General features: G+C 43.9%; 2 protein-coding genes across 3 annotated transcripts; one reads left to right on the top strand and one right to left on the bottom strand.

Moving 5' to 3' along the window:
• Positions 1–58,219: 58,219 nt before the first annotated feature.
• Positions 58,220–82,068, bottom strand: MTPAP (mitochondrial poly(A) polymerase). Its single transcript, XM_067291845.1, is given in 10 exon segments — positions 58,220–68,055; positions 68,058–68,370; positions 70,107–70,180; positions 70,286–70,378; positions 71,644–71,870; positions 74,057–74,268; positions 77,989–78,213; positions 78,522–78,755; positions 79,307–79,479; positions 81,903–82,068. Coding segments are annotated over 10 exon segments (1,764 nt in total). The 3' UTR covers positions 58,220–68,008.
• A 2,276-nt stretch (positions 82,069–84,344) lies between these two features.
• Positions 84,345–106,108, top strand: MAP3K8 (mitogen-activated protein kinase kinase kinase 8). 2 transcript variants are annotated; one of them, XM_067291843.1, is made up of 9 exons: positions 84,345–84,451; positions 88,029–88,153; positions 89,150–89,510; positions 92,304–92,468; positions 94,003–94,264; positions 97,968–98,074; positions 102,164–102,316; positions 102,945–103,191; positions 104,734–106,108. In XM_067291843.1, exons 2-9 carry the CDS (start codon positions 88,119–88,121, stop codon positions 104,859–104,861), a joined length of 1,458 nt encoding a protein of 485 aa, XP_067147944.1. In that variant the 5' UTR covers positions 84,345–84,451; positions 88,029–88,118; the 3' UTR covers positions 104,862–106,108. The 2 variants fall into 2 exon arrangements, with proteins under 2 accessions (XP_067147944.1, XP_067147945.1); XM_067291844.1 differs by lacking the exon at positions 84,345–84,451 and adding an exon at positions 87,876–87,946.
• The last annotated feature ends 38,071 nt before the right edge of the window (positions 106,109–144,179 follow it).

The following is a 144,179-nucleotide window of genomic DNA, read 5'->3' as shown; positions in this document are numbered from 1 at the left end:
GCAAGCCAGAGGGTCCCAGGAGTGCGGGAGTGCCAGGGCTTTGGGGCTCAGGGCATGACGAAAGGAGCGGGCCATAGAAGGGGATTCCTCCTTGCAGCTGGAATTACGTGCCACAGAGCGGCCTTTTGAGACAACCCAATTACCAGGTGTTTGCAGTTACTTATAGCACAGTGAGACCTGCCGTTCACAGATAGTCACATATGCAACGCAATGTGGGTACATGCAAATTAATGTGGATTAGGATCCACAGCTGGCTATGGAGCTGGGTCTGGCTCCGTGGCTGGAGTATTTCCAGCTCTTTTAAAAATGTCACCTTTATTTCTGACAGATCCCCTAAAAGTGTTTCAGTTTGTGCTCTGCACTTTCCTATCATGTATGCCTAGGAATGAGAAAACATTGACTGCAATAGGTGAAACCTCTGTGCACACACAGCATGTTACCAACATTGACTGTATTCTGTGGCTCTTCAATAGGCACCTAACACCAGCCTGTTTACCCGCACGCGAATGCTCCTTTTGGACCTTTTTCCCCTTTCCCCACTGCATCTCCCTACTTGTGCTTTCACAGTAAGGAATTACTTTGTTTCTTGTTTTTCTCCATCAATCAGTTTATGCTGAATATACTGAGATAGGAGTGCAGGTAAGTATGGTTGTGCACAAGCATGAACAGATAGCTAAGGCGACCAGAACCACTGACAGAGCTAAGGCGACCAGAACCACTGACAGTTTGTCTCTATGACCTATGTTTTATTTATGTCTGTACTGTGCTGTCTTGGCAGAGTTTGATTTAGCCCTGGGATGAAAATCCTGCCTTCTTGTGTAAACATGGACAGCCTCACACATGCTGCTGACACTAAATAAATAATACATGCAGTACATGAAATCATATATTTTTAAGGAAACTTCCCAGATGCACCAGTGTAATCAGAAAGTAACTCAAAAGATAAAGAACTAAAATCTTATTAAGAGAACTGCATGAAACTGGGTCCCAGTCAGGTACCAGATGAACAAATGCCAAACACACAATTCAACCAACGACTCATCATGAGGTTACCTGAAAATCAGTGTGTTTTAAGCTCATAATGAACTTTGCAATGGCCTTCAATGAGGTTGTGTGCTAAGGATGGCCCTTGCCAGGGGTTGTTACCAAGCAGCACGATGATGGCAGCAAACAGACAGCTGCACGCATGCAAACATTTCCACCAAAGCTCACGGCTGCCTCTCACATTAGTGAGTTCTGTGCCAGAGGGAATTTTTCTAATGAAGTTTTAAACAACTAATTTAGAACCAAATGCTGTACTGTATTAAAACTAATAGTAACAATGGGGTATCTGTCCCTGCCTTCCATGGAGGCAGGCTCAGCCCCAGCCTGTGGATTATCCAGACCAAGTCTCACTGAAAGAGTGGAATAATCCTGCAGAGGCTCTTGGTGTGCTGCCCGTTTCCTATCCTTCTGACTTGCTTGGTTCCAAAACAAACTCCTCTTGCAACGGCCCAGGCCATTTTAACTATGCATTCCTGCTTGTAACACGATCCCTTTTGTATAAGGTGGACTGGTACAATTCAGTGAACTCTAAAGGAAAATGATCCCAAATAATTGTTGGAAATGATTGGAAAGAAATGTCTCATAAAATGACATCCTCAGCTGAACAGAGGATTGAATATTTCAGATGCATTTAGTTGTGAAATGGTGTGTTTTCAAAAGCATGGTGACTTACCCCCTGGGAAAAGCAATGGAGGTTTGAGATTCATTGCTGACGTCTTTCCTTCCCTCATGCTAGGAGCCCTTGGGACTGCTACCTGCACAGCCAGGTGGTTGAGTATCACAGAATCACAGAATGGTTGAGGTTGGAAGGGACCTCTGGAGATCATCTAGTCCAACCCCCTGCTCAGGTAGGGTGACCTAGAGCACATTGCCCAGAGTCATGTCCAGATGGCTTTTGAATATCTCCAGGAATGGAGACTCTACAACCTCTCTGGGCAATTTATTCCAGTAAATAAGTTTTTCCTTACGTAAAGAATAAAGGATAAAAGTGCTACCGCCGTGCCTCTGCACCAAACAAATGTGAAGTCTGCACTGTGGTCTCTAGGTACATTAGAAATGCACTGTCCATCCCTTCTGCAGCAGAGGTTTGCTGGCAACCACGTCATTTATCTAGAAGTGAGGAGGACATGGAGAAGGAGGCTCTCACTCCTAGAAATGCAGATTTACAGCTTTGGGAAGATGGCTTTTTTTGCAAACACTTTCCATGGTTTTGTTCCTCCTGTCAGCTCTGCAGAAAGTTGAGACTTTTTAAAGCTGCATTAGCCTCCCTCAGGAGCCCTGTTTTCAGATCCCTTCTCGACCGAATTCGGAGCAGGGACATCAAAGGCAAGACAGATCTGGTCCCATGTTCACTTTGATCCATTTGGAGCTGTTCTGGGCGGTTGGAGCTTGCCATGGTGTTCAGAGTCTTTTGAAATATTTGCTTATCTGACTGATGAGAGAGTTATTAAATAAGTTATGATGTCTGCAATTTTGTGTAAACAATTTACAGTGCCATGATTGATGCTGGGTGCTGTTTGGAGAGCAGCAAGACTGATTGTATATACTGGGTTTCAGCTTGGAAAGTTCAGCTCCAAGTCTGTGCAGCATTATACCCAACAAATAACAACAGTTAATCATTAGGACTCATGCTATTTTCAGTGGTTGTAAAGCCATACAAACACAGCCGATTAAACCAATGCTTCTTTGAGGCAAATAACTGTTTCCAGGTTTTACAGAGAGCAGATGCTGAGGCCGTTCTAAGAGCAATTTCTAATCTCTACAAAGGATGTTAGTTGCCTGGGGCTGAGCGGTGCCACAGAGGCCCCTTGCCTGCCGGCAGCCCCCCATGCCCTCCGCTCGATCCCTCCGGGGTGCCTCGCTCTGCAGCACAGCCCTGCCGAGGCACCACCACCACTGAGGATCTCTGAGCCAAAGCGGCCATGTGGCCAATGACCAGCTAGGCCCTGCGTCTCGTGCATGCAGGCCATGAGCTGGGAAACATCCCTCTGCCATGCAAACCATCCCCAGGGTGTTTAAGCATCCAACACTTAAGCATCCAAATGAGAAAAATCCTATTCTCTGGAAGAGGAGGTGTTCTTGGCTCCTGCTGGTCTCCATCCTACCCTCCGCTTGAAGGCCATGGGCGTGTAAGGACTGCGGTTCATGGGAGCACGTAGCTCGGCTGGGTAGCCAGACCTATTGCGGAGAACTACAGCCCCTGGGTTAAGGTATAAACTTCAGAAGTTCCCATGAAATGGAAATCCTGTACCCAGTGCAGCAATGCAGGAACTGTGCTATAGCTACCCTGGGAGGGCAAAAGCTTGTAAGGAGAGGAAGAAAGAGCCCTTTCATGCTACAGATGCTCAGATTCTGCAGGGAAAAAAGAAATAATAAAAAAAAAAGATTTAAAATTTTTATTTTAGAAATACTTTTTCAGACACCTTCACAGTCACAGTTCCTTGCCAGATGCTGTGAATAAAGAACATGAAGAAATTAAAAGGAAGGAATCGACCCTGACACTGATACAAGGTGGCTGACTGGGTGTAAAGAGTGACTGGATAAAGACTCCCCATACCCACTCCGAGAAAAATATGCTTCCTCTTAGTGGAGCAAAGTAATGAAGTATTGATTTGACATCTGAAATTATTAAAGTATGATACTACATCCATGTTGCTGAATGGCATTGTGTGATGGAGAGAAAAGGACAAGGAGGTCTTTCCAGTTCAGGCTGAAAAAAGGAAAAGGATGTCTGAAACATGGACTTTCCACATATTGCATTCACCTTGGGAGCAAAGTAATACTTAATTCCATCCCGAAGTCCATCCTGTTTCCACAGTCATCCTCAGCCACCAGAAATTGATAATTGATAACTCCAGCTTCACCAGTAACATTCACTCTCAAAATGATGTATCTTTGCTTTTAGTCTGTTGAAATTTGAACTCAGAGCAAGAAGGATCTTGATCAAAACACAGCCTGTCTTTTTCTCACAAGGGACGCTCCAGAGAAGCACTGCACTTACCAAGGCAAGCGAAGGTTTCAGGGGACCTGAGGGACTGCAGGCTGATGGCACCACTGTCTTGGTCTCCACGGAAATGGGGCTTGATGTAATTAATGACAAAGAACTGGGACCACACAAGAACAAGAATAAAAATGATTCGGGGAAACTCTGGTAATACTCCTTGTTTAGCTACAGTGATTAAACTCAAATAGAGCCTGGAACAGGAAGATGAAGTTCAATTATAGCTGATGGAACATCATAATGAATTCTTTCTTTTCACTTGCCTTCGCTAGTGAGTAATCCAGCTCCTACCCAAAACCCATGTTGACAAAGGAGATTTTGCCAAAATCTTTTTCATCAAGATGCTGGAAGAATACAGAATTAGAATTGCAGAAGATGATAGACTATATTTTTAACTTTTAAAAGGTTAAAATCCAGCCAGCAAGTTCTTCACCACTGATTGTTAAATATTCTGATTATTTCATGAAAACTGTAACAGATTACATGAACGTAACCAAATACTTTGGTAAGTCTACTTTCAGCTAAAATTACATACAAACAAATGGCTTACTTAGTGAAGATTTTGGATCCTCTATTTTACTTACAATATCAAAATCTTCTTATTGTGAATGGTGAGTCATTCCTAGATTTGAGGAGTCAAAAGGAAATGTATAGAACTTGTTTTATGTTTATTCTTATGTAAATATATCTCAAGGGCCATTTGCTCAGAAAATGCCAAGATTTGCATGTACAGAAATTACAGTTTCAATAATACTGAAAGGTTCCTTTTCTGTGGCTAGGGAGTTATACATTAAAAAAAAGAAAAAAAGAAAAGAAAATACACAGTACTCTTCTGCAGAACTCCACCCAAAACTAGAAGTGAAAAATTTGAGCAAACTGTGGAAGCCCTAGGTAGGCACTCAAAATTATGAGGACAGCCAATGGTCACAAATGAAGAAGCTGGCATGTTTCCAGTTCCTACTCCTCAGCTTGGTCATAGCAGAATCTCAGTTATCAACTGCAGATATGTTCCTAGTCTGTTGAACCTGTCTCCAGGAGCCCCCCATGCAGGGGTGGACATGCTCCTCAGGCAGCCCCTGCCCACAAAGCTCTAGCAAGGGACAGCTGGCCTCTCATTGATGGCTATTACAGGCTACCTGTATTTTGAGTCCAAATGTATTTTAAACTACAAGGAACAACTGGATCTAGATTTCAGTGTGTTCATCCTCAGCTGTTAGAAGTGCCATGCATTTGACTGTAGGAAGAAAAGGCTATCAGTACAACATCCCTGCATCCAAAAAGGCCCCTATTCCTGGAAATTATTATGCTATTCAGTTCCTGGGACAGAAACAACATGAATACTAAAATCTGCACTGTGTTTCTTGAAGTTGTTTGGCATGGTTTGAGGATTAGGTCTGCAAGCCCCATGGAGCAGGCACTGGCTTTCTGAGTTAAGTGAGTTACAATCCCAGCACAAGGAGATGCTGGCCCACAGTGGGGCTGTTAGGTGGAAATGCAATTCAAATATATTAAAAAAAAAAAAAAAAGTTGGGGTCTTTTATAAATGGCAATCTTGTACAGCAATTTATAAAGAGCTCAAGGGATGTTATTGTTTAAATAAATATTTAAAGGAGATTCATCTCAATTTAAACACAGAGAGCTATAGCATGTGGAAAGCAGCAACATTTGATTATATAAGTGCAAGAGGCCAAAAGCAAGTGGCTATGAACAAAGGAGGAGGAGGAAAAAGCAATTTCATTTCACTCTGTTTCTTCAAGCTACATTATTGACAGCAGCATTTCTACCTGGTGTCAAAGTGCAGCAGGGATAAAAACCCTTGCAGTCGCAACAGCGAATACTGTGTGAGAAAGCCATTCTGCAGCCCCTTTTCAGCATTTTGTATCATGAAATTGCTCATGGTACAGGTAAATGGAGAGTTTAGTCCCCTCGTGCGCTACCAGAGCAACCATCACCCTGCCTGGCAAGGTAACAGCCCTTCATATGGCGGTTTGGCTGTGGGCGCGAGGAGCGGGTGACACAGGGAGGACCAGCTGGGCTGTAGGATCCACCATGGGAGCTGCCAGGTCTATGACAGAGGAACAGTCACAACCTTGATACTAGAGGGCTGCAAACTGTGACATGTGCACTTTAAAATGCTGCTTGGTTTGGTTGGGGATCAGGGATGGAAACACAGACGAGAGTTTATTACACTCTGCCGGCCGCAGAACTGGAGTCACCTTGTGCGGTGTAGCTCAGCACAGCCAGCGCTCAGCACTACCCTGCTAGAGGCTTAATAAAAGGAGGTGCTTTCTGCCCTGCAGATAGAAAAAGCCAAGGGCATAAACATCCAAACTACAGAATCAGAAAAGAAGAAAAAACAGAGAGATTCATTGCTGAGGGACCAGACTGCTAAATAAAAGTGAACACATGCCAAAACATTGTAAGCAATTAAAAAACCTCAGTGAGTTTGAGGTTATCAGGAACCTGTTTATGTTATAGTCTCATATCTAGATTTGGACTATGGGATTCACATGATATTATAAATGGATTGACAGAAATGGACTTGCAGGAACCCATGACATTTGCCTCAGGGTAGGAAAACTGAATTTACATCAGGGAACCTGTTTCCCAGATAGTCTTTACCAGTGCAAAATGCTGAAATGTTCCTCTTCCTCACTCCATGCTAATCTTCTTTTGAAAAAGGTAAAGCTTTTTTCCCTACCAGAAAAGAATTTTCTTTTCTGATATAGCTTTGTATCCACTTTCCTGAATTTAAGTCAAAGGCCAACAGGACACAAAATAAATCACTTTTCTGAAGTGACCCTGAAACTAAAGAATTCTTTAAAGGTCACAAAACCCAGATTACATGTATTTCGTGGTTACATCTGAAGATATGGCAGAGCCTTTATACAAAGTAGGACATGATTTATACAGGAGAATACTATCTGGGTTATCAAGATGGTTGCTACAAGAGTACCCAGCTAGGACTGTATCTTGGTAAGAGACAAAATCTGTTCATCAGTTCATGAATGATCTTTGGTGCTTCACTCTATCCCACACCACTGGGTAGCAGAACAAAATAAAGATCCTAGATCCTGCTGGTTGCCTTGCACCACGCTGCTAGCCCAAAGCTTCTGTAGCATTCCCAAATACAGCTGCCAAGCAGCCCTCCAAGGGGGGATACCGTGTATGGTGTGAGATTCCACAAGGTCCATATGCCATTCTCTGGGCACTACTGTGGTCCAGGGCATCATTGGAGGACCAGGCATACAGAAAGTGTCTTCAGCAGCCTTTGGCAGCTTGGAGACGTCCCCAGAAGACGTTGGAAACCTGAACAAATTACAGCAGTCACAGGAATGCACTACATCACCTTTGTCTGGTTTGCAGCTCAGGAGTCAGACCTAGCTCACAGCTAATTCTGCCCACATCACAGATCACTGGGATGTTTCCTAGCATGCTGTTCTTGGCAAAGGCTTGGCTTCATAAGCCATGGCTGTGCACAGGTGGCTCTGGAGATGATCCAAGTGTGCAAATTGGTATCTGGGGCCAACTACAAGAAAGGTAGCAAGCCTCTCTCAGGGCTGGGATCGACCTGGTTCTCTGCAGCCACAGAATCTGGGGACCTCAAAGGTGCTATAAAACCACCTTTAAGTCTCCGTCTGCTTGTCTGGCATGGCTCAGGACAGAAGACTTGGCCCATACAGTCTGCAGAGACAGGGGTTTGCAGAGTAGGTCAAGCATATCGTTTGGAAAAAAATGCTAATTTTCAAGACAAAGTATTTCATAATTCATGACTATATGGAAATAAATGGGGAGGAAGAATTACACCAAATCCCTATTTTGTTCATCAAGGAACCGCAGAACTAATTTCATGTACTTTAATCTTCAGCAAAGGCCAAATCCCAAGGCACAGCATTTTAGTAATCATTGAACTAGTCATGTTACACATACTGGTTTAATTCAACCAAAATCATAGGAAGAACATGATGGGATAAAGCAAGTAGCTAGCTGGGAACAGAGCTGGGGAGAAGCTGGGTCCAAGTCTCAAGTAGGTCACAAGCAATGCAGGTTTTGCTTTAGGACCCTTGAGGTGACCTAACTCTTTCACTAGTCCTTGAGCAATGAGAGGAGCAGGCTGAATCAGAAAGTGTTGCAGATTAGGAGGCTGCAGTGCATTCAGAGCTACGCAAGAGATCTTACACAATTCAGGCTTCCCCCTACAACTACCTTTTTGCTTCATTAGTGATGTTAGTCCCCACCTCTAATCATCACATCAAAATTGTAACAGCACAGTTTCCTTGAGCTATTTCTTTTGTGACAGCTTTCCCAAGGGCGTCCTCTATAAGCATCTCCGGTCTTTTGACTGCAAGTCTCCGCTCCACCCATCAGCTCTCATCCAGGTCAAAGTCTAGGGCACGGTTTGCCACCTGTCCAGAAAGCACTTCCATGTTTTCCTCTATGCCTCCCTGACACTTGGGGAAGCTGCCCATAAGCATCCACCACCTGTGGCTGCTTGTAAGCACCCACTACAACTTCTAGCACAGCCTGTGAGTAGGATGCCTATGAGCTGATGATGATGAAACTTCACAGCATGCCTTTGTGAAAGGATCGGCCTGTACAGGATGTTGGATAGCACATAGCCAGCAGAAGGGGAAGTGGGAGAATCCACCCCAACTATGACTGCAGCAGGAACAGAAACACGCACACTGTAACTACCTACCTTTGAATGTGGAAATCACGTCAAGTGGTAAAATGGAAACCCTGACATTTCACCATCTGTCTTCAAATGCTGCATATATATTCTATACAAAAATAGGTTATAAGAATACTGTTAGGACTGCAAAATGCACGAGGCAGGAGATGCCAAAATTAGGACTCCCTCATGCTGTGCATTATGATACGCTTGTCAGTAAGATGATCACACTGTATTTTGCCAGAGGTCTCTGCTTTATCCCATGGTACAGGATGGACTGTCTTAGCTGAAAAAGTTGTTATATAGAATTTTGCTTTCTCCTTATTGCTCAGTGCAGTCCTAGGCTTTATTTGCTATTCAAGTCCTCCTCTGAATACAGATGACTAATTTCCCTCACAGTGATTTCAGTGGCACACCTCCCTGTGGTATCTGTGTGCTTCACAAGCATTTCTGAGCTCTGGTACCTCTGTCAGGTGTGAGGTGGTGCTTTATCCACTTGAATGAAATGGAAATAGAAATGCAGGAAGAGCCAGGACTTCAGGCAACCAGTTTGATCACATCAGGTCCCATGTTGTCAGGGCTCAGGCTTGATCGCCTGCTCCTGCTGTCCCCCACCGCTGTGACCCATGCCCACATCCATCTCTACAGGCTTGACAGGTCGCACACTCAGGGCCACCTCTGCTTCAGGGTCCCCAGATGAGGCACAAGGGGTGGCCAAATGGACATACTGAGGGCTTTGGCTTTGCAAGAGTGTTTAACATTAGATGGCACTGGATATGTTCAAGGCACAACTCCCATCAGCTCCAGCCCCAGGAGTGCGCGTTCAGCGCTGAGGTCTCACGGTGCCTGTGCAAAAAGGGGAACACACAACTACCAACTGCAAAGTGGTGAAAAACTCCATTTAACCAGGCCCAAAAGACTCTGCAGGGGAGAGAGGGACTGAAGCCAGTTCTCTGAGGCATTTTCCAGAAAAGGCACCATGGATGGAGCAGCTCAGGTTTCATGCCAGGCTCTGGTTGTATAGACTCTCCCTACTGCTCACACCTTGACACTCACCTCCCTGCACTCTGCACCTTGTCCCTACCCTGCTCCAAAGTGGTCCTCGCTCCCAGCTCTCCACTTGCACCACTGACTCCCCATTCCAACCCCATGTCCTGACCAGGACAGTCACCCTTCATCTGTGGGATCCCAGTCTAGCCCTTGGATCATTGCCTAGGACCTTTCTCATAGCCCAGCATCGGCAAGACCCCCCAGTTGCCTCCTGGCCTCTGGCGTCCCTGGCTGCAGGGGGAAGATATGGAGGAAGGAGAGGGGTTCCCTGCTTTCCTTGCTGATGCCCAGCCCCTCTGCCCTGATTGCTCGGCTTCATCCTTGTCCCCAGGACTGGAGAAGGCCCTCGGCCTGCAGAGGTGGTGCACATGCAGCCTGGACCCTGCTGAGCTGTGGAGAGATGGCAGGCAGCAGCAGAAACTCAGCTGTGCAGTCTGGATGCACAAGAGCATTTGGGTCAGCACTGGGAGCTGCAGGGTGCTGGGCTGAGCTCGCTCACACGGGGAGAAACTGCAGGAGATTTTGACTACTCAGCCCCAGCACACCTCTAATAAGCTGTACAGTTGCTATTTTTTCCCTTCAAAGGCTATCACTAGGCCAAATTGGAGGAGTTTTCCAAAGTAAAAAAAAAAAAATCACTGTCCTGACACAAAGCTCAAGCTCTGCCAAATTTCAGATCTCTACTCCAAAGCACGGAGGGATAAGAACTATCCAAATAAAGGATCATCAGGTTCCCCCCTCCCATTTCTTCCTTTCTTTTTTTTTCCAATTGGACAACAATGTCTTTTTCCCTATGCTCATTCTTGGAAATGGCTGGACAGATTTGGCTGAAATTTTCCAGAAAAGAACTCAGCCTGAGGCAGACAATCAAGTTGGAAAAATTCGATCTAAATGGTTCAAGTCTGGCAAAGTCTGTGAATGCAGTATTACAGTGGGACACGTACAGGTAGCCTTCCTAACAGGAGCTGCAAGCAATCCCACCTTTGACATAGTCAAAGTTATAAAAGCTGCTGATCCTATTTTCATTCAGGTGCATCTTATCACCATTCAGGTATGGCACCAGGAAAATAACTTGAATTCAGAGATCCCACTGAGCTTTTTTGTGCTCTTAACAGCTCTCTCGTCTTGAACAGCTCTTCCTAGCTAATGACTGGTTGTACGAAAAACACAGTTCCCTTGTCCCTAGTATTTGCATTTGAGCTTCTGCTTCTGGAATAGAGGCAGCTGATGCTAAAATGGGATTGCTCTCTGAGCTAATGTATTCAAAATTAATAAAAGAAATAAAGCAACACACTCTTCTGGCAGGTTCCCATGCATATTTTCCATAAAAGTTCATTTTTCCACATGAACAAATTGTGAGTATGTGGGGGATTTTCACTGAATCTTGATATGGAACTTAGAATTCTTGGCACTGCTCTGGGAAGTTAAAATGACATCAGTTTGACTTTCTATATTGAAATTTTATAGTTGCTGCCTAACCACATTTCTTTGTTCCCCACTTATTCTCTCTCCTCCAAGCCGCCTCTCTGCCACGGCTTGTTGTACACAAGTATCATTAAAAGCTCTGCATTTGTATTCCTCATAGCTCTGCTTTCCACTCCCTACACCAGGCACCTGATGATAAAGCTGCATTTCTTCCTCCAAGACAAAGCAGCATTGTTGGTGCTACCTTTGCCAGCCAAGTGGCCCCGCAGCTGCATGGCATGCGGCGCTAGGGAGCCCGGGCTCGGCGCTCAGGTCCTGTCCCTTTCTCTGGTGGCCGGGAGGTGCTCAGGGCGCGCTACGGGGTGGCACCGCTTCGGGACGGGGGACCCACGGGCCAGTTATTGCAGGAAGGCCATGCATGTTTATGCGTTGTGGGAAACCATCCTGCCTTGCTCGAGGAAGGAAAGGGGGAGTGGGAAGAAGGGGAACAGGGAAGGGGGCACCTCTGAGCGGGAGGGAGGGCTTTCCCCCGCGAGGGTGAGGCAGAGGCAGCATCACCTGCAGCAGCACTTGTTCAGTGCCCACTCGACAGAGGGAGAGCACATGCGCCCATGCGCACGCACGTGCCTCGGCACAGGGAAGGGCACTGAGAGGCAACATTTTTTAAAGTTGAGCAATAATCTGAGTAATGCTGTTTTGGCATTATCTGGCGTGGAGACCCACTGGTTTTGAACACCATGGTCCAGGTGGACTGCTTTTCTACTCGGGATCCCCTGCGCATCACAGTGCGGAGAAATGGGAACATCGGGGCAGGTAGAGTTAACAGAACTCAACACCGTGAATCCAGTCTGACAGGCATTAATACAGTCATTGCCGTTGTTTCCCGAATTTCAAATAAAAGAAGGTTTCAAGAAAAAGGTGATGTTTTCCTGCATACACTGTGACTTGGAAAGCAATAACAGCAAATAAAGGCACTTAACTACCTGGCACGCTGCATCAAAACATTTCTGGATGCGCAGCTCCGTCCCTACTGTACCAGTCGCACCGTAGCAGCATTAGTGTATACTCTGTAAACAGACTCCACGCAGCCCTACAGCCCAACCTCAGCCTCTTGCACAGGGATTACAGCAGCTGCACAAACTCGCGAGGGACTGGCTGTACCTGATATTCAACAAAATGCCAGTTTTGTGTTAGTCTGGCTTGATCGCATTAATACCCGTTTTTGCTATTTTCTATGTTCCCTACATTCAGTCTCTCTCCCATGTGACAGAGAATTCCTGCTGCCAGCTTCTCTGAACAAGATTATCATTTCATCATTTCACTGTCGCGTGGAAATAGCCACAAGACCAGATTAACGGTTAAAGATTGTGAAGCCATTTGCCAAATGCTTCTTGCTGTAGAAGCAATGACGCTTTCCCAATCACATTTATACGCTCATTTTCACACACGTGCAGACACACACAATGCAGAAAATCTTTACCTTTCATGCGCACAGGAGAGATCCTGGTTTCCTTTCATGGATCAGAAGTAGGATGAAAAACAAAAGCAGACAAGACCTTTAACAGACTCATCTGCTGAGAGTTGTCTAAATCCCAAGCCTGCTCCAGCTAGCAGCTCTAAGTTTGTGCTCTGAATAGAGGCTGTGTTATTTTAACCACAGGATTTCTAGTCATGGGGGAGGAGAGATGGATTAGGTACGTTTGCAATCTAATGCTTCACATTTACCTCAACTGAAATGAACTACTTTAAGTCTGATATAAATAAGTGCAGCTAAGATATCGATTTCAAGAGCACATTAACAATTATGCTTAAACTAACATGCTAAATAACTGTGGAAAATTCCTGAGGAATAAGATAACATACTTTTGTGTTCTTTCCTAAATAAAAGGCATGTGTGGAATTTCATGCTAGATACTAAGACAAGTGAGAGACAGCAGATGAACTGCACAGACTAACCTATATAAGGTACGGTACCTCATAAAACAGTATTTCTGACACTTGTTAGCGTGGGATTCATCAAACATCAGAGCAATTTGATTTTTCATAGTTTGTAGAAAGTAAAGATATGATTGCCTTGAATCTAGTATTTCAAAAGGACACATAAAATTTTCAAGGTAAAAAGCAACATTTTTAAAGGACATTATGTCTTTAGTTCTGTGGGTGCACAGATATTAGCACACAAAAGCAGTGCCCTCTCCAGCAGGGATGTAGGCTTGTACCATCCCTGCAGCTCACTGATTTAGGCAGAGATTACTAAACACAGGCAAAATATTGTGTCCAGGAAACTGGTTTTTGTTTTTTTGTTTTTAATCCAGCTCAAAATCTGCATTCATTTCCTCCTTCACGACACTTTACTGCTGCAGCTGCTGTCATAACACAGCCCAGTACTAACAGGCTCCAGTACTAACCCTCCATGCTCACCTCTGAAGTGATGGTGTAGAAAAACAGAGCTAATAACTTCCTTTCTGAGAGGTGTGTTTTGGAAATAAAACACACTTCAACTTTGGGCTGAACTGAGGAGAATGATTGGGGTGCATAAAACTAGAGGAAACAAGGATAAATTCCAATTTATCTTTGACAACAGAGGCTCCAGGAGCACAAGTTTAATTCCACGTTGAATAAAACCTGGGTCTCTAAATAACATTATCTTACCCTTACATAAGGCTTTTCATGCCAAAGCATTCCTGAGTGCTCTACAGACATAATCATCCCATCTGAAAACCGCAGGCAGACCTCCTGCCCGGGACTGGAAGCAGCGCCGCCGCGTGCGAGGAAGCACAGCTCGGCCGGCCGGGCTGGAAGGAGGAGCAGCACGGCCAGCTCGGACCTCGCAGGCTGCTGCCGGCAGCGTGTCCGGGATTACCGGGGCTGGCACGGGGCCAGCGCATCGCAGCTAACACCCCTGCGCTTCAGGTAACGGCAAGGGGCGCAGGGCATCGGCGTGCGCGCGTCACCTGGGTACCAGTGACTCGGAGAGAGCTTATTCTGATTTACGAGTCCAGGGTCTTTAAGGACCGGCAGTGGCCACGAGCTGCTTTATGCATCACCCAGCTCAGCCACCAGCTTCACAGGAAAGGACTGACCCTCATGCAGTGGGAAGACTGCCGTTTTGGGGAGCATCCGTCTCTTCCTGGGCCACAGGCTGAGCTCCCTGAGCTCCCCTCCCAGGCCTGGCCCAGCCTGGCCCAGCCAAGCTTGTGGTTTTGGCTAATCTAATTTTGCCTGGGGAGCAGGACTGGACTGCCCAGGCTTCTGTGACGCCAGCTGGGCAGGGGCAGGTGCTCGTGCTAGAGACAAAATGTCCCCTGGCCTCATGTGAACCAAGCCTCCCCAAAATGACCCCAAGCCTCTGGCCCATCCAAGCCCCCTGCTTCCACCAGGGCAGCACCTCTTCCACCCGTGGGACCCTCTTCAGCGCTGCTATAAGTGCAATAAGATCAACCCCGCTGACAACTGCCAGCTGCAGGGGGCCTGGCTGTCCCTGGTCCTTGCACGAGGCCGCGGCAGGGAGAGGGGGTGCGAGGAGCCCTCCCGGGGCGGCAGGCGCGTGTTGGCAGAGCCCTCCTGGCCCGCGGGCTCAGGAGGCAGAACACCCCATCCCCTTCTCTTGCACTTCGTCTCCCACCTGGACAGAGGAGTTTTGTGTGCACAGAGGGTATTTCTATGCTGCAGAGGTGCATATTTTTTTATTTTTGCTTAGCTGGCTAGATAGAAAACAGTGGGAGGAAGAGAGGCCAACAGCAGCTGCTCTGCAGGTTGACCTGAAGAGAGTCCCTTTTTCCAGAGAAACTAAAAAAAAAAGTGGGAGGGGAAAGAGCAACAGTAATTTGGTTGAAATGAAAGTATTTGATCCTAATGCATGGTTTCATTTTCCAGTTTATCTCTTAAGTCAGATTATACTCAATTTACAAAGAAACATAGCTTTAAAAACAAACAAAAAGGAAATGAAGAATTTCATTTCTAAAATAATAAGGCAAGACATTTTGCCTTTTCACGTTGCTGCTGTTTCTTTGGGATGCAGAAAGAAGTCGTAACGGGGGCGAGGGTGAGAGTTCGTTTCCTTTTTCCTCCCAAATAAGTCAGCAAATTAGATCCAAATTCACAAAACATTTTGTTCAAGTCTGTATTTTTTAGGAAAAAAAAAAAGTTATGTCTGAAACACTTGCCAGATTTAGGCCCTGTCACGGCAGCCTGTATCTGGAAGCCGGACACCTGCCCGTTGATGTGGTTTGTTATTTTTTGCTCTTGGCTCGAGGCAGCGAGGAACTGCTGCCCTCCCTGGCATTATCCTCCTGTTACGGTATGGACCAGAAACTTGCCCACTGCTTCCAAAACAAAGTCAACTCTGCATAGTTTCCTAGAGCTATTTTCCTCCTCATCCAACCCTAACATTACAGATCTTTGCTAGAATGGCTGTGTCCCAAGTGTAAACAGCAACAAATTATTCTCAAACTGTGCCAAAAGCCTTCCCTTTCTGCATCCTCTTTATGATGTTAGATATTCCTGAGTCATAATCATACCGGGCTGAGTTCTGCAAGATGCTGTGATCACCTGCCTGCCATTAAAGTCTGAATAATACATGGCCCATGCTAGAATATTTAGGTATTCAATTTTGCATTTCAATCACTGCTCAGATGAATCAAGCAACAAATGAAAGGAAACGTGAAGCACAATGAACTGTAGAATAAAATACAATTTCATAACAGTAAGAACTCCCACACTGACCTCACCTTCTGAGATAATAGGATGAAAAATTCATAATAGTCTTTGTCGATATGAAACGCGTGATAAAGGAACCTGAATAGATACCTATCTGTTTTGCATGTTTTCTTCCTCTTCTTTTATAAAGTGAACTGAGAACTAGAGACAAAAAGTTTCTATTTCTTTTGAATTAGGAAAATGCTTCTATAAGTGATATTGCAATCTGCCAGTATTAAAAAATCTTCAGTTACAACCCACACAAAACCATAAGACTGATCTAGAAAATACAAGCTTTTGTGGAAAAAAAACATTGGGATAGTACTGGACCACATTTTCACACTTCTACTCTGCAGTTTTGACATCTGGTACTTACCTCTATTGTAAAAGAAAGCAAATGTTTTCCTTAATAGAAGTACTGTAGGAGCTGAGGGTCTCCCAATATCAAGTACATAAGACACAAAATTGTGATAGCTGTCAAATATATGAAAAATTAAAAGAAAAAATGAATTTAAGCTGATACTTCATTAACTTTTTTTAGATTGTACTCATAATTCTTATGTTTGTTTATTTCTATTTTAATTATTTCTAAAATTATGCCAATCCCAACCATCAGTGAACAAAAAACCCAAACGAAGTGATGAATGAAAACCAAACAAACTCACAGTGAATTGCAAATTGACTGAATGGTTTCCATTGAAGAATTTCCCATTAAACTGGGCATTTGCATCTCTTATCTACAACCCTGAGCAAAATAGACAGGCACCTGGTTTAGCTGTCTCCCTGGCATGGGAGGACACCCCCCCTCACCCACCTTCTGCAGCGCCTGCGGCAGCAGTTTTGCAGCAGGGTCGGCAGCGGCTTGGAGGGGCTTTTCCCCAGCAGACAGCGTTGTGTTGGACTATATCCTCCCTCCCTTTCAGAAACTTCTTTTCCTCTCTCTGCAAGCTGGCGTGCTTGAAAGCGTGCTCACAGATAGCGAGCAGAGCCTCCACCACGGCAGGCCTGAAAGGCAGCCAGCCTTCTCGCTGGCTCGGCCACGCGCCAGCAAAACACACATACTGTCTCGTCCGGGTTCGGCGCAAACAAGGCTGAGCGCTCGGCTGGCAAGTCTTGCTGCAGATCCCCCGAGGAAACTGGGCACCCTGTGCCCAGTCCCGCAACGCATGCCGCCTGCTCCGTGGCCTCGGCAGCGCGATCCCTGTGTGGGAGGGACGTGGGATGTGACTTGGCCCTCCAGATGGCCAGGACCCTCTGGCCAGACGGGTGCTCTTGGCTCCTGGGGATGCTCCTAGCCCCTCAGGACACGAGGGCTCGGGTAACGCAGTGCAGGGAGCGCCGCGCTGGCTGACCCCGACGAGGTCCGCTGCAGCTCGGTGAGAGCAGTGGCGCGCCTGGGTGGGCTGAGCGCCACAGCCAAGCCCTGCGGGTTTTATCCTGTCTCAGGTATGACGAAGGGATCCAGGTTAATCTCTTTCTGGAATAAGTGCTCTTGAAGTAACATTTACGTTTTGTGGCATACCACTTCTTTCAGGATAAGTCTTACAGCGCAACTGGGTTTATTTCCTTTTTTCCTTTATTTCCTATTTTTACTGTGCAATATCAAGTTCATTTCACGTGATGGAAACCCCTGAAGCTGTGTTGGATGGTATTATGTGAGTATTGGGTGAAACCTAAACTGCAATATAAACTGTAATATAAACTAACTAATTCAGCCACAAACATGTTTGCCTACCTCTTACTAGAGCTTTTCAACCGCCCATGGTAATTTGAAACAGCACAACTGCAAAATTCAGCATTCATCCCTCAAGATAGGAGCCTAGATCATGCTGAATGACCTGTCCAAAGAAAGCTGTAATGGTGGAGGCTTTTCCTATCCTTCAGTGGTGAATCTTAGGGCACTGCAGGACTCCGTAAAGAAGCAAAGTATTAAATCACTGAGTTACCCTAGGACCGGGTGTGAGAGCTTGAGCAGTGCTCAGCACTTACTGTGACTCCAGCTGTGCTGACCAGCTGTGCTTAGCAAGCAATAAGAAAAGTTGGGGTCACCTTCAGGCATGCAGATACCTCACAGTTGCCTCAGGAAAGATCCCAGGGCAATGCCCTGGCTGCCTCAGGCTGGGGCTCACATGTAGTTGTTTGAACAGCCAGTAATGCAAGTGTAAGCCCAGCCTGTGTCTGGGATTGCTCAGAGTAGGGTGGGAATTCTTCTTGCTCAGCAAGTTATTTTGGTAAAATTAATGAACTTAGAGAAAATAAGAAGGACAATAAACTAACTCTTTTCCCTGTATGCTTAAGGATACATCATGACTGTAGTTAAATTGGCCTCTCACTTGGGTGTATCCCTAACCCTCCTCCTGTTCATACCAAAACCAGAATGCCAGAGTTTGGTGGTGCTTTAAATCTGGGCTAACTGGCCCAAATGCAGGTATGGACTTGAGTTAAGGGTTTCATTTTCTAAAGCAATACCCTCCTTACAAAGATGGTGAAGCCTGAATCATTCAACTGGTCACAGTCTTCCAATATTTTTCTGAAGTTTCCCCAGCATGCCTAGAAGGACAAATACTTTTTAAATGATTTTCTAGGTGGGTATCATAGAACAGCTCACCTTCTGGCAGGGCGATGCATTTTGGGTACACACCCAGAAATCCTGGAGACACATGCTGGCGAGAGCAGAGTTAGGGAGAGCACAGTAAGGTCAGCACAGTTTCTGGGGTGACTGTTGACACCCAGGCCAGACTGGCCCAGCTACGCTGCCCTCAGTCCTAATAACTGGCATTAACTGTGATGAAGACATGACCACACAATCAATTGTGATGAGTAACTTTTGCCATAATTTTCTGGATATAAGTTGTTATATGGCCCTTTTGGGGATTTGCTTCAGAAGGGACTTCCTTTTAGTGGGAAGATTTCAGCTAATAGATATGATTGGAAAATTCCTGTCTAGTTAGGAATAATATAATTTTAGAAAGGGGTATTATGCTCTTATTCTGACCTTTTTAAGCTTTCTTACCCCTTCTGTCTATCTGTCTCTTTTTCTATATCCCATGTCTGAGCCTCTTCTGGCTTCCTGGTGAAGTCCAATGGTAGGATTGAGGGGGGATATGTGAGGTAGTGATCCACATCGACCTTCGAAGGAAGAGTTGGCTTTTCCTGAAGGGAGCTTTTGTATGAGATAGCAGGAAGACAGACTGTATGGACAGCTAAACTCCAGTGGGAACCACCCCGAAAATACTCCTAGTAAAGAGCCAGTTTTGTTCAGTACTAGTGAAGTGCCACTAGTAGCACCCAGCAAGTGGACCTTCCATTCAAGAAGTTATCCTCTTCCCTTAGTCCTGTCAGAGAGGCTGATGAGAGTTGCTGCTAATGAATGTGTCTTTGTTATGGGGTGCCTTTTGAGGTCTTTAAGCGTATTAAATCTCTGTAGGGAGGCTCGTCTGTCAGCAGGGAGCATTTGTACTGGATACGTGACTGCTGTAAGCTGGAAGTTCTGCCTTTGAGAACTCCCATTATTAGAGAGATCTGCTGTGGCAGGAGAAGTTTTTTACATCTTCTTCAATGTCTATATACTCATCTTTATCATGGAAATGGAGGTCATTTAATGTGACATTCAGAACAGAAAATGAAGGCAGCTGAGTTCTGATTCATGAGATTAAGGGGTTTCTCTACATTAACAAAAGATTCATGTTCTTTCATTCAGGTATATGTATCTTTAACACTATGTTACATAATGATACCCAAACTGAAGCAGCTTTTGGCTGCAGCAGGTAGTTTTCTGCTTAGCTATGTGAGCAATGCCTCTTTGAGCTCCCCAGTCTTATCTTGCACCCTCCATAGCACGAGTTGCTCCTCACATGGCAGTAGAAATCACCATGCCATTTCTTGTCCAGGAGAGGGAAAGACCAAGCCAAACTGTGTCAGATAGGGCTTCTCTCGCTGTTGTGTTCTTTTCTAAACTCTCTAGCAGTAAGAATGAGAACTGTATGTGCTCCTACAGGAGAGATGCTCTGCGTCTGGACTGTGATGACATGTATATTTGGGAGGCTCAGTATTACTCCAGACTCCTGACAACTTGTTGCCAGACCATCCTTTAAATAAAAAAAGTGAAAACAGAAGAAGCACAAGAGCATCATGTATCTTAGGAGGCCACTATGCAGCACTTCTAGTGACTCAAGAGAAAAGTACAGTTGTGACACCACTCCCTACGGCCTACAGGTTTCATTACCACAGACCTAGACCAGCTACAGTGTGACAGAATAAAGCCTCTGGCTGAGAGAGTACATTCAGCAGACAATAGCGAATGAATAGAGGTGCTTGTTTAGCTAATGGTATCAGGACACATTATGGAGAAAATGAGGGAACAGTGGGCTCAGAGTAAAGGAAACCAGGGTTTTGAGGGGTGAATCTCAAGGGTCTGAAAATAGAGGTGAATGAGAAAAACAGTTATCAGAGCTCTTTGCTGAACCTAAGTAAATGATGATATTCAGGCAAAACACGTGATGGTTCTTATTAAGCTGTAATGGTAGTTTTGCTTTCCTCTCACACCTATGGTCTCAAGAGCTCAGAGGACCTTTGCAAGGTCCCTGTATCAAGGACCGCGAAATGAGCGTCCCTAGTAGAAGGCACTATCGTACTGCTGTTGTCTGGTGGTGGCTGCAGGCTGTCAGCTCCATGTTGTGAAAGCACAATGAGAGAGACCCAGGGACAGACAGTCTGTCTGGGAGGCAGAGGTGCTATGGCAGTGGTGAAGGAGCCTGCTGCAGTACAGCTGAGGGCTCCCCTTGCCTCATCTGGGGAGCCAGCAAGGGAGCAAGTCTGGAGCTTGGACTTGTCCTTTGGCAACCTCATGAAAAGAAATAATTGCTGCTATGAAAATAAGAGTGTGTCTGATGTAAATTGGGGTTAGAATCAGGTCTTCTAGCTCCTACAGTGTAATTTGTGGAGTTTTCTCTTCTTTCTTGCTTGAACCAACTGGGGTTCGCCCACCACGTCTCTGGACTTGTTTCCAACCAGCTGGAGGCAGCTGGAGGCCAGCGATGCCAAGTTTATAGACACACACAGACATTCCTGGGTGCAGGTTTTGTACCCGATCAAACAGACACAACATACTGTGGCTGGGAAGGCAAATAGGCACGGGCAAGGCTAGTGACACAGCCTCAGTCAGGGGCAGAGGTCCAGCCCGGATACCTGGAGTCCTTTGGCACTGCCTCCTCACTGTCAGTCCCCTACTCGCTCACTGGGAGAAGCTGTCTAGCACAGGCCAAGCATGGCCCTTTCCTGTCCTGTGGCCTCAGGTTTTCTTGATTATTTTCACATGACAGTTCTTGACAATTTTGGCAAGGCAGGAGACATTCAAGCAGGTGAGAGAGGAATTACTCTCTTTTTAATAGATCCAGAACTGCAGCCTACATCCCTAAGAAAGCTTCTGTTCACATCATCAGTGGCATTAGCTTGTTTTGCCCTGAGCTACTTACCTGTAATTATTTCTATTACTGTTAGCCAAATGGATGCCCTGGCCACAGTGTGGAAGTCAGTCTGAAGGAAACTCTGAGCTGAAGTTTTGAGTGAATTTAGAGGTAGATCATGAATAAAACACAGAAAGCATAGCACCCTCACACTGCTGGCCGAGCAGCACTCAAGTTGTGCTGAGACAACAGTTGCCCTGTGTGTGCTATTATAAGACCCTGTGTGAAAGAAGCTTTGCCCATCACGAATTTGTTCAGAAATTATGAACTGCGTGCGAAAGGTCTAAAATCTTACTGAGCCCCTGAGCTAAGCCATGCACTGAAACCTCTCGCCTTTGCCCCGCTCGTTCAGGACTAGGGGAGGCTGCCTCAGCCTCGTCAAAGCCAGGGCAGCCCTGAGGTGTCCCCCAGCACACGGTCAAACCCCTCTCCAGAGCTCCCCCTGGGGAAATGCACAAAATGCTCTTAAAGAATTGCAAGAACTGCTTTGAGCTATTTTTCTCTAAAGCAAGACGGTTAAGCTAAGGCCAAACCTTGTGCTTTCCAGACAAGTAAGAGGCCTGACTCATACATTTTGATTTGGAGATCAGGTTTTGGTCCCCAGATGTATCGCAGACTCCCTGTATCACTTTGGCAAGTCACTTTGTGATGGATTTTCATATATTTTCACCAAAGCCAAACTGTTACAGTAACTATACAAGGCAAGATCCCCAGAAGAGTTCATTTCCCCTTGTCCTGAGTCCTTTGGAAGAATTAGCCCATTATTTTAGTTACTAAATGGGAACTCAGCTCTTCTGAAAACCTGTCCTCACTTGGCAGTGCTGAGTTCTTAAGAAACTCTATTCCCAACCTCTCTCTGCCTCAATTCCCATCTGTATGTTGAAAGAAACCATTTCTCCTTGGAGTCTTTATTCTGGCTTTTGTACTCCAGCCATAAGTTCCTTGTGGCAAGAACTCATATTAGGTCTCCAAACACCTCTAGCACAGCAGAGCACAAAATGATACTCTGATATGTATCTGACTGCTTCTGTTATATAAATATATGTCACAATTAATAGGGATTAAATTAAAAAAAAACAACTACATGGAGGAAGATGCTAAAAAGGGGGAAAAAATCATGTTAGATTCCTCTTTGATCCCCTTTAAGCTATCTCCTCTTGTAAGATCCCATGGTGTCTGGGACCTATTTCTCCTTTGTATGCTTGGAGGATTAGAGGGCACATTCCCTGGGACAGGCACTGTAAATCCCCTCCGGGCTTTTAATGCTGACGAATAAGGACAAGCATGCTCTATCTAGAGCGAACAACATGAGTGAGAGCAAAATACTGGGATTTCCCAGGAAATGTTAGGAAACAGAGCTCAAGGTTATAGTAAACTGAACTTTCCTCAATTTTATGGCCATATTAATTCTGACTGATATTTTTTCTGAAACTGATATTTAACATATGATTTCTCAGACACCTGGACTGTTCCTCTGAGCTATGAAAACTCTCTCAGAAAACAAGGTTGCGCAGGGAGTTCAACTCAAATTATACATTGTTCCTAGGAGATCAAAACTAATTCCTACCTGTGCCTATTCCAGAAAAAAAACAAGCCTTGCAGCAATGATGTAGGTCACTCACTGATTGGCAGTGCACAAATGTTTAGAGGCAGTGGAGAAAAACAAGGTTATTTTTGGCAAAGTTCTGATATTCAGACTTGGATTTATGCTGTAGCTGAAGAGCTCACTGCAACCTTTCACACCAAAAATTACAATAAGACATAACATTAAGAAAAATAATTCAGAGGCTGGCAGATGAGCTTGCAGCTCCATCCTTCACTTCTAGGACCTGCAGGGCAGATAGGGCTATATTACTGAAATATTGAACTGCTTGTACAAAGTGACAAGGGCCAGCAGCTTTTCTAAAGCCAGGGTATGCGGCACCTTACGGGGCCAAATCTCTCTCACATGTTGCTGCTGTTTCTGCATGTCCACGGCAAGTCAGAAAATTCACAGGAAGTCACAAGTCTTGTTCTGAGCACAGGTCAGTACAGCACAGAGAAAGCAACACATAGAGACTAACAACTGCATCTGGATTATCTGTCAGCACAGAGCCCCACTCCTACATTTGGTCTCTCACCGCTGTTCCAGTAGAAGTTTTCAGTGCTTAATTAATATTAAAGATGCAGTCAGAAGGGACCCCTGGAACAGTAACAGTGATGCAGTGAAGATTCCCACTGAATAAAAGGGTCTGAATACAGGAGTAGGAACATCTATCTGAGCAAAAACAGAGTGCAAACATCTTAGTTTTGTGTGTTATCCCCTCGTACAGATGCTTCTGAGTTTGGAGCTGGTTTTGTTACAATATAAATATGTCTCTCACTTACAGTAATAAAAAGACTGGGTCTCTTTCCTTACTACCATCTTTGCAATACATCTTCATTCTGGGGATCACAGAATCACAGAATGGTTGAGGTTGGAGGGCACCTCTGGAGATCATCTATTCCAACCCCCCCTGCTCAAGCAGGGTCACCTAGAGCACATTGCCCAGGACCCTATCCAGGAAAACTCCTGAGATTTGAAGGAAAAGGAAAAGGGGAAGAGGAAGAGAAAAAGGAAACAGAAACAGAAACGGAAAAGGAAAAGGGGAAAAAAAGGATGCTGCGTTGTGAGAAACCAGTGGTGCCTGCCTGGTTTGCCAGGAAGAGCCCAGCCTCTCACAGGAAGGCTGCCTAGGTAGCTGGCCTAAGGATAATTGAGACTCTTGATCCACTGATGAGATAAGGAGGGAGGACCTCAGGTTAAATCCTCTCTTGTTCTCAGCCATGCAGCTAAGTGAGTTGCTGTGGAGACCTGGGGTGCTGAGGAGCTTTGCAGCGAGTGCCCCAGTGGCAGAACTAATGGTTTGTAACTCCCCAGTTGCTACAGTCTGTCAAAATCAACATGTTTTTGCAGAACATTCCCATTTTGACCAACTGCATTTTCAAATGGAACAAACACAGTCAGCTGGAAAATATCCAACCAGATCTAGTCCTCGTGATGTGCTGCACTAACACTCTATTTATGCAATAAAGGTGGGCATAGTTTTCACAAGGAAATGAATCCAAAAGGAACCCTAACAATGAACTGCAGCCAAAATCGGTATATTAAGATGGCAAAAATCTGCATTAGCAAAGCCAAGCAGTGCCATAAATATGACTGTAGCAAGTCCACATCGGCTGTTGCAGTAATTGTGTTAACCGATAACTCAAAGACACATGGAAACCAAGCCATCTGAAAACAAACCCACTCTTGTTCTCCTCCCTGTTCGACTAGATTGCTAAGCAAAAAAGCATAGAAAAGATTGCATGAAATTAACACTGAAAGCCCCAGTCTACTTCTTACTGTCCCCTCATGACTCCTAAAGAAAGGTAACATAACATAGCGTTGTCTGCATTAGTCTAAAGGTAAAAATGGATTTTGAATTTAAGAAAGCAATGATCAGAGAACATTTTGTTTACCTTTATCTCCTATGCAGCTGCAGACACTAGATTAATCATAACACTGCTTTTTCAATACATCACATAAACATGATCTTCGGGCTCTTTGAAATACATGATTTTCTCCATTTTACAGACTGAGAAACAGAAACATGGAAAGTTAAATTCCTTGCTTTAAGGCATGCTGTGGGTCACTGTCAGATCAATGACTCAGAGAATGGTTTTCGACCTGTGCTTGATCCATTAAACTCTGATATCCACAAAGAAAGGGCCTGAGTCTATTCTTGTTCACACCAGAATAATTCAGGCAACTTGTCTGGTTTTGGTGGACTTACCAATGTCAGCACAAAACCACTGTCAAATATTAAGTTCACAAAATTTAGCATCAGACTAATGGAGTCCCTGCATTAGACAGGAGCGAAGCACTGTCCTTCCAGTGACCCTGCTCCTTCTCAGCTCTTATTTCCATCTGCTGCAACCTCGTGCTGTCATGATGTGTTGCCCTTCTCCCTGGCATGCTCTCCCAAGGCCAGTCCCTTGAGGTGCTGATAAAAATTAGATGGGGCTGCAAAATTTTCAGGAAGCAAACTGGATTAAAACACTAATTCTGAAAATGAAGGATAAAACCCCTCTGCACAAATGTGTCTCCTGCCAATCCAAGTGACAGCACTGTGGTACTGGGGGAATTCTGTGTTCACAGTTCTTGTAATGAGTCTTGTTTTTTCTCTAAGGCTCCAGTTCCCGGCACAATGTGATTATGTGAAAACATCTATGTTTATTTAAGGAAAATGTTAGTAGCTCTTTCATTTGTGGAAAAGCTTAAAAATATGATATTGAATGGATCAAAATCCAGGATGCAAAATTAAAGAGTTGTTCAGTGATTTCTTTTAGCTCACACTCTCTGCTTGCTCACAGATACGTTCTCTCACTTGTGTGACATTTCTGTTCGTGCTGGAAAACTCTTGGAGCCAAAGGCCTTGTGCGCTTGTTTCATGAAGCACAGTTCAAACAATATGTTAATCATAAGTAAGCACCAGGCTAGCCTGACACCCAGCTAACGGATCCAGTGTACAGAAGGGGAATGTGTGAGCTGAGCAGGACAATGACATTTATGCTGTCCAAGGCGTAGAGCACAGCGTATGGTTGAGCAGAGCGTTGACCTCCACAGGTGGAGATCTTCACCAATCTGGTGAAGGTAATGGGCAGAGCACAAGAGGGTGGTGCAGCGCTAACTGCCCAGGTGATACAGCAACACTGCACATGTCTTGGTATCCCATAGACATGGCTCCTGAATACCGGTCCTGGCTAGACACAGGACTAGGTTGCTGTTACCTCACCTGTGGTGGGCATGGGAAGGGTATCTGTTCTACCTGAGGAACAGAGTCACTGATACAGAAGCATGTATTGTGCAGCTGTCCTTTTTCTCCTGTTTCTACCAGGAAAAAACAACTTGCCCTTTGATTTTCCTCTGGAGTGTTTGCTCCTGCATCCTCTGCCAGGGAAGCGGTCACTGTAGACAAGAGCCAGAAGCAAAGGCGCTGTAGGCAGATGTTGCAGTTAATGTGGTTTTTAACTTTAGAGCAGCATGTTGCTTTTGTCCTGCCAGTGGGGTATTTTGTTTCTTATCACACTCACTGCTGGATATCTCCATTTAACCATGCCTGCTGGGCTCGCAATCGCACGGTGTGAAGACAAGTCTACCTTGCAAGCTAATGACAAGGAGGGCACACTGGGGGCTGGGAGAGAGGGATCGGCCAGGACACATGGAGAGTTTCCCACTACCAGCCCTGGCTCCGGCTGTGCCGGCAAGGGGGCTTTGCTGCATCCCTCACAGCCTCTGCAGCTTCAGCATCCCTGGCAAGGCTGCTCTCGTCAGCCAGCAGGGAAATGCCTTGCTCTGCAGAGAATATGAAAACCCTTCATCACTTTCTTCCACAAACGCTTTTTTGCATGGGGTGTCCTTGCATGAAGCTCAGCCCTCTGCTCCAGTCCCACAGAAGAAGGATTTACGGATGCTGCAAAGCCTGTTTGCTTCCCAGGGCTTTTCCTGAGGCAGGAGGGAGGAGATAACAGAGGCCTGCTGAAGAAGGCTATCTGCCGCTTACCCATCTAGGGGCGCCCAGCGCTGATAAACAGCACTAATTAGTTGCTGTGAGAGCCCTCTGAGCCACAGATGAAAGCAGCTGCTTTGTTTGTTGGGCTCCCATGCCCCAACCCACCATGCACAGCCAGGTGGCAAAGCTCGCCGGCATCCACGGCCCCGGCGCGTCTCCTCTGGCTGCTTCCTAAAGCCCTCCTGGTGAGAGGAGAGGCAGAAGCGAGGCCCGTCACCTAAAGGAGGGGACCTAAAAATCCCCAAGCTAGCGACAGAGGGAAGCAGGAAGGTGTCTCACCTGTCACATCGCAACCTAATGACCTGAGAGGTGTAGGGCAACCCCAGGGAGCATCCCAATGGGTCCCTGGCATGAGGCCCTGCCCTGCAGCCCTGCCCTGGCCAGTCAGATCACAAATATGTTTGCTTTAATACTGTATTTATTGATCTTCAACAGGAAGTAACAGTTTGAAAAATATAATTCCTCTTGTCAATACCATATGATCAGAAAATATCAGTATAATTAAAATATTGTGTTTGAAAGCTTATAACCTTCACCAAAATTTTGCTAAAGGAAGAGCAAGTAGATATTTTTGCCCTGCCTGTCAGATTTACCTGATGGCCTGGCAGGTCTTTAACTAAGATTCACAATGTGACAATACCTTTAGAGGTGTGCTAGAGTGGTGAAAAGAGTTATCACCACAGAACATAATATTTCACTTACTCACCTCAGAGGGCTGACAGCAAAGCAAGAAATATTTTCTTTTCTCTTTCTTTCTCCTCCTAAATTGAACAGGAGGAAGTCATCTTAAAATGACTTCACTTCAATGTGAGCTTGGAAATTGTTTAAATGACTTCAGTGAGGAAAAAGAACAAAATGACAGAGAAGGAATAGTGTGAAAAAACAGTGTAGAGAGAGAGCTGGAGGAAAAGCAAAATTCTGCTTTTACTTTTGGTGAAATGGATGTCAAATAAGACATGTATTTTACATGCTTTTTACATGCCTTTTGGAAATGTGAAAAGCACTGCTCAGCCAGGCTGTTAGTTTGACTCCTTGTTGAGGCAGTTTTGGAAGTGGAATGGTATCACAAGGGTGGATGTATCCAAGGCAGTTCGGTTGCTTTCTCTTCCATGGTAAGTGGAGCCAATTGCAGCAACTGCAGGAGAGCAGGCGACACCAGAAAGGGTTTTTTCATGTGCTTTACAGATTCATTGCCCCATGCTGAGAACCTGCATCTGAGTGCCTGCAGGCACTCTTCTGAGAGTAATGTGGTGTAAAAAGTCATTGCTCCGTAACTGAATCACAGCAACTGGTAGTAGGCACCCTTAGCACACCTCCGCCAGGAGATAACACAACTCTGCTGATGTCTCAGTCAGCAATTGGAGTGACTGGTAATTGAAGCTTATGGGAGGAAACTCATTAAGTAGCCTGTAGCTCCTTCATGCCTCTCTGCCTTGAGTGAGGAGGTCGGTGCAATTGGTTGTGATGGTGGCTAACCCCTGCCGAGAGAGAAGGGAGGTTCTTGCTGTCTCAGCCATCTTGCCCGGTGGCACAAAGCCAGTCCTATGGAAAGGAGGGGCTCAATTGCTGCTGCTGTAGCTCCTCACACTGCTTGCTCAAGCTGGATGCCACTCTTGTATTTCTACCTCCACCTCTTCCCCACCACAGCTAAAAGAGGTTTGAAAAAAGCCACCCAGTCTGGTCTCACTGACATTGCAGCCTGCTTGTCCAGAAGTGGAAGGGGAAACAAAATGAAAGGAGAGATCGTTCAGGGCCCAGCTTGTTATTTCCTCCTCCAAGTGTCCACTGTGGACAACAGTGACCAGGTGCTGAGCAAGGCAAACCTTGGGTCTCACTGAGGTGGTCGCTCTTGGGTCCTAACCCTAAGGCTTGGGGGCTGACCCCCGGGTGTGGGGGGAGAGGGGTGAGGAGGAGAGAAAGGGGGCAACAAGGGGAAGGCCTGAACTGCTTGTGTCTATCCACGGGCAAGGGGAAGGTAGACAGGCTCTTTTAGCATGTGTTGGGGACCCTTCAGACCCTGTGAAGGACCCAGCATGCAAGGGGTCCTCATGTGTTTCAGAAACAGTCTGAAGGGGTCATTTGTGAAGCATTCAGAAGATGTACGGTAGCAAAATCAACTTTATTCATCACTGATATTTTTGATTTAAGTTTCTGAGCATATCAGGTAAGAGCTGTTTCTGCCTAAGGTTTGGTTCTTGTGCAGCTTGTAGAGTCTCACTATCATCTGAGGCGCTGAATGCTGTAATGGAGCTGAAAGTTCAGTTACTTTAGTAATTTTCTTTAGGTACTTGAGGACTCTGAAATAACTTGGTTTTTATTTTGAAGAAACTTTTTCTGAAGCACAAAAACAAGATGAGGTTTGCGCCCAGAGGGAGCTCAGAGTGCCTTCAGGTGGGCTAGGCAGGTTGGCCAAGTTGCCTTATCCAACGCGGCCCGGCAAGGGGCTGTCTGTACACTGGCTCCCACACTCAAACCTGTGCTGAGAGAGACTGCAGAAATCAATGTGACATCTCACCCTGCACCACAGGGTCGGGTCCTGCAGCTCACATGGACAGAAACCCCAGTGACTTCAACTGGGAATTGGGAATTTCACTGGAATAAGGACTGAAGGAACAAGGGCCTGTTCTCCAAGGACAGTATATTAACTGCTGTCGAGTGTACTGACAATAGAGGAGAAAAAGCTACTCACATAAAACCATTACAAAAATTAAAAACGTTTTAACTCTGATGATTAGATTTTGCTTTACTCTCTGCAAGAAAACTGGAGAATAATAATCTGTGTGTTCTCAATTTTCTGTTTAAATGTGCAGGTTTCCTTAAGAGAACCCTTTGACCTGCTAATAGCTAATACAGAAACGCTTCATTTTCTCCCAGTTTTTTAAAGCTATTTTTCATCTCTCATTTCTAGTTAGATATGCAAGGGGAATTGAGGAATATCCTGCTACAAAATGATTGCTTAAACCTATTATATTTCAGGACACTACAGTCTTGTCTGAAGGAGATTTTTCAAAAATTTAGGTTCTGGCAAACAGATAGGCAGGAACTCCTTCACTGATACAGGGGAGGCAAATATTATTTCCCTGGAGAGTGAGTTTTAAGTCTTTTTTTCTCTATAAAATGAGAATTTAGCTAATCAAATCTCAGAAATGCAGGAAATCTCAGTTGGGGAAAAAAAAAAAGGTGTACCCTTACAGTTAATAATCCTTGAATCTCTCTGGGGTAACAGTCTTCCTAGAGGTCTTACCATCATCATATGAGCTCAACAAAAACCATAATACTCACATCAGGGAAAATGATACTGAGTGCTACAGAAGTGTTGTACAAGGTGTCAGACAACCAGTCGCAAAGTATTTCTTCTTACACTGCACAATTGTATGCAGTAGAATAGTTCTTATAAAGTAATATTTAGCTTATGGCTCAAGATGAATATAAACACTAAATGCAAAGGTGTTGCAAGATATGCACCTGAAGATTCATAACGAATTCATATTAAAAAAGCTAGGTACCTAATGAAGTGGCCACCAGATAGTAAACTAATCTTGAAATAAAATGAAGGGGAAAAAATCAGTACTACCATAACACAAGGGGCCAGAGAAGAAAGAATGTATACGGTAGTTTGTGTCTGGGGTAGTGGTACAAGGCACTCACAGGAAAAGGAGAAGAGAGAGAAAGAAGTGAAGATCAAAATAAAAAGATATCCCTTGTAAGGCCTTTGAACAGTACTGAAATCAAGGTTTGTGCTGTGTACCTGCCACATGAGAGAGTTCATCAGCTTCCCTGGAGAAATTAGCTTTCTAGTAGGTAATTTTCAATGTTACCTTGAACGAAAGTATTTGCATGCTAGCACAAAAGAAAGTTTGTTCCAGTTCCTGGAAATGCTGCAATAGGAAAGGCAGTGAAACAGTCAGGGGATACTCAGAAAACCCCGTCAGGAGATCTGGCAGCTCCAGCATTGGACCAAGGCTTGGAAAACTCAAATTTTATTCACAGATCTACCAAATGGGTGACCTTGAGCAAGGCAATCCATCTATCTCTGCTTCACCTTCACCATTTGTAAAACTGGGATAATCACCTTTTCTGTATTGTGCTTTGAGCTCTACTAATGAAAAGAATAGTTAAAAGCCCAGTATTAATTATTACTATCATCATTAAATAGACAATTAATTAGAGAACAGCCCAGATCTTAAGAACCTTAAATCAAAGATATTGGCTTTCTGTCCCTAACCTTCTGGTATTAATCCTGAGCATACGTCATGCTGTAGGAATCCTGCTCTTCCAGTCAGCATGGTCACAAGCTCTGCTGAAGGAACTCTGGAGGACCTGTGGGGAACCACTACCCCAATCTGGTCAAGCCGGACACTGGATCTCTTGGTGAACGTCCCACTGTGTTGCTCAGGACAGGGGAGTTAGAGGCTGGTGGACAGAGAAGAGTCAAGAGCCCTGGGGAGGGGACAGAGTCCAGTGTCTTCTGCTGGCTCCACTGACTGTAAGGACGAAGTAACAATGTGCTCTCATGCTGTCTCCTCTGATAGGACTGCTAGATAACCAGTTTAGCAGGTAATGAGAACTACTTCTCACAAATTGGCGTGTATTGTCACCTATAGGCTACCTTAGATATAGTCTTCCTATTTTATCAAGGACTATAAGGACAATCAGAAACAGAAGTAATATAACTGACCGTGCTCTCAGTCTAGATTGTATATAAAGCTGCTGGATTATAATAGCTTGGATTATTTGAAGGGAAAATACTATTGACCATTGGGATGGATTTGAATGGTCCTTCGATATATGCAGTTTACTGGAAAAAATGAAAGAATATTTCCTTCGTGTCTGTGGACTTTGGCTTAGAGACAGGAAGAGACACTGGCTACAGAGGAACAGTATCTGCACTGGCATTCAAGAGTTGCCTTTAATTCACCCAAACCACTCTTTTCTGTCTATATCTTTCTTACAGTCCTCACCTAACTCTTTCCCTTGTGCTGCATCTTGGTGCCTGAAATGAGTATGTTCATGCTCCACCTCATGTATCAGAGCAAACACGGATTTTCTAAATGAGTTGTCTTGAGGTAATAGCTTCACTATCAATACTCTCTCTAGTTATTCTAGGTGGTGAGAAGTCTTTATACCAACACACATCAAGATTTAAGATTTAACTTCGAGAAAGATATGCAAAATATACTTATACGTAACAATGCAATTTACTTGGCAGAAATTATCTTTCTTAAGGATTACTTTACGTTTCAGGATCAATTGTAATTATACACACAAGGAAATGATTTGAGGATGAAAGACTCAAGCCTATGAGAACTTTATTACGAGAAGATGACAGGATGAATGCATTTACCCAGACTTGTGCTCAACAGCTTTGTTGCACTAATGGAACTCTTCTTAGCAAGGTAAAGAGCATCATGGATTTGGAACTTTTTATTATCTTCATGAATTTTATCCATTAGGTTGTTTGATTTCCTTTTAGCTTTAGTTCAGTTGGCATGCTTTTAAAACAAAACAACCCCACTCCCCAAGAAACAGTGCTGAAGAATATATAGGAAAAAATGGCAAAGAATAATTGCAAACAATTAAGACTGTGTTTCCCTTTTAAAGGAAATCGCTACTATTGACAATTTGTGTAAAGACAAAAGCAAAGACACAGCCGAGGGAAAGTCAGCACGGAATGAAATAGGTAGTAAAACTAATGAGGAAAAAGTTCAACAAAAGCATAGGAAACCCTGCCAAAACCAAGCCAAGAAAAGAAAAATTAATAATCAACTGTTCTGTGACAATAACATTCTGTTATATTTATATAGATATATATAATCCATTATTACTTTTGAAGCAATATGGCTTTGCAAACAGATCCAAGTTTTCCCCTTTTTTTCTTTGTAATACCTTTATTTTTCTACATACTTAGAATTTAAGAGCTATGTGAACCCACTTAGTGGTACATCCTGCTCTGTTGTCTTTTCCAGAGAGCAGGAGTTTTGTGGCCTGGCTGGTGGTTAGTGCCTATCTGCCTTGACCGAGGAGAGGATTGTATCTGAGACCGGGGATGCCTGTGTGGACTCTGCTGAAGAAGTGCTAGACTGCCCCCATGGGCGCAAGTGGAAGGGCAGCAGTGCTGGACACACGCATGTGTCTCCATGGCACTGCTACAGGACTGGAGGGTGGATGGGCCAGTCTAGATGGGTTACAGACCCATTCAGCCTAAATCATTAGTGTAACAGTGCCCTCAGTCAGTCTTTTGCTGGTCTGCATAGCATGAGCCGCTGGTGACAGTCTAGATTTTAATGGACATAGTCAAAGTCTCCACGACTATTGTTTTTTGGCAGGCTCAGTAGAAATGCCGAAGACTGAATATGGATCAGGTTCAGCCAAGCTCTTTTTTCCCAGGGATGGATGCTAAACACCAGCCATTAATAGGGAAGAAGCTTGCAGTGCCAACACCTATCATCACTTTATTGCATAGGTGAATGGGAGGCTTCGGTCTCCCAGCTGCTTGTCCCTCACATCTCACCAGCGCTCACTCCACTGACAACTCAGATAGTTAAAATGAGCTCAGCTGACAGCCTATGGCTATACTTCAAATTTTACATGTTTAAATGGGAAAACCTAATAAACATCAGAGACTATTTTTCTGAATGTTGAGGTGAATGGCTGTGGTTGAGGCTAGGCCTGGAGGAGACAGGACTGGCTTCCTGGGATCTGAAGACAGTTATCTCTCGTTCAGATCTGCGCTGTTCGCTCTGCAATGCCTGATGCCGCCTGAACTGTTTGGATGCCAGCAATCTCTTTAGGTGATCTTTCCAAATGTTCAGATAATCCCCTTATCAAGCATTTCTTTTCTCTTCTGTCCTCCCTCCCGGTCTACCTGTTGCTCACCTTCTCTGCAGCGGTGGCAATTTCAGTCTCTAATTTAACAGCTGCACTGCTTTTTGCACACAGAGCTGGGATAAAATACAGCCAGGTATTTCAGCTCAGAAAAGAAGAGAAAAACTGGGTTTCCTCCCCTTGGCTGCCAGGAGAATGCCAGGCTCCCAAGGGACTGAGCAGAGACTCAGGCAGGGCCCAACAAGAGAGATTTGCTCTGAATTTGCAAGAGCAGAGAAATGTCCCGAGAATCAATGAAGTGCTGGGGAAGGAAAATGCAACCCTCTTATTTTGGCCTCAGTAGGTCTGTTTGATTGTTCCTTATCTGCAGCATCCTAGAGCTCCTGGAGAGAAAGGCCTGGGAAGGAAAAGGCATTTTCTGATGAACTGAAAAAGCATATGCAAATGATGCAAGCAAAGGGTGTCCAGGAAAAAGCCTCTCCAAAAGGAAAACCTGGAATAGAAAGGAGAGGGGAAATGGAAGTCCGGGGGGAAGGAAGAAGGGAAGGATAAACCATTAGAGCCCAGCAGTTCAGATATCTGTCCTGCAGTGGCGTGGGGCAGCGGGACTGAACACAGCACTGATGTCACTGCTGTTGCAGGAGCGCCTGTAATGCATAACGGAAGCCAGATGCGCACCAGCCTGGGATGCAGGAAGACAGAGTTTTCCTGTAGAAACCTTCTCTGACACCAGTTAATCTCTGCTCAGGGTTCATCACGCTAAACTGAGAAGATTTTCCTTTAATGATTGCTCTCTCTGAGAGTTGAGGAAACCCATTTCTGGCCTTGAATTGACAATGTTTCCCTTTCTATTTTATTTCTTCAGCATGTCATGATGTTTCAGATGAGATGGCTGGGATAGCCAAGCTGAGCAGTGATGCTGACTTGCAAGGGAAGATGAATTATGCCATGCTGTGAAAGCAGGTAGTGTTTATTTAGGTGGCAGCCTCACTGCAAACTGGGAGCTGCTAAGTGAACCCTGGAGCTTGCAGCATAAACAGGCAAGGCAGTAAAAATAACCCCCAAAAGAATGAACCATGTCCTAATTATTGTTTTAAAGTTTAGATAATCCTAATCTGCAACTGGAAAGGGCAAGGTATTGTTGTCAGGGCTTTCTGTAAGTTCATAGGAAAAAAAATGTCAGTAGAGTTATTTAAGAAGAGTTTAACTGTCCCCCACTGTCCCCACAGGTACGTTGTCTGTGCCAGAAGCTGCGCCCACAGGAGCCCCGCTGGGCTGGCTGCCACGTGACGGCCTGCTTGCTGCACCCTTGCACTGGTGTGAGGTTCACAGGCTTATGCAAGGGGAGGCTCAGAGCTGCCCAGGACTGGTAGCTGCACTGCTCAGATTTGGTGGGATTTTGTGAATCATCATAGGAACCAGAAAAGGCTGGGGAAACTGTAAAGATTTGAGAAAGAACGAGATGAGTAAGTGAAAGGAGGGATAGTTTTGCCTTGTAACACAGTTTTTGAGGATCTCAGTGTGTTTTTCTGGTTTGTCTGAAATGAGTCAAAGGGGCTAGGACTGCACATTGCTTGGGTGGTTCTCATCTGACTAAACATCACTCTATTTAAGCTTATTCTTTAGGCTCCCTTCAGAGTCAATGAAGAGAAAGAAACACTTTGAGGGTACAACTCTCCTTCTACTGAAGTAGTTGTCTAAACAAGGTCACAAAGATTGTACCCTGAAAGTACCTATTTCTCTCAGCTGAGTGTAAATCGAAGGTGACTGGCTCTGCTGGGACATCCACACTATGGCTGTCCAAGGCAAGGTGAGATGAACCGCACCTTAAGTGATCCCAAAGGGAACAAAAGTGTGATCGAGGAGCTTCAGTCTAGAACACAAAATACAACAAAATCTGGAGTTGGATGTTGAAGTATAGGGATTTTAAATGAAAAAGTAGATGTTTTAGGGATGATGTTCACTAGACACAAGAAAAGTTTAGTGTAGGCTGGGATGGATTTTTCAAAACCCAGAAATTTTCCTATAATGCATTTTTAAACAGAACTCATCTAGTTCAAAGACAATTTAATAAGGGAAGCTCTGGCCTGAGTTGCATGTGAAGTCAGACTAATTGTTTATAACAGGCTCTTCTCATTCTCTATTCTGCAAATCTAAATGGCAAACTGAGGACAGGTTTCACCAGCTTTAGTACATTTTTTAAGGTTTGCAAGTTGCCACACTACAGTGAGGAGAACTAGATCTGACAGGAATTAGTAATGCTGAACTCACCAAGTCTCAGCTTTCAGTCTCTGCCACTCCTTCATCAGGGATAGTAGAAAGAAAGAAATATTTCTTTGCTTAGACTGTTCAAGGTTGCATCAGGAAAGCAATTATTTTGAAAGGGAAATGACTGAAATCATTCAGGGTTTTGCTCTGCAGAACAAAATGGGATACAATTGAAACTGGGAATGTTGTGGAAATTCTGGGGAATGCTTATTTTCATGACTGAGCCACCACTTTCTTTTTCCCAGGTACATAGTTATCACTCATTTTTTCACAGAGTGGCACCAAGCTGGACTGGGAAAGGGGCTGAAATCAACTTCACAGAAGGTCAGTCAAGCATTTTTTTCCAGGCTGAACACTATAAGTGCATTGTTTAGAAAAGATGTAAGTGAAAAAGGTGCATGAGCCAGGGCAGCAAAAAAATATACACTTCCCACAGCTCTGACCTTGTTTATCTGGCTATTCTCTAAAAATGCAGGGGTTCTGCATTGTACCTTGTGAAGCTGCCACATCACATTAGTTAAGCCCTCCTAGAGAGGTTTAAAGAAACAAACTGCTGGCTCTCACATGAGCTGTCTTCATGTCACGGTTTTCTTGCTTAGAAGCAGAAAAAAAGAAGTGATGATGGCAGCAGGGACATCCCTCTGTTTTAACCCTTAATTTTAACAAACTGCTGAAAGATTTTGGTTGTGATTTTCCCTTTCTTCTGCCCCTTGGAATCTTCTTTGATTTACTTGTGAAAAACATTTCACAAATCCTCTTTTTTAGCATGTTTGTGTGTATGTATGTGGATAAATCTATGTATTTATGGTATGAGGTCTTCTAATTAAATAAATTATTTGGAGCAGGAGTGGTGTCCTTGTTCTGTATTTGCTATGTATCTAACAGAAGGGAATCCCTAGAGTCTTTTGGGAAGACCCTTGGGCTTCTTTGTATATAAATAGATATAACAGTAACAGAATATAATGGGATATTGACTCAGTGGCCAAACAGCAAATATCAGGTCACCATGTTTGATTTCTACGCACTCCTTCCTCGTGTGTACAGCCACTTTTCTCCATCCCACTCCCTTTGGCTGTCAGTGTTTCTCATGCCATTTGTCACTTCCTCCCGGATATCTCCCCGTCTCTTCCTTTGACATCCTCTACATGATGCAGCTTCTGTGATGCCTGAGCCTGTGCTCCATCCCTGACATCTCATCACTGTGCCAAGCTCTCCGCATGCAGTTCTTGCAGTCATTACTGTTTGCATTGTTATCTTGAGTCACCAAAGTTGGGTATTAAAAAAGATCTATTTTATCTTGGAGTCTCTTCCTTTTTTCTTATGCAAAGATCAAATCCCTTTTGAGAGGCCATGCTAAATATTTAATGTTATACCACACTTGATCTTCACCAAAAGGCTCAAAGAAGGTGTTTGTGAAATCCTAGGCTTAGTTAATAGTTGCCTTTTTTTTTCCCCCTTAAGGAACTGCAAGTCGATGGTTAAGAGGAAACAAGTAAAGGGAAGAACGACGGTGTATGAAGAAAGAGAAATACCCTTCACAGTATCTCTAGAGTACGTGAGATGTTGCTGCTGGTCACGCCCATCAGGGTCTCCATGATGCGCTGCCCAGCTGGACCCCCCCCCCCACAGCTCCCCGCGGGCCCGGGCTGCCTCCGATCGGGGTGCGCATAGCCGGGTGCATGGCACGCAATGGGGTGAGCACCGCAGTGGGCACCCGCTGCCAGGGGACAGCGGTGCCAAAGGGAGCTGCAGCCACACTCCAAAATCAATAAACAGGGAGCAGCAGAGCTCGGCTGCGGTTTGGGAAGGAAGAAGATGGATTTAGCTGTGCTCGGAATAGTGCTGCAGGATGCAACATCCACTCTGTGCTATCTGCTGAGAAGGTGAGTTTAATCTTAACTGCAGCCCAGTTTCTTATCTTGTTGATGCGAGGGTGTTCACCCGCTTGTGGACAGATAGCAGGATCCAAATGTTGCTGCTCCTCCTCCCTGTGCAAGGCTGGGAAGGCTTTAACAGCTTATTTGGGCTTGCGAGGGAGAGGGCTCGGCCAGACCAGCGGGGCTGCGGGGGGGATGCCGCCCCGCTCCCTCCGCAGCTGCAACGTGTCACCTGAGCCAGTGCGAAGGCATCTGGGAAGCATCGCCACGGTGGCTAGCTAGGGTGGGGTGACAGAAAAACACCCCGGAGACCCCGTGGCGTCAAGCAGATCAGAAAAACTTCACAGCCAATCTGTGGGGGGCAGGTCCGCAGTCCAAAAGTCCAATGACAGAGATACTATTTCAGGCATACGTACTTAAAGAATTGGCCTGACTAAGGAAATCCTGAGTGTGAGCAGCTCACATAAAAAACAAGATGTCAGCACAGGAATAATTTTCTGTGTGAACACCGTAGGTCTGACTCCTGTCCCAGTCAGTAAATCAGGAGTAATCCCATGGAAACCAATAGTTCCATGAACGCAAATGAGTTGAAAAGGGAACTTAGGCCCTTCTGGTTTTGAACTGATGTGCTGTCTCTCAGGGACACTTTTCAGCAGGTTGGCTCAGGTGAGGTCCAAGGGACCCAGTTAGGAAACGTGCCCGGCCACCACCAGCGGACAGAGCCCTGGAAGCCCAGGTGCGACAGAGAAGGTGCGTGCTTTTTCTTGGCCTCGCCTTTCTTATGGGAAAGGGATAAACTTGTGGTGGGGGTCTGCTTCTCTGTGGCCTGCAGCCCTGAAATGCACACCAGGATTACTTTCAAGGCTTTGCTGTATGTCCTGTGGTGAGTGAACAAGAGCATAAAAATACTTTATAACAGCTAATGAGAAATCCAGCAATTCCTGTAGTCAAGAGGTTTGGGGTGAGAAAGATCTGTAAAATTAGGTCAGTTGAAGCGTCCCAGCAACAGTGCCAGAAAAGCTTAAAGTTTAAAGGTCTGTCTTTAAAGAAGAGCAGGCATACACATTTCAAAATGCACAGATGCTCTAAGGGGCCTAAGTCACCCCTCCAGCACCCAGTTCTAGTGTGTGCAGTGCTACCGAGGAATTGCAGTGATTTTGGTAACACCAGCCTATTCCAATAACAACCATGCTGACCAACCTTAGGAAACTGAATTCAAAAGTAGGATCACCCCCAGGTACGCACTGGTGTGGCACAACCCTAAACAGCTGTGAGGGGCAGTTTTGGCCCTCACATCCAAATCGCCTGATTTTGATGAGCTTCAGCCAAAACTGAAGCCTTATTTTCAGATTTTGTTTTGTTTTTTAGGAAATATGATCCCAGATGCTCTGAGAAGTGACCAGGGAAGGAAAGCCCTGTGTATATTATACCTGCACTGCAGTGCTGTATTGCCAGCCTGGGAGCCTTCCTTGCAACTGTCTGGTAGAGGCACAATTAGCGGCCTCAAAGAATAATGAAGCAATTCTGAAGTGCCTCCTGCCTTTTCCTATTTACAGGGTGGCACCATGTTCTTTATGGGGGAAGGCCATAGTGTTCAGGAAAGGAAATTTGGCCCCTTGTGTGAGTACTGAAGAGAGCCCTGTAAGATTAGGCAGTGCACCCTCCCTTAGACCAAAACAGTTATTATTAATGGACCTGTCCCATGAGATGCTGAAGGCCTTCAACTCCCCATCTCCAGTAAATTCTCGTGGAAATGCTGTTAGGTGGCTCAGGGCAAGCACACTCTGTGGCCATTAAAAATAGCCCATGAGATCTGCCAGGGCAGGGCCAGGAAGCGACATGTCTGCCTGCTGCAGCATCTCTCTTGCTTTCTGAGCCCAGGAAAGTTCTGCCAAGGCCTTTACTTATGTGAGTGAAAATATATTTCTGGTATACCTGTCCATCACCCACCCTTCACGTCAAAGGACAGCCTCTTTTCACATCAGACGAGCAGAAGCCAATTTTTGGAGAGGTCTCCCATGCCTGTGCCAGAACCTGCAGCCATGCTTTGGTGGACACAGTCATGTCACCATCTTGCTAGTGGATAGAAACACCCTTGCCGGTGGCCCTAGACAGCTTCATGGCCCTGCTTCTAGGATCTTTCCTTCCAAACTTCCTTCCTTTCCTTTTCCTCCCACCCTCTGCCATGTCTCCACGTACTGGAAGATCCTCAGCCTAACAGCTCCCAGGATGCCATTAGGCAGATGCAGAGCTGGCAGATGCTGCTGTGGATGGCATTCAAGCAGCTTTTCTCTCCTAATAGTCTCAGGGGACTCTCTCACCATCTGTCTCCTCTGAAATGCAGGTATCCACACATATCACTGGTACTAATAAAACATCAGGGCCACTCCAGCAGAAATGATAATTATTCCCTGCAGTTGGGTGATGATTTTAGTACCTTCCCAGTGGAAAAATGTGTCACTGGTTGCTGAAGAGCAAACCTAACAAGCGGCAAAAATAATGTCAGCTGAATCAACTTCCTCAGCAGATAATGGAGGAGAAACATTAGATATCCTCTGCCCTGCCACAAAAGAGCTGTATGGAGCCTGTGCATGTGCCCTGGCCTTTGAATATGGGCTTGCTCCAAAGGTGTTTGTGTTGTTGCACTTTACTCCACACGTACATGCATGATGGGTGACTCTGGTGTGGGAAGCGGCCCTGGGCACCCAAATCAGAGAGTGGATGACATGGCAGCCAGATGTAACATATCTACAAGCAAGTTGCTAGACTTCTTTGAATGGGGGCAATGTTGCTGTATGATCCCTGAGGATTAGTTTGTCTTGCCCAACATGAAGATGAAAAATATTATGACTCAATAAAATCAAAGGGTGGAATTGCCTGACTGAAGGTTGCTGACATTTTCTGCAGTTAAGGGCACAGAAATGTTAGTCCCACATCATCCTGGTGCTTTGGAACAAAAGCAGCATTTTTATTTTAAGATGATAACAACAAAAAGCCCGAAGCAAATCAAAACAAACAGAAGAAAAGAAACATGATGGAAAGGGATAAAAGTTGAACTGTTTCTTTAAGGTTTGTCACACTTGCACATCACATATATTTAGGTACCTGCCCTGTGTATATTTTAGATACTTTTATTGCTCATACTGTAACAGCTCATTTGCGCTGGAGCCAAGCTAACGTGTCTGGCCAGGTGTGCTCATTCATTTCCCAGAGCCATATGGTGCCCAGATGCAACGTGTGGCCTTCCACTCCTTCCTATGCACGTGCGCTGTGCTTTGGGTAACTCCTGCTGTCTCCTGCTCTTCATCAGTGGAGCAGTGGGAGCCGACATCAAGCACCAGCATTACAAAATGGTCTCTGCTGAGTGCCCCTCTGTTAGTTTTCATACAGACTTGCAGATTTGGGCTTCGTGGTTTGTTCTTCCTAGTGAAGAGACAAAGGTCTGTCTCCTCTTAGTTATGTGCAAGTGAGTCAAGGGAAGGACCTGAGCTGTCAGAGCTGCAATGCCTGAGATGACACTGAGTAAAGAGACTTCAGGCTGGCTTTCAGCAAGGTTTTACCAGTCCAGCTCTGAGATCTGCCACGTGCAGCTCCCTCTGAAGTGGCAAGCCCAGACCTCAGTCCTCACTGACCAGGGCCCTGAAGCATGAACTTCATGTGCAGCTCATGGGTAGAGCAGCAATGCCCAGAGCATGCTGAGGAGCTGAGGGTGTACAGCATTAGGTAAATTCCCTCTGATCAGTTAACCATTCTTCTCATAAAGTAAAGTGGACAATCATAGCTGTTTTAGGAGTCATGCAGATATGGCTACATCTTCCCTTGTGTGCTCCATTGCTGCTCCCAAGGGGAAGGAGGGAGCTGATGCTGTGACATGCGGCCATGCGGTGCAGCTGGGAGTGGCTTGCAAAACTGGGTGGCACACAGAGTGAGAAGGTGCCCTCCAGACAGGAGATGCCAAGAGAAGAAAGGACTTGGCAGAAGAATATCTGTTTCCCAGCAGGCTTGGTGCCTGCATGCAAAGATCTGGAGCAAGGCTGTGGATCTAGGTCCTTTTCTGGTTTAAAGGTGGCTCTTTAATGCAGGCTGAAAGCCCAAGTCACCAAGAGGTTGTACTGAACTGCAAACAGAAAATGAGCAAGCGGTTCAGCCCACCTGGTTTCGCTGCTGTCCGTGCCGCCTCCACCGAGCTGCTCTGTCATCTACTGTGCCCTGATCAAAGACTCAGGCACCTGCAAAGCACAGGACTGCAGTCGCTAAGCTTGGCCTTTGTGGCATTAAAGGTTGAATTACTTCAGGATGCTTCGGTTAACAAAGGAAAATTATCAGGAGGCGATTTTTCCCAGCTGCGAGCAAGTGTGGGAGGAAACGTGGCTCAGTGAATCATACAATGCCAGCCAAACAATTGGAGGAACTTGCTAGAGGAAATGACTAAAATAGTCACACAGGGCAGCCCTGGAGAGCTAGTTTAAAATAAATAACTAAGACATAAAAGCTAAACCATACAAGGTGAGGGAGAACAACAGGGAGGGGGAAAGAGGAGGTCCCAGAAGAAGGTAGTAGAGAGAACAACCATTGTCCCCCACCTCTCCCATGTCAAAGGACCTCCTGGTGGCAAGCCCACGGCCTGCTACTTGATCCCAGTGCTGTTCCAGCCTGGACATTTCCTAGGGCTGTCTGGGCTGTAGGGATTTGCCCACACTGCTGATGGCAGGACAAGATTGGCAGAGCTGCCTGCTGGGCAGACTAGCAAGGGTGGGCCTGGTGGCCGAGGCTGTAGGGTGCCACGCAACACCCAAAGCAGAAGACGTGTAAGAGATGTGTCAGTCCCTCCCATCACTGTTCCCACAACCAGCAGCCAGCTGTGGTGCTGGACCATCCCCAGGCTGGCACAAGGGCTTCTGCTGTCCCCTCTGGTCCCTGGGCACCAGAGGAAGCTCTGCCCTGGGACAGCTGCACAAGCAGCACCGTGCACAGCGGTGCCAGTGCTTGCACAGGGCGCAGGGAGAAGATGTGTGACCAGCTGCCAATACTGCACTCAGTCAAGTCATGCGAGAAGGACTTTGCAGGCTGGTTTGGCCTCCCTTTGAAGAGCTGGGAGGCTGGCAGCAGCTCTATGGGGTGTGGAAAGACTATGACTTTTTCCAGGCTCCCTAGGACAGGCATCGCAGGCTACCTTTTAATTCCTACTTTGTTGGGAATAGCCAGCCAGTGGTTAGCTGTGACTAAAAGCAGCCAAGCAAAGGTTTTCTTCTCCCTTTTCCCCTTTTGGAATAACATGGCCAAAGTCAGTGTTACTCAGCCAGACTACACTGAGAGGAAAGCATTTTCCATATTGTTGCCTGAGAAGCAAAGCTACCTGGCTACTAACCAGACTCCAGCCCCTGTCCCTTCCCTCCACCAGGACTTGAGAGCTGCTCTCAGGAGAGAGACTGGGGTCTTCTGGGCACAGCCAAGGAAACAGCAAGTCTGTGGAAAGCAAGCTCTCATCCACTATCTCACTCGCAACCCTCGGCTCTGAGAGCCCAAATGTGTTCAGACAAAGTACACAAGAGTTTGCAGAGTTTATATTAAAATGGTGGATCTAATAAACAATCTCCCCTAGAAACAAACAAACAAAAGAACATAACCCTTTCAGCCTTTGTTTTAGAACCAGGTTTTCCCCTTTGGCTATTGCTTAAATAAATTTGTTTCTTCATCGCAGATATTCCCTATATAAAATATATAGTTTATTACCTTTGATCTCTCCACATGCAGTACTTGAAGCTGATTCCAAGTTTTATACAGTTAAATACTACCACATGCTTCAAGAGCTCAATACAGCCTTTTCTATAAACTAGCGTAAATCAGAATAAGAATTTGAACTGCTTCTTGCCAAAATAGAGGGTGTGCCTCTTGCCCAAGCTAAACTCTGTTCTTCATCTCTGCTCTGCTCACAGTTAACCTGCAGTTTAGCAGCGAGGTTTATACAATATCTATTATGTTTCATACAGGAACACTGCGGCCTTTCAGTGGCTCCAGGAAATGCAGAATAAATATATCATCTAAAATCACCAACAGTCATTAAAATCTTTCTGATCCTTGTTAATCACTCAGCAGCCTGGTTATATTTGTATATCAAAACTATGAAACCTTGGGAAAAAATAGGAAGAGGGAAAAAATCACCTGTATAATGAATGAAAAGTCTCTGCATACTGCAGAGTGGTGCAATGGCTTCAACAGGTTCATGGAAGGGGCTTTACACAGAGCAGGCTTTTTATTCCTTCTTCAGGCCCCTAGTGAAATCCAAGGCCCTTGGGAAGCTCAGCCAGCCTGTTCCAGTTTCACCATCGTTAAGGCCATTCCAAGCACAGGAGTATCATTCATTATAATGGGGATCCACATGCACTAGTAAGGACGTGTGAAAGCTGAAGGCAGTGCAGGGGGCAGCTTGGTTTGGCCAGCTCAGTGGCACTGTCATCTCTAGCTTCAAAGGAGAGTTTAATGGCTTGGTTTTGACTCCGAACACCCTAACGCCTCCAGGACTACTGCTGCCTGGTGTACTAGGACAGCCCAATTCAGTCCAGGAGCAGAAACTGTCCTCATCTTTGTGAGGAACTGCATCCTTCAAAGTCTTTGGGATGGGTTGATGGAAACCAGCTGCTTTGGGCTCCAGGGGTTCATTTCTGCTGAATACAGTTGGTCTGCTAGAAATCAGACACTGAATGAAGCAGACCTCTGCCAAGCAGTTTGACTTTGAGTTACCTAAGGACAAGGTCCTGAAGGACACATGGAGCTAAGGCTACAAGAAACAACGGCATTTCCAGGAGGGGAAGGAGAGAGCAGTTAAAAATACCAACAAAATGGAAATCCTTGGCAACCTGGAGGATGCCAGGAAGAAGTATAAACAAGCAATACCTTTTGGTAGTCGGAACACCAGAAGGTGGCTTTATTTCTGGTGAGGGCTTGTTCCAAAACAGTTGATGTTTTCCACAGCTTTCAGTTGCCACAGATGGAGAGAGCGTGTGGTGGAAGTGGGTTGCACAAAGCTGCACACTCTGCTTCCCTGCTAGGAGCAAGCCGACTGAGAAGGGGCTCAGCAGAGCAGCTAGACAGACACAGGTTGTGATGGACCTACAGCCAAGGAGTCACCTTGGCACTGGAGGCCAGGGGGAGCCATGTTGTGACTGAAGCAGAAAATGGAGAGAGATTATTGGGAAACCCCTAAGAGTGACCCCAGACACACCAATTTGCAGTCCCTGCGCCTCGCTGACATGCACTGTGGGGAGCAGTACTGCCTTGGGGACACAGGGGATGGCTCTGACTCAGGGGACATGAGTGATTACGTGCTGCCTTGAGTTTGCCTCCAGCCCCCCCCTTTCCTTGGTTTGGTGAAGTTCACTGGCTTTGGGAAATTTAGCACAGGAGAGCATGCTCTCCTGGGGCCAGCAGAACTCCATAAGGAAAGTGGGGCAGATCGATATGGCAGTCCTGCATGCATCCCTACCCCAAACCAATGTCCCAGCTAGAGGGCATGTTCAGGTGCGGCCTCCCAGTGTCCTCATATTTCAGGTCACCCCCAGTCCTCCTGCCCCAGAACCACCAAACCACCGGAGAAATCCATCTTGGGTAAAAACCCTGGTCTTACATGAACAATCTGCTTGGAAAGAAATGTGAGCACAGAAGAGGGTATATCCAGGAAAAAAATGGATGCATGGTAGCCCACACGACCTAAGTCATTCCTCAGCATGCCTTCAGATTTCCTGCTACCCCAGGTCTGGTTTTGGCCTGGTTTCCAAGGATACAAGTCTTTAGCAGCCATGCTATCTGCATTGTGTGCTGGATATCTCTGCTGGTCTTCCCTCCTTCCTATAGTGACTTTGGCACCTGGACACTAATCTGAGGTGCAGCTGATGGAGAGATGGAGGTGTCAGACAGACCAGACTCTCACATGCTTGTAGGCACCTGAGCACAGAGAGGGGGTGGCCCCTGGGGTCTGGGCAGGCATGCACTCTGATTGCAGTTATAGTTCAACTCTGTTAAAAAGTCAGTCAACCACAAGACACAAAGCCATTGGAAACTGGGCTTCATCTGTTCCCGTGTTCACGGAACTGTTTGTTCTTGCATGAGATTATTTTTCCTTCTGCAGTCTTTGAGGACTGTTAGGGGGATTTTAAAGCCCTGTCCCACTGCACAGTTGCTTGATGTTCCTGTCAGCTGCTAAAGCAGGAACAGGCTTTCTGGACTGGTCAAATTGGAGCTGTATTGCCCTACTGCACTGAGAAGGGGACCCAGCAGGATTTCCTGGCATTTCTGCAGACCCTCTCCCAGTCTGGGGCTGCATGTTGCCATTTTGATTGACTGGGTGGCAAGTTTCTTCCAGTGCTCTCCAGCACAGAGGCCTGGAGCATGGGAGGCAGCTTGTCCTCACCTCGGACCGATAACAAGAAAAATAAGCATCTGAAAAGAGAAGGAGGTTATGGATTGGTTTGGTTTCAGTTTGTGCTGTTCATATACACTGAGGGCCCTTTGGAGCAGTCTATAAAACCCACTTGATTTAAAAAAAAAGAAAAAATTAGGTATTTTCTGTTGTATACTTTTGAAATAGATATAACTGATCCGCCTTCCTTCTGACATCCACCTCTGATCCTAATTCCTTGCTTTGTGCACAACCAAACATAGTTCAGATGGAGGGAAACAGTAGGAGAGACATTAAGATTCTGGACTTCAGTTAGAAGTATAAATCAGCTTTGAAACAGTCACATTTTTTGTCCTAACTAAAGGAAGACATCTGTCCAAATCAGACTACAGTCACTTTGTTGTTATAACTAGAAATATGCCAGCTTTCTGGTTGTTAGGAAATTACCATCTTTTTTTTTTCCTTTTCATTACACTGGGATTGTGTAGCTGGTAATGCTTGAAAAGAAGCTTAGAGCAGGGGAAAGAAAAACTAAATGCATTGAAAAAGTGGAGGTACCGAAGCATGCTGTGACTCTGATTGTAGAGAACTGCCTAGGCGCTGTCAGCCACAGCATCACCTGGTGAAACACAAGAAGAAAGCTGGTGGAAGACATCACACAGGATCCCAGACTGCAAACGGAGCATGTTGCAAGGAAAGGGAATGCATGGAAGAATGACGAGACCCCATTATCACCCTCACTCCTCCAGGGTATTTATTTTTATGGCTTTACTCTGTCTTTTGCCACACAAGTGGTGACGCACTTCACAACAGCGTGTTGCTGGAGGGTCTCCTGATGCTGACCTAGTGACCTCTGAATCCACCCTTGTTAGCTGCCGGCTGGGAGGGCTGAGCCCTGGCACCACGCTGGGACAGCAGCTCATTATGGATTCGGAGGCATCCACGCTGTGCCGAGTCAGCACTACTGGTTGCGGTCCTGAGATCTTCCTGGGGTCTCCCGGCTACATCCAGTCCTGTGACTCGAGGTCCCAGAGCCCGGGGTCTGCACAGCTGCAGCCCAGAGCTAACTCTGAGCCCGAGCTCACTTGCCAGAAGAGTTACATCGCTTTTGTAAAATGGATAGAAAAAGTAAACTATTTGCTCTGCTTGAACATATACTGCCATATGCAGTTTTCCTCCTTCAGCCTGTTATTTCTTAACTCAGATCATTTCACTGTCATGGTTTATCATACAGGCCAAAAAAGCAGTTGCATTGGCACAACCAAAGTGGATAGTAGGAATGAGTGGATAGTAGGAATGCTGCAAAAATTACAGCACCAAGCTCCTGCCTTGTGTGTGACAAAGATCAAGAGAGAGCACAGAACAGCCTTTTGGGCAAAAACATTGTATTTCTGTGAGAGAGAGAGAGAGGAGAGGGCAGCAGGGAAGAAACAATACATTTTCTTTTTCAACATCTACAAAAAGAAGTTACAGTTTAAATGTTTCAGAATTATAGGAATGGAATGGAAAGTGCATTGGGGTATAAAACATATGTTACATCTCCTGGCAAAGAATAGCTGAGAAATGCCCAGTGATAGTAAAACTTAAACTTCACATCTGTTGTTAAATATGTAAAGCATCCAAAACAGCACTGGTCAGTTCCCACTGCCAAGCCTGGATGTGTTGGACCTCATATTAAAACTGTTTTCTCTCTGTAACCACCTACTGAAATTTGAAAAAGCAAAATGTGCTGACCTTCACTTATCACTTCAGTTTTCCAGCATCCTTTTGCTGTCAGTGTCCCATATGGCACTGATGTTAGATGGGGAGCTATTTCACTAAAAACTCTCTCCATCTAAAGAGAGACAGCATTTTGTTGTGAATACAGTGCCTTTATGGATCTGAGTCTTTGAAGACAGGAAAATGGCTTTATTATTATTTTTTTTAACCTGGAATCCAAACACCTTCCCGCTGCCCAAGTCAGTTTGGCTGCTGCCTCCTGCGACTAGGGCTTTGTAAACAAAACCCAAAGATGCCTGGAAGCCACATTTCTGCTGTTGGTTTGACAGCACCTGTGGTCGGCTACTTCAGCCAAAATACCCCCGTGTGACAGGACCACTGGGAAGCGCTCAGTCACCTTGCAAACACAGCACCTGCTGCAGCTGTGCTCTCTCCAGCCAGCTGTGCTGCAGCAGCACACAGCAGCGCATGTGCACGCACACTGGGAGGCACACAGACGTGCCCCTAATAGCCTGTGCTGAACAATTCGGACACCTCCACACACTGTAATTTCAAAACTCTTCACAGGCTTCCATGTTTTTATTGCATTTCTAGATGGTTTGCTACTGGGCTTTGCAGTAAAGGTGAGGTTGTGCCGCATGATTAGGTAAGTGAAGAAATGGCACTGGTTGGGAGATGAGGGAGGGCAGAGCTGGGGGGATGCTAGTTACTAAGTGGTAGGTTGGCTCTGGTGGCATTTGGAGGTTGGTGCAGGTCTGAAGAGTGAGAGCATCAGTGAGCAAACCCGGGCTTACCCAGGGGCTCTTCCTTTGCTGCAGCCCCGTACCAACCTTTCCTCCATCTCCCCAAAGCAAAGCAACTAATCTCACACATCTCCTTTGAATGATACAGATGAAGATATATGTATCTACAGATTCACACAAATGTTTCCATTTTCCAAGCACCCACCATGGCAATTCTTATTGCTGTTATATGGCAATGAGGATATTCAAGTCCAAAAGCCTCCTGAGAGCTGGGCTGCCAGGAGTGACACTTGCCGCCACATCCCTGCACTTACACCCCCAATATCCACCATCAACCTGACCAGCAGTGGTGCAACTGTCACTGCTTATCAGTGTTCCCAGCACAGCGGAGAGCTGAAGAACACTCAGATTTATTTTAATCATCTCTATCCATCGAGTGTGGTCACAGAAAGTCAGGCACAATCAGCCTCAGAGCACAGACGGTTGTTGCTGTGCTTGTCTGTAGTCACATCACAGGCGAAACAGAGGCCCCTGTGCAGATCCCGACCCTTTTCCAAGGGCCACGTTCCTCCCGGGGAATACAGTGTCACTGAGCAGCCTGGCACACCACAACAGGGCTTTTCTGGCTATCAGTTTTCACGGAGCCGGGATGCTTCCTATTCGGTTTGTTTTATGGCAAAGGAATTGCTGGTGCTTCCCTGCCCTCTGCCACCGGGTGCCTCCCTGGAGGGGACGGGTGGCTGCATGTGCTGCAGACACAGAAAGGAAGACCAGAGCGAGGCAAATGCAATAAACTTTGCCGTGTTAAACCAACTGTCGGCAAATCGGGGGAGTGAAGGCTGTGCTTTGCTCTGTACCTGCTGCGCTTTCGGGTTTTGCCTGCTGCCCCTGTACTTACCTACAGACTGTGGTGGCTGGAGAGCCACCAGCCCTTGGGGCCCCAGGCAGGCTGTGGTGCGGGAGGCGTATGTGCCGAGGTGATTGAACTAGTCTTTTTTCCCTATTGATGTTTTTGTGTGTCTGCTGCTTTCTGACACCCCATCAGGACTGCTGGGCAACCATCTCTTTTGCACAAGGGAGTCCTTAGGGCTATAAGGTATCTCCTGCACTGGTGTCCTCTGCTCTGTTTGGCTGTCCCTGTGGCTGGGCAGGCCTTTGCAGTTTTTCCAGCACGTTCTCACTGGTGGTGTTAAGCAGCTTGTTAGGGGAATAGCTTGAGACGTGGCCCAAAAAAGAATACGTTTTATATTGCATATTCAAATAGTCCAAATCTACTGTTTAGCTTTCCTTTCTCCCTCATGGAAAATCCTGCAGAATTAATAGGGATTATTAACCCACTGGGTTCTGTAGAAATTATTCTTCAGTCATATGCAGGTTAACAGAGAATGACACCATGTAATCCATTTTCTGTTAAATTAAAAAAATCCCTATGGGATGCCTCTCATTTTCTAGTCTAGCCCATAGGTAGAACCTTCTCTCTCTCCAAGTTTAAACTATGCACTCCAGAATTTGGAGTTTAATTGAAGCCTTTTGACAAAAATCTGCAACTGGCAGGGGCACAGGCTTGAAATCCGACACCTGCTCTTCTGTCTTGGTTTGCAGGAATTTGTGTGCCCCTTGTGGTGACTGTGGGCTTTCCTTTGACATCTCTTTTGTGCCGCACACAGCCTGCGTGTCATGTTTTCTTGGATAGACAGTCTTTCCAATTAGCAGTGTCCAAAATCCAACTGTCACACTGTGACTGAAGCGCAAAAAGATCCGGTCTCATTGGAAGAGCAGAGAAGGAGCAAAGCGTCCATGTGGAGCACAGAGGAGGTTTTGGCACCCAAAGCAGAGGCTGGAAGATGGGGAGCAGCCTGGGGTCGAGGCTTGGGTGCTGGGGTGATGAGGGGTATTCAGAGAGAAACAGGCAGGGGGTTTCATTCATCCCCCAGCTGGGGACTCTGCAGACAGACAGGCAGGCAAAGGCCAAACCAGCATTTCTGAAACATCTAAGGCGGTTTATTAATCCGGAGAGTGTTCTTCTGCTTGAGGAGGCAAACATAAAAGGCAGACGAGCATTTCAGAAAAACTGTCATTTCAAAATATACCTGCTCTGTTGAAGCATGAGGACCGGCATGTTTGAAAGCAATAGCTGGAAACTCTTCACTGTGCTTGGCTAAGGCTTGTCATGAGCCTGATGAATTTGGAGGGCTTTTAAAAAAGAAAAAAAACAATGCTGTTTGCTTGGGCAGGCAGATTTTTCCAACTCTCCAGCAAGGCTGAGCCCAGGCCGAGGGCTGGTTTGGTGCCAGGTGTGTGGCGCGAAGCGAAGGCGCTTGCCGTTGGTGCGTTAAAGGACAGCCAGGATCTGGCAGAGGAGGCAGCTTCTGTGCCAGTGCAGCGGAGGAGGAAGGGCACAAACCTCCTTGCACGGCTGGGACGAGCACCACCGGTGCCTGCCTTGGCGCAAGGGGCTGCCAAGGGTGGGCTGGCACCCGGGGGTTCCCGCAGCGAGGGGTCAGCTGCTTCCCTCAAAACTGCTCCATTTCCTCTGCTGGGGGAAATTCAGCCCATGGGAAGTGAAAGCCGCGGCCCTTAAGGTCTGGACCTGTGGGCTGGCAGGGCAGACAGGGGAAGCGAGGAGTCGCTGCTCTTGCCCATTCCTCATGCTTCCTCCAAGCAGCTGCCGCTGGCCCCAGGGCGGACCTTCGGTTTTACCCCGTGCCACAGACCTTTCGCTGCTGCGAGCTCCCTGCTGAGGCCGCAGATGGCCACGGCGACCCAGCTGACTGCGTGTATTGCTTTGCCTCTACCTTTCACCATAAGCCCCTGCCTTTAGCGTGGAGATTATCATGGGGGCTGATAGACACTGCCAGGATTTGCCACGCGAGCCTCCCTGCGCTTGGGACAAAATCCCGGTGAAATGCAGCGGGACAGGCCTCTCCTGTGCGCACGCCTGCGGGAAACGCAGCACGCCGAGCGGGAGTGCCGGGGACACCTGCTTCCCGAGCGCCCCAGTGCTAAAAGCAAAACAGGTGATGCCTGGAAACCAGCGAGGCGAGCACCGCCGCACGTGTGATGAAATCCCAGCCCTCTGCTGAAGCCCGGCAGCGGGAGGAGACGCTTCCAGCCCCGCGGCTCCAGCTCTGGCCGCTGTCCCTGCACCGCGGCGGGGCGAAGCGCAGCCTGTGCCACCCTCTGACGGCGGCGCGCTGCCACAGCATCGCGGCAACAGCCACCGCCTGATTTATTCCCTGTACAACCGATCCCAAGCAGGTTTGAGAGGCAGAATGGCAGCTCCATGCACAGCATCTTTCTATGCAAAATAATCTCTTGTAAGAGAGACTTGAACTGGAACTCAGCGCTTAGAAGGATCAAGATTGTTTTTAGCTTACAAGTATCCTGGCACAATAGGAGTCTGCACATTGGATCTGAAACAGTGTCTTAAAACTAGCACAGCTTCTTCCTCCTGACAAGCACTGGTTTTGCTGCAGCTTTTAGTTTTTTACAGCAGCAGTGACAGGCTGTACAGCTAAAAGCTGCTCTCACCCTCTATTAGACCATTTTACCATTATTAATCTTTCAGGAAAATCCCACAGTATTCTAAGACACACCCCGGGTAGCAGGTTACATTTGTCTGTATGCTTAAACAGGACCATTTCACCTTTTCAGAGCAAAGATGCAACAGCGGCACCCCTTGTGGGGGACGTGACAATGCGAGGTGCTGCTAGAGCGCTGTGCCTGGAACGAGGCTAATGGAAAACCTTCACCAAAGCTCTCCTCCTCCGGGAAATGAAGCTGAAATTTTCACATATATGCCAAAGGTACTGGCAAATGAGTAAGTGTGCAGCCTTTGTCCCTCCTAGAGCCAGGAAATGTTGGACCATGGGACATGCTGCAAAGCCCGTCTCTTCCTGTGGGCATCGAGGGAGGAGGATGATTTAGAAAGAAGTTTCTGAAAGTGAATGGAGAGGAAATGGGAGGGAAGAAAAGTAGATATATGCAGCTTATAATTGCATGGAAATGTCACTTCTGAGGTCATTTTTATGGTGAATACTGCATAACTGAATAAAAAAAAAGAATATATTGTAAGCCATTGCAGAGAATTAACTGAAAATTGCATCCTTGCTGTAGGATGGCTAAAAGGAAAAAAACAATGAAACTGCTACTGAGATCAGTGGCCCCAGATACACCTCCAGGAGACCTGGAGCATATCAGGAGTGACTACAGGGCTCTGGGAGCGAGGAGCCTGGGGGTTCTCCTCGATCCTGCTGAGGTGGGCAAAGGGCTGGAGGCGGAGGGGATGGATCCTGTGCATCAATACCGGGCTGCACAGCTGGTGTCAACAGCAGGGATTCAGCTTTTATAACCATGGGACTGCCTCTGAGGACAGAGGCCTGCTAGGAAGAGACAGGATCCAGCTGACAAAGTGGAGCAAAAGCATCTTTCCCAACAGGCTGGCCTCTAGGAGAGGAGTGCTTCAGACTATGAACGATAGGGAGGGAGATGACGACCTGTAAACACAAGAGGAAGTGGTTGACACCGGTGCAGGGTGGTGTGGACAGGAGAGGCCTCAAAACCAATAAAACCAGGCTAAAGGGGGCCCATCCCAAGTGTATGCAGCACAAATAAGGAAGTGCTGAGAGGGCAGCACTACGGGGAAAACTCTCGCACCTTTCCTGGGAAGCCGGCATGACTGGGCACCTCTCTGAAGTGCCTGTGCACTAACGCACACAGCATGGGCAGCAAACAGGAGGAATTAGAGAACCGCGTGTGGCTGCAGGGCTACGATCTCATGGGGATCAGAGAGACGTGGTGGGACAGCTCACATGACCAGAGTGCTGCCATAGATGGATATGGGCTCTTTGGGAAGGATGAGCCGGGAAGGCGTGTGGGGGAGTTGTCCTCTATCTGAGAGAGCAGCAGAAATGCAGAGAGCTCTGCCTAGGGACGGGTAAGCAGCCAGCTGAGAGCTGGTGCGTCGGGATGAGCGGGCAGACCAAAATGAGCGACATTGCAGTGGGTGTCTGCTACAGCCCGCCTGATCAGGAAGTAGAAGAGGCCTTTTTCAGGCAACTGGAAGAAGTCTCGTGTTTGCATACCCTGATCCTCATACTTGACCCATCCCGATATCTGCTGGAAGGTCCACACAGTCGGGCACAAGCAATCCAGGAGCATCTGATATCCCAGACCTTTCCAGCTTTCAGCCCTAATGGAAGAGTCTATAGAACTGCACAGACATTAAACAGTTCAGCTATTACATGTACTTAACAGGGCTTGAAAGAATAATCCTGAACTAGTGAAAATTTTATAAGAAGATGCCACAGAGCAAACGGTATCATTTTTCTGCAACATGTTTAGGAGAGTATGAACAGATCCACTGGGAAGACTTTCTTTCAAATTAAATTTTAGAGAAATCTGTGGAAGGACTGGCAAGGTTTCCCAACTCCCTTTGGACTTCAGCAAAGCCCTTTCTAACTGATAGCCTCATGCTTCAGCCTCAGGAGAGAAGGCCAGGCAGGCTGGTTCAGACCAGTGCAAGGAGTGCTTTGATGGCTTTGACATGTGCTCCTGCAGAAGCAGCTATTCTGCATTAAAAATATGCCTTTTCTGCACAGCAACTCTCAGCCTCACCCTGAGAGAAAGAAGTCAAGCAGAGGGAGGGAGGGCTGATGCCACGAGGTCTGTGGCAGGCAAAGCAGATGCATAATTTAATGCTGAAAGAAATCACCTTCTTACATTAACTGCCTTTGTTATTCCCCCATCACTATTGGTGCTATTTGCCATTCCAGAAAGTAAGCCTGCTGCATAGAAGTGATTTATCTTCTCTTTTTAGGAGATATTTTTGCTGGCAGAGCCAGACACCTCCTTTGCTTTTCAAAGTTTTCCAAGCACTCTGTTGTAACTTTTCAAAACATACTCTAGTAAAATCCATCAACACATACGTTACTTGACTGTGAGTGCACACCGTGGGAGATGTGTTCAGCTCCATCAGGTACTTGAACTGCCACTGATGCACTTAGGTACACACCAATAGCCAAGTAACCTGCACCCTGTGGTGCCATGTGTAACTTCATGTAACAGCAATGAGGAGGCTCGGCTTTGGTTCAGTTAAGCAGTAAATGTTTTTTGACAGGGAACAGCAGTGTAAAGTTTAGAGTCTTCTATGCTACACTGAAGTCATCCAAAATTATGATCTACTGCATCTTCCCACCCACCGAGTTGCTACTCCTAGGAGTAACCACCCAAGCTGTCTTTTTCAGTGTATCACATGCTACTGCAAGGCCAATTCCACACGGCAGCCCTACACATGATGGGATGGAGAGCTTTCCACCCCATCACCTTTGCCATGGTCAAGGGCTGGTTGTGGTTAAACTCCATACAGATAAAAGTTATTTCAGTTAATGCTGGAGATAAAATCTCTCAGGCCAAAGTTCTGGGCTGGCAGGGAGCTATATAACAGGAGGGCAAGCAGAGCTGAGAGTCTTGCAAGATGGGAGGGTGGTGTTTCATCATCTTCTGATCTGCCCTGCTCCTAGCTATTGACTGTGCAGGAGGACGTCACTTGTCCAGGACATAGATTTAGTACCAGAAAGGTGCAAGTCATCCAGCAATCCAGCACTGGATAAGCTGGCAGGTAAAAGATAAAGCAGATAGAGAGCAGGAATCATTTATCTCAATAAAGAACCCTCCTAATGCTTTTCTGAACATAAAGAGAGAAGAATGAGATTCAGAGGTGGGCGTGAGCAGGCCAAAGGAGAGAGAAACAGCGCACAGCTCAGGACCAGGCTTGTTTGCCTTTTATCATTGTGAAAAGCATGAAGCAAATGGCAGAGAGACACAGGAGATCGTAGCCCAGCGCCTGCCCTGGGCTGCTGCTGCTGTGCACCCTATATCCCAGAGGAGACAACTTCTGGGCTGCCCCTGCAGAGCAGCATGAGAGTGGCCCAGGGAGTGGCGCTCCTGCTTGCAAAGTGCCAGCATCTCAGGTGGGTGATGAAAGGTAACAGCCAGTGCTTATCCACTGTGAAGCTAATTACTTAGAGAGATTAAGCTTCATGTTTGTACACTGCAGTCTCACAATCTGCTCTTCAAGTGTCATCAGATCTAAAGGAGGGACTCTCTCGAAAAGGCAGAGAACGTTTCTATTGCAGGCAAATCCACTGTGCGCTCATGAATCAACAGTTTTTCACTACAAAAAGGTTTCTCCTGTTTTTAACCAAAGTGGACAATGAGAGATATAAAGTACCACAACCTGTTCCAAAATCCAGACACTTGTAGCACACTGATCATCAGCCCTGGTCCATTGGTCGTGCCTGTTTTCAGGCATACAGCTCTGTTATATATGATGCAGTACAGTCACTTTGCTCTTTCACGTGCTGACAGCAATGCTTTGCCTGCCTTTGCTCACTGATTTTGAAAAACAAAAGAAATCTTTTCAAGCTGTGTAAATCCCTTAAAAGGAAGAAAACAGAATGAGCAGTTTTCACACTGTCAGTGTAGGAAGGGACTTGCTCTCTCCAGTGTGCAGAAAATGTGCTTTGCATTAAATCCCCAATGGGGTTTGGGCAGTTCAGACACTCTTACAGACATTGTGGAGGAAATAGAGGAGGAAATCAGACCCTTTTCATGTTAATAGATCTACTGACTTCCCTAGGCCATAATTTCCATTTCATGGGAAAAATTTAATACTTTTGCTCAGGGTTTCAGAATTAGAGTTACACCCAGAAATGTCACAGCAAATAGAATTTCCCCTCTCCCCATCTCTTTTTTTAAATTGGAAAGATGGGGTTGAGATCCCTTGCAAACAAAAAGCAGCAGAGCCAGCTCCCCCCATTCCTAGGAATTCTGGCGATTTTGGGAATGCCACCACCCCAGGCAGATTACTGGGCATGGACAGCAGGGAAGGAGACCAAGAAGGTCTCAGTGAGACAGGACACATGTCCTAAAACTTCCTGGTAGAGCACAAGACTTACTGAAATTTCCCAACTAGTTTCTCATGAAGAGTAGCTTATCTGAGTGTCTGGGTACAGGTGGCAGAGTGAGGCCATGCTCTCAGTGCTGAAGTCCCATTGCCACTGGATTTGGGTGAGGACAGAGTCTTCCACATCGCCACTGCCATAATTATAAAAGCAAATGCAGCAAGGTCCATACTATTGCACAAGAACAACTCGCTCCCATTGGGGGCTTTGCTGACGAGGGGTGCAGCTTGCTGAGCTCAGCCCTGGGGTGGTTCAGCAGTGCCGTGGCCTGGAAGACGCGCTCAGCGTTGCAGGATGCTGCTGGGCCACCAGTCAGGGTACAGTTGTAGTGGAGGCAGCTGTCTCAGGAATCAAGTTTTCTGATTAAAACATAAAGAGTACACAAGTTATTAGAAAACAGTCTGATATTAATTGCTGCCAGGCCACAAGAGCTCAGGAAGGCAAGAGAAACCCAAGCTTGTCGCTCCTTGTGCTCGTTGCAGTGGCGTACGTCGGCACCGCGGTGAAGGGGGCTGCACGGGTGGCCTCCTCACCACTCCGCCGGTCCCACTGCCAGGTGTGATTCTCCGTGAGGCTGTGCAATGCTTGGGCCCACACAAGAGGGCAGGGTAGGAGCAGGACCAAGGAGAAGGCCAGCTTTCTTGGTGGCAGTTGCAGCTTAAGGATGAGCAAAACTACTGCCTTACAGCAGCCGCTGGCAGGAAGTGCATGGGAAGGCACTGAACAATTTTCTTTCAAGAGGCACAAGAAAATCTAACAGTCTCCAAGGTTTTCTTGCCTCTTGTCTTGGACTGTGCTGAGTCACCAGAGCAAAAGTGTTTTGCTGCTGCCAGTTTTCACTAAAGGTTTAAGTATCACAGCTGGAGTCACTGCCCAGTAGCTCTAGAATTGCATGTGGTTATACTACAGCAGCATTTAGTCCAAATATTTTCACTTTTAAAGATTTAGAGTACAATTATCCTACGCTATCTCATTTGGATGCACCATTAATTATCCATGCTAAAAAAGCATGAAAAATGCTTTCAGTTTTTGTAATAGAATACTTACAGGACTGTTGTCATAGCTGATCCACAGTTAAAAATTTAACAGCCTTGAGCTTGCTCTTGAATCAACATATGAGCTCACTAGAGTAGAAAGCACTATATTCACCCTTGAGTTACTACAAAGCTTTTTTGCAGATTTCAGTGCCTTTTGCTTATTATATACAGGAGTTTGTTTCTGAAAACAGTACTACTAGGATAGTATATTATATCAGAACAACAAGCTTCTGCAAAGATATGTATAAAACGCTTTAGAATTGTGAGGGAAGAGTAAGAGAGTTTTCTTGAACAATGAGGAAATCCAGTCTTGAACTTTGTACTTTTTTGACCCACAGAAACAGCATGTTTTTATCTTTGTAAGATAATATCCCATCTTGTCAGCTGCTTCCTCAGTGCCAGTAGATAAAATCAAGGAGGATCTCATTTATCTCAAGTTTTATAGGAATCAGACCAAAAGCAATACCTCTTTAAAAGTAGCTTTATTTAAACTAAATGCATTGTTAGATACATATAAAAATAGCTCAGTACAACAGTGATTATTACACTGTTTAAATCTAAATATGATCTTTAAGCTTGACAGTCAAAATATGTGCGATAAAGTCTTGTCAAAAGATGTCTTTTCATTCTGTTGTGCTACTCCCTAATCTGCTGTTACAGATACTAAAACAGGAAGTGTATCGCATGATTTATACTCCTTTTTCCAGCTCTTTTAGTGACAAAGAGTAGTGGCAGTGTTAAATATGGTTAAATATCTCATTTAATTAAAAAAATGATTATTTGAAAATTTGAAAAAGTGAGCTATACTTTTATCACAGCACCAACTGAGCTATTTATTGGATCAGTTTTCAAGTTCCAGATGAATTCCCTTTCCTTCACATATACATTAGCTCATTCATAGAACCAGAGACAGGATTGAAACAGGCTACTGGCTCACCAGACCTGCTCTCCATCCATCAGTGTGATGCTCCAACAGAAGACATGCTCCATTTCTTCTTCCCAGCATAAACTGCTGTGTAAGTCAGCAGCTTTTCAAAGATGCCTAAAAAGATTTGGTGTTTGACCTTAGAGCTCTTTGAAAGTTCAAGTTGCATTTAGATAAAAGTGCTTCTCTGTCATAACCTGGTGTTCTGTCCTAATCTACTATCTGCGTTTACACGCATGTCATATCAGTGCAAAAACTAGAAACCCCTTCCAATATTATTCTTTATGCATTTATTCACAAACAATAACAACAATCAAGATCCTCAGCTAGTGTGTTATGTTGAAAGCTGTTAAGCTACCAATACTTATGCAAACACATTGGCTAGAGCTTCAGTTGCACTAGGAAGAGAAACCTGACCTTTAAGCAGGCACACAGAGTTTCCCTAGCTTATGTTCTTGGTGGTGAGGCTTAATTTAAAAGATAGATTAAATCAAATTCTCACTTTGGTATTTTTATTTCAGCCTCAAAGTTACCAGCCACTTCCCTTCTGAGTTGGAACTTGAAAAAAAAAAAAAAAAAAAAAAAGTGCAATCAAAGATTTTAAATCTATTGTCACCTTACTTGGTATTTTTCCTGTGCAAGACAGATTTTTATAAAATAATTAACTGAACCCCAGAGAATATAATTTCTGTAAATGGTTAGGAGTGATGGATAGAGGAGGACAGTCTCACAGAAGTCCACACTGCACTAGTAAACATGCCAACAAAAGTAGGATCTTTAGACAACATCATGTCCAGGACTTATTTCTGTTTTTGCAGAGAAAAATAAATGTGTACGTGACCTGACTGAGGAACACCATCTGCAATTGCTTCAAAAACCTATTCAGATCTGAAGTTATGAGGCCACAGAGAGTAAATCTGTCCTTTAACGTGTATGATGCAAAGCCTAATAAAATATCCTTTGGCTAAAATGGTTGTCATAACTTATATTCAATCAGTGCTGTAAGGCATTTCACATTTCCCTCAACAGTATGAAAAAGCTGACAGTTCAGGGAGATGCATCATTTGGGAAAGAGCTACTCTCCCCAAAATAGGCATGCACAGTATATGCCTGGGTTTCTCCTAGCTGTAGAGCTGTATTATTTGTAGAGCTGTTGTCTATGTATGGTGGTAACAGAGGACCAGACAAACGAACCTGGAAACTAGAGCATGAGGTGCTTGCGTGGGCATATGCAGAGACAGGCCACATTCCAAGGAGTGTATGATATTGATACACTTGAGATTTCCAAATCTACCTAACAAAAGCATTGCTAGGGCCATCCCTTGGAGCACTCACACTGGAAAAGGGATCAACATTTGGTTCTTGATCTTCAATAACCAAAGACCTTCCTGGAAGGAGAGACAGTAGGAGACAGCTGGTATATTCCACAAGAAGACACTGTGACGATGTGCAGTGGGGTGTCCAATAAAATGGTGTATTGGATTAAACAAAATTATGTTTCCAATGACTTAATCTCCTGAGGATAAGTGAAGCTGACGTTGACTGAATAGGTGAAAACAGCACTTCAGAAACTTGCTCACCAGTCAGTTTTATTACAGACATTAAAAGGCACAGGACTGCAAGAAAAAACCTGAGCTAGCCAAGTTACCTGCCCATTTCCCCTGACTCTAAGTACATGAAATATCTACACATACATAAACTGCTGTCAGGAACTCATGTTGGAATAGCATGATTGAGTATTTCTAAGGGCCTTCTCCTTGACACAGGCCCAGACTTTGATTGCAGAGCTTAGGTAAAGAGTAAATGAGCTGTTTAATCTGAAAAATTAAACCTGCTCATATACAGACAGTGTCCACCTATGCCAGCTAGAGAGCAACTATTTTGCACCAAACTGTTTATAGCCTACCCCTGCCAGGGGAGCAGTTTAAGTAGTAATAGAATAGGGCTTTTTCTGTAATCCTTCCCATTCCCAGACTTCTTTGTAAAGTCTGCAAACAGATGCCACTGTACCCCATTATGACCTACACAGCAAACAACTGGACTTGTGTTCCTATGGCGCTGTCTCAGAAATGAATCATTGCTGCATCTCCTCAGCATTCTGGCAAGACGGAGAATTTTCTGCTGGGAAGTTTCAGCTGAATCCCCTCACCTACTGCTCTCATGACACCAACTGCATATTTTCTGTTTATCACAGAAAAGAAAAACACCCAGGGCTCAACTTTAAATTCTATTCTTTGCCAGGAATAACAAGGGAGCAAGGGAAGCACAACTTTGAAAGCTCCAGCTCATTAAACCCCAGAAAAATAAATCAGTTCATCATTAAAAAAAAAAACAAAAAACCCGCACCCAACAGAATAAAGATGCTAGGGAAATTTTTTTTTCCAGACATGTACATAAATTGCACAAACATGAGCAGTAGAAACACCCATGCTATAATACTATTGTCCACTCTCTCAGTATCTGAGAAGAATTTTAGGGCTGTGTCCTGCTGCTATTGGAGTCAGAAGGAAAAAGCCTGCTGGGAATGGGGATGACAAACAGTTCTTTGCCTCCTCAGGCTTAAAAGGCAGGTAAAACAAACAGATGACTTCAGAAAGTCCATGGGTCGGCTTGGCAATGAAAGGTCCCCACTGAATCAGAAAGATTAACTTCAGGGGAGGGCATCCCTACTGGGAGCAAGCAGCTGGCATTAGTCAATATTTATAGACTTCTGCAGCAACGGAGGGAGGACTCTAAAACAGTGTAGGAGATTCAGACTAGGTGTCTTTGAATCAAGGCTGCATTAACCTATGTGATCTGAAGCTTCTCTCTTATCAGCATTTGGAGCATAAAATCATATCACTCATGCCTAACTGCCACATACTTGTAACCCTATACTTGTGGCATAAAATTAAATCAAGACAAACAGAGATGCCTGTATTCCCCCTTTATAATTTATAAGGATAAAATGCAAGTTTTTTCATCAGGGTAGGGTTCAGGAACTTTAGCTATCCTGCTAGAAAAAAAATTCTTCTCTACCCATTAAGAGATATCATTCAGAATTGTCAGCCATCCAAAATAGTACTTCTCTCTTCATTAGAAAGAATGTTTTCTAAGTGACAGAAGCAAACTTTTCACAGATAATAATTCACTTAGACAAAATATTAGCCATAAAGTGACGTTAAAATGACAAAATGCAAGAAATGCTATCTCTGTTCATGACTCAATATTAGTTCCTTTCACACAAAACCAAGGTCAAAAATACTAAAAGTTAAAAAACCTCTGTTTAGTGAATTTAAGCTGGCTGACAATCAGGTTGTTTTTCTTTCTCAGGGGGTTGTTTTCTTGCTTTTTTGTGAGTTCTTCAGACACAGTTCCCCAGATTCTGAGGGGTTCAGAGATCATAAGCTGAAAACCGCTGCTCTACAAAACACGTTCTCATTTTTGTATGCAACAAACCTCTGCCTACAACTGGGGAAGGAAAGCATCAGATATTTTATTCTTTATCTCACTGAAGACTTGAAACAGTACAATTGAACTGTAGTTTACTAGGACAAACATAAAGGAGTTCTTTATTATTTATCTCCTAGAGGAAATATAAAGTTAATTGCTTGCAAAAAGCATTTCAAAGATTATTATCTAGAGTGATGAAGAGGGGACCTTATATCATACAGCATAAGTTGAAAAAGCGTGAATGTGTGTTGCTATCAGTAAGCATTTGCATTTTTAAGATAACTGAAAATCATGACGTTCTGCAATCCTAAACCAACTGCAATTAAAAATCCATGTTTAAGGGAGTTTATAGCAGAACTATAACAACTAAGGTATTTAGTGGTTCAACAAAATGGATCATGTTCATTTCAAATTAGATCATACTTTGCAAGCTCATATATCAAGCAATTATAGCAAACTGTCTTTTGATAGGTGTCTAAAGATAATTTTCAGAAGAAAAAGGTATGAGACAGCTAAAGATTCACAGAACCATTCTCTAGACTGTATTTCTGGAGTCATTAAATCTCTGAATCCCATTCCTGGATGGAGTTAAGAATGCTTTTATTTACTTAGGTGCCTAAATAATCACCTTCCCATAAACTGGACATTGTCATTTCCATCCAGTATGCTTTCTCAAATCCCACCCTTTTGTAACAAGTAGTGCATCCCTGGGAGGCCTACAGAAAATTGAAGGAGGAAATTAAACTGGTTCAAAGAGACTGGGTAAGATTTCCTGTTACTGCTGGATTGTTATACGCATCACTTTCCAATATATAATTAATTTTGATAATTAATCTAATAGTAATTACCATTTATCTAATTACTTGAAATATGAAGCCTTTATGTATTCTTTAAGTTCTTCCTCTTGTCCTGAAAGACTCTAATACTAGTTCTAATACAGAAAAAATGTAAGTAATATTGTTTTTCAGACAACATGTAATAAATATGCACCTTCTCTTTGCAAGAACAGCAGAGTTTTACTTGTGTCCAGCATGAGAAAAAGAGATACGGAATTATGGGAACTGCTCCATCCCATGGAACCAGCAGTATGAATAGGACTCTATGCCTTAGTAATTCATGGTGTTTTTTCTTCCCCATCAGGCTTATAGATAAAACTTAGAAGACATATTCTGAAAATTTGCATGGAGCATCTCCCAACACAGGGCTACAATGTTTACATTTAGTACAAATTTGCATCCACAAGAGAGCTCAGCATGGGAACAAAAACCTATCTTTGAATCTTTCTGTAGAACAAACTGAAAATAATAACAGGGCAAAACAGAAATCATTTCAAGGGTAAGGCGCCTCTCAAAAAATTTGCATGGAACTTCATTTAAGAAACCTGTAATATTAGAAAATAGAACAGACTTCTTAAAATACTTGCTCAGTATAGGTGCAACCCATCAAGTCCAGCTAACTTGATCGTTCCACAAGCCACTGAAAAGGCAATATGGAAGAGAGGCTCAATCTACACATGATATTAAGCAGTAAAGTTGCACTGCAATGAGAGCACCATGTCTTAAAAACAACCCATTTCTTAGACGCAGCTGTATTCACCATCGCTCCACAAAACACTATGGCCAAATCAACTACTATTTTTTACAGATCAAACCAGATGAGAAGTAATGAAAAGAAAGAGCACAGGAGAAAGAAGCGGAGGGGAAGGCAAATCTTTCAAACCAATAGCACTGAACACAGATATTCCACAAAGAATTAATTAGAAGAAATGCATATGCATATCTGCCACAAACTCATCTCCCAGAGCAAGCATGCCAGATAGTACTGTATTCCAACAGTGATAAAGGGTTTAAATTGCTTAAAAATATCACTTTTAATTAAGGATTTTTATAGTCAAACAAGCTGCCCCCTGGACATGGAGAACTAGTTACCATTATTTATTGTGGAGTAGCAAAGACAATTAACTTCTGGATCACCTGATATGACATCCAGCTCAAATCACTGACCAGATAAAGGACCGACAGGTTACAAAATGAGAGACAGCTACACAACCATGGACGCAGATTTCAGTACACCAGGTACTGAAAGGACTGCCATGCTTAAACCCACAGTCCCTGTCCCACAATTCAATATGCAATATTAAATCCTCACTGAACCAGAAGGTCTTAGAGACAACGCAGCGGATTGGCACAAGAGGGCTATGTGAAGCATATCATTATCAAGGTAGGGATGTTATCTCCAGGCACAGCTTAGCCTTACATAAATCCTAGTCTTTGTTTTAAACAAATCCAGCAGGATGTCAGACCAGGAGGCCCAGGATGTGCAGACCAATTCTGTACTAGAAGACAACTTCAGTGGTAATTCTGTGATGAGCAAGACAAATCATTTGAAAGACAGGGGTTTCCAGTTAGCAGGATGATTTCACTTTGAGAAACCTCCTAACTATTGATTCATCAGATCTCTAAAGCAGCTCAAGCTCAAAATCCTAGGCTTACTTGAGATGAACTCAGCAGAGACATTTAACTAGTTTGTTGGCAAAATTATTTAAATAAAAATTCTTTGCTTATCTTTATTTTTCCAAACACACAAAATTGTGTCAAGTAAAAACATAGCCCAAACCCCCAAGAGAGTATAAACTAAATTGAATTTGCAAATTAAAGTTGTAGGAACAAAGACATACTGCTGTAAGAACATGGTTCCTCTTGAAATACAGACCCACTGTGAGCGCTGTGAGTATAGCTGTGCTGCAGCTGAGAGCCTGACTGCTCTGGACCCAGAGGTAAAACAGCATCAGTATGGTGCCAAATCCAAGCCAAACAACTCTGCTGTGCAGCAGGATAGGGCACAATGCTGCATTTACAGGGCTCTAGAGCTCTGCTGCTTCCACACCTGAACTAGTGTCTCTGCATGGTGCTGCGCAGCTCTCTATAGATGCACCACCACACCCAAGACTAGTTCAGATTTGTGCGCTATGCTCCACTGTGGTGGCATGGATGTATTTTCTGTTGCTCTTCTGTCAGGCCAACCTTGTACTCACAAACTCTTACTGAACTTACGAGAAGTAACCAAAACTCATTGCCTCACTCTTGCCGAAACATTATTTTCATGTCATTAGAGCATATGAGCAAGCTCTCAAGTACAGACCATCTCCACGCTCCTCTCTTGACAAATATCCAACTCTTGTTTCTACTGACGGAACAATACTGGCAAGACTGACTGTTTCTAGTTATCTTCAGTGCAAGAAGGCTTATGCCCTCAGGAAATCATGATCACTCTATGTCCCTTGCTTGGCTAAAACCTCCTTCCCTCCCCCTCACACCTTGATCCACTTCTTCCCTGTCTGGTTCTCTTCCCACAGGTGGCTTCAGTCCCAGCAACGTCACATAGCTTTTCTCCCAGACACAACTGATGTTCAGGGGAATCTTACAGTCTGCTCTCCACCCCCAGCTAGCAGCTTCCTCTATGGAATCAGCCAGACTGGCTTGTTTATAACACCAGATGATGAAGCCTACAGACTTGCAGGACCAGCCAAGAGCAGAGAAAGGTAATCAGCAGTTGGCCTCCAGCTCCCTGGACTTGCAGATACTTAAAACAATCACCTTTGTGTTTTCTTTGCTACAACAATGCTTTTGACTTCTATCTTTTCTTTCCTGAAACTAGCCTGCAGCCACAACAGTTGCTCAAAACTATTCCCAAAAGGGACAAAGTTTAAATAGACAAATGCTGTGATGCTAAAAAACCTCTGCATATATAGTAACCATGCTCTGCCCTCCCTTTTAAGGAATACTAAGCAGCTGGAATGCCTATGCACATTTACATCTGAGGCATTTTGACCAAAGGCATATATTTCAGAGTGGCTCAACTGTTTAAGTTTATTGATCTTGGACTACGTGTATCTTGTGCCTCGGTGGCAAAATTCTTATCAGAACTTTCTTATCTAGATCAAAGAGAGTGAACCAATACATATATATTCTGAGGAGTACATTACACTATCACAATTCTGGTGTATGCTTCCATCACTGATATGCCATTTTCTTATTACTACACTGCAATGTTACCCATTCTATCTAACCGGAAAAAACATCAAGTAATCAAGAAAACATCTCTCTAGGTTCTATAAAGATCAAGGCTCCTTACAGCATTAGTGCCAAGCTTGGTGGCAAAAAGTTCTGTTTAATGTCAATAACAAGTTACAACAAATTTCATACCAGCCACCAAAAAGAAGTTCACTCACTAGCACAGGGATTTAAATTGAATTTCAAGGCTCAATCTTGAAGAAGTTAATATGAGAATTAATTCCTATGACCAAGATAATGAATATGCGAGTCATTCCTTTGATAAAACATTTATGAACAAGAAATTCACACATATGAATATTATTTAAAAAAAACAAATAAATTAATATGGAGTCGATCTGATAGAGTGTCTTCAAGTCACTCAAGGTTTAACAGTTTAGAGTACTAACTGCTGAACAGCAGTTTTCCTTGCCCAGAGGGAGGAGCAAAATTTTACACAAGTGCTTTGGAAGTATGCATTACTCCCACATTTTTTCCAATAAGTATACCTCAGGAAAAAGAGAAAACATCCTTTTCAACTGTTAATACTAACATACCAGTTCAGACTACATGAACAGAAAATAATTCCATAAAAAATCATATACCACTGCAGCATAAAAAAAAAAATTGAAAATGAAACTAATCATGAACATCAATATTGCATCTATATGATGTTCTCTGAGTTACCATAATTTCTTGTTCTGAATTTCTCTTAAGAGTAACAACAGGCTGTGTAGTTGTTCATATCACAGTTGCACAGTTTTAGGGCACATAAGTGGCTCTAAACTGGGTGGATAGAAGACTTACAAGTCTACCTAGAATATCTGTCTGTCATTTGTCTCCGCTCTCTATTTCCCTTTCTGTCTGACTTCGCTCCCTCCAAAACACACAGTTCTGTGGCGGACACACTGAGAATTCAATGGTACCTTTGAGCCAAGGAGAAACACTGACCTAACGGTCAAGCCAATCTGGGAGAGTGACAGGCAACACTGCTTAATATCTGAAAGACAAGGCGGGACTGGATTCAAGGATGACAAGTGATCCCCTATGTATCTCTGTGAGGGACAGAGAGAAATGAGGCAAAAAGTGGCTGCAAAAGCCCTTTGGAACACAAAATATCAGTTTAAAGTGAACTTGAAGGCAAGATGACAGAGGAGTGTATATGTATGTGTGGCTGGGAACCAGTCCTATGGATACCCACATGAAAAAAGACCTGATTGAACAAGTTTGAGAACAGGTGGCATACGCCATAGCAAACCCACTCCTCCAATATGAAACAGTTGTAAAATCCCTGGAGAGCAATGCTTTATGAAACTGCAAACCCTACTATCCAATTCCATCCTCTTTATTGTGTTTTGGAACTATCCACATGAATGAAAAACAATTACAAAAATAGACACATGCACTTTGGTTTTACTGGCTCCCAGAATGTGGCTGCAATGGAAGTAACAGTACTACCATTCATCATCTTTTAAACTGTGGTTTCACTGAAAGGTGGCTGCTTCTGGAGCTTTTGCTTAGCACATCATTTGTGTGTTAGCTAACAGAATTCCCAAAGGCTTTTTCCCATGCTCCTTCTGTCCGTATTTTTGTTAAAAACTATGCCCAACTGCAGGCTAATTCCAAAAGGTATCTGTAAAACTTGCATTTGAATGTTCTTCATTCATAGAGCAGATGGAGAGGTGGAGAGTAAGGAAGAGATAATGTACAGAGAAGCAAAGCAGACCTGTACAGAAAGCATGGCAATGGAAAACAGAAGTCATTTGACTCTCCATTTCACCATAAAAGAAATGTTAATGTCCTTCAGACTGTGTTGCATTCAATTCCTAAAACAGAATAGCAGCTACTGTGTTTCCACACCAAAAGTCATTTTCCCACTGCTTTTTGTAGATTGTTCACATTACTTAACTTTAAAGAGTCCAAGAGGCTTTTGATTGTTTCACTTCCTATTCCCTTCATCCTATTCTTGATCTTGTTGGGATTACTTTTTCCAAATGGTATCAGAAGGGCTGCCAGTCCCCAAGGCTCTTTATTGACCATTCGCAGAGTTTTATCTTCCTTCTGTAATATCCAGGCACTTTCTCTGGCCAAAGCGACAAATTTCTCCAGCTGTGGCTGATTAACATTCTTGCTGATATTAAGGTCTTGTTCAAAGGGATTCCAGATATAAAGAGGAGACGACTCAGGTTTATTTACTTCCTTTCCCTGCAGATAGTTAAAAGTAAAAGCCAAAGATGCACATGTGTTATAGGCACAACAAATAACAAATCACTTGAGTTATTACATTAGCACTAACAGTAAAAGTGTTTTGACCTACTAGAGAACTTTTTGTTGAAAAGAAAGTGATAATTAATCAAGTTAATTTCCCTGTCAATCTGACTGTATGACAATTCCTCTCTGAATCCTCTCAGTGGTTGTTCTCCTTGGTACGTTCAGTTTACACTTCCTTCAAGACAAACAATACACAAGTAGAACTTAGCCTGTCTATTTGGCCATTCCCCCTTTGCTTTTCCAGAAGCCTGAAATCTTACTCACTACAGCCTCCTATCCTATCACCATTTGTGTATGGAGCAGCATGAGTGAGCCATTTTAACCTGCACAGCCCAGTCTGCTAAAATACTACAAGCACTCCATATGTTCAAACCATTCCTGTCACAGTGCTTATCAAGAGCTAGTATAGCACAACATGGTTACTGCCTTGGCTGAGATTCCTCACAGTTCATTCTGGCCTTTAAGCACAGAGATCTTCAGATCATGGTCTACTTTCGGGCACTCGGCAGAGTAAAAGGCAAGTTGTTGACACTATGTAGTCTGCTATTTAAATGCACTGCCATCTCTATGCTTATTAGTGCTCTTTTGCTGACCTTCTCTTTATTACAGACCCCCTGCAAGCTCTAGCATGAACTTACCAGCTTAGGCTTGCCCAGTAAGGAAATGTCCATATACATGCTACAACACACTGCTGCCCCAGGGCCAAAAGAATTGGTTGAACAGAAAGCACACCAGCAGCACAGACAATTCACCTGTCTACTCTAGGCTCCACCATGTGGAGGTTTTTGCTTGTCTTTTTTGAGGCTTAAAAGCAGACAAAGGCTCCTCAACTTAATGGATTAGTTTCTAGGATCAACCTGAGCATTGTCAAAAAATAAAAAAAAGCTTATATGCCAGTAACCCACAGGGCTCAAATAGGAAACAGAACATACACAGAAGTGTCCACATAGCAACACTGCACTGAAATCCCCTATCCAGTATCCATATCGTGTGTGTGTGTGCATGTGTATTTATGTATGTACACACACACATATCAATAAACAGCATGAATGAAATGTATACAGAAACCAAAACGCTAGTGCAGACTTCTGGGCAAGCACAGAATGATCCTGTTAACTGTCATGCTTACCGAATTGTAACCACCCACACTGTGTGCTAGCATAAACTGCAGTAGGAAACTGAAACGTCAGAAGAAAGTTTCAAAACTCAGTTACAAGATTTAATGTGGACATTGTTTGGGTCTGGACTCCCAACTTTAACTGCAAAGCCCGTTGGCATACAGGGTTTGTAACAGACTTTTGCTATGACATATGTCGTGACATTTAAGAAGTCTTCTTCCCATAGAATCAAAGCAGGAGCCATTTTAAAACAGCCACTTTTGATACACAGTAGTCAATAAAAAAAAAACAAAAAACAAAACATCCTACAGGCTTAGCATTAGAGTTTGTGCTTTCCAATATACCCAGTGCTACAGCTATGTTACACTAAGTGATGACATTCTGACAAGAAAGCTCACTTTCTTCATAAAAGGGACTCGGTTTCTGGGTATCACCAATTTACTCTGTACGTACAACTAAAGTTCACAGAAATGGTTGTTTAACATCTGTAGTTTCTCAAATAGCAAATGGAAGAATTCAGTAGATAATGATGAGAGATTAAAATGCATTTACCTTTCGAAGATTTATGGAATTCTTTCTGAAATCAAAGTTTCCAAAATATTCAAAAAAGTCACACAGCAATACATCTAAAGGGGGAGAAAAAAAAAACCCAAAACACATGAGCCAATAGTAACAGTAAGAAAAGGTCTGTTCTCAAAATACTGGCAAAAAAAAATTAAAGATTTACCTACCAAGTGTTTCTGTATTTTTTGTGGGGTTAATCTTGCTGAAATCACTAACAAATGAGCAATCATAACCTCCAATTATGTGTTGGTCTTCTTTATCTAAAACAAAAATTGCAAATGTATTTTGAAGCGATAAACAACAAAAATGCTGTTGTATTTAATAAAATTCTGAATTCAGTCATGTCTGATATCTATGACATGACTGAATTCAATGAATGCTATTGTATAAAGTAAATCAACTCATGATTTGATTTAAAAGTGGACTCTCAGGTCAAGATTCAAGTTAAATGGATAAAGACAAAAAAATAATTCTACAGATAGGCAAAGGAAAACAAGCATGAGTAAATGCAGTATTTTCAAAAGCTTACAGGAAGAATGTATATGACATTTATACCTCTGAAGTTATTTCCTTTAACAAAGAAACCTGGTACCTTTGTATACAGTGGTTTATTATCCACTAAACAACACAAATCTACAAGGTTAATAACTGCATAAGGGTTTCGGCAATCAGACCTGAATTGTCTAGCCTCTTTTTCTGCAAAACTTAAGAGGATTAGGAACATTCGTGCAAAATTTTGAGATAGGTGTTTTGTTTTGTGCATAAGAATTCTACAGTCATTTTGAAAGCTTGTTGATAAATGTTGACAAAAATGTTTGAACTGCTTTTAAAGCAACTGAACACAACTCTATCTATTCAAAACTTGTAAGGAAGCATGTCAATAAGCACAAGACATAAGTGAGGAATAGAGATTTTGGGATGTCATTCTCCATATTTTCATTAGATTTACTGAAGATATGTGAAGATATCATACCCTGAAAGCTATGTATGAAATGGCTGGAACAGCTACCTTGCAAAGATGTAAGAATTATTTCTAGATGTCTTGAACAGTCTCAAGGATACTACAAATTGTGAGAAAAATTTTAACCCTTCTTTAAAGCATCTGATGTCTATAAAACAATATGTAACATATCCATCAATGGACAAAACTGATAACAAGTGGGGAGACATTTGAGAATTTACAAGTCTTCTGAAACAAAAAATCAAAATAAACCAAAACCAGTCAGTGTGTGGAAGCAGCACCAAGACAGCTTTGATGAAAACAAATGAGGCATAGAACAACCTTAACACTTCCAAGTAGAATTTAGCATTGTAAAGAAAATGGATTTATTTTGCTTTTAAAAATGTGGGGTTTCTCTTCCCGCAAAAAATACAAGTGAAACTTGCATATTCCCTCAAACATATGGAATACACAATACACATGGGTATCTGAGAGCATAAAGAAATGGCTTGGGTTTATTCATAACTTTAGGGAAAAATAAATGTGAGAGTCATTCCAATTTCTTTCATGAACAGTTGTCCTTACCTGCTAGTTCTCTAAGTTGGTCTAGTGTTGGAATGATAGGTGGTGATCTCTTTTGCAGAAAAAACATGATCATCATTGTTAGAGAGAAGTTTGTAATCCAAGCACCAGGAACACTATTTGTAAGTCCATGAATACGGGCCCAACATCGTATACTGAACACTAGTGCTCTTACACGGGAATCAAGACAACCATAGATATACAAGAGTTCTGAACTTTTTATAGCAATGCTGAGGAAGAAAAAGTATGAGACACATGTAAATAATGAGAGAATTGTGAAGTACCAGATGCAGTGCTAGCTGTTCAGTCCTAGAGCATCAGTTACAAGTGAAGAGGATATCCATAAAAAAATAATAATAACTTTTACCTGTTAAAAAATTAGAAGAAAATGCCTGAGATTGTCCAGGATTAAATTCCTGATAGCTTCTCATAGTAAGAAGTTTGGGGTAAATACTAATACTGGACTTGCATTGTTTCCTTATTCCATATCATTTGGGGGGGGGGGGGGGAGGGAAATCAAGTACTCAGGAGCAAAACTACACAGAATCAAGGCTGAAAACTTACATTTAATTTATTCACAAATGTCTTTGGAGTACATTAGATGCTCTCTATATCCTAATATAAGTGCAAACTAGAAGTTCTTTTACAACCTTAATCCAAAGAGTTATAATATGATGAACTGAAAAATAAGTAATGTGCAGAGACAGTGCAACCTGCAAAACAAGTCAACTTGGGAGTTTTCAAATGACTAATGTTTGAAGTTTGATGTCCTTCAGTTTGTTACAGTGCAGAATACATTTCTGAATTTTGAACTGTAAAGTATTAAGACATTTTCAGTGTGGCTGGAATAAATTTGAGGTTGTTGTTCAGCAAATGCTTTAAGCAAACATAAGCAGTCACTGCTGCTAGAAGCAGCAGCTTTGCTTGCAGACGCTTGCTCTCATTCCCACACTACCACATCCATATTGTTGATAGTTATTTGTAACAACTATCCAGATCCAGATCCGGCTGAAAAAGAACTCAAGTAGAAGGATAATGGTTTTCAAACGGATCAGTTTCTGATCTGCTTCATCACATGCTCGTACAAGCATTCTTGTACTGTACAAAAGGGAGGGCAAGAAAAAGCAGAAAAAAATGTAATGGAAGCAGGGTGCAAGAACAAGACTTACTCTGGGGACAGTTTTAGTCTAAAGTGCTTGTTGAACTACCATTGCAGGAGTTTTTGTTCCCAATTTTGCACTTAATTCCTTTGAAAAAATTGCATTTTAGGTAAATTTGCCATGTCAAAGTTTTGTAATACCTTGACTTTTAAAATTTTGACTGTGAAGTGCTTCCCTGTGTTCAAGAGAACACACAGTCACAACGGAGCAACTGCTCAGCAGAGAACTACAAAGAAGTTCGCAGAGTCACTGTGGCTGCATATATAACATTCTGCTTCAAAGCAGAAAAATAATTTTGCTACAATAGATTTGCTCAGTATTGTCTTAAAACAACTCCTGCATATTCTGAAACAGGATTTTGGATAATTCAGAAAATTCAATCTAGGATCTGATTGTATCACAGAATCTGTATTAAAAGTCATATCAAAGTCCTCTTGAAAGATAATCACGCATATTTTATCACTCCCTGACACAAATGAAAAGGGTTAGGTACTTATTTTCAAGTGTATCTTTAATCCAGTATATATCTGTAGCACTGTCATAAACTGCTATTCTTAATAAAACAAGTGACAGCAAAACAAAAAAAAAATGTTTCCTATCAACCACTAATCACCTAAAAAACGAGAGCAAGTGGGAGGGAAAACGCACACAAAGGGACATTTTTAAGAAGCCTGCTCCCTCTATTGGACACTCTTGTGAAAAGTCCTAATGACAGTAACACTTAAGATTATTTTCTGAAGCAGTGAGATAATTTCTCATTCAAGATACCTTGCCAGCAAAGAGGTGTACACAGGCACTTAAAAAAAAAAACAAACAAAGAACCCTGAAATAACTAGAAACCCAATCACTGCAAAGCAGCTGAAAGACTACAATGAAAATTAATACAATGCAGTTTCTTAATCTGAAAAGAAGTCCAAAGGCCACTGTGCATATGTCTACGTGTGTGAAGGGAAGTAATGACTAAAGAACCCTTCTTCTTTCAATTCCTTACAAGACAGCATTTTTGCACAGTGTGTTCTTCAGGAATTCAGGTTCAGCTAGCAAGTGTTTACTATACTGGAGAAGAGTATCTTAAAGACATTAAAAAAAAAAAGCTTTACAACTCAAAAATATCATTTGTACTTTCAGAGCCAGCAATTTTAAGTTCTCTTTTATCATATTCGTTACAAAAACAACCCAAACTACTAAACAGTGTTCATTACAGGTTTCCAGATCATAGGTATATTCTACCTAAACTTTTTAAAAACAGGTCTTACCTGTTGCTCACTGACAGATCACACTGAAATCCTGTTGGCTGATGGGAAAATTTCACCAGCGGGCAGCGAGCATTGAGTATCTTCTGTACACTCACACATCCAGGACCAAAATTATCAAGGCAATCACCAATCACAGACAGAATTTTCTGAGTCGCTAATCTTTCAGACGGTAATCTTTTCATCTGATACTCCATTTCAAAGGGACCTTTTTTCTACCACAAAATTTTAAAAGTAAACTGTTAGCTGTGGAACTAAAGAGATATTTAAGAATACTTCTGAAAAACTACAACAATTTGCAAAGGAGTCTGTGCAATTAGAGATTCTAAGACCAATGCATTATTTAAAGCAGCCTGCAGAACTTGGTAAAACATGCTACTTTCTTTTTTATATTCTTTCTCAGTGATTCAATTTTTGCAGGTTAATAGCGAACCACTTATCGTGAAATTAGCTGCTCAGATGAGGGTATAATAATACATGACACTATTGTCTAAAGCAAGTAATTCTGGAATTCCTGAGACAGCATGTACACTCTGACAGAAAAAAGCACAGATTTAAGTATAAAGCAAACAAACAAAAAACCTAACCACTGCTGATTTCATACTACTGGTATTTTCCTTCCATATCCTCACAGCACAACATGTTATTATTGAATCAAGTAGCACTGTAAAAGAAAATCTTTTTCATTTGAAAAGAATCCAAAAATTTTGGCATGCAGATTTCTCAGTGTTTTAAAATAGCGATAAGTTTCTCTAAAACTGAAAATAATTTCACATCAGATATATTTTCTCTGACAAATAAATACATTTTGGAGCTGCATTCTGACCATATTAGACATGCATCTTCCTGTATGTCTTTGTAGTTGTAATTTTCATACACATAGTTTATACTGAAATAAAGCATTTCTATAAAATCTCTGCTCTTTTTATAGTCTCTCTGTATTTTTAAACCTCAGCTATTTTTGCTTGCTAATCTGATACTTGACACTGACTTAACCCTCCCTTTGGAGCACATTACGGGTGAATGCACACTAAATGAAAAGCATTACACAATGACCTAACCAGTCCTCTGAGACAGAACTACATGAGGTTACTTTTGTTATCACCAGGTGCAAAGAAACCAAGCACCTATAGACAGGCACAATTCAGAAGCCATGGACCTTGTACCAGAACAGTGGACCCTGAACTACATCGCCAAACAGGATTAAAGTGCTATGACCTTGGAGCAGGGCTGGCTCAAAGTGAAAGGAACCCACATCTATACAAAAAGGGAGAATGCAGCTGCCTCGAGGTACCTTTAAGTCTTTAAGTGGGAGTGAATAGGTTAGAGACTGAGGTAGGTAAGAAGAAGATGGGGACTTGGCTGATGAGTCAGTATGCTGGTGTTTTTACCTTTGTGCGTAACAAAAATCACAGTGGGCCTTCCCAGAGAACTGTTCAGTATATCTCAGAAGCTAGATGAACATTTTAGCTAGATGACCATCTTAGCTAGATGACCATCTTAGTAACTGATAAGACCTTCATATACAGTTTTGGTTCCAGTTGGGGGTACGATGAAGAACTGATACATTTGCCCCAGACCTGTGGTTCTCCCCCTGTTCTTGCCATGCTGCCCACAACAGATGTGGATAAAGTAAACTAGTACTTTGGGTAAATTGATATACTACCCTCAAAAAGAAGCATAACTGTTTTAATCCAAAAACTGTGACTCTAAAATGATCGTTAAACTACGTTTAAAGTCACTCACTACTCTCCCAAACTGCCTACATGTTAAAAACATCATCTCTGTGCTCAGCAAACACAGTATTGATAACTAGTCCTTTGATTACCCATTGGGAAGAATAAAATACACTGAAAAAAGAATTTAAATAGTCACAGATTCCATGGTAAAGAATGCTCCCACCTTTGCTGCCTTTTTAACTCACAATCACTGATCAGTTTTCCATGAGACTAAATAAATAAATAAATAAATGTAAACAGATGCTGAAATACCTGGCCTTCCTCCACTGCTGGTAGCCTCCTGAAAGTCTGCAATAGTTTGGCAGACAGAAGATATCCTTTGCCCTGCTGCTAAGTCATCTTATAATTAAAATTACCTTCCTTCATTCACTTGTCTCAAGAACGACAACCAGCTTATGTACATTAGTAACACAAATTGCCAGGGAGAATACCATTTTTGCTTTCTCGGAAGCATTAAGCATAGGTTGCCTATTAGGGAAGATGTACCCACATCACAATTTCCTACAAAGTTCTCTAGGTGCTGGCATCTTTTATTCTTTGGTTATGCCTGAAACAAGATGCAAGAGTCGCACTAGTGATTTTTACTCCCCTTTATAGGGCAACTCTCTAATGTACCTTATTTTTATACATCCTTTCAAACTGAGGCAGCAGATATGCCCACATTTTAGCAGTCCAAAAGATCAATAAAACCAACAAGATTATCTTCTTTAATGCATAATGACTATGCTTGCATACAAGGCAAAAGCCTCACTGCACCATATGTAACAGTTTAAATGTGCCACGCAGCCTACTAACCTGTCATGTAACATGAAGACATGAGCTCCAATAGCAGCCCTGATGGCTTGTGCTGAAGAAGCCCCACAGTAATATCTCAACTGTCCACAAGTAATCACAATTGCTAGTAATCCAGTCTACCTCCAAATACTTTCAAAGTTTACAATAGGTTTAAACAGTACGGTTCATTTATGGTATGATGCAGGACAAATAATTACGGACACCCTGTGCTTTCTTTTCTGTAGCAATTTCTGCAGATGCATGACAAAATTCCCAGTAAAACAACACAGGTATACAGCTATCTATCCCTGCACTGAGGGGAGAGATGGCCTCATCTCTTTGGTGCCTCTCAGAACATCCACTGTATTATTTTGATTCCTATCACAGAATTTTGCAGGCCTAGAGCACCTCCCACAGTCCCATGAGAGGGTAAGCTGCTTCAAAACATCCAATGATAAAACGGCAGCTCAGGAGTAACATTCTAATACTACGATATTTAGAGCACCCAGATGAGTTCATACAACTGTAGTACATACCACACTACCCATGCAGTCTGCACCACCAAGAATGCAATGTCAATGTTTTAACATTAATACAGCTGCCATGCCAACAGCATAACAGGCTGTTATACGCTGGTAAGAATATCATTAGCATGTCTGGTTTGCAGATAATGGAGATCGTATTCAGAACACCTACCTTATTTTTACCTAGTTCATTACACATCTACAGTCTTCTCTGCCCAAGTCTACTGTCAGCTATTAATTAGAAAGTATTCTCGCTGTGTGAGCTCAGCAAGAAAACTAAAATGCTTTTCATAAACTGACCAACATTTCATGTTAACGCTATCAACAAAAATAGTTACAGCGATAAAGGAAATTGCTTCAGAGCCACAGTCAAGCATGATTTTCCTAACTGTGGCAAACAATACCACCTACAAACAAGATCACCTGAAATAATCTTTTTAAATGTTGAAGTGACTCTTTAAACCAAGGAAAAGAGTCTGACAACCCTCCAGTAACACATGTGCACACATGCACAAAATAATTATGCTTGAAGCATATGCCCAAGAGCTCCAGAGAAGGAAAACCAACAGCAGGATGGTAAGGTCTGGCTTTGCTGAATTAGTTCTGTGGGATGACGGTTTCCTCCCCAGTGAAATCCACCCTGATGGCGCAGACAAAGCCTACATGAACACCAAATCATTTTTGTCTATAATGAGAAACATCTCTTCTTTCATTTTACACTCAGTTTTTGAGAGTCTTCAAGTCTAAACATTCAAATAAACTTGCTAACAATCTCTAGTACAGGCTCATGTGAAACCCTTATCAGAGTATAAGTACACCGACTTCTATATGTAAAGCAGCAAATGAGCTGCTCTGTTGAAAAAATCCAACAGATTGAAGATGCACAGCATAATCTTACCATTTTTGTAGTGTGCTTTCCTGTTTTGTGAAAGTCCAGAAACATGTCCACATCACATCCCAATTTGCCAAAGGTGTTCACTGAAGAGCCAAATGGCTTTACCACACTGTCTGGAAAATATGCACGTGCGAAATCCCGAACCAGAGAACAGGCCAAAAATCGGAGCTTGATATTTTCTTCTGTAAGCTGATACTCATTCAGTAGAGTGTACATCTGACTACTTATCTAGTTAAGAAATTGAACAATGTGAAGATACAGTGACCCATAATATATCTTTTTGTCTACTTAATATCATTGTGGTTTGAACAAAATTTTGATTCACAGAAAGGTTTATTTCATACAGAAAAATATTTTTGACAATTAAAATAACAAATTTCACCTATTTGTTCCAATGTATGAGAGGCATTCACGCAAAATCCTAATTTTTTTAAAGACAGAAATAAACTGCATTCTAAGTTGTACATGTCCACTTGCAAATCTGAAACAGATATAGTTCATTTTTAATTGAGAGAGATCTACAAATCTATACTTACACTCTCAGCACCACAAAGCTTTTGAATAAGGTCTTTCACTGGAATGTGAGACTGAGGAGAGAGGTGAATTGGTGTCTCAGCAGCAGCTTGACCCACTGGGTTTTTCAGCGTGAAAATAAAAAGTCTAGATTTAAATGGAACAACATGATGTTCTGTAGCACTTGGGATTCCAATAACATCCTGTAATGAGGCTATACTGTTCTTTTCAGAAAATTCTATTAAGGCATGGATACCCTAAAACATTAAAAATGGAAACAGACAGGGTTAGATAACTGCATACGAGTCTTGAACTGATTGTATTGATGTCATCCAGATATTTCCTGGGAGCATTGCAACAATATAGTACAACAGTTTTGAAGCTGAGTGCTACTTTCCGTACCTCAACAGTTTTTAGACACCTTTTGACAAGAGGTCAAAAATATTTAAGATATGCAACTCTTGGCAGTGAACATTAAACACAAAAGTACTAAAATCCATTTATCTTTGCAACTGTAATATTCTAAAAACACATTAAAAGGTTAGCTCTACTGTTAGAACAGTGAGAAGTGTTATGTATAAGTTTCAAAGATTTAGTTCAAAACAGGTTGCTATCCATCATTTAGAGCAGATGTTGCATAGCTGACTTAAGAATAGAAACCTGTTACTCAATAACTTGTAAACTTTAGTAAAGATAAAAGCAAGTTTAATACATCAGCTGTGCATAATATGCTCGACTTACATATATAAGGCCTAGTCCAAATGCTAGCACTCTTTTTAAGTTTTAGTTTACATTATTAATTACTTACACGATTTTCAAAAAAGAAGTGACTGTTAATTTTTCCGTGACTGGACAAATACTGCAATAATTTTTTCTCATTAATTTTTGGTGGACACTTGATTAAAATAGTCCGTTCTGCTTGCTCCAATCGTTCTGTTTGAACCTCAGCGAACGTCTTCCTTCTGGTACTGACCTCAGCATCTGTGTGAACAAATGAGCACCAAGGTTTTTCTACACAAACATGAAGATTTAAAACTGATTTTAGCACATTTAATCTTCTCTTTTGGGATTGGACAAACGAACAAAGATCTCCTCTGGCTCTCCAAGAGCAGCACAGGAAAACAATCAAGAAACATAAGTGCAATTCTCTCACAAATGTGTACATTTGTAAGAATGAAGACTAGGAAACATAGGAAGAAAACAATACTGGATTTTCTTGATCCCACAGGAAGGTTGATGGTACAAGAAATACTTGCTCTTCTCTTATTTGCTATTCACTATCAGAAAATTCAGCGTACACAATTGGATTTTGTGTACTAATCCGGCAATAAGGGACCTAGCTAGGGTACCAGGCAAAGCTAGGCCTTTGGCAAGCTGCACTGAAAAGAAAATCTAACTCCGCTACCACAAAACCAGCACTTTTACCTTTGGAACAATGAAACACTTAGTTATTTTTACAGCTCAACATCTTCTTTTACAGTAAACTCCTACCCCCCCAAAATGCATTTAATACTACACTTTCATCTACTTATCAATTAATTAACCCACAGATCAGTCACATCCCACCACACTGCTAATGATATATATTGTTGCTGACAGCTTACAGAATCAACGTGGAAATAAGACATGCTGCAACATTGATAAGCACAGAAAATATTTTTGTTGATTACATACGGGGGGGGGGGGGCAACATCCTAAATTCAAAATAATAATCACATCCCTGCATAACTCTCAAACTGTCAACTGACCACCTCACATTACTATCACAGCCTGTGAAACTGCTCCCCATTAACACCGTCATTCCTAATTCAGACTGGGAAGTTGGAGAGTATGCAGTTATTTCCCTGTGGCAGCTATCAGGTAGGGAAGGTTCAGAGAGCTCTTTATTTTGTTTTTGATTTTGAGGAATACATAGGATTCATGGCCTCAAAACAATCTTAACAATAACCTAATGAAGATCGTCAGGCACTTATTATTAAAAATTTTTTTTTATTTTACAAGAAGTTTATTGTGTCTCTCACACAGATTTATAAATAATAACTACTCAAAGTAGTTGCTTCAATAGCTTAATTTTATACAGTACTTTTCAGTAGAAGACTGAAGAAGCACTTTATGAAGAAGATAAATATCCTATTGTCCCTGGGGACAGAGAAGGGACTGAGATGCAGAAGTGACAAGTCCTATAAGGCCAATGACACAACCAGAAGATGAACCCAAATCTTCTTACTCCTTCTACTAGGCCAGACTGGCTACGCAATCTTTAATGACACACTACTTGCATATACTTAGTACTATAGCAGAATGTGTGCTCTGAGCTGTGTGCTCCCTAAGCTCTGCTGCCATTTGCACAGCCCAAGCATAGCACAGATGCAGATCATCACATCCAAATGGTCGTTGTAAGCATTTTAAATGTGAGAGAGGCATTCAACTTTACTTTCTTCCCCTATTTCCAACAACATTTTTAGTTAAAGTGACTGTGAAACAATGGCACTAAATAAGCATTAAGCAACACTACTGGAAGAAACACCTTCATCTTCCACATGGCGTTCATATATATCCTAATGCTGCTCTCTGATGCTAACCTAAATATTCACACGGTCATGTAACAAATCAGGTGAGAAATATGATCTAGGTGATAGATCAAAAAAAAAAAATTAACTGGAACCTGGAACTGTTTCTTACTCCAATTTGCTGCATATTTGTGTTAGCACAATGACGTGAACAGCAAAAGACTTGCTTTTGTCAGCAGTGCTAGCTTACGCAAAATGAAACTGGGATAATACAGTCTGATCTTCTATCAAAAAGGTGCCACCTAATGCTCTTCAAGCCCTGAAACACAAACATCAGCATAAGCACAAGACTCAGGCTCACAACTAGATTATCACGTTAAGTCACATGGTACATCCAAGTCACAGCACATCAACTCTGCATGGTCCTCACCAGCTGTCTCTTCTTGGCTTGCGGCAAACACATAGCAACAATCACACGTCATCTACGCGGTGCCTAAAGAAGCCCCTCGGGGATAACGGCTACCACTTAGCTTACCTCTAGCTGATTTCCACATTAATAAATCAAATCTTAAACAACGACAGCAGATTCTGTTCTCCCGCGCTGCGCCCCGGCGCTACGGCGGGCAAGCAAAGCTGCCGGGGACCCCGGGCCCCGCCCCCCCCCCCCGCGGAGCACCCGCCGCGCTGCTGAGGCCCGGGAGCCTCTCCCAGGCCCGAACCGCCCGCTGGAAACACGCTCCCCCCGCCCCGCCTCGCCGCCCCGCGAGAAGCGGCAGGGCCGCCCCGGCCCACACGGCCGAGGCCGGAGGGGGGGGGGCGACGCCCTGACCGGGCCCCGCCTGAGGCGGGAGGGAGGGTGGGGAGGGCAGCGCGGCCCGGCGCCCCCGCCCTCACCTGCCTCCTCAGCGCCGGCGGCCTGCGGCGCCCTCTGCACCGCGGCGCCGGTGGAGCCGAGCCGGGCCTGCCCACGGCCCGGGCAGCCGCCAGCCGCCGCCGAGGCGGGGAGGCGCAGGCGGCCCTGCAGCAGGGCCAGCGCCCGCCCGCCCGCGCGGTGCGCCATTACCGGGCTGCGCCGCGCCGGCGGCTCCTCCGGCGCAGGCGCTGCCCGCCGCGCTCTACGGCAGCCGGCGAGGCTCAGGCTGCCCCGTCCCGCGCTGCGGCGCTCCCCGACGGGGCGGGCTCCCGCGCTGGGCGGCTGCGCGGAGGCAGCGCGCCGCCTCTGCGGGACCCGGAAGGCGCTGCTTTGTTGTGAGGGGGTTTTGTTTGTTTTCGTTTTTTTTTTCAGTACATCTAACTCCTTGCAACAGAAACAGTTCCCCACCTGTGGAATGGAAAAGACCTATTTTTCTGTAATATTTGAACGGAGAGTCGTTTATGCAGAACTTGTGGGCACATCTGCAGTGTGAATTAGGGGTCATGTGACCATTATGCCAACAGGTCCTCACTACTTGGAAGCCTCCTAGTCGGGGATTGCCAGCCATTACTGTGACCTTATTATCTTGGTTTTGTGCCGCAGGATGATCCCGAAGATGGGGAGTAGACTGCTTTTAAAATACTGCATTTGTATTTATATCTTATGTATGTATGCCATGGAGCAGAAACTTCTGCTTCCTCCATGTGACTGTAGTAAGTACCTGATTTTGCTCTTGCATCCTGTGACATGTCCATCCTGAATCCATTGATGTGAAAAGAGAGAAACTCCTCCTCTTTTTTTTTCCTTTGAAGCTGATCTAAAAAAGGAAAATGATTTAATTAAAATTAATTGTGGGTTTGGGAAAACTAATAACCCAGGCAGGTTCCTGAAGGAGGATACCTAAGTATTCCTAGCGTGAGAGCTGCTGTAATATATTAAGGGTGTGCTACTCAGCCTTAACCTCCCACCTCCCAGCTGCTGCCAATTCCACCCTCCCCTAGGCCGCACCGCTCTCCTCATTCCTTTTCCTACAGCCTACCTTCTTCCCAAATTCCCTATATTACCTTCCTCCATTTTTTTCTCATTAGTCATCTTCACCTTTCTGGAATTTTTTCCACAGACATTTCTAGGTTAGTACACTGAATAGCACAACTGAACAAGAACAAACTCGACAAAGAAGATCAATATCTCCCGTATGGAGATTTGCCAACGTATCACCTGTACATTTTGGAGAAGAAACTCTGTGTGAACAGAGGTCAACACTGCTAGCAGTGTCCCGCATGCTAAATTGTGAAGCTAGAACACAACTAGATTGAGTTGCAAGGAGTTATAGGTACTGAAATAAACACTGAGGCCTAGGGTGAATTCTTTGTCCTGAAATTTTATAATGAAAGTTTTGCCATTGACTTCAGCAGGCAAAGATTTCATATAGTCTATTATAATGCAGATAAAAACCAGAACATATAGTGCTTGTCTCGTGAGATCTCAAAACAGGTTCAACTCATCAGCTGCTAGTGTTGTGGGAAGTGGTTTTGGTGATCAAGAGATGCCGCTTCTCTCTCTCTAATCAAGAACTAATTCACTAGAATAGAAGCTATGGGGGAGCACAGTCCTGCAAGAGTTACTGCCTTTTCAATGAGAAATAAAATGTAGTCCAGCCCATTTTTAGCAATTATCAAACCCATGATGCAATCTTCCCGAGTATTTTGATCCTAAAGCCACTGACAAATCCTACACATTGTTGTCCTAAATTCCAACAGAGTTTCAGCTGAAGTTTTACGCAGATAATGCTTAAGCTAAGTTTGCATGGTAAGCTGATCGACTCTCTTCTAGGTTCCATGTGCCACACGTGGGAAAGTCAGGGGCTTTAGGAAAGGGCTTTGAAGAAGCTGTGGACCAGGGCCGCTGAACTTACCAGCTTAAAATGCCACTGGCAAGGACACCACTGGGCATTATAAGAGTGCTCTCCAGGATTATTATTAGACCACTGGCCTCTGAGGCGAGAAACCTGCTTCAAATCCCCATTCTGACGGTTTTCTAGCAAAGCCTTGAACCCAGTTTCCCTTCATTCCAGGATGACCCAAGGACTCACTGGGTTCCAGAGTCATGTTTTCTGTCCCCACTTTCCTCCCATTCTTTTTTTTTTTTCCTTCTTGTTCAGAGCATATTTAACAATTTTTAACAGTCTACCAACTATTACAGAAGAAACTGAGTAAAGAAAAAAAAAAAAAAAGAAAGCCTTGCTCCTGAAAACCCTCCCGCCCAATATCTGGGATGTTTCCATGGGATGCGAAGCCCGGCTCGGGGGGGGGGGGGGGGGGGGGCGCATCCACGCCGCGCGCGGCACCTTTTCGCCCGGGGCGGGGAGGTGCCTTCCCTCGCCTTCCAGTAAAGCGAAATAGAAACCGGGGCCGGCGCTGGCGGCGGCGCGGGGAGGGCGGCGCTGCCCGCCCGCCCCCGGGAGTTTCCAGCGGGGCCGCGGCGCCGGGCGGAGCGGCGGTGCGCAGGGCGCGGAGCCCCGCGGCGGCAGGTGAGGAGGGGGCGGCCGGCGGTGCCCCCCGGGTGGGTGGGGGGGGGGCGGCGGCCGGAGGGTCTCGCTCCCTCCCTCGCTCCCTCCCTCGCTCCCTCCTTCCCTCCCTCCTTCCCTCCGCGGCGCCCTGAGCTCCGGGGGGGCTGCGGGGCGCGCCCGCCGCGCTGCGTGCTCGGGGTTTGGACGGACGTTTGAGGGGAAAAAATACTCCTTTTTGTTTGCTTTTTTGAGGATTTTTTCAGGAAGGCGGTATATCGGAAAGCAACAAACTTTTTAATACTGTTACTGACGAGCTTGCGGTTTGAGTTAGCGAGTTAACGTGCTGTTCCAGCTGATAAAGCCCTGATAAGCCCCGGACGCTTTTCAGCCTGTGGCCGAGCTGTCAGCTCTGAGCCCTCGTTATGGAGCCTACACTCCAGAGTGCTTCCCTCTAAAATGTAGGGTAAACCCATTTTATTTATTTATTTATTTATTTATTTTAAAGGGACCACAGCGCTACTGCTCTATAGCTTGGTGCCCCAGCATCAAGGAGGCGGAGAGTTAGCGCTCTAGTTCGTGTCTGCAGTCGGGCTGCCGTGGAGATCGCTGCGCGGAGGATGTTACGGGGCGAAGGCGCTTGGGTTGGGGCCCGCTGCTGAGTTCAGCGACGGCAGGCGGCGTGTGCGCGGGGAGACGGGCTGCCCCGCTGCTGGGAGCCGCTCTAGCAGCCGGGAGAGCTGCCGGCTTCCCGCCGTGGTGCGAGGGAGATGTGGCTGGGAAGGAGCTGGGCTTCCTCGGCCGGCGGCGGCGGCGGCTGCTGCTGCGGGACGCCGCGCTCCTGCTCCTCCTGCTCCTCCTGCTCCTCCTCCTCTTCCTCCTCTCTTCTGCTGTTGCTCTTCCAGCTTGCTGTCCGTCAGACAGTAGATTCCCAAGGTTTTAGGTGGGCAGTTTCCTTATTGCTGTCAGCCTCTTGAACAGCATGATATTTGCTGCTGAAATCATTTAATCTCTAGCACCTGTTCTCCTCCCTAGTTTAACTGACTCTGCATCTGCAGACCGAAAAGGAGATCAGTGAATTGGTTCCTACTGGAGATAAACTTTTTGCCACTGTAAGCATTAGAAGTCCTCCCCCCTGCCCCGGGAAAGTCTAAAATTATGTAGAAATTGAAATTGTTGAAATTTTTTGTTACTTAACAGCAGACTTTTTTGAAAGGGATTGTGTTTTTCAAGGTCGGTCAATAGTTTTCTTAAAAGCAGATATGGATTTTTGTCACCACTGATGGTTAACTGCATGCAATCAGACCACAAAATTATTAAAAACAATACAAGAAATCTTTATATAGGTATATGATTGTGTTGAGCCAGTCTGTGCAGACTTTTTAAAATGTTGTTATTTGTTTTGACACAGGAAAAAAATCCTGCAGGAGCTCAGAGGAATAGGCTATCTAGTTAACCTTATGACCTTTAATATGGCATGCAAAGACATTTTCAAGCAATGGTCTTCTCAGAAAAAGGTTTTTCAGGGAAAAGCTACTCATGACAAATAGAGAAATAAACTCTTCGCGTGCTGATTGCTCATGTGATGATGTTGAAATGACGACAGAGGCAGAGAAAGAATCTTGTGCTTTATCAACTGATTTAAGTGCTTACATTTAGTTTTCTTTTTCCACTGTAGGTAAAAACAGATTTTTTTCATTGAGAACTTAAATAAAACATACTTAGTGTCTTAAATTCTTCAATCACTTGGATTGTATAGAATGATTTAGAACATTATTAAAGTGCTCAGTGCAGATATTAGTACAAAATTCTAGGGAGGAAAGGGAGAATGAATTCACTGCTGGCAAATGGGCAGCCTTTGCCAGTGGTGGAAATGTGATCCATAGATTGCTGCACAATTAAAAAAACCCACAACTTTACAGAGTCTAGAAACTGTCCTCACTGTGTAAACATGTAGTATTTGGAATTTACTAGATATAGGAAAAATGAAGGGTTTGCAGCTGTTTTCAAGCACTAAAGGCATAAAACTGAGAATAAGCTGGTTATAATCACTTTCTTCTAATTATTCAGACCTTTGTGGGTAGTAGTGCCACTGTTGAGAATAATATTAGTAACATGCTGTAGTTTGGGAACGTTTTGAGGAACAAAGCAGAGTTGGCACTGAGGGAAAGCTGCATTTGGTCTAAACTGTACAATTTTCTTATGCATGAAAATGCTATTAAAAAGTGAGTTACTATAGGCATGTTATTGACTTGTCTATATCCAAGGAAGACTAAAACTTATGCAGGCTCATATTCTTTTTCAGAAAGTCCCTTAGAACTTATTTCTGACTTACCTTACTTTTCACATGCAGTCTCTTAGTTCCTCTTATGACTGGACTGAGTGTTTCTTTTCCCTCCACCCCCATCAATTCAGCATCAAAAAGCAATGAATAAAAGTTCTGCTATGGAGAAAGATATAAATCTCCTTTATAAAGAGTAAACACTTTCAGGCTGTTCTAAAAGCCTCTAATTTGGGGATAGAGCATGAAGGTGGGATGTTGCAGGTTAGAAAACACCGTTCGCTTCTGTTATTTCTTGCTGTCTAGGTTGTAAAAAAACCCTGACCCCTCTCACCACCCCAAATACAAATTCTGCTAAATTAATGATAATGACCACAAGTTTTCCTGCTACCGCTTCCCTAATGCCAGGGGTGTTGTTGCATTTACTTGACACTGGGTGAACTGGTGTGTGTGAGTGCTGGTGACACTCATTAACCAGGTCTGTCCGGGGGGAAGAGGGGGACATGGTGCCGCCCCGACACCTTCACCCCAGGGCTTGGCAAGGGGCACGGCACGATGTACCCTGGCCTTGTCGTGCACCGTGTCTGCAGTTTTCCTGCCCTACCTTTCGAACTTGCAGCACATGGTCTGAATTTCTTTGCCAAGTCAGCCACATCATTTTACTCAGTTTTCTTCAACGTTAGAGCTGACGCAAATACTCTCTAACCCATGAGAAATATGTGCCACGAAGGTTCTATGTCCTTGTGGGGAGGGTGAGGAAGATAGTGATCAAAACCAGAGACTGCACCTAGGTAAACTGCATTGCTTCGTGGCCCCAGGGGACTGAGTCTGCTATTTGTCCTTGAGATAGATAGGTTGTGCTTCTTTCTTTCTTTCTTTCTCTTTCTTTCTTTCTTTCTTAAGTATCTTTTTTTCTGCTTGTTGTCTTTTGCCCCAAATAGGTGCTTGCAGTGGATTATGAAAATGGGAAATGAGAGCTCTGTAAATAGGATATGTTCTACTCACTTCTGCTAGAGGAAAAGGAGATTCTTCTTTGTTACTTGCAAGCATCACACAGAGAGAATAAAACTCAGAAGCTTACTATGGAAAACTTATTTTTCACTACTACTTGGAAATCTAGCTGACCATACAGTAGCTTGATTCTTGTTTGAGCTGTCTTTTTTTTTTTCTTTCTGCAAAAAATCCCCTATTTTCTTGGTGTTGTGATTATTAGTTTTTCTTTCCATGAAGCCTGTGAAGTAAGTGATCATATGGGTAGAGGCCAGTCCTTCTGCTTGAGCAGGTCTGCCATTACTTTACTTTGTTTTGCTTTTTTAATAGACTGCTACAGAACACTGTGAAATTATCGTCGTTGGTAAATACGGGTTCAAGATACGTGACAACTTGAGGGATTATATTGAGACATTTTTGATGTTTTTGTGTGATGTAACCGGGATAAATATAAGGTAAGCATTCATTGAAATTTGCATGTTGAAAACTATTTGTATAAGTATTTTAATGACTGACTATGGATATATGTTTTTAACTTGAATACAAAACTCTCTCTGGCTCCTGTTAGGAACCTGGGATGGGAGGGGACTTCTTGGGACACTGAATCCAGTTTCCTGTCATTAAAGTCCTCTTTTAACAAAATGGTCAAGATCTATCTTAAAAGTTATTGTTAGAAATAATGAGGGCAGAACAAACTGATGGAAACTGCTTCAAAAGCTCTTTGCTCTTATGCTAAGTCAGTTTCTGATTTTCTTCTTAAACGGGTGAAAATTCCAGTTGAAATCCAGTTCTGGTCAGTAATGCCCCCCCAAAATGGGTGGTGTATTTCAGCTGGTGGCTTACTTGTGCATTGTGCGATGATACTAACAGATGCTTTTTTGCTACTGTAATGGTCTTGCTGCATGACTTTCTCCTCTTTGTGGACACATCGCATAAGTTGCTCGAGAACATTTGGGGATAAACTTGTTTAGTACACCTATATCTCTGTCATCCATTTCAAAATGATGAATCCACTCTTACAGCAAAAGTTATTAGTTTGTGAGGACGTGAAATCTTGTTTTTCTTTTTTTTTTTTTTTTCCTATTCCATTGCTTTCTATATAGTCTCATCTGTATTAAGGATGCTTCTTCATTTTTGCATAATCCAGCAAAATATAACTAGTTCGTGCTTACTTGTTGTGCCAGCACCTCTAATGAAAATCTTTGATAAAGAAAATTCCAAGAATGCATGATTGGAGATGTTCACTAATAACTTTCAAACAAAATTCCACTAATAAAGACTTTGTTTTTTTCTATCTCCTCTTCACCCAGTCTACTTATCATGACTTTTTTTTCATAATGCAATATACTCATTTTAAATCTAACTATATAATGATGAGCTTTTGTTCTTGCTTTGCCAAAACAACTTTAGATGAAGTGATTTCAAGTTTGTTTGTCTCTTTTTTTTTTCAGGAGTGGTTTTGCAAAGCGGACAGTAATGGAGTATATGAGCACTGGTAGTGATAGCAAAGAGGAAATTGAGTTGTTGCTAACTAATTTAAATATGTCTGAGGTGATAGACATCATGGAAAACCTTTATCCAGATGGGGACCTTGCAGTTTATGAAGACAGCATAATTACGATGTGTGGAGAGGCAAATCAAAATGAAGAACGTGCAGAATCTTTACTGTTTTGTGAAAGGGATGTTTCTTTGATGTCATGTGTCAAATATGGGACTGTGGAAGATTTGCTTGCTTTTGCAAATCAGGTGTCCAACACTGCAAAACAATGTAAAGGATGCCGACAGCAAGAATCTGGAATCCTCTTAAATATGGTATGTCTGTCTCTCTCTCTCGCTCTCTCTTTTTTTTTTCTTTTTTTTTTTTTTAACTTAAAAAACAAAAAGTTAGTTATTGTTAGTTGATAGAAGTGATTCATGAATCTAAATAAAGATCACCCCCAGTCTCAGGAGTCACAGTCAGAATGTCGTTCCCTGCAGGAACGTGGGGCTGGAGGGCATCTCTGAGGCCATCAAGTCTAGCCCCTGCAATCTCAGGTACCCATGGAAAAAGGTCTTTTGTTCTGAAAGATCCACTGTACGTTTGCCTCTTGGTATCCCTGAAGATCAGAAAACACTTTCCAACCATGAAGACAAACTTGAGACACTCAGTAAAAGAGAAAAAGCCACAGCTGTAATGGCATACAGGAAGGGCTTAGGAGATAATAAGGGTTTTCCAGTGCCTTGCGTCCATACAGTAACAGAGTCCGTTACGCAAAACTCCCAAGTAAAGGTTTAGGATCTATGTTAGTAGAGTTGCTGAATTCACTCACTGTCTCTGGACAAAATGTTGTAAAAAGAGGTAATACAAAGAGAAATGATGTATAGTATCAACTCTGACTTTCAAAATTACTATATTATATAATGTCATATACTGCTACATACTAGCATAGTTATGGTGTTTTGAGATATGTTATTTTTTTCCCTAAAATGTTTTGTATTCTACAAGCATCTGTAGAAATTAGTGTCTTTGCACTTCTGTTAAAAATCAGTTGCTTTGGAAAGAAAAAACATCATGAAATGCAAGTTTGTGCAAACACCTTTGTCCTGCTGCTTTAGTTTCTTAATATATTCTAAATCTATTATCTTACGTGTCTTCTGTGCAATATGGTTTTTTTTATGTGAGCATTGGTTCCTTGTTAGGCTTACTGTTTACTCAAGTGTGAAATAGCAGAGTGTTGTTTTATTCTGACTTGCAGGGAATATTGCGGTGTTGCAAAACAGTCACTTTTTAAACTCTAACACTGAAGTGACACTTTCCAACATCAAATGTTTTCCGTACTTAGGACAGATGCTCTTCTACTTACTTGCGGTTGTTTTGCTTGCATATTACTTATATAGATGCATACAATTGGTATGAACTAAGTATTATTAGGTGCATGTGACCCATTGGGCAGCTGAGGATTGGAGGCAGGGCATTACTTTCAGATGCATCTCAGTGAGTGCACCTACGCTGGAAATATTTATAGCATTTATTTAGGATCCAGCGTGTGTTTCTGATTGCCTGATGACCCCCACTGACCATGTTGCGGCTCACATTTGAAGGGTGTTTGAGCACACAAGCTGAATTTAGTTGAAACTAAACTGGGAGATGCTCTCCAGCCACCAGTGAACACCAAGCCTTCCTGAAATGTGAACAATGTGACATTGGTGGCTCTCTTTCACTCTGTAATCCACTCCAATTGGTCTATATTATTAACCAGAATAGATGTAGCCCATGTGGCTCAGCTGCTCTCAGCCCTTCGAAACACAGAAGTTTGCAGGAAAGATGCACAGATTGTTACAGGCTTTACCTTGGTTCTGATAATTAGATGGGAGGCTCATTCTGCATGTCATAAACAAAATAATAAAAATACACCACCACTGCCCCAGCCCTTAGCAGTTTAGAATTTCTGAGAATTAACTTTCTAAATTAGAGACTAGTCACAAATGACAGTTTTAGTTGTCAAATATTTTCCTAATTGAAAAACACAAAGGTAATTAAAACACAGGGAGATTATGTGCATGACATCTTAGAAAGAAATCTAAAAACAATACTCTAACCTTCCTAACGTTAGGAAGCAGTTGAAGATCTGAGTACGTGAGACTGTGTAAAGACATCGAATGATAAATATCCTTGATCTGCATTTACATATCTTTGAGTTAAGAATCTTGATTAAGTAGCAGTAAACAGGTTAACAATATTCTGGATACTGGTAATACTGTATATCCCTGAATTAATTAGAAACATATTCACAAGAAATGTTATTAATTCTTGTAATGTTTTTTCAGCTAAAGGCTTAAGAAATAATATTAAACCTAAAGCAGTACTAACATTGCAGTAGTTAGGAGTTTGGTCCCTCTGTCATGCGCAGAAGGAAGGAGCTGTTTTAGAGGAAGGTTCGGAGCAAGAGACTCACGTAGGTGCTCTGAATGGCTTTCTGGAGGAGCCCTCCTCACCCTGTCGGCAGTAAAGAGAACCTAAACCGCTCACATTACCTCCCTAAAGCAGGCAGTGTGACTACTGCTCTTTTTTGAGCTGTAGTGTAGAAGTGTAGCAGGATGGCTGGTGAAATCGAAGCAGACTTCTTTGACCTTTTACTAAGCAGCAGAAATTCTGATACAAGATGGAAAGCTAAGATGTGTTCCCCCAGGAGTACATGCGGTGTTAGGAAATGCTGAAACTCTTGCTCACATCATATAAGATAGCCTGTGAGTAACAGGTATGTGGCATAACAAGTTAGCAGATTACAGGAAGAACAAACATGTGCAGGTAAGCCTAATAACAAGAGGTGGGTAATTTCATTAACCCTGCTGCTGTTGTTGTTGTTGTTTCAAGACAATTAATTGCAACTTACACTTTGTAAGTTAGTCACTGGAGAGAAACGTGGATGCCTGCGCTGTGAATGAACGCCACACCTCACATGCTGTTCCCATTTGCTGTTTCTAAATAAAGACAGCTGAACAGAGCGTGTGCATCGTACACGTACATAAGTGATTTTTTTTTTCCACCACGTGTACCAAATTAGCATTGAAGTAGCTTTAACTTCAATGTGTTCAGTGTTTTTTTTTTTTCTTTTTACTTTATAGATTACACCCAAGAATGGGCGCTATCAAATTGACTCAGATGTGCTCCTGTTTCCATGGAAGCTGACTTACAGGAATATTGGCTCTGACTTTATTCCTCGGGGAGCTTTTGGGAAGGTGTACCTAGCCCAAGACAGAGAAACCAAAAAACGAATGGCATGCAAACTGGTATGTTAGTTCAGTGGTTTTCTCTCTGAGCAAACATTGTATAGCATGGTACACGCAGTGTATTTTGAAATTTGCGAGCGTTGAATTCCATTGTTAGCTGGTTATCACCTTGGTTTTATTGGCCTACCAAGGCCAGTAAAGGTAGGAAAAATGTTCTACAATTAATACTTGGACTTGCACTTTTTTTTTAACTGTTAATTTGCTTTCATTGTTTGGATCTGAGACTTCAAAAGTTTCAGCATCCTGACAGTAGCTGAAAGTGTCTGTAGCTGCCCAGCCACAGCTCTGGGGTACAGTCTCTGCAGTACTTGCTGTGGTGAAACATCGACATGAAATCCTGTCCCCACAGAAGCTGATAACAAAACCCTGTTGCTGCAGGTGGTTTGGGGATCTCATCCTTAACTGGGGCCTTCAAAATTAAGTTTTCTTTATTCTAGTGCCATTAAAGTCCGTGAGAGCTCAGCTCATATGCAAGTCTCCTCCTGTTTTGTGCCCCAGCTGAGCAGAAGGCTGTGACATGCCTGAAGAGAATTGCTGAGCAGCTCCCTGTTTTTCTGCGAGCCAGCATTTTGTTCAAAGTGCTATGCTGAATTAAGTAGTAAATATTTAGGGCTAGTAAAAGCTCAGCTGTGGAGCAGTGCTCAATATTCCAGCACATGTGAATAAGCATTTGCTTTACTTCTGTGTGTGAAAAAGCTGGGAGAGGCAGTTGTAGGTCCTTTTCCTCTTGCACCCAGCATATCCACATGGCGACAAATGTAGCATGCCGCTCCTGCATAACACACCGCAGAGTTAAAGGTCCCTAACGCTTCTAGAAGTATGAACAGTATTTCTCATTATAGTAAAAGTATTAAACTGTTACCTGGCTCACAACCACAAGTCTGAGGGGAGGGAAGTAGAAAGCGTGGTCAGCAACCTTTCTGTCTGCAAGCAAACGCTGCCTGGTATTGTTTTAACTATCTGCCATCAGTACTTTTTAAAGAAACACAGTATTGATGAGTGCTCATGTAAAAGCAAACTTCACTTCACGTAACCTATAAAGCAGTGCTGATCAGGATTTGACCAAGGTCACTAATGATCCTGAACACAGTCAGTCTGTAGACTGTTCTGAGTGTTTCTTTACTGCAAGTACTGTTCCACGTGCCAAATGAGTGTATCGTTCTCGTGGAGCAGATGAGACGGCACAGAGCTAATTGAAAAAGCAATGGGATTTTTATCTCCTTCACCAGGAAGTTTGCATAGAGCTTTTGCGTAACCGCCAGATTTTGACGGGAATAGCTCTTGCTACATTGCTTTTTCTGGAAGATTGCACTTTTTCTTTGGGCATGATTCCAAAAACTCTCAACTTTAAACAGGATGTGTCTGAATTGGAAAGGAAGAACAAGTCACAGGATCAAAATTAAGCTTCATATTTTAACAAGTGGATAGAGGTGCTTTTCTTCCTTCTCCCATTTTAATCTATAGGAAAACTAATATTAGTACAGATAACCTGGTTTTGGACCTGCTTTCATGTGGTTTTATTCCAATGTTGTAGGTCCCAGTGGAACAGTTCAAACCATCAGATGTTGAAATACAGGCCTGTTTCCGTCATGAAAACATTGCTGAATTGTACGGTGCTATTCTGTGGGATGAGACTATCCATCTGTTCATGGAAGCTGGAGAGGGAGGATCTGTCATGGAAAAGCTCGAGAGCTGTGGGCCTATGAGAGAGTTTGAAATCATTTGGGTGACAAAGCATATCCTGAAAGGACTTGACTTTCTCCACTCCAAAAGGATTATCCACCACGATATCAAACGTACGTGTGTTCCATTGCCCAGGGTGTCCCATGTTAGGCTGGGGCTCCAGTAAAGAGCCTGGTACTGTGGTAGGCGTGTCATGGGGAGGGAGGCATGGAGAAATGATGTGTTGTTCAACAAACAGCATCAGGTTCTTAGGATAACAGTTCTTAGGATAACGCTTTCTATTAGTTCACTTTAGTAGGCATGGTATTTGGAAGTCATAGTTCCTTTTCCCTTCTTGAGCAACTCAATTTGAAATAAAAACCTAAAGAAATCAAGCAAAATTATCAGTAGGTTTTATGGAAGACGTTTCCCTCTTCCCTGTAAATTTATCCTGAATGTTGCTCTGCCAACCTTCCCTTTGTACCCTCTTCTTTTAATAGTTTTGTGTTTGTGTGTGACTGGCTGTTCCTCAGTTTGTTTCCACTTTGGAACTAAATATGTTACTTGTTTCATTGTTTTTTTTCTTTCAACAGTTACTGCAAATTTTAGTATATGTTTATTCAAAAAAAACCCCTCCAGGTGTTAACAAGTATGAATATTCAATAATATATTGATGTTACACATAAATGTAATAGAGAAATATTGACTCGTTTTAAAATTTAATTTTAATGTGTTACACTTAATATTAAATACTGTTTCTCCAAGCAACCATCCTTGCTGCAGACAGATAAACCCTGCCTGCCTTTCCAATAGCAGTACTTCTAATCAAGATGCATCTCTTTTGCAAGTTTGTTTTTGCTAAACTTGAGGGTTTAAATTATAAGATAGAAATATTCAGACTGAAATGTTACAGTAAATAGATGACAGAAGATGATTATATCAGGAATTACTAAACTTTGATCTTTGTTTTGTATATATATATATTTTTTAGTTAGTATGGATCAGTACTTAGAAGTAAGCCTTTGAAACCCTGGCAACTATAAAATTGAATAGTTTTCCCTTCAGTTGTGCTTTCTCACTTGTAATAAGTATCTTTCATAGTAATTTATAGTAATTGGCGTAATAATGGAGTTAGTTAAAAGGTTCCAAACCAAATCAGGAAAAAAACCATCCTACTACATCTAGATAGCGGATAAAAGAGCTGACATGCTGGGAACTGGGAAGACATTAGTACCTTTCAAGTTTGCAAGCATTTTTCTGCATTACTGCTGCTGGCTTAGAAGGACAGAAACAGCTCAGGGCTGGTGACCACCACGTCCGCCTGTCAGTACAAAGCCTGGGATGTGAGGTGGTGAGGTGTTGCACTGGTCTGAGGTGTGCAGAGAGGGGAGGAAGAGGTACGAGAGAAGGATTGAATTTAGAAAGAAACAAAAAGGCCTGTAGTCAACCAAACAAAAAGAGAGCGTAAGGCTTATTTTCATGTCTCTTAGGAAAAATTGGGGGAATTTCCCAAGGTGTGTTTCTGTAAAGGCTGCAGGGCTGGTGATCTGTGGCTGGTTAGTCCTCCTGGCACTGCTGAGGGGGGTTGGAGGGAGCAATGGCCTGGGTGCTCGCCCCGCTGCCCGCACGCGTCGTGAGCCCTGCCTCATCTGCCCTCAGTCTGTGCCGTCCCTGACGAAGCGATTCCTCTTTACCCCGCGTTCCCACCTTCGCTCAGTACCTTCGCTGTCACACGTGGGGTTATGCAGGGAGATGGAGGAGAGAACTGGTCTGGCTGAAAACTAATCTTGCTTTTTGGGCAGTTCAGGTCTCTGAGCACCCTTTTTTGGCAGAATCATGGATTTAGGTCCCACCTGACTCTGAAGCTGCAGGCTCAGGCTTGCCTGTTGCGTCTGGATGCAAATGCAGGCCACAGAGCGCTCCCACCCGTGGCCTGTGGGTATCGCTGCAGGGAGCTGTTTTGAGTGATGCGAGCTGGGTAACCCGCACTCTTAGTGGTGTCGGGTGCGCTCCAACTGCATACCTGGGCGAAAACCCAGCTGCCTGGCAAGGCTGCGCCAGCCAGAGGAAACCGGGCTGTCCTGGGGGAGTGCAAGCAGGGATGCTGCTCCTTCTTCCTCACCCAGAGGACTCAATGGAAAAGGCTGTGATCCAAACATCTCTCATCCTTTGCTGTCCATGTCCTCTCCTATCGAGTCTCTATTCTGCTGACAAAGGAGGATATTGGGGATTTTGGTGAGAGAAAGATTTCCTTCAAATATTGTAGGACTTTTTGCTCTGAGGAATAGCTCAGTGCTGCAGCTTATTTTAACTGTTGGATGGGAAGCTGTTAAATCATAAAGTTATTTGGTGTGGGTGGGGAGACCTAGTCCAAAGCCCATTAAAGTTTGCAGTAGCACATCCCCTTGCTTGAACGAGCCTAGAATCAGCCTTGGGTATTTTCAGTTGTGGCAAAAGGAAGAATTGCTGGATACCTTTCAACAGAGCTGGCCCTGTTAGAAGATTCAAGCTCTTGCTGTTTCCCAGACTGAAGCTGGAGTTGAGTGCAATTGCAAGTATACAGCAGAACTTGTTGCCTTTACGACAGTGTTAGATTCTGCATCATCTTGCATGTGGTGTTTAAAATTTGTATCTTCAAAGTTATGCCTAAAATTACAAATGTATTTACATAATTTTGTAGCACCTAGAGAAGAAACTTGTAAGTAGGCAAATAACTGAAAGATTATTTCAGGAAACAGGACAGCTGAAATCAAAGTCTGTTTTCTTTCCACTGTATGGTCATGGTGGGCATGCTTTTGCATATTATGTTCTTGGTAAACAAAATTCACTTTTAGAAGAAAATATTTTTCACAACTCTTTTTAAGTGCAAAGTGCTTTCTGCACATACAACTAGACTGTGGGATGAAATTGAATGTGAAAACATTTGAATGGGGATTTTTTTTTAATTTGCCTAAAGAAAATTTTATAAAAATTATGAATAACTATCAAGACAGAAAATGATCCGACTCCACAGTTTCCTTTGGAGGGAGTGTTATGTTTTTGTTGAATAACCTGGGGACTTCATTTGTCCGTGGTTTCCAAGACAACAAACATTTGTGAATTTTTCAAGGCTTACACAGAGCATTAACTTCGTAAATCTTTGATCAGACATACAGCTGTAAAGAAAACCTGTGAGTAGAGTTGTGCCTTAGGCAGAGATTTATGAAGGAAAGTGAACTTAGCTCCTAGATATTGCTGAAACTCAGTGGGAGTTCGGAAGTCCCAGTCTTTATTACTTTTACAGTGGTAGTCTAGCTTCTGTCTTTATACTGAGCCACTGTTCCTGATCCATGCAAGAGCCTGGTGTGGATGCTGTGGAGGGACTTGAGTTCTTATTTAGTTTTGTCTTTGTTTAAATTATTAGTATAAAGAAGTCTCTTGGTGACCAAGAATTATGCTTGCTCGTAGCAAGACCTGTGCAGCATGCAGTCAACCTCGGAGACCATGAAAGATCATCATAGCCAGGCAGGAGACTAGCTATGCTGGGAAATGGTCTACCAGTCTTCCACCTTCCTCCCTTACCCTCAGCCTTTTTTTTTTTTTTTTTTAAACCCTTACTTTTTTTTTTTTTTACCTTTTTTTTTTTATTAATTAGGAAAATGACCAAGTATTGGTTCTCCTGTTACACAAACCACTCCAGTTTGATTTCTAAGATATAATTTATGTAGAATGACTGTGTTGGTTGTAGGGACGCTAATCTCCCGTTTCAGACTAACATCTAAATGAAACAGTCGTGTTGTAAAATAATTTCCCAGGAAGCTAGAAGCTAAAATACTGTCATTTTTGCTTTTCTTTTAGCAAGCAATATTGTTTTTATGTCAACTAAGGCTGTTTTGGTGGATTTTGGCCTAAGCGTTCAAATGACTGAAGACATTTACTATCCCAAAGACCTTAGAGGAACAGAGGTAAGAAGCTGGAGGGACAAAAATCCTTATGTTGCTTCACTACAATTGCTGTGATGCTCAGCCTCAAATTTGGAGCTAAAAGGTAGATGCTTAGGTAGAAAGGTTTTATAATAATTTATTTTAATGTTTGTTTTTAACTTTTGATCATCTCAGATTTTAATTTTCAACTTGCTGAATGGTGAATCAGGTGTTATATTTTGAGAGCTGTATTACCTTCTCAACAGTCCTATTTATTAATGATCATTAAATCTGAAGTCAAGGAGGAAATCGGGAACCTCTCAAGTCAATGGCAGGAACAGTACTCTGAGGAAGGCTGTTTGCAGTGAATCAGCTGCTAGCTGAAGACTCTCCAGACTGGAATTTGTTTCTTTGCTCTATCAAAGTTTTCTTCTGAGATGTCAGATATGGGCTTGGATGACCAGTTCAACGCAGTAGTTTGACTCCTCCTTTGAAACTGCAGAAACTGCAAACCTGTGGGTTTTGTCCCTTAGCATTTCTAAGCTCTGTTTCCCATCTGTACGTAACCCTCCCGTTCTATGGGGGTTATGTATTGTGCAGTTGATGATTATCTGGTGAGATGTTTAGAGATTACAGTGATGGAGGCGAGGGCCTTTTGAGTATCTGTCATGGTTTGGACTCTGAACGTGCACAGAGTTTCCTGCATGCCACTGAGGCTACTCTCATGCGAAGCGTTGGAGCTTTAGCAATTAGCTTGGCTAGCTGCTGCAAATGTGGCTTTGCTTTCTTTTGCCAGAGAGGGTTGGTTACAGGAAACATTTCAGCTGAAATGCTGGCACTTAACATTAGTCTTCCACAGCACAGGCATGTGTTTAGAGGAGATACACTTATAACTGACAAGAGAACATTTCACTCCTCGAAAAAGTAGGGTAAATTAAGGTTTTACAGGATGTCAGGCTTGTTCTTTTATTTGGTTTTAAGATGTTGGGGAAAATATTTGAACATTTGTTTTCACTGGCTTTCTCGTCAGAGGAGTCAAGAACTTAAACTGCTCACTGTACTGAAAGTAGCATGCTCTTTGGCATTTCACTTGTGCTTTGATTTTTATGTGCTGTTAATGAGAATAAGCAGAATTGTGGGAACGAGATGGAAGCCCTGACAGGGAATTTCCCAAGGTTGGAGATGTGTGTAGATAGAAAATTTCCAGGTTTTTGGAGTGGACTGATGATGATCCATTCCTGGCTCTTGGAGGCTAGGCCAAGTTCATGCTGGAGAGAGCAATTGCAAAACACACTTAGTCTTCATTTAGCAGGAAGAAAATGACTCTGCACTGTTGAGTGCCTACAGTCATGTCCTCAGAAACTGGACAGTCCACACAATCCCTAAACATGTGGGTACATGGGTTTTGCTTTCTTTGGGGATAGGAGTGGTGCAGAGAGGTAGTTAATTCTTGGAGTTTGCACTCCAGTTTTTACTGCAGCATCAAGAATCAGAAGTTAGGTTGCAGAGAGAGGACTGGGAAAGGAGATTTTCAAATGCCAGTTGAAGACTTCTAGGAACATCATGCAGGCTACCCTACAGGATTTTCTGCTCAGAAAAAGAGCCTCATACCATACTTTCTTCTGGTCGTCATCTTCCTCTTCACAGTGCCTGTGTCTGCAGCCTAATCTAGTCACCCAGACATGCCCTTTTAATCTTTGATAGCACTGCCTTTCTCTCTTGATTTTTCAAAGTGAGATCCCCGCTGCTAAGCCAAGGTCCTCTGAGCTTTGCGTCCTGCATTGTGCAGCCTAGAGAAGTGGCGTGACTGTCCAGGAGTGCTGTTTCTTTTTGCCCGTGGCTGTGCAGATGAGCCACCACTGCCATACAGAGTCATGCCTGTGAACTGCCTGGCTTATCTTATGTCTGATGTTGACTGGGACTGGTTTCCATGAAGGAAGTGACAATAGAAGTTATATTTCTCCTATGCATGTTCTCCTTCCTTTGAGAGTTTAGGATTTTCATTCACTCCTAATGCAAGGAAGGGCTGAGTGTAGCGAATCTTCGTTGTGGTTATGAAAATGAATAAGTTGCAGTGCTGGGCAGAATGATTGAAGGACAGTTAAATTTTTTAGTTTGTGTAACATGAAAGAGCTGGGTTTTCTGAACAGTATATGTACAATGCACGCAGCACAAAAATGATGCTTGTGATGAAAGTGCTGTGCAGGAAATGCTTCGAGGCATTTCCTACACTTTCTCTTATGCTTTTGTCACTGATAAAATGCGTAAGCTTCCGTTACAAACATTCAAGGGGAAATAGTTGTCCACTGAGCTTAATCAAATTTGAGGGCATGATTATTTTCAGAAATGCTAAAGTAAAACTAGCAGGAAGAAAAGGACTAGTTTTTAGCCAGATTGTGTCTCTGGTCTGACTGGTAGACAAGGGCTAGTGGCAGCAGAAGGCAGGCGTGTGAAGAGGAAGATATGTGGGAGCTCGGCTGCCTGCTCTGGCAGCAACACAGCCCTGGGTCAGTCTGAATCAATCTGAAGTCACAGCTTTGGTGCACACTTGATCTTTGCTTCTGTCCCTGTGCAATCAAGGTGCATCTTGACTGTTTTTCACAATTTGGCTAGAATCCCAGACAGGTTCTTGTTTCATCCTTTTTCCTCAAGAAGGCAGCTGCTTTTTCTCTGCATAGTTACTTTCACTAAAGTTGCATTGTGTGCACTAATCACTTTAAAAAGGGTAGAAATTCCCTTCTTTGCTCACACAGCAGGTGCAGACAGACTTTTTGTATCTTAGTTTTGAGGAAAGCAATGGATAGGAGTAACTAGCAGATGTAGACTTCTGCTAAACCTTTGCACACACTTCCTATTTGAAGTTCTAGTTGCAGATATGATGTGTGATTTACTGGGAAGTAGTCCTTGGAATCTGCATGAGCCCCACAGCCGTTCTCAATCTATAGAAAAAGTACTCAAACTACGTGGTGATGATTTAATTTCCTGCCCTTGTCTCAGTTAATAGCTTCTAATGTGATTCTTTGTGGCAGGATGACTTGATCTAATCAAAGTTCTGTTTGGATCCTCTAAAGGGAAATTGGGTGAGGGAAAAGTAGAAGCCAGAAGCAAATAGGATGGCTTGCTAACTTAGTGTGTTGTAGGCTGTGCCAATGTCATGTTGAAACCTCCTGCCTTTGCCAGGGGGTTGTGGCGGTGCTGTACAGCGGCAGGGAGTGCCTCCTGCATCCTGTCTGTCTGGTTCCCTTCAGCCTAAATGCAAAGCTGCCAGGAGCTGGCAGGGAATTGCCTTGAATACCTCTTTTGGATTTTGACAAATCTGACTATTTCAGTGAAGTGTTTGGATGGAAACCATAGCTTAGTTTGGACAAGATTGGAATTTCTGGTCAAAAAAGGGTGGAAGAGGGACACTTGCCTTAATAGCTACTTTAAGGATAGCCTGGTGGAAAGGGAATGCAGGAAGACTTTAGAGACCTGATTTTCAATATATGTGCTGCCTAAGACCTGGCTTGTGCCTCATTACCCCATTTCCTGGAGTCATGCCCAAATGTGCAGTTTATTGGATAACAGGGGGAGAGGGAGAGAGTAAGGAAGACAGAAGGGAGTATATCGGTCAGTTCTTCCATGAGAGTTGTATGATAGTTAATGTAACCGAGATTGGAGCCGTGGACTCCTACACCCTAACTGGGTGACTAGCAGCAGACTCATCCTCTCGCCCTTTGGCCTAATGAGTGTCCATTTGTTCATGCAGAATGGAGCAGCGCCAGCAGGGCCCCACCACAAAATAAACCAGCAATTGAGGCAACTCCCTGTGCTCTGGAGGGCTGTGAGGCTCCTGCCGCTGGGCTGAGTGAAGCAGAGCAGTGGCTTGAACCTCAGCCTCTCACAGCTCGGGGAGCTGTGGGGCCAACCTAGAGAATGAGTCTGTTCTGGTGCCAGACCAGAAAATCTCTGAGATTGCAATAATGTGCAGAGCAGAAAATCAGTTCCCCAGCTGGTGCTTGGTCCTCAGGCTGCAGATACTGATGGAATTTGTCCCTTCAGATGGGGGATTCTCAGCTCACGAAATGTAATGATTGGTCTTTGCTTGCTGTTTTCCCCTATTGATTAATCTTTTTTGACTGTTCTTCACAGATTTACATGAGTCCTGAAGTCATTCTCTGCAGAGGCCATACAACAAAAGCTGATATCTACAGCATGGGAGCTACTATTATTCATATGCAAACTGGCATCCCACCCTGGGTGAACAGATACCCTCGTTCTGCATATCCGTCCTACCTCTATATTGTAAGTGTCCTTAGAAAAGCCAGAGCCCGGTTTCTGTTGAAGAGTTTCCTGTTCTCTTGTTGGGAAAGCTCCCGTCTTATAAAAGACTATCAAAATATGTGTCAGAGAGATGATATCATCTTTTTTGCTTTGGGGGAGGGAGGGAAGAAATGGGTTTTGATCATTTAGGGGAAGACAGAGACTGAGCTGGAGTCATCTCTGTGGTTTGTGTTACAATTTACAGGCCTTGGTTTTCTTCAGGGACAGGGTTAGAACAGTGTGAAGCTTGATTGTAACAAGCTCATCTGTGCTCTGCACTTCTGTTTTGCTTAGAAGTTACAGATTAAAACCTGGAGCCAGGCAAATTTGAATCTCTGCTTCATCCAGAGTGGTGCAGAAATCTGGTGAATTTACATTGCAGCAGGTCTTAGACTTGTTTGGAGTTGCTCCAAGTTTTTAAATTTATGATAAAATCTGATTAAAAAGTGGATTTTGCCCAGTTACATGTTATGTTGTAATTGATCAGCCCTGCTTAGAAAGGTGGTGAGCTGTAAGTGGGGAATTTCCAGACCACTAATGTGGTTATCCGTGACTTCCTCTCCCATCACTTTTGGAATAATTGTTTCAGTGGTCCTTTTTATTCCAACAGATACACAAACAAGCTCCCCCCTTAGAGGACATTGCTGAAGACTGCAGTACCTCCATGAGGGAGTTGCTAGAAGCAGCGCTAGAAAGGAACCCTAATCACAGGCTGTCTGCAGCAGACCTACTGAAACATGAAGCCTTGCACCCCCCGCCGGAGGAGCAGCCACGGTGCCAGAGTCTGGACTCAGCATTGTTTGAAAGAAAAAGGCTACTCACAAGGAAGGAGCTGCAGTTGCCAGAAAACATTACAGGTAATGGTATCAGTCTTACCTTGCACTTTTTAAATTTTACTTTATGTCAAAATTTGATTTGGCTAAGTTTTTAGAAACAAACTAAACTCAAAAAACTGCTGGAAAGAGACCAATAAAAATCTCAGTCACATGAGATCAGAGCCAGAGCTTGTTAAGTGTTATGCAAAACGCCCATTGACTTCAATAGGACAAGAACTTAGCCTGCATTCTGCTGCTACAGAAGGATTGGCTCATGAAAAAACCCTGGCAGTTATTCAGGACAGTTCTTTATGAAGTATAGGTTGCTGTTACGAAATTGCCTTAATTCTCCTCAGTACTAACGCTGTTTTATTGTTAACAGTGGTTTGCTTTTTAACAAAAACAAAAGCCCCAACAACCGCTGCCACCAGCAACCAAACCATCACTTTTTGCCTCCCTAAAAACAAACAAACAAAAAAATCGTAACTCTAATGATTCTGAGTGTCAGCAGTAAAATACAAGCCATTTGTCTTAAAAATCACTGTAGGATAGACCACAGTTCCCTTGTGCATTAGTAAGTTAAAAGTCCTCAGTGTGTCCTCAGATAATATCAAGCCCAAGGAAAATTTCATGCCAGCAACCTGCTAACAGGCTTCAAAATTCTTTTCTCCTACTTCTAAAATTTGTTGGGAGTGTCCTGGCAAAAGGCATTTAAAAACAGATTCCAGACAAGTGGTTTGTTTGACTGTGATAATTATTTGAAAAGATACCCATGCAAAGTTCTTGGTGCTCTAATGCATAATTGTCGTTGCAGTTGCAATGAAACCACTTAACGTTTAAACTACTCTAAATGTTCTTGCTATAATGGCATTGCTCTTCTGGTTTTGCCTTGTTGGGTGCACAGTTCTTTGACTGGCACAGGCCATCTGAATCAATTCGTTTGAAGATGAAAGAATATTTGGCCGTTAAGCTGGAACTCAAATTTGTGTGCTTGAGATTCCAGCATACTCATTATACAAGTATTCAGGGGAGTTCTGCAGTTGCAAAGGTTTCTTCAGAGCTCTGATAATACATACATTCATTCACAAGAAAAAAATCTGAGACTCATGGTGTCAGATTTGTTCTGTATTGTCACATCCAGCGACACAAAAGGATGGCTTTTGTCTAGATGAAAATTCCCCCGTAATGAAGGGGAATTCTCAACTGGCAGAGAGCTAGCCAGAGTGTTTGGGTGTTTTCTTTTTTCTTGTACCAAACTCTCCTTTGGCACTGTGGCTCAATGGATGAGGAAGCTCTGTGTAACTGTCCCAGATGATGGAGAGGTTTTTTTTTTTAAATATTGAACAGTCTTTGTTTTCAGTAGAAAGCTGCAGTTGGTTTCTCCTTGCCTGGAGTTATGACTTGATGTGGTATCTTATGTTTTATGTAAAAGGTTTATATTATGTTTTGCTTAAAAATGAAGCTTTCCAAAACACAGATGAATAAAAGCAAATATGAAGCCAGTTATTCCAAAAATGTCTGCAGTTATTAAACCAATGTAACTATTTGTGCAACAATGACATGCTTCATCTCTTTTCTTTTTAGATTCCTCATTGTGTACAGGGAGCATGGATGAGTCGGACCTGCTAAAGAGGCAAAGATCACTCTACATAGATCTTGGAGCTCTAGCTGGTTACTTCAATATTGTTAGGGGACCACCAGCATTAGAATAAGACTGACTCGGTAACGGTTTATGTCTGCAGGTCAGAAATGGACCTCTACCTCTTAAAACTTGATTTTAAGACTTGATTTTCAAATTTGTACATAAAATATTGCCATTGTAGGCTGTAAAATGTGAATGGTGTTTAATTGCACAGATGATTAAGCTAAACCCTTAGGGGCTCTGATAAGCTGATCCCAAGCAACAATGTTTGTGTGTCTGCTGGGACCAACAAGAAGGCAGAAAGAACACTGCTGGGAATATCTTAATCTGGGGAATCTTCCTGTGCTGGGCCTGCACTTTTGTAAGACTTATAATATATGCTTGCAACTATTGCTCTCAAAAAAAAAAAAAAAAAAAAAAAAAAAAAAAAAAAAAGAGCACGTGGGCTGTAAGATCTGGTCCATCTGAGCTATCCTTAGTGAAAAACTTCTTAGAAGTCTTTGACTTAACTCAGTCTGTGGTCATTCTCAGTGCGAATCAGGGCCTCCCTTAGGCTGAGCTAACTTGCTTCAGCTGACTCCAGAGCCAGAGACATCTGGAGCCAAACCCTCACTTGGTTACAGATGTGTTTTAGCTTTGCACTTTCCCTGAGCTGTCAGGGCTAAGTTGGGCACTCTGCCCTCTTCTGCCTGGGCAGGGGGAATCCTTTGCTGGCTGTTTTTTGCTTTGGGAGAAGCACAGCAAGCCAGCCCTTGCAAAGCAGGGCAGCGACTCCAGCTGCGCTCGATGTTACAGCTACTGCAAGGATAATTTGGGTAGCATTCAAGGGTAGAGCAAATGTTATTTCCTATTGGTAACAGTGGGCAAACTCCAGACTCTTGCTTTTTAATGGTTTAAAACTGTACACATGTATAATTGCCTTGAGTGCTATGGTTTGGAAAGCGTGTCATTAGTGACAAGCTGTGTTTATGTTCCTATGGAAATGGAATTACATTGTTCTTGCTGTGCCTCGTACATTTGAAACATGATGTTTTGGATGATCGTAAAACTATGTAAACTGCATAGTTCTGTACATCCCATGGGATGAGAACGTAAACTTTTATAAAACTCCCTTTGATGCTTAGGATGATTCTTTTTAAGCATTTATGTTAAAATGGCATACTATGTATGTTATACACTGAATCTGTTCTGAAGCACGGTTTCTTTTTCATATATCTGTTATTTAATACTGCTCCTGTCTAACAAGTGATCTTAAGCAGATGATTTCCAGTTTGATACTGATATGGTCTAATGAATAAATCCAGCTCAGTGCCTTGAGACGTGGTCAGTCTGTCCTTTAACCTTTGAAAACAGTGTGGGGCTGTGACAGTTTTGTGCCAACCTCCCCTGTCATGGCCCAGGTACGTTATATGCATCATTCCACATTTTGGGGAGCTGGGCAAAGGTCAGTGTTGACAGGTCTTCGGACTCAGGTCACAGATGATGAGTATTTCTGACAAAATCTCATTATCAGACCATGACAGGATTTCTGGTCTGCCTTAATGGTGGACAGCGGTCAAGTGTAACATGCAGCACTTCAGTCTTGATGTTGCTGTAAAAAGTCCCCCCTTCTCCAGTACTTAATACAAAATCCCTAGAAGACTAGCTGTTTTGAAGCATGCAATGTAGAGCAGACCTTCTTCATGTTTATACTGGCTGTAGTGATCAGGATATTCAGGCATCAGATTTTCAGTGTAGATGATTTAAAGGAGAGATGGCATAATGGTTTGGATACTCCCCTTTGCCTTGAGAGACCTGGATTCAATTTTCTATTCTATTGCTGCTGGGTTTTGGTCTTTAATGAGATTCATGGGATCAGTAGGAAGTGGCTTTTCCAATGACTTTGGATGGTGGTGGTTTTAAAAGTCTCTGTTCCCCAGTTTCCCTTCTATAAAATTAACATGTTTATCCCCATCAAACAGTGGCTAGATATTATGCAAATGCTTATCAAGTGCCTGAATACTACAGCAGTGAGATCAATGTAGGAATTGTAGGCTGCTAGAAGGTTCTTACTGTTACCTGAAAAATGTTACGATTTTTCTCAGTTTTTTTAGTCCCCTCCTTCCCTGCCCAGTTAAATGATTCATCACAGAAATCTGCAAATAGGGACAGTCCCACTAGTTAATATTCTTTCATACTGTATGGCTGTCATATCTTAACACTATGCAAATAATACCTGACCAGATTATTCAAAGTAATTGCAGCTTGCATATTGCTGGATATGGATGATAAGTTTTGACTGAGTGAACCAATAGCTCTTTATAAGCACATCCACGTGTCTGAGTAGTAGGAGGCTGCATGATAAATATTGCTTCAAAGGATTGGTACGCAATCAACAAATAGCTGTTCAGGGACACTAAACACCAGGTGTTACTACTGGCATTGCAAACTTTCTAATAGCTGAGGACTATTTATGAGGTGAACCTCAGGCAGCAGTTAAGCAGGGGTTTCTCTGTGGAACAATATTGGCTCGAGCACATTCCGCACTGGCTGCTGCCTGTGTTGTGTAGGTATACCTGTTTGTGTGGCTGCATGGGCAACGAGGCCAGGAACTGGGTTAAAAATAGCCTACAAAGGGGAGGGTTGTTTCTCTAGCTGGGTTGCCGGAGCAGCTGTGCAGATGGAGCAATTGAGGCTGGGGGAATGCGGGGAAGGGAATGAAATGGGATCGTAACAAAGCTCTGCCACCACAAGCCCCAGCGTGAGCGCTGGCCTGCACTTAGCTCTGGGATTTTGCAATGGTCAATCTCTCTTTGCGTTAATTTCTTCTGGTGTGTAGTTGGGTTTTTTTTTTGCTAACTGTAGAGAAAACCTAAGTGGGCAGAGAAACCCACTGCTCTTAGTTCTGGTTACGGATGAAAATGGACGAGAAAGCAGCACGTTATCTCCTCCTGGGCTGAGCAGGTCTTGTCTTCAGATCAGCCTGAGACCCAGACCACTAATGCTGTCCTCCAGAGAGGGTCCTGCTGCAAGCTGCCATCAGAGCAGGTCAGGAGAGAGTGTTTTAAAATGTGTTGAGCATCTCCACTCTGTTAATGAAGGAAGATTGGTTTTAAGTCTTGTCTTTGAGACACGTGGAGGAGGGAAACAAGTCAAAGCCGCTTTGCTCACTGTTTCTTGTAGCCACTGCTTCTTTGTTCCTCCCCTCCGGCCCCCTGCTTTTCTTTTCCATGCTTCCTGTAGGAATCTAGTGTCTTAACTGCCTCTAAAATCAGGACTTTCTTTTCCAATCCTATAAAAATGTCAGTAGGCAAATACTGAAAGACCTGGAGGAGGAACTCAAAGAAACAAAAATAAGGGTTTTCCTGTTTGGAAGAGCTGGTCTCTTAACCAGGATGGAGGTTTGAAGAAAAAATTACAGTAGAAGTACAGAGAAGTTAGACAAGTGCTCCTCGTGTGCAGTGCTGGAGGGGATGGGGAGGCCCTTGGCTGAGTACTAGCCCCTTTCATTTTGATCTTGAGGAAGCTGGCAGGTTGCTCTTCTGTCTCAGTGACAGAAGCAAATATGCTCTTGGATAAAGGACAGTTGCATGTGTAAAAGAAACTCACGCTTAGTAGTAGCTGGGAAGACCTAACTCAGGGGAAGCAAAGGATTGATTTGGAAGGACTGAGACATTGGCCGGTGGGCTACATGGCTCTGTGCATGACCGAAACTGAGAAGGTACGTATGACTGGACGCAGCTTCCCTTGGGTCTGTACTAGCTGCTTCTGAGGCAGGCCCAGAAACTGAGCGAGGACTTTGCTTCCTATGGCTTATTTGCTTCCTGCGCTCAAGGAGGTAGGACTGTGCATGTTCTCTGTAAATAAACACCAAAGCACTACTTGGAGCCATAGCATCCATTTCTTTTCCTGGCCTGGGGAGGTCTGTTTTTGAAACCGCCACTAGCTAAAGGTAAGCATTTGGGCAATGGCAAAACTAGTCCTTCACAAATTCTGCGTGCTGGCCAGACTCAGGACTCAGCATCACATGAGAAATCCAGTCGGACCTTGGGAGCTGCTCATTATCCATTATACAACGGGCGCTAATACTGCTGCAGGCTGTCCACCAGAAATAGCACCCTGCTGACTGATACTGGGGCATGGTGACTCACCAGGGGAGGAAATGAGCTGAGGAGCCACCGCAGCTCCAGCCCCGTGCCTGGCCCATGGCCAGCATGCCAAGGGCTACAGTGTGAGCCTTTGCTGACCTGCTATCTCACAGCCCTTGTCTGAGTCAGAAGCCTGTGCTTGATGACCAGAGGGATGGCACAGACATGTTGTTAGCTCAACCAATAGTTGGAAGCAGGTGGATTTGTTTGGAGAGAGACTGCCAGCTCTGTGGAGAAGTGTGGATGCTCCAATGTGAGATATGGAAGAGATAACATCCATATGTATTTGATCTCCATCAAAGCCATCATGCAATAGCAGCGTCACGGTCACCCATAAATATGGTCTTGAATAGGGACCTTGCTTGAATCCCAGCCATGAGTCTAAGGAAGGACACTGCCACAGTGTCTATGCACAGCGGTTGGTGCCCCGCTTGCAGGCTATAACGCCAGGCATCGTTTTTCCAACATAAAACATCAACTAAATGATGAAGTTTAGAATGTTGTTTAAACCCCTCCTGATGCTGATAGTGCCTCCTGTATAAAGCACATGCCGTAGCTCAGCACAGCTGAAGAACAGTTACAGATAGAAATGAGAGATGAGACAGGGAGAAACTTGGAGATGTGTGTGCAGAGCCTGAGAGAAGAGGGGGTGGCAGCATGGTGTCTATTAAACTTCCTTTTGAATTGAAATGTCCCAGAGCCAGAGAGCAACCTGAGGCTTTTCCAGCCTGCTAGTGGTGTAAAAAGGAGTGTGCTCTCCAGCCTGTGGTAGTCAGACGGCATCACTGGGCAGGGAAGAGGCCGGCAGTACTGATATCAAAGACTGATATCCTTCCTCTTTAACTCTCACTTACAGTAAGCCAAGATCAACGTTTCTTCTCCCCCTCCCCCCAAAAGAAAAAAACGGTTTGCACAAAGAGGAAGTCTTTAAAACTGGTGTCTGAATTCTCAGCATAGATCTTTTCCCTTTGTCGTTTATTCTCTCACCCATCTAAACTGCAGGAGGGAAGGAACTGCTGTGTACAGTCCTGATCTATGTAAGCTCATGCTGAACTAGCTCTGTACAAGCCTGTTCCTGAATAACATGGTCACTGCGGACACAACTTGAAGAGCCGTTATTCACTGGTGGTATAAAGATCCCTTCCAGTCACTGAGCTGTTATGCCTTACTTTTTTGCATAATAATAGTAGTTATTAAATGTCTCCATTATTTAATCTGTTCCCCCCATCTATGGCTGACAGCCGAAGCCCGTTTGGTCTGCTGCTGTGGGAGAACGTGTAATATTTCCAAGCCAACTTGCAAATTACCAAGTCCCCATTACCAGTCCCAGCTGCCCTTCCCTCTCTGCTGAGTGTTTCCTCTCCCTTTGCAATCCCGGCCAGTCCTCAGTCCCTTGCTAGTCACAGCTTGTGCCAGCACATCCCCAAAGATGGCTGAGCTTCCCTCTGGCACCAATGCAAAGGGATGTCAGAGGAGGCTCCTTGAGGACATACCTTCTCTGTATAAATGAAAATAAACATGGTTCTCCCTCAAGCATCTTTACAACAGGATTCCTTCCTGCCTTCACAGCCAGAGCCTTTCATAAGGGGTCTGCAGCCACCTAAACAAATGCTTTTTGTTGGGAACCGTCACTGGTAGTCATGTGAGGCAGCAGTAGTGGACACAAGGACCACCCGTGGCAATAGCAGCTCTGCCTCTGTGTTGGGCCACCAGCCACTCCAGAGTGACTTGCCCATCACTGGTGTTAGTCCTTCAGCTGAGACCCTGCCCGTGCCATCCTCGCGGCCCAGGTTTGCACAGGCCCCTGCTGTGCTCTTGGCATACAGAGCGGGTGACACTGGGTGCCAGGGATGCCAGCGGAAGCTCCCGGTAAGGGATGTGTCTGAAAAATAGCCTGGAAAACCTTACATATTTATGTGTGGTCTAACCAAGGCCCTGCATTTTTCTGCGTGACCTGCTGTGGCAGCGTATACTGTTACAACGCAGTCAGCAAACATATGCTAAATCCATGCGTTCACCACTGGTGTTGCTACCAGAGTGACTTTTAGGCTCCAGTACTGATAACAGCTATACTCAGGAGTAAATGGTTTTGAATGAACAGAAAACCAGCTTTCACCATATCATGCACAATTAGCCAAATGCTGTTTTCATATATATACTGGATTATTTTCAGGGAAAATTGAACCATTTTCTACCAGAAAAAAAGATCTTTTCAAGCAAGCAAGGAGTACCTTTTGAAGTTAAGTTGGCTGTTCCACAGAAATATGAAAATGTCTTTGGCCACAACACGTCAATAACTCATCTTGCCAAAAGAACAACATTTCAGCACGTATTCACTTCAGTGACCTAAATGATGATAAAAATGTTCAGGAAATCCTGGCTCTCTTTCTGCACAGTTTTATGAATAGACATACCTACTACCCCAGTTAGGTTATATTTTTCAGCTCTGCAGCACGTCTCTGTTATTGACTGCAGCATCTTCTCTTAGCCTTCCCTTTAACACATGTGAATGATAAGAAGTAAGAAACAACATGGAAGGAGGAGGCTTCAAGGTGTGTCTCTGAGCATGCACAGCTTAAAGAGAGGTGTGGTATTTCCTCCTGCATCGCATTAAATCTGTAAATGGGGCTAGAAACATTCCTCCTTCCCTGATGAGTGTGGAGTGACTTCCAGTGCTGATGGCTCAGCTGAAGGCTTGGGTTGCGCAGTCTGACACCTGATGGCAGCAGTAGCTGTGTGTGCCCGGCCCAGACCCTGCCAGCAAGCTTCACTGTGTGTGGCATATTCTAAATCTCAAAAGGACAGAAGGTGCCATGCGACAAACCCCTCATTAAGCAGGTCATGGGCAAGAGCTGTGTTTTATGTGCACCTCCAGACTTCACAGGCAATAGGGAGAAGCTTTTTTTTTCATTTATGTGAGAAGCCTGATATGTTCACAAAGCCAGCTTGCCATGACACTCAGGAGATAAAATGGGAACAGTAGGAAGGCATACTGGAGATGGTGAAAATTCATCTCTTCAGTTAACTGTCAGAAAGAGGAAAACTTTGGGTTTAGACATGGAAATGTTATACTTATTGCAAGCTTCAGTTCATTCCAGTTGTTGTTAGCTGGAATTTTTCTTCTCTCAGACTTTCATTTTTTACATGCTGAGCCATTATATTTCAGTTGATATTATTCTTCTAAATTTTGCAATACTGATGTTTACAGTACTTCATTTATTATAGTGTTTGTTTAAACAGAAAAAGTCTTATTTATATTTAGGAAGTGGTTTTAGTGAACTAGAGAGTGCTGCTATGTGAAAAGGCATCACAGCAGAGTCAAGCAGATCACAAGAGCAATTAATGCCAGAAACCTCGAAGACAGATCACCTTCTCAGAAATGTTATTATTGGTATTTTATTTGCAAATGTTGTTGCAGACAACATCACCTCTGCCCTGAATGATTATGAAATGAGGCAAAGGTTAGACACCAAGGAGACATGTCCATCTATTAAACATTGCACTGCTCAGCATGACTCATCTTTTGTAATATTCTCTTCTGGGTCCTTCTCTCGCAAGAACTATTCTGCAACATTGTGATTATTAAGCTGAAATCACATACTCTTAGTGACAAAGCAGTTTCAGACCAGAGTTTCTAAAATATGAGCAATAAACCAAGTTCATAAGATTGCGTGCACAATTTCTAGTCTGATTTATACGATCAGGTGCCTTAAATATGCAAATTGGTACTTCTAGAGATAGAGGTACATGTTTTCAAAACTTGAGTGGGCAAGGCCATGAACAACCCGACCTAACTTCGCAGTTGGCCCTGCTTTGAGCAGGGGCTGGACTAGAGACTCCCCATGGTACCTGATAACCTGAATTTTTTTGTGCTTCTCTCCTGGGTATTTCTGAGGGAACACTGCCAGCGGCCAGGCAAGTGCTCCAGGGGCTGCGGGCAGCTGAAGAAACGCTGAGCTACCTGCACACCATTCCCCGCTGACCCACATTTTGTACATGGAGTGGAGCCTGGCGCTGATGGTGAGGACACTAAGGGGGAGCCTCATCCAAAAGCCATCATGGACCTTTTCTCCCTTCAGCTTCTGTCTGCTATTCTTATCTGGCTGGCTTCCCAAATGAAGTCCTACGTTTGCTTACTTAACCTCACTTACCAAATGATCACTTCTCCTTGCAAGGTCTCAGGAATGGTTTTTATCATCTCCATCTCACCATGATACAGCATCTTTTACTCCCAGGCCCTGCCAGCTCTCCCCAGCTGTTCCTTATGCATGGGTGGTCAGGGCCGGGGGGGAGCTACAGAAGGAAACCTTGTTTCCTCCTGTTCAGATCTCTTTAGACATGCTGCCGCACAGGGGTGTGCCTGGCGCAGGGCACGTGCCCTCCGGCTCGGTGGCATTGCCTCTTTGTCCCCCACTGCTGCTCCGTGGGCTCAGTCGTCTTCTGCCTCTTCTCCTTAAGGTCACTGGGAGAGAGACTATCAAATTCAGCGCCTGCCTTGAGCAGAAAAGTCCACCTAAACATTAGCACCTCCTCTCTTCTGCCAGCCCTTATAAGGGCAAGTTTTGTTTGGAGAGGAAGTCGGCAGGAAGCCTGGAATGGTACAAGCCTGTAGTATAGGATGAGACTTCTCATAATTGCATTGTCACCAAAATGTGCTAAAGAGAGGAGATGGTCTAGAGACTGGGAGTAACTTAAGCCAGTCCACTGGCAGTGCTGGAGGCTGGCTCAGGTAACAAGTACTTTGGTGAAGGACAATTTTTGTGGGAATGGGTCCTGTGCTACACATGAGCCAGTGCTGAGTAGTCACCGCATCCAGCAAGTCTCTGGCTGGAGCACCAATGAATTACTGTAATACAGGGCAGAAAGAATAAAGATTATTTCCACTTTTCCAGCAGTGTCAGTGTCTCCACCTCATCTCCTCTCAGGACACGAGGCAGTAAATCCAAAGCCTTTCCACTGCCAGCTTGTGAGTCAAAGCCATAGGGTGATGTATCTACTGAAAGGGCAATAGAGGAGACAGAAGATGGCTGGAGACATGTGACATAGTCCAGCCCTGCTGGTCTGCCTCATGCACTTATCCATAACACACACAGGTTTCTCTTTTGTTCAAACTAAGTCTCTTACATGCCTTCATGTAGCACACGTGTGCCTTTTTTGCAGGACACTAGCTAGCAGTTCACTCTGTGCCTGACTGAGCTGGCTGGTGTCTGGATCTAAATCCCTCCTCTCTGCTCAGCAGACGAATAGAGACTGGTTTGTGCCCAGCCTGCTTGGGTCACTCGGAGCTCACACAGGGCCTAGGACACTCACAGCTTTGCTGGGCTGGTGGTTTCACGCACCTTGCCGTATGTCCTCTCAAGTCCCATGCAATCTGCAGGAGCTGTCAAGATAGCAAAAAGGAAAGTTGCTTGCATTCGGTGAACCTCCTCTTTCACAAGGCACTGGTTCCCAGTGTTGCTCCATGGACTGTATGGGCATTGTACCAGGAGCAGGATACCTCAATGTGTGTGTCCCAGTTTGTAATTGGTTTCTCAGCCATGTGCTCCAGAGGTCTCAGCTTATTTCCTTGCTGTCAAGACCCAAACACAATATAATGTTTATTTATGTGTGCTTGAACTGTGTCTCACTTTTCACAGGGTGTGGGAAGGAAAGGCTCATGTCCACAGAGCAGCATGTCCTGAATGCTGTCTGCCAGATCATGCTGTCCCATGCAAGGCAACGCCAGCAGCCCTGCTCAGTCCCAGAGCAGAAAGCCATGGTGGCCGCGGGGACCACTGCCCCTGGGCAAGCTGCCCCATAGCCTGGCTTCGGTGGACCTGGCCAGGTGGAAGAGCCCTGGGCCACCACTGTGGGTAGCACTGCTCTTTGTTACTGGAAGTGGGTCAGGCACTTTCACAGCCCAGCAAGCAACAACACACTCTGGCTTGTGCCTTTCTTCACCTGTGATTCCCCCGACCCCTTGAGGTGCTTTCCATAGGCAGCGTCTGTGGAGTCCCTGCAGGGCCACAGGAGATGTTCTGGTTACCAGACACCACTGCAGATCAGCCCGGCTGCACTTGGAGGGGAAAGCTCTAGTGTGGGGCAAAAGGAACAGAGCAAAAGGGTGAGACAGAGAGAGGAAATGGTTCAGAAACCTTAAAACTGGAAGGGATGATTATCATCTTGTCTAATTTTTTGCATAACACAAGATAAGGGACTTCTCGCAGAAACTCCCCCAGCTCTTCTTCCTTGCCATGCTCCCTGGAGCAGGAGGTAAAGAAAAATGGTGGATAAAATACTTCAGAAATACAACAAGATCTGAATGACATGGTTACATGACACAAACTGCAAAAACTGGCTTCACAGGTGTCAGTTACAGGAACTTCTGTTTAATGTCCTCAGAGGATCCTTGGATGGGAGCAGAGGGGCACAGCTGCCGAGAAGAGCACAGACTTTCCTGTGCTGTGTGGAAGCGTTTGAGCATCCCCAAGCTGTGGCTATCTGGATCACAAGGACATAGAAATGCCCATCTGTGTCAGACCAACCGGCCACCTAGCCCACTCCGCTGTCTCTGACAGCGGCAACAAAAATTGCTGTTTAGGGAGAACATGTGAGCCTGCTGCTGTCTAGGACGCATCCCCCACTACCTCCCCTGCATCCACAGTCATTGGACCAGGGACCTTAGAAGCTGTATCCCAGCCTATTCTTCCATACGTATCTGTTGAATCTCTTCTTGAGCCTGCTGCTCTCCACTGCCACAATCTCCTGTGGCAAAGCAGATTTCAGGCGGTCACTCCCTGCTGAGTAAAACAGCACTCTTTTCTCTGTTTTAAACTGATCTGCTAGTTGCAGTGAACACTCTTAGTTCCAGTATAGCAGTATTTAGTGAATAACAATTCTTCATTCACTTCATGAAGTCCATTCACGATTTGTGACCATCCATCAGCTTCACTCTTCACTGTCTCCTCTGCAGACAGCAGAGTCCCTGGTTTGTGCTGTTTGCCCCCAGGCAGCTGCTCGTGCCCCCCAGGTTTCATCACCCTCCTGCAGGCTGTGGCTGCAGGCAAGGCTCCCGCGGTGGGCACTAACCCACAGCTCCGGCACATGGGCTGATGCGCAGTTGGGGCTCCTCACCTGATGCTTTTTCAGTCACGGCTGGGTACAGTTTCCTGGTACGAAGCAGCTGGTATTCCCCTGTTGCCCTCCCGTGTCTTGAGTCATCTGCCAGGGCACCACGCGCTTCTCTGGTGCCGCATCTGTGTGTACATGAAAGTCAGGGGAAGGCAAGGTGACCCAGGGGGTAGATCTTGCTTTCGTTTTATACCCCTCTTGGCAACTTTCTCAGAAAAGCATGTCTCAGGCTGATGTTTCTCATGCACGGAATCAGTAAAGAAATGAGTTGGCACTGGGGAAAGTTTACTTTAAAAAGCACTTTTAGACAGTACCTGATTGCAGAGAAAAAGTCTTTTTTCTGTTACATTTTCAGGTGCCTTTCTGTACTTCGGTAAGTCTGAGCTCATTTTATTTTAAACCCTTCTGGGTTGGGGATTTCCTGAGAGCTTAAAGGAGGAAGGCATCTGGAGTCAGATCCTAAAAAGGACTTAAGAACTGAAGTCCAGGACCTGATCAGCTGATGCCAAGTCTTGATCATGTCTAAAGGCTCTTTATTTTATTTTATTTTTTTACTTTATGCCCAGACTTCTATGGAAACTGGAGGAAAACTAGAACTAAGGAGGAACTAAGAGGATGTAGCAAAAATACTGGCAGGGAAAAAGTCAGCACAGTCCTGCTAGTTTTTGCAATATCTCAGGCATTGCTGCATCATGCAGCAGGCTGTGCAAAAAAAGAGGAAGAGTTCCTGTGGTAAGTTCTTTCTCCGCTTCATTTAACCCATATTTTGCTGTTTGATGTCCTTTGACTAATTCAGCTTGCCCCATGACAGCTCTCACTTTCCCCTTCCAAGACATGACCTTGGCCACTCAGTCCCTTTTCCCAACCTTTGTAGGCTCCCTGTTTATGCCTAAAACCCTTACTCAGACACTTAGTCATCCCATTAGGGATGGAGCCTTTCTATACTTTCTTCTTTCTCCAGATGGGCACTTTTTCAAACAGTTTCTGCACCTTCAGCTTGGGAGAGGTTTGGATAACATGTAGCCCCTAAGCTAGTCACCAGTCAGCACTGAGACCTGGATGGGGAACTGCCCCGACTGCCTGCGATCCATTCTCCGTGGTTCCTGTTACCATGGGCTCTGTGTTTTTTCCCCCCGGTGTGACCTATATGCATCTGTTGTGCCTGTCAGACATACGATGGCCGCCCATCTGGACACCTGGAAGATGTGGGCAAGAGTGCTGCGGTCGTATGATGGCACACATCAGCTTATGGAGTGGGGAGCAACTGCACATGCTGGCCCTGCATGTTGGCTCATGAGGGAAAAACCTGCTGGCCACCTTCTCCGTGAATAGCTGGGCCACTGCTGGTAGGGCCTTTCTCACCCATTCAGTAATGCAGAAACTAAAGTCCTCCCCCCACTCCCTCTTAACTGTCATTATTGCCCCCTCTCTAGTAGTATTTAGAGATTGCTATCAGCCTTTAAATATGACCTTGAGGAATTTATAACAGATTCCTTTAACTGCCTGGCTAACACTCCTTCAAAAACAATTCAAAAAATTGATTTTACACAGATCAAAACTGTTTTCTTTCCCATTTCCAAAATGAAGAATGTTGTTCCATAGCCTCTCCTGTTATTATTCTCTTTCCTGCTCTCTATATACCTATAGCACTTGAATGACTTTCTCCCTGCTGTTATCTCCGTACTAGATGATTTTGTATCTTTCACTGGAAGTTCAAGATCCTCCATTTTACTACCTAAGCTATTTGCATCTATGTACAATCTTCTTAGATGTTTTTTTTGTTCTTTCTTTCTATCTGACATCACCCTATTTTTTAGTGGAAACAGACACAGTCCCATCAGTTACTGTAATGTTTCCTTAATAACTGTCCTTATGAGTATGACTACTTCCTTTCTCCTTGATGCACATTCTTTTATCTTCTTTTATCTCCTACTGTATCTTATTTTTCTCTTCCTTTCTAGCAAGACCAGGCACAGCAGATGATATAAATTTTTTCAACTGCTGAAACTTAGACCTGAACAGGGAATTGTCCTGATGGTAGGTTGTGGGCTTCAAGAACATTTCCCTGCCCAGAACTAAGTTTCAAAGTTCACCCTTTTTTTAATCTGAAGTATCACCTCGTATCAGCTGGGCCAGATCCAGCACCCAAAGAATAGTTTTTCAGGTACATAGATTTCATTCTGTGAATGCCTCCCTAAGATCTCACATCCCCAAAATGTCCATATAGCTCAAAACCTTGAAATATCTGTTTATCTTCAATGTGCAGCCAAAACTTTGCCCTCCTTCTCTGGGGCCAGAAAACTTGGCTGGACGTTATCTAAAATGCCTCCTCTTTAAGCATCTTCCCTAGCCTGCTGTAGTTGTGTTGACCTATTCCAGGATGAATTGTCACAGTTAATTGGTACTATCATAATTGTTATTATCATAAAGAAAAATCCATAGGCTTTCATTGTTCCCACATGATACTTTCGGCCTTGAGTCCACACTTTGTGTCATTGCTCTTGGCAAACATCTTTGCTGTTCAGACAAATCCATCGCTCTCCCAAGCAGGAAGTGTCCAGGTACATAAGCAGGTCTGGATCTCATCTCTCTGTCCTGACCAGACTGTTTTTTCTCAGAGCTCTTCATTCAACTTTGGCTTCTGGGTCCAGGCCATTTCCATTGCACTGTAACATTGAACAATGAATATGGATCAAAGTCAATAACAGAAATCAGAGTGTTTCTCTTGTTTTTTACTTCAACATTTCTAATGATATCTGAGTGAATCTGAAGAAACCAATGGCCATAGCAAAGCCTTGTGTTCCCCATTGTGTCCTTGGTCCAGGGTAGGAGGACAGCCAGCAAAGAAGGGTGAACTGCTGAAGTATGCTGGGCCTTAGGCTGAAAGAACTTAGGCTTCACTGGCAACTCTGCCATTGGCTCACACCAAATCTGTATAAAAGAGTGACTATGAAAAGGAGCCAGTTACTATTTATATCAAAATATGGCCATTTGCTGAAGGAAAATTTGTAGAAATATTACCTACTTAAGAAAACAGGGTATCTGTGTTCTGTCCCAGAAATAGAGCATAAGCTTGGGCAAGGAATGGAAGGCCCAGTATTCAGAAAAGCTTTTGTTCCTCAGTTCCTACTTCGGTGAGATAAGAGTTATCAGCTATTTTGAGACCTCCAGACAGGAATTCCTACTGAATAGCAAAACATTATTACTCATAAACTTTTTCTGCTAGGCAAAAGTGGAACTGAACTGTGGATGATGTTACCCAGTGGGTAATTCAGAGGGAGGAGAAAGTATGTGGCTAGTTCACAGGGATAGGCAAGTATCAGATTTGGTTTTCCATTAGCTAAGCACACACTAACTTACCTCATAATGCCCCTATTTTGTTTCTAAAACCTCCTGATTCTGGTTGAGCCTAAAATATCCTGAGAATGGCCTTTCTTGTTGCTTTTCACTTCTGCTTTCGGTTGTAACTGGAAACTAGAAGCACAAACACACATGAAAACAAAAACTGTGGTGACAGGTGAAAAAGAATTATATTTACTCCTTTGAATTACCAAAGGGAAAAAAAAAAGCTAAAACTTCCCAAATTGATTTGAGTTTCAGGTGGAGCCTGAAGGGAGCAGGCTGCAGCTCTTCTCTGAACTGCTTTGCCTCTACCTTGCAATTGTATTGTCAAAGTGTAAGGTTGCATGCCAGCTTATCTGTTCCCAGGCTGGCTGGTGGCTGTCCATCCAGATGCTGGGATAAATATTAATTTGCTGACATTGAGTAGGAGTCGCCAAAAAACAGCTTTAGAGATTGTGGGAATTTCCTTTTTTCTTTTTTCAAGTATACTGATTGGTCAGAACCCAGTCAAAATCAGCAGTTTTGAAATGTCCTTCAGAATGGTATATCCAGTGTAATCCCAGAATCAGGACCTTACCTTGGATGGGGAAAGGGAGGAATTTGATCATAAGCCCTTCATTTCAACAGAAAACTGCTTATTAGCTCAGACCGGGGTCTTTGAGCCTGTCAGGGGTTTGGTGAGCTGTTTCCATTGGTAGGAGAAATGAATGATGTAATCCCGAGTTTTCCTCAGGCAATCCTCTGTAGCTGCAGAAAATATCAACCTGCACTCTCGATCATGGGAGGAGTCAAGCTATTAGGTGAATTTTCCTGGTGAGAAGCCTGCCTTTCAAGGTAGCATTCTGCCCTTGCAGCTCTGAGGTACATTTCAAAGGCTTTTCAAGTCATCTCCTCACTTCTTCCCTCTGACAGTCCTCCAGCCTCCTCTCACAGGCTGGACACACGCAGCCCTTGCGTACACAGGAGCCTTGCCTGCTACCTGGCCATGTTTCATCCAGCTTCCTTCTTGGGTTGTGCCTTCCTGCCAGTTCCTATTACAAGCTAAGTGGTGTGTAAGGAAGGGAGCAATGTGGTTTCACCCTCTTTCCATAACAACGCCTTAGAAACACAAAGATGTATTTTAAATGGCTTCTGTGATGTTCCTGGATTTCCAAGCAGCAGTAGTTAACCTCTTCACAATCAGAGGCTTGGTGGGTGCTAACACACCAAAAGAAATGAAAAACAGCACCAGATGTAGGATTTTCTCAAACTTTTCTACAGCATGTTTTCTGAAAGATACCTGGCTAATAAACAATGACAATGGTGTATGGAAGGTATGTGGGTTGTGTTACCACTTTGGGAATAACCAGGGCAACTACCAGCACTATCACCTGTGAGCACCAGCCTTATTCAAAGTCATGCAGATAATCACCTGGTAATAATAATGCAAATTCATTGTGTCAGGTATTCTGCCTTGGCACAGCACATGTTCACTGACGCATTTCTCCATGGTGCTGTGTGGCAGTGTCTTTCTGGCTACTGAGCTTTGCAGTAATTGAGCAGAGCACTTGCAGGGGGAAATGAAGCATTAGAGATATCCATCTTCTCTGCTGTCAGCTCCTCTGAGTGACTCTTTTACCTGAAAATGACCTAACTGTGACTGAAAGAGTGGTTCAGTGGCTGTGTTGGGGGTATCCTGTGGCTCAGAAGTCCTGGGTACAACTCTGCTACAGGCTCCCAACGACACCTGGCAAGTCACTTATTCTCTTGATGCCCTGGTTCCCATCTGCTCTTTCCTGTCTTACAAAGTTGTTGCACAGATAAATACTTTGAAGGCTGCGCAGATAGACTCTACACTCTGTCTGACAGTTGGTAGCTAGAAGCCAAAAGAAAGACTGTCATCTAGACAGAAGCCTTTCTATCTCAGGGAGCCCAATGTCATCCAGACCCTCACTGTGTGATGTTGGTCTGTAGGATATATAAGACATGGCAGGTAGAGGGTGGCACAAGGATGTGAAGCCCATGAGAAAGTGATTTTGCTCTTACTCTTGATTTCACCCCGGCACTGGAGGGCTCCTTTTTGCACTACACAGAGACCACCAGACTCTGCCCATGCCTACATTCATCCTTGATGCTAAGGAGGAGATAAACTACCCTGATTGATGTGTGATATTTCCTGAGTCACTGGGGAAATCTGGGGCACAGGCACATGTAAAGTTCATCAAAATATGCCCTGCAAGGCCATGAAGAGGATATGCTATGGGGACTGGAGGAGCAGGGGACAAGATTTAATGCCCCAGCAGGGCCTGCTCTCCCATGTCCTGATGCAGTGGGGTTGTTTCCCTTTTGGGATGCCATCTCTGCTCCCCCTTCCACAGCAAAACTGGCAGCAGCAGAGCAGAGGGCAAACAGGAACATGTGGCAAAAGGGCATACCTGGCCTTGGAAAACTCTGTAATACTCCAAAGTAGACCAGTTAATTAAGCCTTTGTGCTGCTACAATTTTGCATGATGGGCCAGAAAACACCAGCAATTTACTCAAACCTTTTTTTAAAATTTTACTTCAGCTGAAACTGAAATTCCTGTGCAGGTTGCCTGACAACAGTGAATCATAGCTGAGGGGTCATTTACACAGAAAAAGAAGTTAATCATGTTTACAGCATATAATAAGGAGAGATGCCTCCCAAAGCTTCCCTGAGGAGTAGATTAATACCCAAAATGTCAAGCAAATGACTTCCTTGCAGATGATTGTTACTCTGTATAATGTTAAAATTATTTTTTCTTTGTCCTTCTTCTTTTGCTCCATTTTTGCCCCCACTTTTACATTGAGTCAAATGAAAACAAAGCCTGAGAGGAAGACTGTTTCTGAGGGATGGATACCTGCCAGGTGCGGGTGTTGTGGTGAAAGACTCACCTGCGGGAAGGCAGTGTGCTGTGGCCCAGGAGCTTTAGAAGGGACTGAGCTCAGACAAACACTTTTATTCCTGAGTAACGTGGACACTGTAGTGTTATTCTGGTCCATTGACAAAGCTTAGGTTACGCTACTGAGGACAATGAGCTACAACATACATAATAGGATGTGATTATTTGCCTTACCCTGTTGGCAGACAGAGGTCCTCCAGCTGGGGTGACCTGCCCATAGATCACCACCCCATGCTTGCTGGATTCCTGACTTGAAGCAAATGTAAGGAAAATACAATGTCATCTACTACCTTTCTATGAGGGAAAGGGGGTTATGGCCTGAGAAAAGAGGCCCATTAGCAGCCCATGCTATAGTTTCCATCCCATAGGGTTATTTATATGCAGAGGAAGTCAGACTACTGTCCCGGGACTGTCCAGGGCAGTACTAATATAACCTTTAAGGCCTTTCCTGCTCTCTCTGACTTACATTTTCTGCAGATCAAATGGACTCCAGTCACAGGTCTAACAAAGTCAACCTCATTCCTTGCAGGTGGTGCCGAGAGCTGATTTTGGGGAGCTAAAGCCTGAAGCACATCCCTTATACCTTATGAAAATCCTAAGGAGATTCTAGTTCATCCGTCACCATCGGGTTGAAAACGTCTATCGCCATCTAGTGCTGCTCCTTCGGCAGCCACGTTTTCGGCAACTGCAGAGCTTGGACCAGCGTGTCTCATCCTCTGGAGCCTGGAAAGGGACAGGAAAAAAAAGGAAGACTAGCTATCCCAAAAAGCAGTGCCATTGCAACTTCTTTCACCTCGGTGGACTAATGGGTTTGTTCTGTGTTGTATCAGACCCCTGCTTTCCTCCAGGGAAGTCACGTTTCCAAAATGTGACTCTGAATAGATGACCAGAATGGCACACCAGGTACCACACATACTGGTGGGTATCCTGCCCAGGTTCCACAAGAGCTGTCTGTCACTTTGTCACCCTCTGTTGTACTGTCAGCAGTCAGTTGCCCTATAGACTCAACTGCTAGAGAACGCTAATGAGTGTTCACAGACTAAAGGACAGGATTACTGTAATGCTCAGTTTAAGTTCACAAGCACTGTGTCTTCTCACTTGTATTTTACAGGTTAAACTAGACATATAAAATTTCCTCGTCCTTTGAAGTTATAAGCATTTTATAGGTAGTCCAGCTTTACTTCTGCAAAATATATGACAAAGCTTTAAAGCTGTTCAGAATAAAATGGCAAGCACTTGAAAACTATTTCACCAGAGATGCAAATTCAATCCATTGCAGGTGAATTTTCTTAAACAGAAAATTTTAAAGAGATAAACTGAGCTATCTGTACAGTAGGAGCAGGAGGATCCAGATTCACAGGATGAAAAGTAAAATACAAACACAAAAAAGTTAAATAGTGGCATTACTCATTCATGGGTTCTGTCCTTCAGTGCAGCTGTGTAAGCAACCAGAGGTTGTCATTTCTCTTCGTGCTGTTGTCACAGGCTGACTTTTCCTGAAAGCAACCTTCTGTTGCAACACTGGAATAAGGAGCTCTTTTCTCTACCCCAGACACTTGTTCCCATCCCTACACAGAGTAAGTCTCACTCCTGCCAGCAAATGGATCTGACTTAAAAATGATCTTGCAACAGAACTGAATAAATTTGAGAGTGAGTAGCCAGGGACAGGGAGCTGGCATGTCTTAAGCTGCGATGCTGCTGAGTCTCTGGATCCTGATATTGCAGTCTCAGTGTGCTGTGGAAAAACACTATGACAAATGTAGCTTATCTGTTGCTTTCCTTTTGATTTTAAAGTTTAATTCCTTTTTCTGGAAATTCTTTTAATTCCATTCTTCTTCCTTTCCAGTCTCTTCTTTCTTCTGCTTCCCCCTGAGGCACCCATGTGCCATCATTTGTAGGCACGTGCTCATGCTGGTTGCTGGTGTCAATGCTCTCTGGGCACTATGGGCACAGCTGTGCCACTGATTCACCATGTCGTTGTGCAAGTGCCACTCTGCGCTTTCTTTCCTCCGTGTCTCTGCTGATACTCAGCATTTCTACTTCTCCCTTTATTTCTTGGTCTCACTTTCATCCAAATGACTTTTCCCCTTTAAAAGCAACACCCAAAACTTAACCAGGCATGACTCATGCTTCAGTTCCCTTTCTGAAGTGTCACAGAAGGAAACAAGTATTTGCTCTTGCATGCTGAGATCAGACAAGCTGCAGCATGTTTCCGGTATCGGAAGCCCTAATGATTATACAGGCTTCACTTAAGTGGCTGTAACTTTGGTGACCTTACTTAGGAGGTCTGGGCTGGCCTTTCTATCATGTGCTGAACCGCCGTGCTTTTGCTCCCTTTCCGTTTCTCCAGGATTATGTCCACCCATTTACCTGTGTGTTTTTCCTCTCCTCATTGCTGCCTCACCTCTGGGAAAGTTCCCATGTCATCTTAGCTTTCACCAGCTTCAGACTCGCAAAGCTAGCCTGCTGCAGGTCCTCTGTATTCACTGCACTCTGCACAGCTCTTGTCATCACACATTTTTTTTCTGAGCAGTCTTCTAATATTACCCAAGGATTTCATGATTTTTCCAAAGTTTTCTCCCTGGCTGACACCTGACTGATTCATTATTTCTGATGATGATTGCTAGAAGTGCAGAAAGATAAATCTAGTCAACAAATGCATATAAAACAACCTGAGGAAGAGAGGTTTTATACTGGTTATACTTGTTATACTAAAATTTTTATTACAGAAATGTGTGTGTTTTTCTAAGAGCAGAGAAGGCTTGTAAAACAAAGGAATGCATAATGCAGATTAAACTCTGTGAAGATTACAGTCTAAGAGGGAAAATATAAAATACAATCAATATTTTGTTTAATGGCTGAGACTCAGAAGATTTTTACTGGGACTTTACCCCAGTGCTAGAGCTGCTATTCTTTTGTAATCATATCAGCACTGAAAAGAACATTCATGGAACCACATTTTATAACCAAACGGGAAGTAATGGTGTTTTTTCTTGCCTTGGGAGAGTTTGCAAATTTTATGTTGAGGCTTTCTTGGAGTTTCTAGTGAGGTCACTTGTAGTGGAAGGCAGGGTATAAAAGCATAAAAGCCTGAGTAAAAATAAATAAACTGAGGGAAGCAACCTTTGAAAACAAGCAGAGATACAACAAGATACAGAGTTGATAAAAGTTTATTCACTGCTACTAGAGCTGAACTGGTTTTATTTATTTATTTTAAAATCTTGAATAGAAATTTAAAACAAGGTATTTCTGATTGTTTAGCTCTCTTATGCTTGATTAGCTCTTGTCATGACTATTAAGCAGTATTTTAGAAAATGAATTCACTGGTAGAAACTACCCAACAGGTGCAGGAGATTTCCAGTGGATTTCAAGCCAGCAGTGCAGAATAGTTATAAAAATTTAGCTTTGTTCCAAAAACCACAAGTCATTTACACCTGAAATCTCTTTCTGAAATGTCTCAAAATACAAATGTTGGCCAGCTCTATTTTGTCTAAAACAGAAAAAAATGTTTGAACATGGTATATTTATTATAAAGTACATAAGAAAAAAACCCTACAGACCAAAAATTATTCAGGACCCCCCCCCCCCCCAACATTTGGCAAATAATCTCCAGGTATAAAGGAATACCCCTCCCCCCCTTACCCAAATTGACTGCTTCTGGAGAATCTGTGATCAGAAAAAATTAATTATCCAAGTCATTCTTGAGTATTGATTTAGTTTTTATTGGTAAAAAGACAACTTTTCTGTGCTGTCCCTGGCTCTTCTTCTCCTGGCACTGACAAATAATCCAATTATTTCTTCTGCTTTCTGAATGCAGTGCCTGAGCTCGGCAGGTGTCACAAACAGTTGCCGTGATGGCATTTTAACGGAAGTAATTCTTGTGCTGCGGAGTTACTGTTACTTAGAGCGCATACCCAAGGAGAAGAGAGAAGGGACTAAAATTAGTGTTGGAAGTCAGCTCGACCTCTCTCACTAACGCCCCATAACTGCAGCCCATGGTACAGCTAGGTCGTGACATATGATGTGGGTTGCCTGCTCTGCAGTCACGGAGCAGAAGTGTCATGAGAACCTGGGGGCTGTTCCTGCGCACAGGGAAACCAAAAACCAGCATCAACACTGCCAAAACCATGCAATGGCCAAGCCACTCTTCACAGGCAGAGCACAGAAGGCAAAAGCTTCATCATTTGGGACTTCTGACTTTTCGATGACTTCTCCAGCACTCTGTAAGGAGAGACACTTGCTCTCAAACTCTAAATGCTATTATGAGAGAAAAAAAATATTATGAGAGTGTACAGTGGGTCTTGAACAAATATAAAGACCTTCAAACTTATATAAATGTAATTTGATGAAGGAAATGGTGTTCTGTAGTAAATATATGCCAGAAAGGATAGGTGAAGTCAGTGTCTGCTTACGGCTCAGATGGAAAAATGATAAGCCCAGAAGGAATCAGGACTTATCCTACCCAATCATTATGATCACTGTCCAGTCATATTAATGTCACCTTACTTGTACAACCATACCCAGTCTGCAGAACACTGTTAATCAGTTGATGCATTAAACAGGAACTATGGATTTCCCAGAAGTTCATATCACTTCCTTGACAATTATGCAAGGACTTAATATGTTTAATACATTCTGGTATCTTGTTCCTTCATCCCCAGACAGGATCCTGAGAGCTGAGCAGAACTGTTTTCTGCAAACAGTTTTTCTTTTGTTGGCAAAAGGTTCTTGTTTCACGTGAAGAGAAATCATGCAGTAAGGGGAAGATTAGCCTCTTCTCAAAAGCTTTATTAGTTTATAAAAAATGGCCAGGAAGTTCCTCCCTGCATGGCTATAATACAGCTTCCTCCAGTCTGCTAATTAAAAACTACCCTTTGGCTGCTCTGCTCTGTGTACACAAGAGTTATTATTAAATAATATTTGACTGAAAAGGATCTGGAAAATCAAATACAGTTTACAACTAGTTGATAGAGATAGAGGAAGCTACATAAAGATAAGCGCTTTCAAGTTTCAATAACAACAACAAGACCTATAAAAATAATCATCAGTATACAATGTCATTTCCTTGAAGTATAAACCACTGTTCCTGTCTTATACAAGCCTGGAACTTGTATCTCAATAAAAGTCATGCACAAACCACTTATTTACCACTGGCATTTTAGCAAAAGCTTTAGCTTGCAGTGGTTTCTGATGAAAAAATGCCTCGGTCATTTGAAGTTTTCTGAATCTTCCGGTACTAATATATTTTGTAATCAAGCTGGTTTAAGAGCCTGTATGCCTCAAAGTCTGTCATTATCAGCCGATTTTAGAAGCAGCTCTTAAATCTCTATAAGTTGTTACAAACTTATACATGCTGAATCTTTCAGACTGACACTTCCTGGGTTTCGGGTGAAAGTGGTCAGGTTTTTTTAATAGTTTGAGCAGTAATGGTTTACTTATATTTAGGATCAAGTGAAAATCATGTTTCCCATTAAAACTTTTGTTTGGGATTGAGGCAGTGATGAGCTGGCACTGGGAGGATGAAAGTCTCTCAGAAGGTTTTCATGCTGAATCTTGTGGGAAGAGCATATTGACATTTTATGCATAGATGAGCTCACTGTTCAGGCAATCTGGGATTAGGAACTAGCCTTACTAGGATAATTGTGTGTCTCTTTTACATACAACAATTTATAAAACTAAACACAGCTAATACTTTCATAAAAAAAAAAAAAAAAAAAAACCTTAAAAAAAACTAACTTAAATTCATTTCTTTTGGAGCTAAATAAAATTTCATATTTGTTGATCAAATATACACCAGTAAAAGTTTTGCTGTTTTGCCTGACTAATGAGTGAAAATCCTAGGATAGGGAAATTAGTTATTTAAATACATTTAACACCCCTCCCCCTTATATTTTGAGTAAATGCTTTGCACAGACTTCCTTCTTTAAATAACACTGCTTCTCTATTTATGTCATAGCAACAGCAAAGCTTGTAATTTACCCCAAATTTTGCAATAATTTGGTTTTTTAGACTCCCTAACTCTTGGACTCAGCAGATATTTATGCAAATTTTGTTTTGCATTAAAAGTAGTCTGGTCCTGAGAGTTGCAAGATATGTCTGCTGCTGTGAAGTCAGTGTGCCTAAAAAACGCCAAAGCTAGAAAATAACACCTCCATCCCGGTGCTTACACTAGCAGATGAGCGCTTTGTGACCTCTAAGCTAAACTCAGGAGGCGAGGGGAGGCCGTTCCGACTCCCCGCGTCCTCCCGCGTCCTGCGAGCTGGTGTTTTGTAGCATTTCCAGCAGATTTTGCACTGAACCAGCAGCCTGGCCTCTGCAGAAATCCTTCCTGTCCGCAAACCCAGAGCAAAGGCATCGTCAGCTGTGAAATGCGGACAGAGTTTGTTAGAGGAGACAAAAAACAACTGTTTTGGAGGGCACTCCCTGTCCTTGGTCGGACCGGGGTTCAGGCCTGGCCTGCGATGCCGCCCTGCTGCCTCGCAGCACAGCTGGCAGGTTTCGGTGCCACCCGCAGCCGGCGGGTCACCCCGTGGTGGTGACGGGGCGCCGGGCGCCAGGCCGGGGCACCACGTCCGTCGGAGGACGCCACAGAAACCGCCCGTGGGCTGGATGGTGTGGCATTCAAGAACCACGTTTTCTAGGGTAGCCAGGGGATTTTGTTCCTTTATGCCAGCAATGTTTTTCGTTGCCTTTCAAGAGAGCAGGGCAGCAAGCCACGGAAACGGCTAACGCGTCAGGGAGGTGGGCGCTCGGCAGCCGCCTGCTCTCCCCCCGTACCACGGGCAGCTGCTCTCCGAGGCCGGTGATAACTGCACGGTCCAAACCAACCGTATCCCTCGGGAAGCGCCTTTCCTCTGGGCTTAGCGGGGGAAGTAGGTGCTCGGCACCGCACAAATTCAGGCCTCCGTCTCTCCAGAAGCAGCCGGGCTTGCGCAGCGTTCGTCGGTAGATGGCAGTGCATCAACTGTATTTCGGAAACGATCTGCCCCCACCTGCCTGCGTATCCGCGCTCTGGAAGGCCGCAGCTGGGAGGCGGGACAGGCCGAGCGCCATGGCGGGCGCGGCAGTAGCTCGCAGCGCGCCGGGCCGCACCGGCTGACGAGAGCTGCCGCCACGACTCAGAGCTGTCTTTCCCTCCTGCCGGGGAAACGAGCCTGCTTCGAGCGGACCCCGGGACCGCTCGAGCACAGTGCCGTGGAGACGCCAATCGGCAGAGCGAGCCTGCAGGCAAAGCCGGGCTTATTCAGAAGCACCGGTGTCCCCATGCCCCCGTGCCGCCCTGCCGCAGGTGCCGCGGCCGCACCCTCCGGGCGGGAGCGGCGGCTCGCTGGAGACCCGCTCCAGCAGCAAGCGCCTGGGGCCTGGTCCTGCTTCGCGCACGTCAGGCATCGCCAGCCTAGGTGGGAGCGGTGATGTCTGCCCTCTTACTGACGGACGGTCCCAGGGCCCCGTAACTGGCAGCTGAGAGACAAACCGCTACCGGGGCAGGTTTCCTGTCAACCCTCAGGAGCTAAAGTTTAGCTTAGTCCTAAAAGCACGAAAACCAGTTCTGTCACAGGCATAAGGACCCTCCACACAAGGTTTCATCCCTGGATTTCCAGGTGCCCAGGACAGATCTCTCCCAGCCCAGTGACAGGCAGGACCCAGCCTCATCCAGTGACACCAGGGTGAATAAAGGTGGTTTCAGCTCCGTGAGGACTGGTGGACAAGAAATCTCACATTTCGGGATAGTCACCCCCCAACTTTCCCCGGCTGTGACCCTGCTGCAGCCTGCCAGCCCCGCTCCTGCGAGACCCGTGGCTCAGACACGACCAGGGACGCCCGCATCTCCATGGGGCCAGGGACCCCGCGGGGAGCCGCTGCCCCAGGGCAGGTGCTGCTCGTCTGCCGTGGCCAGGACGGACCTGCCTGTCCCACACACAGAGTCGCAGGGCCGGCTGCGCCGCTCTTCCCTCTCACAGGGTGGGAAGCGCCACGCACGGGTGACCGTGGCGGGGCAGGAGGGTACCAGGGAGCCGGGGTCTGGACTGGCGCTGCGGGGCTGCCGTCTCCCCCGGCTCAGCAGGTGGGGGCCGACCATTACATCCCTCAGCCGCATGTGTTGCTATTTTTATGTATTCATTATATATTCATTCCTGGCACTCCTTTTGCAGTTTGGCACCAGTGCATCCAGATTAGCCTTATGCATAGCAACTTGGCTGCGCGGAGGGGGAAAATCCTGTGCCTCACATCATCCCCTCCACCCGCAGTGAGTGCATTAGCCATGCCCAGCCAGCGTTATCCCATCAGCATGGAATATAAAACTTCCTGGTTTGTATTTCCCGCATGTCAGCATGACTTACTGTTGCTATACCACAAGCCCACATGTTGTGTTCCTTATAAGAGGGAGGATGCAGGGAGAGATTGTATCTTCTGGTAACGAGCTGCAGTCGTGATGGCGATGGCTTGGCTCTGGCTGGTTTTCTTTCATATGTGAGAGAAAGATCTGGGCAGGGAGGAGAGGCACAGAAAATATACGGTTGGCCAGGAGTAGGAGTATTTAATATGCTGTCTGAAGTGGGCCAAGAGAGATAAGTGACATATCTGATAGTATTTATGGGGAAAGGTCCCCACACAGCACCCAGCTCAGCAGAATGCTTCCTTTTTATTAGATACACAGCAGGAAATAGGCAGTGTTGGCTAACGAACAGACTACAAGATAGGAATCTCTTGGAGCCCAGAAGTTTTCTGTTGATTTGCTGTGTGACCTTAGGTGAATTACTTAAACTTCATATGCTGGCTCCTTGCTGAGTTATTCTGGGCACACTGGACTTTTCCATGGTAGCTTTCCACCCACACAAGCCTAAAGGCAAAGGGACGTGACAAGTTACAGTTCCTCAAGGCTGTCTTCCATGGGAGCTCACTGGAACAGCCCCTACAAAGTCTGTTTGATCAGTTCTGCTGCACTGGGGGCAAGGTTTCTTCACTGCTTTCTTCTTCTGCCTTTTTCTCCCTGAGAAAGTGGCAATGGGATTAGCACAGAAGTATTTCAGTGACAAATACTTGGTGCTTCATAGAAAGTACAAAAAGTCCTGTAATACACAGCTATGGAATAAACTGACTGACTCATGAAAGTTTTGCATTAAAAAAAAAGTTTTTATTTTTTACAACCTAATGATATATGTCTTCATATGGATCTAGTTTATCCACATCTAGGCCTTCTTGGAAACCTGATATATGCTTGGCCTCAATAAAATCATGCGGCATTGAGTGCCAGAGATAATGAGATATAAAAATTCATTTCTTTTGTTCATTCAAAAATTATCCTTAAAAGTGTAACTTTTCAGTTTCATTGACTTGTACAATTTTAATCCTTCCCATTGCTCTTTTTTCCACTTCTATAATCATTTTCATTTCCTGTCTTTCAGCTCCCTCTCTCTCTGCATGATGACTTGACACAGACTGACCAGAACTGAGCAAAGTTTCTTGTTAGGGTAGACTTAGGACTTATCCAATATTTTCAAACACTTTTTCATTGACTTTAAATGAGCTATAGCTATTTGTAGCATATGAGGTTTCAACCTGTGAATGTCATGGCTTTTTCTTTAGGCTTGAGGCAAAATCCCAAACCCCTTGAAGTCAAAGGATGCTGCCACTAACAGTGAAAAGTGTCAGGCTTTATGAATGAGATTCAGCTCATGGCTAAACGTAGGTGTCTTAGCCTGCAAGCCCAGCCATGTCTGTATTGCAGAATAAAAGGCAGATTCAAGAAGGACCATGAGCACACTGGACCTTACAACCCTTGTGCTTCCCTCCCTACTGCCTGTGTAACTTGTGTGTCGTGGGGCTCGAAGGGTCCACACTCACCTAGAAGAGCTGTGTTTGCAGGTGGACTGGGCTGCAGCATGCGGGCCCTGTGTGCGTAGCTGCAGGGGTGAGGGCTTGTACGATGGTGCCAAGAGTGCCCAGGCTGTACTTCTCCTGGTCGTGGCACAGCAGGAGCTCATTCAGGCCCGAGACACCTAATGGGGAGAGTGAGCAGCCCTGGTGGGAAGAGCTGGTTCACAGCCACATGTAGTGGGGTAGATATGAGAGGTGGTGCCTTGAAGAGCCAGCTCTGCATAGCGTGGAGGGGCAGTGCCAATCAGCACTGAAAAATTGGCACTGAGGATGTTTCTGACCTGGGGGGAACCAGCTCAACAGTGAGGCTGGTCCAGACAAGTGCAGGTGTCTAGACTTTGAGCTGTACCTTTGGGAGTTCTGCTAGATAGAAGAATAAACTGGTGTGTTTTTAAGGGGAGAAAATGACCAAAGCGAAGTTATTCTGTCAGCTGAAGGATATGAGAGGAGACACTTTTATAACCATCAGAGTAATCCTAAACAAATCCTGAAACTTTAATGGGAGTCATTTTAGCATATTTCCTGTAATTTGTAATATTTATTTTGATATACGTTCAGAAAGTTTATGTAATATTTTTCATGCATGGGCTACTTTTGGCAAAATAAAGAGATCTTCACATGCATACAAATTTGCTATTATGATTGGCTGAGCTTTAATAAATGATTTGTAATACCAAATATTGGACATGCGTTTGGAACAGAGATGTGCCAGGACCACATTACCCAGTATTCCAGCATGGAAATATCTGCTTATTGCAGATGACCTGACCTTAGCTGGCCTTCATGTGACCGCTGCAAGAAATAGTTATGACTTGTAGCCCTGCTTTCTATCCAGAAAGTTTTTCCAGACTGCACAAGACTGTGGCTTTAAGGGCCAGATTCATCACTTATACCTTTTCTTACACCCTGTGTGTCTCATTTTCCTGCATAAAAAGATCAAAAGAAAGGTATAAAAGACTATAACTGGTGGGAAAGAATGACTATTTGACAGTATTTTATTCACTATCTGAACACTCTTTGCACAACATGAAAAGCACTGAAAAACAGGGCAAGAAGCTGATCTTGCTGTCACTCATGTAAAATTAGAGAACTTCTATTTCATCAGAGAGAGTGATTCTGATTTAAGGTCTGGATCCAAATCTGGCTTGTCATGTCCATTAGCAAGAGTGATTCATTTTTGCAATTCATTAAAAATACCGCAGGAAAAAATGAAAACTGAATTTAGGTAAGAAACATTTAGAAATGGGAGTTTCCAGTGTACTTGCATTGTTACCCATGAGAAAGCAGTGTCCTGTGTTAACTAAATATGAATAGGCATTGCTTTGTATTAAATGCATGTTTTCACAAAGATCAAACTTTTCAAATGAACTGAAACAATTTTCTGGAAATTTGACAGAAAGTGTCACAGTGCCTGACACCTTTAACCTGCTCGGTCCCTTTCCCCTCACAGGTCCCATCACCGTCATTCGGGTGGAAGATGTCCCCTTCTCCCAACCCAGGGTCTGAGGCTCCCAGGCTTCGGAACATTACTGACCTCTGTTTGCCAAAGAGATTTTCTGCTGGACATGGCTTGTCTCAGTCTCAGTTGCTCAGCCTCTAGGCAGCTGTGGAAATGACTTGTATCACCTGCATTCTTCATATGTCTACATCTGATTTTCTTGGACCAGGAATGGTGGAAAGGAAGCAAATTTAAGGGGAATTCTGTGTAGTTATACGCTGAACAAAACACAGACCTCTGTGGTGAAAATGCCTAGAAAAAGACATGGTGGTTTCCAGATATGCACAGTTATAAAGATTTTCTCCACCTGGTAACTCACACCCTGTCACCCACTGAAACTGAGCTGAGGAGCGTGCAGGGAGGTGCTGAGGAGTATTGGACCCTTGGTACTTGTACAGCCGCATGCTGAGACACATCAGGGAACTGCTCCTGCTCAAAATTAGACCACAAAAAAAGTAGCTAGTTTTCAGCCAGCTCTGTTCTTGGCCTCCTGAGCTGGTGTCCGCACCCAGGAAGCAGCTAGGCACGTGGCTGGAGGTTTGGTGTCAGGCTGCCCCTTGGGCTGTAACACAGACTGGTGCTGAGCTAAGGCAATGGAGTAACCAAGCCCTGATTGGAGAGATGATCCAACACCTTTTATTCATGTGCTGCCATTTCCCTGGGACTCAGTTCCTCATGACAGAACTCTCATTTAAGGTAGCAGGTCTAATAAAGAAAATGAATATTGAACTTCATACAAAGCATGTCATTCACTCCCTGCCAGATCTCTTGGTCCTTAACTTAACTAATTAAATACCCTCACATAAACAAAAATCAAGTTATCATAAATCCAAGAAACCTCTGCAAGGGCCAGCTTCTCAGGATGCAAAGCATACATGTGAGAAGTGAGGCTGAAGTCCCCGTAGAAATGACTCCTGCTGGAGTGCACACCTCCAAGCACTCCTTGGCGAGGCGTACCTTTGAAAGGCAGGGGGATCTGTGTGATGTCTGCAAAGAAGCGCCTTGGCGACTGCAGGTGTTTGTCTTTAAGGAGGTGTTCAAAAATTCAGCTGGCTTGAGTGAAGGGAATTTCTGTTTCTCTGGCTGCTGACCTACAGAAGGGTGCTTTGGCTATCCCTGATCTGCCCTGTGAGTGTGCAGCTGCATTAGCTGTTGTCTGTGTAACTCTTGGTCAAAAGCAGGGGGGTTCAAAGTGCTCCTTGGTTGAGTGTGGAGCAGCATTGCTACAGGTGAGGAGTATGAACCTTGCATCTATGTCACGTACTGTACTAGCTACCCTAGTGTTTATTGCTAGGGGAATATGTTCAGTTAGCAAAAATCTGAAGGCACCAGGCTATGCCCGAACTAACACATCTCTTTTAGGGCACATGTATACATCAAGTAAATGAAATTTAACTAATATCAGATTAGAAAGTATGCTGGATTCAAACTGATTTTTAAACCACACACTTTGCACATTGCAAAGTTGTGCATCACAGGAACATGTGATGCATAACAAAGAGAAATGCAAAGTCCTGCACCTGGGGAGGAATAACTCCATGTACCAGTGCAGGTTGGGGGGCCAGCAGCTGGAAATCAGCTCTGCAGAAAAGTCCAGGGGGTCCTGGTGGACAACAGGTTGAACATGAGCCAGCAATGTACCGTGTTGGCTAAGAAGGCCAGTGGTACCCTGGGCTGCATTAAGAGAAGCGTTGCCGGCAGGTCGAGGGAGGCGATCCTTCCCCTCCACTCAACTCTAGTGAGACACATCTGAAGTGCTGTGTCCAGTGTTGGGCTTCCCAGTACCAGAGAGACATGGACATACTGGAGTGAGTCCAGTGAAGGGATACAAGGGACTGGAGCATCTCTCAAATGAGAAAAGGCTGAGAGAGCTGGGATTGTTTAGCTTGGAGAAGAGAGGGCTCAGGAGGATCTTATCAATCTGTATAAATACCTGATGGGAGGGTGTAAAGAGGATGGGGCCAGACTCTTCTCAGTGGTGTCCAGTGACAGGATGAGAGGCAACGGACACAAACTGAAAACAGGAAATTCCACCTGAACAGAAGAAAACACTTTTTGACTGTAAGGGTGGTGCACACTGGAGCAGGTTGCCCAGAGATGTTGTGGAGTCTCCATCCTTGTAGATGTTCAAAACCCGACTGAACACAGTCCAACCAGCTCTAGCTGACCCTGACTGAGCCGGGAGGTTGGACCAGACGAGCTCCAGAGGCGCCCCCAACCCCAGCTCTCCTGTGGCTGGGTGAACATTGCCACTGCAGCCAGCAGTGGCTCACTCCTAACAAAGGGAATTGTTTGCAGGTGCCACCCTCAGGGCAGTTACTTTATTTTCTAGCACCATCTAGTGGGTAGAGACGCCACAGAAACAACCTTCGTGCACATTTTATATTAGGAAAATGTTTTCCCATTATTACAGGTTTAAACAAACAGTTATAAAAGCTTGCAATTGACCTCTAATCTTTTTTCCATTCATCCTTATTAGCATTGTTTCTTGAAATGGTGTATTAATATATGAACAAGCAATCTTTCCCATTTCCCAGAGGCATGGGGGCTGCTGAAGAGCACCAGAAGATCTCAGTTTAACATCAGCCTTTCATAGGAACTTGGCTGGACATGCTCTGAAAGAAATTGAACATTTTGTAAGAAAAAAATATATGTTTGACAAAGCTGCTACTGATCTAATTTTGCTGCCTGAAATACACTGGACAAGCCAGCTGTAAGCAGATATGAAAAAAGAAAACATTCATTTTCTTTTATTTATAGCATGGCTGTCACATTCAGAAAAAGTGCCAGAATTTTCTTGGCAGTTTTTTCCCCCCTGTTTTAAAAAACATGCACAAATAGTAAACAGAGAACAGATAAAGCTCAGCCATAGCTGACTGGAATATATAAAAAGAGGTAGTGAATAGCAAGACTGCATAAAGCCCCTGAGCACTCCTGTAACTGAAATTGGGTTTGTAAGTTGTGTTTAAACCAAACAACACTTAAGCTAGGCTTTAACATAGTTTTCACTGTCAGTGTATGGAGAAGCAAGTACCTGTAGCTGTTTCCCATCCTGTTCTCCCAGTATAACCTTTGTGGAGGCAGTTCTCATTAACACCCAGATCTCCCAGCAGTAACTTGTGTTTCTGTAGTAGGTACGCCCAAAGCAATGAGATGTAAATGTGCCATACCTCGCTGTTCACCACCTTGATGACAGCCAGCTGTCTGATACACTCCTTTCAGACTATACAGATATCACACCAGTCCATCTAAATACAGATCCCTGTTTTTTCCAGAGTAGCCTTGAAGGCCAGACTGGAAATGGATCTGAAAGGCACTGGACATATTGGCTGGAGAAGCCTTGGTAGAGTCCTGGAGGTTACTTTTAACCCAGAAATGATGGATGATCTGCCACAGGAGCAGAGCTGACATGCTGGGCTCACTGTATGACTGTATCCTATTTGCCACGCTGGAGTTTTACCTCATCTAGGCGTTGTCAAAGGTTAAGGAAACGGGACCCACAGCAGCTGGACGCAACTCTAAAGTCTGACTGCATGGGCTCCATGTTGGGTCACATCTCCTCCTGGCTAGCAGGTATTTTTCAGCAGGAGCTCAGACCTGCTACTGCTTTGCCTGGTTCTACTCCAAATGTGGATGAAGAGCAAGCCTGTTTGTTTTCAGCCAAGGGAGAGATGCAAATTTAGGTGCTGTCTGAAGACATATACATGAAAAAACATAGAGGGGAGAAGTGGGTCCTTGCCTGCTTGGGGATATTCCTCACAGCACAGGGCCAAAGGCTGCTCCCTCCAGCGGTGCTGCACTGATGGAGCTGACGGAGCTCCTGGACAGAGCACTGCAGAGGAAGCTTTCTGCTGCAGGGATGTCCTCAAGCATGGGAGCTTTTAGCACAGTTGTTCTTCTGGCCTGGTTACCAGCTGACAAACTGTCACTTTTTTCAGAAAGCACTTACAGGAAAAGTTTGTAAAAACACCATCCTTCATTTCATAGACTACTTTCTAGCAGTGATGCTTGTATTATTTTTGTTATTTACTAGCAAAAAGATATTCCTTCTGCCTATCAGTTCACAATTTCAGATTGGGCTTTTACTGTCTCTATTGCCATCAGAGCATTTTAAAATGCCTCTTACACATGAGCATCACCTTTGCTGCAGATTAACACTAGCTTTGACATCCTCTCAGCTGCTAAGCCTCTGGGTCATTTATAACTACTTGGCATTTAGTAACTAGTAGGCATTAAGGTCCAGATGGTGTAGGAAACATCTGTTTTAGCTCTGATGGGAAACCTGCTGTTTTTTATCATTACTGTTAGCAGGTATCGCTGCGGGATGCATTGGTGTAACTAATTCAGCTGCTCAAATATCCGATTGCTTTTCACTCACTTGCACTCCCCTGCACTAGGCCAACAATGTCAAAAATGTGCAAATTATGATCTGCCTAGTCCAGCTCTGAGAGCAGCCAGTGGCTTTCCCCTCATTGATCCCAAAGATGCTCTATCCACAAGTGTACGCTGCTGAAGCATTACTGGCCTTCATAGTCTTGTACCTTATTCACTCAGACTCGGAGCAGGATTGGCCTCTGGATTTCAAAGAGAGTTGGGAAAAGCTTTTCCTTTGTGTTTGTGCAGAGGCTTTTTCTGTGAAACACTTGCATTTCTGTTACAGCTGTGTATTATCATTACGGAGTGACTAAATGCCTTCTGTTTCACCAATATTCTTCCAGACTACCTGGGTTAATGCAAGTTTTATGTTGACTTCTGGGGAATTATTTCCAATTCTTGCCAAATTGGAGAAAAATTCACCCACTTTATGTAAACATATGTTGTAAATCACTTGTGCAAGAATCAGTTGCAGAGTTGCAGAGAATACAAGAGAAAAAGGCATTTGGCTGGGTTCTGCATTGCACTGATCTACCAGCACTAAACAGTCTTCTGGGATAAGGTTGTCAGAGGCACTGCCAGAGGAACAGAAATGTTTGGGTCCCTGTGTAAGTGATTCTGTTTTGGAAAACCCCCTGCAGGCTACTGCAGCTGGCACAAGCACAGGCTTTCACTCGGCTAGTGTGTTGGCTTCTTTGGCTCTGACCAAACCTGTGCTTGCAAACCCCAAAGGCTCATTTTTCTGCACCTTATTTCAGTTTTTCCCAAGCATGGAAGATCTAGTCTCCAGGATTCAGCTGAATGTTTTTTTGTGAGCAGAATTGCACCCAGTTTGTACAGTGCAGATGTAAACGTCAGCCTCAAATAATTAGTGCATGTGGCCAGTTAATCGTCTAGCTGGTTCCAGGTGGAAACATGCCAAGACATTTCTCTAGTAGTGAGGCCATTACAGTTGTACTTTATTTGCATTGGATGTTTAAATATTTCTGTATCCCAGTCACATTTTCCCCCGCTAATTCTTGTAAGTGTTATACAAGTTTTGGATGGAGCTGAGCAGAAAATATTTTTGGTTAATAGATAAATTCACAGCAGTTTTAGAGCAATAGGTTTGGGTCAAGCTTGATAAATTATTTTGACAAAAAAAAAAAGGGGCAGAAAACCTGGAAAGCATCTTGATGTTTCATTTAAAAATGGTATTTTCATTTTGAAATTGGATTATATTTAAAAATTAAAAATTCATATCAGCCCCAAACACTTCTTTTCAGTTAACACCTGAAAAAAAATTCCTGTTCACCTGTTATTATTCATTATCAGAATTATCAGAAGAAGATACACTTATTACAATACTCTTACCTGTTTATACTTGCACAAGAGGATGGTGTATATAAATACCCCACCAAAATGCCTATATATTTAGCGTATGACAAATACCTAACTGTGAATAAACTCTCTGATCAGTCTGATCCATCCTCTGGTCATGTTCTGACTTCTGTTTGCTTGTTCATTATTCATAAGCATTTGCTGAATAACACAAACAATTTTCAGATTATGAGTTTTCTGGGAATCATTCACTTCAGCTATTCACTATTCATCTTTTGTGGTGGAAGACTAGCTATTTAAACCACACAGTGGTTTTCCCCTAATTCCTCACTGGGTATTTATAAACAGTAAAATAAAGACGGACGAATTGTGAATGCTTTCCTTTGATTGTGAAGACCCTTGTTTGCATGCCTATGTGGGCATATGTCCCCAGAGCAGCATTGCCTGGAACTGTGTGCATCCGTACAAACACACTGAAATTTGGGCTTTGGGGAAAGATCTATTAAAATAAAGGAGCACAGTACACCGGAGCCACATTTCAGGGCATTCAACCTACTGCATATGTGGCTTGGACGGAAACTGGCAGTTCTGATCTCGGCTTCACAGTGCAGAATCAAGCTGCTTGTTTTCATTCTGCCTACCTGCTACCTTCTCCCCACATGCACATCCCTCCTACACACAGGGCGGTCTGTTTGGGTGGCTTGCTCCTACCCTCTGAATCCCTGCATAGGACTGTAATGCCAACATTAGAAGTCATTAAAAAAGGAGGGAGAGAGAGATCTTAGTCACTAAAGTTTATCTGAAAAGGATAAAACTCTTAAGCCCTACTGAGCTGATACAAACCACATGGGAATGTTTTCATTCCCACATGGAATAGCTTTGTGGACAGGTGCTAAGCAAAGTGAAGAGCACGCTGTGGCTGTGCTGGGGCACACCTTCGGCTTGCTCAGAGCCCCCAGCAGAGGAGAGGCTTGGAGCGGAAAAGCACTGCAGAGTGTCTCTTGGGGGCTTTCTCTCTTATGTTACACAAATATGAGGAGAGCCAGCTCTTCAGCCCTTCCTGAGTACTGATATTCTCCCTGCATCTAGATAATGTCAAAGAGGGACAAAATCTTTTCAGGCTACGCGCATAGGGGGCTTGGATTTCTAGGTAGAAAAAGCAGCTAGGTGTTGTTTGCTGTTGTTCACCCGCTTCTGAAAAGGACTTAAGGTCACCTGATTTAAATCAGGACCTTATTTTAGTAGGTGTGTTTTCCTTTTTTAGGCTGAGAATGGGAGAAGATGAACATTTTTTATATTTTGCTAATCAGAGACTTTTTCTCTTCCTGGGCTGACTCCGCCTGTGAAAACATTCACCTGAGTTTGTGCCACCACATGGCTCCAGTGTTTCCTGGGGCATCACGCCTCTGCCCTTCAGACTGGCAGCAGGCTGGCATTTTACTTCCTTCACTGGAGAAAACATGCAGCCCTTACACAGCCATGGGGGGTCAGCACCATTGGCCCTGGCCAAGCACCTCTGAAATGAGCCCCGAAGAAGCAAAGCAACCGTGGATTCCTACCAGGCTGGCTGCAAAAAGCCTGTCTAGTTTCACATGATAGTGAGGTATTTTCAGCATTAGCTGAGAGCAATACATGGAGCTAAGGAGACTAAGTGAATGACTGCAATGTACTGAACTGATTTAGAGCTAGATTTTATTAGTATTTTCCAAATAGAGATTCTTCTGGTAAGTGCTTCTATCCTGTCGCCACTGGTACTGTCTTGCTCAGTCAGAGCATACTGAGATCCCCTGGAGAGTGTGAAATCTTTGGGCACCTGGGGAACTGCAAAGTAAAAATCTCCTGAGGTGTCCATGGATTTTTGAGAACAGAGCAAGTGTCCGGGGATTTTGCAGATTGTATGTAGATAAGTGCTTAAATGTGCTAGTTCTGGAGGCCATGTCCTTTTTTATTCTGGGCCTAGACAACAGTGATATCCTGTGGTAGGGAATGACAGACTTGCTGCCAGTTAAGATATCCATTTTCTGTAATATGTTTTGACTTGGCTCTATCTATGTATCTATTCCAAAGTTTATTACAGATCCCATCATCATCGTAAATGAGCAGATGCAGAAAGGGGAGTTTCCATGGCGATGTGCTAAGCAAGTAGTGTTTGATCTAACCAGTTTTTATTTTAAGCTTTTCTGTGTCTGTAACTTAATAATAAAATTGTGAATTGGATCGTGGATCCTGTTGGGTGGACGTTGTTACTGCCACAGAGGGACACCAGCCCCGACCTCAGAGAGCACAGAACTTAAACCTGCTTCAGATATATAGTACCTTGCCGCACCCACTGCAAGTAAGTGAATAACTATTCTTCCTCACTTCCCTGAAATGTTTTTCATTGGCAGACGCCAATGTGTTTTGCAAAGGTGATCAGATTAATTATACCTATTCAAAGACAGAGGTACGGGCACTCAGGGAGGAAAACCGGTCATAAACCAAGGACTGACCATAGGGCGGTTTTGCACAGCACCCTGCCCCGTCCTGAGAGCACACTGTGCGGGAGATCAGGAGCGCTGCGCATACGCTTCGGGATATGCCGGCACCTGCATCCCATGGTGGGTCGCAGCCGCACTCTCGGGGCAAAGGGCAGAGCAAGCGGTCACAAGCAGTGGGGGCTGTGCTTGTCATTCCTTCCCCAAAATGATGCAAGGGAGCTGGGGGGATTAGGGGAAAAAGGGAAGTGCCACCAGAGGCACAAGGAGAGAGAAATTACTTGAAATGTAGTAGGTTTTACAAAACATAAGAAACAGCACAGACACTGTCAGAAAACATCTCTAGAAAGAAGGAAATAAATAAGGACCATGTACTTCCCAGGCTAAGGACTAAATGCTGTAAACCTACAAAAATAATACCTTTGGTAAGGAGTCTCTGAGTTTTGGGGTGAAGCAGTGTTTGGAGGGTGTCAGGAAAGGTGCCCTTCTCTTGTGGTTGTGACTCCCAGGTTGTTATCCTGGCAAGTGGAGAAGGGCTGGATTAGCCAGCTGAAGGGGGGGCTTTGGAGGAGGAACTATTTCCTGCAGACATAAAACTTCCTCCATCTCCAGCAAGAACAGAATCTGAAGTTGGGACACTCAAAAAGAGCACACATTTCTTTAGCATATGTAGTATGAGTGCCAAAAATTTTGAAGGAGTTAAGGTCAATGGCTGGACTGCCCAAGGACCGAGAGAGGTGAGGGTGTTGGTGGGCTGCAGCTCCTCTGCAAACTCTCATTAAGGTAAGTCCAACGATACTGTAATGTTACACCCAAAGTCTTCAGATGAGAACACTTATTCCTCTGCAGATGCATTGGTGAAAACTTTGACCGAGCTGGCTGGCTAGTGTGCCAAAGAGCTATACTTGATTCCACTTACTTCTTTGATGAGGTACAAGTTTCCATTTTCTCCATGCAATGTCTGTAAACCCGTGACCTTGCTAAAGAAATAAAATAAAAAAATAAATAAAACAAGGTCTCATTTTGTGTCCATGTGCAAGATTACTTCAACAGTCAGTTTTCAACCACAGTCAACAAAGTACCTTATGTTTATCAGGGCAGATTTTCCATTATATATACAGATTTTTTTAAATATGAAAGGTCATTTTGAGAGCCCACAATGCCACCCTGTTACATAGGCCTAACAGAATTTCTGGAAATGTTTAATTTGTGTACTGTGTTGAAAGCTCTCTCAAACAAAGTGTGCATCATTTAATCTATTTATAGAACCCCTTGCTTCTCCTAAGTATACTTTTGTTCCTTCAGCTAAGAAAGCCTTACTTTCTTTCATAGTCGATTTTTTAATATTTTATAGTGAGTGTTTAAGGGTAATCAAACTTGTTCAAATCAAACAAGAATGCCTGGCATTTTCTGTCTTCTTTTTGTTTTTTGATGATAGTCTGAAAAGGCTTTCTTGAGGACTTGGAAAAACACAAGGACTGAAAAAATCCAAAAGACTAGAAAGTCTAAACTAAAAGGCTCCCACAATATCTACTCTGATAGACTACCGAGAGTGCAGGCCCACAACGCCTTCAGTAGTACCTGAGCAACCTCCTTGAAAATGTAGAACTGGTTAAATGTATCTGAGGGCAGAACTGAGCCCTGTGTCTTGTTACCTGCTAAGGGCTTGAGTCTGCTCTGGTGAGGTCAGACCCATAAAGAGAGGTAAGGAAAGGCTGCAAAACGGGGCTCTTGGCTATGCTGGGTGTACTTTAAGAATTTAATTTGGCCATGGAAATATTCCCAGCACAGCAGTATTCCCCCTCATTAAAGGAGGGAATATCGCTGTAACCCATAACCTCTGTGGGGGAGGAATTAGCTTTTAAACTCAGCACTGCATTTGGATAGGAAATGAGCTTAGTGGGGTCTGTGTGCTAAGGAACGCAGTGTGCTTTGATACAAATACGCTTTCAAGTTTGAGCCTAAGCACGGAGTAGCAACGGTGACCAGAAATGAATCACTAAGAAGTGGATTCTAGTTAAGAAAATACCCTTATCAGTTTATTATTCCTTCCCTGGATGCTCTAGTGTAATATAATTGTGTTTATTACTAAAATAATTATTGAAATGAACTGTGGAGATTATTTTTCTAGATGGGGAGCATGAGAGAAGATCTTTCAAGCAGCTTTGCATTATTTGTGAGCAGGTACTTCTGTGCAAAGCCCCCTTTAGACATGCAGAAGTGCTGGTCTGCTTGTACCTTCCTGTGCGGGTCACCAGTAAGCACAGCCACACTGAGGCTGGTATGGGCTTGCTAGGCAGGGTGGCAAGATTTGGGGACCCTTGTGGGATTTGCATCCAGGAGTCAGGCAAGACTTTACTTCAT

This window comes from Apteryx mantelli, chromosome 2, assembly GCF_036417845.1.
Source record: "Apteryx mantelli isolate bAptMan1 chromosome 2, bAptMan1.hap1, whole genome shotgun sequence".
Classification (NCBI taxonomy): Eukaryota; Metazoa; Chordata; class Aves; order Apterygiformes; family Apterygidae; genus Apteryx; species Apteryx mantelli.
Note: the sequence above shows the minus strand (reverse complement) of the source record. Positions and strands in the feature narration are given on the sequence as shown.

Coding starts and splice junctions, on each gene's coding strand:
- MAP3K8 (XM_067291843.1), top strand. CDS start 88,119: ATGTTTTTGTGTGATGTAACCGGGATAAATATAAG. Junction 88,154..89,149: donor GTAACCGGGATAAATATAAG/GTAAGCATTCAT, acceptor TTTTTTTTTCAG/GAGTGGTTTTGCAAAGCGGA. Junction 94,265..97,967: donor TATCCACCACGATATCAAAC/GTACGTGTGTTC, acceptor CTTTTCTTTTAG/CAAGCAATATTGTTTTTATG.